The sequence below is a fragment of the Amblyomma mixtum genome, chromosome 2 (genome assembly GCF_055824585.1).
Source record: "Amblyomma mixtum isolate Tamu chromosome 2, ASM5582458v1, whole genome shotgun sequence".
In the NCBI taxonomy this organism is placed as follows: Eukaryota; Metazoa; Arthropoda; class Arachnida; order Ixodida; family Ixodidae; genus Amblyomma; species Amblyomma mixtum.
Window position 1 is genome coordinate 172,704,452 of NC_143013.1, and position 141,096 is coordinate 172,845,547.

General features: G+C 48.1%; 4 protein-coding genes and 30 non-coding genes across 34 annotated transcripts; all 34 read right to left on the reverse strand.

The window, feature by feature from the left end:
* Positions 1 to 11,158: 11,158 nt before the first annotated feature.
* TRNAA-UGC (transfer RNA alanine (anticodon UGC)) lies at positions 11,159 to 11,230 on the reverse strand. The gene has a single exon. It is a non-coding gene; the product is annotated as a tRNA-Ala (tRNA).
* Positions 11,231 to 11,497: 267 nt separating this feature from the next.
* Positions 11,498 to 11,569, reverse strand: TRNAA-CGC (transfer RNA alanine (anticodon CGC)). The gene has a single exon. It is a non-coding gene; the product is annotated as a tRNA-Ala (tRNA).
* Positions 11,570 to 12,326: 757 nt separating this feature from the next.
* Positions 12,327 to 12,398, reverse strand: TRNAA-CGC (transfer RNA alanine (anticodon CGC)). The gene has a single exon. It is a non-coding gene; the product is annotated as a tRNA-Ala (tRNA).
* Positions 12,399 to 30,004: 17,606 nt separating this feature from the next.
* Positions 30,005 to 30,076, reverse strand: TRNAA-CGC (transfer RNA alanine (anticodon CGC)). The gene has a single exon. It is a non-coding gene; the product is annotated as a tRNA-Ala (tRNA).
* Positions 30,077 to 33,399: 3,323 nt separating this feature from the next.
* TRNAA-CGC (transfer RNA alanine (anticodon CGC)) lies at positions 33,400 to 33,471 on the reverse strand. Its single transcript has one exon. It is a non-coding gene; the product is annotated as a tRNA-Ala (tRNA).
* Positions 33,472 to 35,100: 1,629 nt separating this feature from the next.
* Positions 35,101 to 35,172, reverse strand: TRNAA-CGC (transfer RNA alanine (anticodon CGC)). Its single transcript has one exon. It is a non-coding gene; the product is annotated as a tRNA-Ala (tRNA).
* A 269-nt stretch (positions 35,173 to 35,441) lies between these two features.
* Positions 35,442 to 35,521, reverse strand: TRNAA-CGC (transfer RNA alanine (anticodon CGC)). Its single transcript has one exon. It is a non-coding gene; the product is annotated as a tRNA-Ala (tRNA).
* Positions 35,522 to 39,648: 4,127 nt separating this feature from the next.
* On the reverse strand, positions 39,649 to 39,720 carry TRNAA-CGC (transfer RNA alanine (anticodon CGC)). The gene has a single exon. It is a non-coding gene; the product is annotated as a tRNA-Ala (tRNA).
* A 3,313-nt stretch (positions 39,721 to 43,033) lies between these two features.
* Positions 43,034 to 43,105, reverse strand: TRNAA-CGC (transfer RNA alanine (anticodon CGC)). The gene has a single exon. It is a non-coding gene; the product is annotated as a tRNA-Ala (tRNA).
* Positions 43,106 to 44,734: 1,629 nt separating this feature from the next.
* TRNAA-CGC (transfer RNA alanine (anticodon CGC)) lies at positions 44,735 to 44,806 on the reverse strand. The gene has a single exon. It is a non-coding gene; the product is annotated as a tRNA-Ala (tRNA).
* Positions 44,807 to 45,075: 269 nt separating this feature from the next.
* On the reverse strand, positions 45,076 to 45,147 carry TRNAA-CGC (transfer RNA alanine (anticodon CGC)). The gene has a single exon. It is a non-coding gene; the product is annotated as a tRNA-Ala (tRNA).
* A 9,554-nt stretch (positions 45,148 to 54,701) lies between these two features.
* On the reverse strand, positions 54,702 to 54,773 carry TRNAA-CGC (transfer RNA alanine (anticodon CGC)). Its single transcript has one exon. It is a non-coding gene; the product is annotated as a tRNA-Ala (tRNA).
* A 2,281-nt stretch (positions 54,774 to 57,054) lies between these two features.
* Positions 57,055 to 57,126, reverse strand: TRNAA-CGC (transfer RNA alanine (anticodon CGC)). The gene has a single exon. It is a non-coding gene; the product is annotated as a tRNA-Ala (tRNA).
* A 4,087-nt stretch (positions 57,127 to 61,213) lies between these two features.
* On the reverse strand, positions 61,214 to 61,285 carry TRNAA-CGC (transfer RNA alanine (anticodon CGC)). Its single transcript has one exon. It is a non-coding gene; the product is annotated as a tRNA-Ala (tRNA).
* A 271-nt stretch (positions 61,286 to 61,556) lies between these two features.
* On the reverse strand, positions 61,557 to 61,628 carry TRNAA-CGC (transfer RNA alanine (anticodon CGC)). Its single transcript has one exon. It is a non-coding gene; the product is annotated as a tRNA-Ala (tRNA).
* Positions 61,629 to 65,205: 3,577 nt separating this feature from the next.
* Positions 65,206 to 66,456, reverse strand: LOC149361652 (uncharacterized). Its single transcript, XM_089569560.1, has one exon. It carries the CDS (start codon positions 66,454 to 66,456, stop codon positions 65,206 to 65,208), a length of 1,251 nt encoding a protein of 416 aa, XP_089425686.1.
* Positions 66,457 to 66,783: 327 nt separating this feature from the next.
* Positions 66,784 to 66,855, reverse strand: TRNAA-CGC (transfer RNA alanine (anticodon CGC)). Its single transcript has one exon. It is a non-coding gene; the product is annotated as a tRNA-Ala (tRNA).
* A 5,159-nt stretch (positions 66,856 to 72,014) lies between these two features.
* Positions 72,015 to 72,086, reverse strand: TRNAA-CGC (transfer RNA alanine (anticodon CGC)). The gene has a single exon. It is a non-coding gene; the product is annotated as a tRNA-Ala (tRNA).
* A 271-nt stretch (positions 72,087 to 72,357) lies between these two features.
* Positions 72,358 to 72,429, reverse strand: TRNAA-CGC (transfer RNA alanine (anticodon CGC)). Its single transcript has one exon. It is a non-coding gene; the product is annotated as a tRNA-Ala (tRNA).
* A 271-nt stretch (positions 72,430 to 72,700) lies between these two features.
* On the reverse strand, positions 72,701 to 72,772 carry TRNAA-CGC (transfer RNA alanine (anticodon CGC)). The gene has a single exon. It is a non-coding gene; the product is annotated as a tRNA-Ala (tRNA).
* Positions 72,773 to 73,043: 271 nt separating this feature from the next.
* On the reverse strand, positions 73,044 to 73,115 carry TRNAA-CGC (transfer RNA alanine (anticodon CGC)). Its single transcript has one exon. It is a non-coding gene; the product is annotated as a tRNA-Ala (tRNA).
* Positions 73,116 to 78,281: 5,166 nt separating this feature from the next.
* Positions 78,282 to 78,353, reverse strand: TRNAA-CGC (transfer RNA alanine (anticodon CGC)). Its single transcript has one exon. It is a non-coding gene; the product is annotated as a tRNA-Ala (tRNA).
* Positions 78,354 to 78,624: 271 nt separating this feature from the next.
* On the reverse strand, positions 78,625 to 78,696 carry TRNAA-CGC (transfer RNA alanine (anticodon CGC)). The gene has a single exon. It is a non-coding gene; the product is annotated as a tRNA-Ala (tRNA).
* A 271-nt stretch (positions 78,697 to 78,967) lies between these two features.
* On the reverse strand, positions 78,968 to 79,039 carry TRNAA-CGC (transfer RNA alanine (anticodon CGC)). Its single transcript has one exon. It is a non-coding gene; the product is annotated as a tRNA-Ala (tRNA).
* Positions 79,040 to 79,310: 271 nt separating this feature from the next.
* Positions 79,311 to 79,382, reverse strand: TRNAA-CGC (transfer RNA alanine (anticodon CGC)). Its single transcript has one exon. It is a non-coding gene; the product is annotated as a tRNA-Ala (tRNA).
* A 5,158-nt stretch (positions 79,383 to 84,540) lies between these two features.
* Positions 84,541 to 84,612, reverse strand: TRNAA-CGC (transfer RNA alanine (anticodon CGC)). The gene has a single exon. It is a non-coding gene; the product is annotated as a tRNA-Ala (tRNA).
* A 34-nt stretch (positions 84,613 to 84,646) lies between these two features.
* Positions 84,647 to 85,745, reverse strand: LOC149361663 (uncharacterized). The gene has a single exon (XM_089569561.1). It carries the CDS (start codon positions 85,707 to 85,709, stop codon positions 84,702 to 84,704), a length of 1,008 nt encoding a protein of 335 aa, XP_089425687.1. The 5' UTR covers positions 85,710 to 85,745; the 3' UTR covers positions 84,647 to 84,701.
* Positions 85,746 to 89,878: 4,133 nt separating this feature from the next.
* On the reverse strand, positions 89,879 to 89,950 carry TRNAA-CGC (transfer RNA alanine (anticodon CGC)). The gene has a single exon. It is a non-coding gene; the product is annotated as a tRNA-Ala (tRNA).
* A 271-nt stretch (positions 89,951 to 90,221) lies between these two features.
* Positions 90,222 to 90,293, reverse strand: TRNAA-CGC (transfer RNA alanine (anticodon CGC)). Its single transcript has one exon. It is a non-coding gene; the product is annotated as a tRNA-Ala (tRNA).
* A 5,065-nt stretch (positions 90,294 to 95,358) lies between these two features.
* TRNAA-AGC (transfer RNA alanine (anticodon AGC)) lies at positions 95,359 to 95,430 on the reverse strand. The gene has a single exon. It is a non-coding gene; the product is annotated as a tRNA-Ala (tRNA).
* A 2,041-nt stretch (positions 95,431 to 97,471) lies between these two features.
* On the reverse strand, positions 97,472 to 103,975 carry LOC149361667 (uncharacterized). The gene is made up of 2 exons (XM_089567464.1): positions 103,096 to 103,975; positions 97,472 to 97,494 (listed from the first exon to the last, which is right to left on the reverse strand). The coding sequence occupies exons 1-2, from the start codon at positions 103,973 to 103,975 to the stop codon at positions 97,472 to 97,474; spliced, it is 903 nt and encodes a 300-aa protein (XP_089423590.1).
* TRNAV-CAC (transfer RNA valine (anticodon CAC)) lies at positions 99,234 to 99,305 on the reverse strand. The gene has a single exon. It is a non-coding gene; the product is annotated as a tRNA-Val (tRNA).
* A 319-nt stretch (positions 103,976 to 104,294) lies between the features above and the next one.
* TRNAA-CGC (transfer RNA alanine (anticodon CGC)) lies at positions 104,295 to 104,366 on the reverse strand. Its single transcript has one exon. It is a non-coding gene; the product is annotated as a tRNA-Ala (tRNA).
* Positions 104,367 to 133,818: 29,452 nt separating this feature from the next.
* Positions 133,819 to 138,644, reverse strand: LOC149361670 (uncharacterized). Its single transcript, XM_089569562.1, has 3 exons — positions 138,318 to 138,644; positions 136,227 to 136,422; positions 133,819 to 135,311 (listed from the first exon to the last, which is right to left on the reverse strand). Exons 1-3 carry the CDS (start codon positions 138,642 to 138,644, stop codon positions 133,819 to 133,821), a joined length of 2,016 nt encoding a protein of 671 aa, XP_089425688.1.
* Between the last annotated feature and the right edge of the window lie 2,452 nt (positions 138,645 to 141,096).

Consider the following 141,096-nt stretch of genomic DNA (forward strand, 5'->3'; position numbering starts at 1 on the left):
GTCAATGGAAAACTTCAAATTCACCTCGCCTCAAGAAAGCTCGTCAGGTGAAACCAAACCTGAAAACAATGCTGATTTGTTTTTTCGACGTGAGAGGAGTCGTCCATTGAGAATTTGTTCCGCAGGGTGAGACAGTTAGCCAGGCTTTCTACTCGGATGTTTTGAAAAGATTGGGCAACAGTGTGCGGTGGAAGCGGCCAGATTTGTGACGGTTTTGACTGGTTTTTCCATCATGGCAATGCCCCTGCTCACACAGCCCTGCCTCTACGACAATTTTGGACCAAAAATTGGCATGACCTCTATTCCTCAACCCTCATACTCTCCCAACCTTGCCCCGTGCTACTTTCTTTGTTTCCTAGAATGAAAAAATAGGTGAATGGAAAGCGTTTCGCTGATGTTGCTGAGGTGCAGAAAAAAACGACGGAGGCACTGTCAAGCATCACAAAAAATGAATTTAAACAATGTTTTGAAAAATGGAATGAAAGATTCAACAAGCGTATCATTGCAAGTGGGGAATACTTTGAAGGAGATTGAAGGTCTGTGCTGAAAATGTGAACAAATAATTTCAAGCAAATATAAGTCCGGTTTCTTTTGGGTACCCCCTCGTATAAGGTATGGTCTATATAAAGCATGTGCTAGTCCGAATCGCACATTAGATTTCTGCGAACAGTTCAGGGTTGGGATGCGATCTTCTTCGTTTGTTTGTACCCTCTATTTCGTGCCCTCCCATTGTGGCCGCACTGTAATGGTTGGGATAAGATGCTTCTTTTCGAGTCATTCTGTTTATTTTAATGCAATGTCATTTACGCTGTAGTCATGCAGATTCAATCTTCTCGATAATGAAATTCCCTGATGATGTCATCAATGTCCCCTAACCCGAAGTGGCCAACCAGAGAGCACCGCCAACTTTGAAATTTGCCACGAAATTCTCTTATTGGTTTAGAGAGGTCACGTGACCTTGTGACGTAATCATAACTTGCCCACTGGGTTGTTAGCCAACTGCCCACCATTACCAAATTCAATGCGCATGCCTCCTGGCCACCATGGTGATGCGCGTGGGCCTTACGGGTTGCTCGGGTAGAGCAACCAGGGTATCACAAGCCCAAACGGTGGCTGCGTTTGAAACAGCCCCCCATCCGGGCAATGGCGCATCGCTTAACCGCTGCACCATTGCGCCAGTGCGGGTACGAGGACTCTCCACGACCTATGAATGGGACAGCGACGGTCGTGACGTCATCAGCTCCGCATGACCACGAGCGGCCATTAATAATGCAACGCCAAATTTGAAAATATGAGGACCCCGAAAATCTTAACAAGGACCTCCAAAATTTTCGAAGTAGGCAAACCTCTGAAAAGGAATTAAGGTGGATTAGTGAGTCAGATTAGTATAATCCAATATTTAAATCCAATGAAAGGCATTCGGAACAAAGCAGAAGGGGATGACTCATGCATACCATATGAACTCAATGAAACCGGTTCCAACCGGAGTTTTGTCAGCAAAATCTCAAGAACAACATTAGACACTCATTAGACATTCGAGAAGATGGGTAAATGCTATCGAATTTTCTTGAAAAAAGTCGTTTTGTTGGTGCAGACTTTTCTACCTTCATTCGCGGCCAACACGGTGTTTCTTAAAAAGCGGTTGCCTGACATTTCGGCGTTGAGGCGCATAGTAACCCCGCCTTCTTAGCACCGACTCCTGTGGCGCTGCGCTGTCTTTCGCAGGCGGTGCCCGTACAGTACGGACAGCAAGATGCGTACGGCCAACCGGGGGCCATGTACCCAGCGGGCTACGTGGACCCTGCGTACGCGGCCCAGCCGACGCAGCCCATGTACGGCCCGCAGCCGTACGCCGGCGACCCGTACGGACAAACGGCCATGGGCGTGCCCTCGAACCCCGCTATGACTCGTAAGTGTGCCCTCAACAACCTTTTCCTTTACGTTTCCTGCCCCGCCGCGGTGGCTCAGTGGTTAGGGCGCTCGGCTGCTGACACAAAAGACGCGGGTTCGATCCCGACCGCGGCGGCCGAATTTCGATGGAGGCGAAATTCTAGAGGTCCGTGTGCTGTGCGATGTCAGTGCACGATAAACAACCCCAGGTGGTGGAAATTTCCGGAGCCCTTCACTATGGCGTCCCTCATAGCCTGAGCAGCTTCGGGACGTTAAACCCCAATAAACCAAACCAAACCTTTAAGTTTCCCACCCACTACGGAACTCCAGGTGGTCGGACAAGGTTTTTGGAATGTTGCATTATGTCCGGGCATAGACATAATGCGTGCATTCGGGGATAGTGCACTGTGCACGCATCCTGCCATGTGCAGGATGTGGAGATGATCGGGCAAGTGACACGTAGTGACCATGATATGTAATGACCATATATAATGGGGATCTCTCGATTTAGCCTAGGTTTAACAGGGAACGGAGGAAACAAGATGCGCGTCAACGAGTTAGCGGTAAGAGAGAACGTAGAGGAATTCATGATCTCGCTGCAGAAGAGATATTCCGCTTTAACTGAGGACGTTCACATTTATGTTGAGGAAATGGATGATCTGAAAAAAATACCCTTAAAGAACGCGCAACAGGAATACGGGGTAGAATAGCTAGACAGAGTACGGACCGTCTGTTTCAGGAGTCCAAAGATATGATAAAAAAACGCTGAAGGATAGAGCTGGCAGAACTGGCAGATATATAGGATAGGGCTGGCAGAACTGCCAAAGTTTATCAGTAAGCGTAAGGTAAACGACGTAGTGAAGTATAATATAGAGGGGTACGAGCAAAATCTAAAGAAAAGAGATAGCTCAAAGGGACAAGGAGGACAATGTCATTGATGAGATTGTAAAATAGCCGGGAAATTCCTACAGTACCCGAAATAACTAGGGTACTAGTGATAAGCCAGTGGCACGGATGGCACTTGGACATTCCATTGGTATCGAGCGGAGAAGCAAAGAAAACATTACATGGAATGCAAAGAGGGAAAGAGACCGGTGATGATTAGCTAAAAGCAGATTTCTTTAAGGACACTGGGGCCGTCTCGTAGAAAAACTTGCACGCAGTGCCTCACAACGTCTGGAGAACTGGAATCATGAAACAACGATAACATCATCTTAATCCATAAGAAGGGGGACACGTCAATGACATGACAAATAACAGACCGCTCTGCCTACTGCCAGTTGTTTACAATGCATTTAGTAAACTAATTGCTGATCCAATTAGATCAGCCTTACTTCACTCAACCAAAGGACTGGGCAGGCTCTCGGAAAGGCTACTCTACAACAGATCATATTCACATCTTGAGTGAGGAAAGAGAGAATGCACCGAATATAGCCAACCTCTGTAATTTTATTGTAATTGTAATTGTCTGTAAGCCCAAAGCCTGTAAGCCCACACCAAGGAAAGCATAGCGGAATGCATCTTTTTTTTTTAACCTGTGGCTTTCATAAATTGAGAAATTAATAGCGTAATTCCTTTATTGCCTAAAATTAAGATATTAGAAAGTTAAAAAAGACGACAGCATTCCGCCAAAAGATCCGAACTCACGACTTCCGAATTTCGCATCTGGTGCTCTACCTACTGAGCTACGGTGGCAGCTGTTCAATCTTCTACTTTCGGACGAATTTACGTTGCATGTAACCTAGCCTTGAGAGTGCTCACCGGCTCCACCGTCGTCCATAGCGGCGGACGTAGTATCTCCCGCACTTACAGGGACTGTAACGTGAAACAGGGTCGAAAGGTGACGGTGGAAGCTGTGCGAGAACCCTGTTATGACACCTATGATATAAAGGCTGCCAGAATCGAGGCTTTCGTTAAGCTATAGAGCAGACAAGGGTGGGGAACTGAGGGTCTGGGTAATGCATACATATAAATAATTACACTAATAACAACTTCCGCATGTATCAACAGCGCATGTCTTGGTTTCAGTGACTTGGCTTCCTTCATAATTATGCAAGCTTCCTCTGCGTGTGAGCAAGGAACGTAAGGTAATAGAGTAGATTTCAATAAAAGGCAAGCATAGCAAGGGGCGTCAAAAGGACAAGTAGTCGGATGTGATTTGGAAGTTCGCAGGCAGAAACTGGCCGCAGCTGGTACAGTGCAGTTTTGAGTGAAGGGATACGGAGGGCTTTCGTCCTGCAGTGCACGTAGTTAAGGTGCTGGTGGTGCCGATGATTATCAGCGTATTGCCAGCGCTCAACTAAGAAGCGGACACTTACATGCTATAGAGAAAGGCTTGAAATTAAATTCAGGACAGCAAAGCGGGTTACTCTAAGGAAAATGATAGGGGAAAAATAAGAAGATTTGACTCAATCGAAACCTCAGAAGTAATGCAGGCATTACGAAATCGGGGTGTAGAAGAGCCGTATGTAACAATACTGGAAGACATATATAACGGGTGCGTGCCACCATAGACCTCCTTATAGAACGTAACTAAACCCCAATAGGGAAGGGTGTAAGGAAGAAAGACATGATCTCTTCAATGCTATTCACTGCGTGTTTACGGTAGGTATTCAGGGAATTGAATTGGGAGTAGTTGGGGATTAGAGTTTATAGAAAATGCTTTAGTAATCTGCGATTACTAAAGAATCTCAGATCATGAATAGTAGCTTACCAATATCCCTGAAGAGAAAAGTGTACAACAGCTGTATCCTACCGGTACTCACCTATGGGGCAGAACGTGGAGGCTAACAAAGAGGGTTCAGCTTAAGTTAAGAACAACGCAGCGAGCTATGAAAAGGAAAATGATAGGTGTAACGTTAAGAGATCGGAAGAGGGCGGAGTGGGTGAGGGAACAAACGGGGGTAATGACATCTTAGTTGAAATCAAGAGGAAGAAATGGGCTTGGGCAGGGCATGTAATGCGAAGGCAAGGTAACCGCTGGTCCTTAAGGGTAACGGAGTGGATGCCAAGAGAAAGCAAACGTAGCAGGGGACGGCACAAAGTCAGGTGGGTGGATGTGGTCAGGAAGTTTGTGTCTGGAAGAATAGACATCGGAAGAATGGACCATTACCTTCAATATTTTTATAACAGTAGCACAATTTTCCAACATTCAAATTTTTTCCCCTAATACGGTTAGGCATGAACATGTCCGGCTTTCTCGGAAAAAATTTTGAAAATTGGAAAATTGTAAGACAGTGCACGCTGTGGAAATATTGAGGGTAATGGTCCATTTTTGTGATATCTAACAAAATATTTCTTTTAAAGTGTTTCCACCAATCGCATCAAGCTGGAAAACCAATGGGGAACGCTTTCGACGACAGCAAAAACGTTAATAGAAAAAATGGGCAGTGGCTTAGCTCTAGCTACGCCAGGATATACGTAGCATGAGGTATTGGTATATCTTGTTTAAGCTTGTTTTTAGTAGCTTGGTTTCCCCCCTGTTAAACCTCGAAATTCGGGTACGTGCAACTATGACTAAATTAAAGACGAGTCAATGTGCAGTATCAATTGTGAAGCGTTTTTTTTATTTCTTATGGTTTCTCCTGTTATTCTCCTCGTCGCTGAAGCCATAGGCCGTCGGCGTTCGTTGTGTTCGTTGGCGTTGACAACGTTTTACACTCCAATCATTTTAAGTAAAGGAAGGAAGCACAATGGTGCCCTGGGTCAGTGTACATCTGAATGGGGCTTATAGGTACGTGGGGGGATGAGAGAGATGTGGGCTGCAGGCATTGACAAGGTTGTGCCAGAGACGCGGCGCTGAAGCCATAGGCCGTCGGCGTTCATTGTGTTCATTGCCGTTGGCGTTTTAACTTCATGGAACACGGGCGCAGTAGCTATGCATCCCTCCACATCTATACACGCGGCGCAGTCTCCTCGCGCATGCGCAGTAGCCCGCATCGGCGAGCGCGTGCGGCGAGGCACGCCAGCTGTCCGTAGTAACGCCACTTGCTCCTTGCGCATGCGCAGTATGATCGAAGCAAGAGAGCACGCGAAACGGCGAGACTGTGGCCAGTGCAGCTCACGCTACAAAAAAAAAATAATACAAGACTGCCGTCGGGTGATCTTTAGATATATTGACTGTTATAGTGAAATCTTGTTTGAAAAAATTGCATTCATAAGCAGTTTCGCGCTCAAAAATGATTCCGTCCAGAACTGCCGGGTATGGAATTAGAGGCACCCTTTACGGTGGTAGAGAGAGAGAGAGAATAAACTTTATTTATAGTCTTTGAAGACGGAGGCTCCTTTCTGGAGCAGGTGGGCTACTGTCGCTTGGTGTCCTTTGTCTCGAATCTCAGCGACCGGGCCAGCTCTCTCTGTGAGCAACTTTTGTTGCCACAGGTCCGAGCTGCGCAGCGCGGTCTCTCGCTGTGTAGGGAAGCTACTGAGCATGTAGTGTTAAACAGGCTCACTAAGCACATAGAGGGAAACGAGCTTCTACCGGCAACCATGGTAGGCTTCAGACAATCTATCTACGCAGGACGTCATGTTGCTGCTCAAAGAAAACATTCTTGCCCCAATACACCGGCTAAAGACGCCAGAGCCATCTTAGCGTTGGATCTGACGAAAGCATTCGACAATGTAGAACACGAAGCCGTGCTAGCGGAGTTACAGGCTATCAACCCGGGCAAAAGAGCATACAACCACGTTAAAGACTTCCTCTAAAACAGGCAAGCAGTCGTCAAAGTGGAAGACTTAGCTACAGACACGATAGAACTAGGTAGCAGGGACACATAGCAAAGGGCAGTACTGTCACCGCTCCTATTCAATTTAGCCTTTCTAGAGATCACATAATGGCTAAAACGGACACAAGACCTGTACCACAGCATGTACACAGACGACATTACGCTATGGATAAAGAAATGCAGCGACGCGGAGATAGAAGAAGTGTTACAAGCAGGTGCGAACATAGTAACCGAACTGCTCATCATCCCCCCATGGGCAGGGAAAGTCATCAAAACATCAAGCTCAGGATAGACAACCTTGACATACCAACGGTCAAAGAAGTCAGGATCTTGGGAATGCAACTGCAAATCAGTAGGCAAAACTCTACCTTCATCAGAAATATGACTTAGTATGCTGACCAAGCAGCTAGGCTCATCAAGTCACCAGCAAAAACAAAGGACTAAAAGAAAGAGAAACGATAAGGTTAGTGCAAACCTTTGTGCTCTGCCGCATATGCTACGCACTCCCATATCTCAGACTCACGCAAAAGGAAAGAAATAGCATAGACGCTCTAATACGCAGGGCATACAAAACGGCTTTGAGACTACCATCCAGCACCTCGACAGCTACGCTCAAGGGTCTAGGCGTAATAAGTACGGCCGAAGAACTCATTGAGGCACAATTGACAGTGCAGACAACACGACTCTCCAAAACTGCCGCCGGCAGAAAAATGCTAGAAAGTGTCAATGTAAAATGCAGGCAATACTTACCTCAAATCATGGATCTCGATGGGGAAATAAGTGGACGTATCATAGTATCACCCCTCCCCAAAACCATGCACCCCTCTCACAACATCAGCAGTAGGAAAGCCCACGTGAAAAATATGCACAATAAACTTAAAGAGGACAAGTCAGTGCTGTATGTCAACGCTACCGAGTACAGGCACAAAGAGGCATATCTTGTGGCTATAGCTGACCACAAAGGAGAATGCATAGCAGCTGCGACCATACCAGCGAAAAGTCCGGAAGAAGCAGAAGAAGCATCAATAGCATACGTCATGTGCATAAAAGGCAGAGTAAATTCCCCGGCCGCAAAACTAATTAGGAAATACCGCCCAGAGACTCGAATCAAAATAATATGGACCCCCCCCCCCCCCCCCCCCACACACACACACACTCAGGTCTCCCAGAAAACGAAAAGGTCAACAACACAGCCTGAGAACTAACTATCCGGGCAGGACCAGGCGCGTTCCCAAACCATAGGGTAAGCTCAGCGAGGGACCATCTACTCATCTTTAGTGAAATCCCGACTTTCTATCAAAAGAGCAGGATGGAGTATCCCCCTCCCAACCCCACGCTCACGCAAGAGCAAGCAACCACTCTCCATTCCCATGCCCCGCAATACTAGCCAAAATTCATCCAGATATATACTCTGCAGGATGCAAAAGCTGCGGTGAGTATGCTAATCTCAACCACATCATGTGGGCCGGCAGTAAGAACCCTTTGCGCCGAATAACCCCACAGAGGCGGTAGATCGAATAGGAATCAGCACCACGAAAGAGTACAATCGTGCTGAGCACAATCTCTTCCTTCCCACGTGTGGCAGTACTTCGTTACAGTGAAATTTGTGTTCATCTCTGTTGCAGCGATGGGCTATGACCCGGGCTACACCAACTACATGTACGGCATGCAGGGTCCCCGCAGCCCGAGGCGATAGTGAGTACGCACGTCCATGTGCTTGCCGGAGGGGCAGCCGCCTAGCTGCGAACCGAGCAAAAAAGGCCGAATCCGTGCTGGGGTGCTTCGACGCCCTCACCACTATCGTCGCCATTCAGGGCTCGGAGTGTTAGAGTACCCACTATTTCAGTGTTAGAGCACCCACTATTCAATCGGATGGTGCCATTCTTGGTGACGGACATTGCCCACACTTCTGTCATTGACATAGAGGTTACAAATTTCAATTTCAAATTAGACTTCGACGTGTGACAGCACAATCAGATGGTCTCGTGTGCCGAAAAGCAGAAAATTTTGTCTTTCGGAATGATGTCGTGACGGAGCAATGTTGAACTCCGAGCCCTGAATGGCGACGATGTTCTCCACCATGAGCGGCGACACTAGCCAGCCTTAACCTTCTTAACGGAGGGTGGAATGCTTAACAACAAGAGCTTGAATTGTTAACTTGCAGAACCGTAGGTGTTTGCCTAGAGTTCACGTGGCCTGTAACATGCCATCGCCAAGACGAAAAAAAAACGAACTTCTCACGCTCCCTGAGGGCCCACAAAGCGGCTACAATAGCTGTGCCACACTATCGTCAAACAAGTGTGCCATTATCCAAGTCTGCCTTCATTCCCCCCATCCCCAACCCAACCCGGGAGGACTGGGAGGCGACCCTGCTTCGCTGCCACGACTTACAGGCCCAACAAGCCTTAGTCGGGCGCGCCCGGGCGGCGGCCACCGCCACTGGGGTCCCATACTAGGGACCTCCACCTAGTGTTTGTAAGGATCGGTCCCTTACGGGCTGATCCAAGCATACCTCCTGTCCCTTCCCTCCTGTCCCTTCTTAATAAATGTTTTCACCACCACCCCCCACATGGCCAGAGCTGTCTCATTGCCGAGAACAGTAGTCTGCTCCTCATGTCCCGTGTGGCCCAAGCCTGAAAGGTCATTCTGTTTGGTGGTAATCAGGGTACTCTGGAGTTTAGGTTTGCAACGTGTGACGGTAGAGGAAATCATTTGTGCAGATGCCGTTTGTGTACGCGTACAATATACTGCGTAAGTCTCAAAACTCCCCTAGAGGAAGTGTTAACGCCATCATTTTTTTTTTAATTTCTGACATATTCACCCCTTTCTTAATCTGATATTTCACAGTACGGTTCAGGTGCCCTCTCCCTGCAAGTCTGCTACCGCGCCATAGTCCATTACATTCGTACGTGGAGTATGTGCATTATGTAGACCGAGGAGACAGTGGTTTCGGTATAATGTATCTGTGGTGATGTGATGGAGGCTTCGGAACCAGGCGCTGTCGTGGCCGGCCTGCAGTATGAACTGTTCAGTGGGTTGTTTTTGCATGGTGGTAGAACAGTGAGACGGCACAGGCGCATACACAAGAAGAAAGAACTCAACTCGGCGCTGATTAATAACTGACGCTTATTTGGAACGCCATGTGTATAAGTACACGCCAGCAAATAAAAAAAAGAAAAAGAAGTCATGCAAGAACCGACCATTGCTTACCAGACACGCAATGAACAACCTGCAAGTAAGCAAAAAATTTTAAGAAGATTAATTAAAAAGGATTTTTTTCTGAGACAGAAAGATTTAGCTCTCAAGAAATTCTCGGCGAGTTTCTTAATATTTGTGACCTTGGGGACTTGATAATCCCACTAGTAAGGTGATCCTTATTTTCAGTTGTAGCTTAGCACTTTGACAACAAAGAAACACAAGTGGCAGTCTTAGCAGTAGGAACCTAGGTGTCTGGAATCAGCATTGTTATCTTCCTTACAGTACTCCTAAGCCTTTGATTTAAACGACTGATTCGTCCACCATAGAAGTTTCTACAAGGCAGAGGAGTCGAATAAAGCAGGTTGTCCTGACACGCTACAAATTTTTTCTTGCATTTTTGAGCACCATAGTGAAATTTTTCAGAGTTTACACAAAAACACAAGCTTTCCAACTGTCGACGAGCCGAAAAGAATACATTTACATTTACACTGGCCCTTTTACCAAATATTTCCTGATTACACTGTCACACACGAAGGTACTCAAATAAACGCCAGCTGTTAGTCAGCGCAGTGATTCGTCCTTTCTTGTGTCCATATCCGTGTGGCGTAGAGGTTATTTCTTTATTTGTTTGTATATTTATTTAAGTACCTCAAAGATCCCAAAAACCGGACATTACATGAGGGGCGGGTTATGCAGAAATATTAACAAAAAAGGAACGCATTCTGTACAACACCCACATCAAGGTTCAAAATACAAATGAAACAGGCAAACAGTTCAGAAAATCACAATGAAAAACGTTCAAATGCTTTCGGTTAAAAAAGAAGAATAAAAGACAGGAAGAAGCGAAGAACGGCGGTCAAGAATTCAATAACGGATTAGAGAACAATAAAAACCACACAGTAAAACAAAGCGCAAATCAACGTTCCAGGGGAAAGGTACTCGAAAACCTAAAAAGTCTCTAAAGATTTAAGCTTATCTTTGAACGCAAGCCTGTCTTCTATTATTACAGCGGAAATAGGAAGGCCGTTCCAATCTTTTGCTGTTCGGATGAAGAAAGACTGCGCAAATGTGTGTTTTTGGGCAAGGGTGTGACACCTGTTGACTGTTTCTGTGCCGAGCTGGAAGCGGAGAGTGTTTTGTGACGCAGATGCTTAACGGAAATGAAAAGTAAAAACGATGAAAGAGTGCTACAGTGGCTAGGTATTGACGATGCTTTACTAATGGCAAGCTGGATCGGATACACTTGTGGAACTTTTCTGCACTCATCTTTTCACATATTTTTATATGTTCATAAGTTTCAACTTTTGAAATGTCTTAATAAGAGAGTAAAAAACGCTTTACAGCCATGGAGGTGCCGGGGTTTGAACCCGGGGCCTCTCACATGCAAAGCGAGCGCTCTACCACTGAGCTACACCCCCTGTACACCGTATACGCCCATATTTCCTCCCGTCGCACCATTTGTGGGTACGTGCTGCAATCGTACCAGAAACAAGGCTTCTTTGCATCGCATTACGGTACTGCCACTATCGGAGATAGTGCCCTCAACAGCGGCGCAACTTTTATTCTCGGCAGTCGTATGCTACCTTCACACAAGAGCGAACATTTCAGCACTAATGGGCATGGATTCGTTTCGTATATGTCTGAACCAGGTAGTAAAAAAAAAAAATGAAAATGCTTTAGAGCATTGGAGGTGCCGGGGCTTGAACCCGGGGCCTCTCACATGCGAAGCGAGCGCTCTACCACTGAGCTACACCCCCTATACAGTCCTGAGCAAAAAATATTAGCACGGATCAGTGGCTAACAGGATTGTGATATCTCACCACACGGCGCTTCGGTTCGCAGACCTGCCTACCGGGCCGTTTCCATGTTTTCAGCCTGGAGGGGAACGGCACGAAGTAAGCTTTATCAAGCGTGCACCGCCATAACGCGTGCACCGCCCGCGCGTCGAAGTGTCGACCCTACGTGACTGTTCATGCGGCATTTATTTTGGCTCGGTTATCATGAGCAAAGATGACTTCTTTTCATTGGCTTTTTTTATGTCAGCGATGGTTTGTCAAAAGGAACTCGCGGGAACAATATATGATAGCGCTGCTTTTAGCCAGTAATTTCGCTGGTCCGTGACAGTCCGCTGATCCCCCTAATACTGTAGAATGGAAACTGCCCGGCACTCTCGTTATCAGCCTCTTCGCCCCCCGCAGCACCACGCGTTGCCATTCCGGCGCTCCGGTGTTCCGTCATGTGTGGCAATCTTTTTTACTTGCGACTGCACACCGTGTACGCCCATATTTTCTCCAGTCATTCCTTTAGCGGGTACGTGCTGCAATCACACGACAAACAAGGCTTCTTTGCATCGCATCGCGGCACTGTCACTCACGGAGATTGCCCTGTTGCCCTCATCAGCGACGCAACTTTTATTCCCGACAGTCGAAAGCTACCTACGTTAGAGCGAACAGTTCAGCACAAATTGGAGTGGATCCGCTTCGTATATGTGTCTTAACAAGGTAGTCAAAAAAATGAAAATGCCGGGGTTTGAACCCGGGGCCTCTCACATGCGAATCGAGTGCTCTACCACTGAGCTACACCCCTTTTTATTTATTTATTGCCGGGCTTCGACATTAAAAACAGAACATGATAATATGTACAGGGTGGTCCACTCTAAGTGCGAACACGGCTCCGCGTGGCCGCGCTCCGCGGAGCGCCAGCGGATCCGGCGCGTTCGCGCATCGAAGCAAAGCCGCGCAGGCGCACAGGGGCCCGGGGGAGGAGCTTCGTGTCGTCTGCTACCAGCAATGCAAGCGAGGTGCGTGCCAGCGCTGTAGCAGACGACACGAAGCTCCTCCCCCGGGCCCCTGTGCGCCTGCGCGGCTTTGCTTCGATGCGCGAACGCGCCGGATCCGCTGGCGCTCCGCGGAGCGCGGCCACGCGGAGACGTGTTCGCACTTAGAGTGGACCACCCTGTACATACACTATACAGAGTTAGCCAGGATCCCAAAAAGTGGGCCTGACTTAGTCAGGTTGGTTTGGTTTGGTTTATGGGGTTTTACGTCCCAAAGCGACTAAGGCTATGAGAGACGCCGTAGTGGAGGGCTCCGGAAATTTCGACCACCTGGGGTTCTTTAACGTGCACTGACATCGCACAGTACACGGGCCTCGAATTTCTCCTCCAAAGAAATTCAACCGCCGCGGCCGGGATCGAACCCGCGTCTTTTGGGACAGCAGGCGAGCACCATAACCACTGAGCCACCGCGGCGGCACTTAGTGAGGTTAAAATTCTCTTAAAATTAACGAGGGGTTCCAGCCTTGGTAACCACTCAGGAACCTCCACTATTAGCTTTTGTTCTTCCAGAAACTTTTGCATACTTTCTCTAAAATACATGCGTGCGTCAGGGTCACAGATAGCCTGCCATGCGGGAGCGCCATATACTGTGGAGGCCCACCAGCATGACTAAGTCGAAGGGAACCCCATCCTCGTTTTTGGTGGGCAAAAACCTTATTCCGTATGAGTGGATTGGAAGCTGTTTCTTTAATGTCCTCTGCAGCACGTCCCAAAAATAGACCCCTTCCCAACAGTGCAAGAAGACGTGATCAATTGTCTCCGGCTGTTTGCACATGAGAGAATGCGACCCCCAGGGAAGAAATAACTGTTTTGCCTCAAGAAAAGTTTACACAGGTAAAGTTCCAGAGCGTAACTTAAAGAAGAAACTCTTGACTCCCGGTGGCACCTTCATTTTCTTTACCCTTTTCAATACGTTGTAGCCTGGCCCTCCACAGTGCATGGCCCTGTACAGGGGCACTGGAAAGAGGATGTCACACAAATCCTTGTACAAATCTTTCCGGCTCACATCACTGAAATTCTGTTTTGAAAATCTAGCATTCAAAAATCGGACGCTGGCAACTATCTCCTTGAAAAACCCAAAAATTCCGCCCGTCACACACTCAGTTGAAATCACAAGGTCTGGCAAAGCCCTACCGAGCCTTACTTGGCACACTGTGCGCAGAAAAGGATCATTCACATCGCGCAAAAACAAGAATCTATTGACCAATTGCTTCGCAAATAAATGTCCAAGCCCGAGTCCTCCATCCCTTACTCTTCTGAACAAATTAGTTCGCGTACACCTCTCCCGTTTAGAGGCTCACACAAAAACAGGAAAAATACGATGTAATGTTTGTACATTAATTCGCGAGCAATGCATCACTTGCATCACATGCCACAATTTGCTGATGAAAAACAGATTGCACACTGTGGCTCTCGCAAATATGGATTGATAGGACGCTTTCCACTTTTCAGCCTTTTCGCGTGTTTCTTGCACCTGCCGTGTCCAATACGGTTCGCTGTCGCGGTAATTTTCCAGCGGGACACCCAAGTATTTCACAGGGGTCGTGTGCCAGGTCACGTTAGCAAAATTTTCCGGGGTCACTGGCCACTGTCCACGCCAGAACCCCACACACTTCCCGAAGTTAACCCTACTCCCCGTCACAGTGCTGAATCGCTTTACCCCGTCGACCACATTACGAATGCTATCGTGACTCACGCCAAAAACAGCAACATCATCTTATTATGCTAGGATCTTGACTTCAGGCGATTGTAGCCGACATCCTTGAACAGCATTATTTCTTATAATGTGCTTACACAAAGTCAGATGCAAAATATATATGCAAAATGTGCAATATATTTTGCATATAGATGCAAAATAAAAGAGGACTCGGGGGGGGGGGGGGGGGGGGCATCCCTGGCGAACAGAACGCTGTACGTTAATGGGGGCCCCTAACGATTTGTTAACAATTAACCTGGTAGTGCAATTTCTGTACGCCAAGGCCACGCCCTCAGTGATAATAGTGCCTAAATTAACATGATGGATAGAAAACAATATGTCATGCGCAACAGAGTAAAAGCTTTTTCTAAATCTAGTTGGAGAACTGCCACACGAGCGCCAAAGGCGTAACAGCACTCCAACACACTTCTGGCTTTGTGAATGTTATAAGCAATAGACCGCCCCTTGATGCCACACGTTTGATGAGGGCCAACGATTTCTTTAATTACCATCTGAAGTCTGGCAGCTAGCACTTTCATTAAAAATTTTGTAATCGACGTTTGTCAGCGAGATAGGCCTATATGCTGTAACCAGTTTAAGTTTCTGCGCGTCATTTGTTTTAGGAATAAGTACTGTGTGGGACGTACCGTAGGATGGAGGCAACGCATTACGATTGTAGGCTTCGTTAAAGAAGTCAGCAAATGGGTTAATTCAGTCTTAAACACTTTATAAAAAACAGCACTTAAACTATCCCTGCCTGGAGACATTCCAGGGTTTAGGTTTTCTATAGCGCGTTCGACTTCTTGCCGCGTAATCTGCTGCTTTAAAATTTCTTTTTGCTCGTCATCCAGCCGTGGCATATCTTCCAAAAACTCGGTCTGCAAATGCTTTCGAGTCGACTTCATGTTGCGCAAAGACTGTCTGCAAGTGCTCAAAAAAGGCCCGCTGTCTGCTATCGTTATCGGAGACTGAAGTGCCTGCCCATTCTACCTCGTGAATCTGGTTTCGTCGAGCGTGCGCCTTTTCCATTCCAAGCGGCCGCTTAGTGGGCGCTTCGCCCGCGACCAAATCTGCCACTTGTGCCCGAACTGATTCCGTTTTTCTTCGATAAATTCCAGCTTCTGCTTTGTTTTCTTGATGTCTCCCATGCATATGCCCGGTTGTTTGCACTCTTGAGCTAATAATTTTTCTAGCATAACTTTCAGCTGCCTTTCTTGTAATCGTTCTTCGTGCCTTAGAACGGTTTACCGTTCTATAGCCTTCATTTTAATGTCTTGTTTCGCTAGTACCCACTGCAACCCGACTTCGTTTTTTCCCTCCCTCTCTATTTTATTAATCTTTTCTACCACGGCATCAGTGAAAGTTTTGTCACTTAGCAGGTTAGAGTTTAGTTTCCATAGGTCCCACGAAAAGCTGTTATTTCGCTTCTTCGATCCTACAGGGCACTCGACTACACAGTGATCAGAGTAGCATACAGGCAAAACATTGTACTTGTGACATTTTGGCAATAAATCAAGTGACATATAGATGCGGTCGAGGCGCGCGTGACTGACACGTTGAAAGTGCGTGTACTGCACATCGCGTGCGCCTCCATCTTCCAAGGCGTATTCATCTATCATTTGATTTAAAACCTCAGTACTTCTGTCCCTGAAGGCACGGGTGCTACTCTTATCGCGAGCGCTTAAAACACAGTTAAAGTCACCCATGAAAACTATTTGTTAGTCGGAAAGAAGATACTGTTGCAGGTTCTCAAAAAACGTTGCCCTGTCTTCCACTACGTTTGGCGCATAAACGCATAACACACGCCACTCAACGTTGCAGTACAAAAAATCGCATACTACGTAGCGGCTCGACTGACAAGAAAAATCAGGGTGTCGAACCGGAACCGAAACCGGAACTGAACCCGAATTTTTGCCCTGAACTGGAACCGAACCGAACCCAAATTTTTTTCGCCATCTTGGAGCTGAACCCGAACCGGAACGATTCAAAGGAACCGTTCCGAACCGGTTCGGGGCACGGTTCAGCCGCGCATTTTTTGCAACACGGCATAGTTTTGTTTTTTGTTTTTCAGACAAAATGGCTTGTACCAGCGCGTCTTGTACATGCGTGTCTTGTAAATGGCTTGTACCCACAGAAAGCGCTGCGCTATGGAGTGCGAAAATGACATCCGGTCGAAAAGGCATCCAGTTCGACAACAAAACTGAAAGAAGTCTCGTGTCTAGGAAGAAAGCTAATTGGCGCTTTCGCTATGTGCTTTCGGTAATTCTAAAGCATTTTACGCCTGATTGATGTGAAATGTTGGATTTTATAGTATACCTCTTTCACATGCTTACGTAGAGCTTTAATCGAATTGTTAGCACTGCTTTAACTCGCCAAGCAATGAGTGAGAATTGTTTCCTTTTCGTTATGTCGTGTACCATAAATATGTGAAGCACAGGTGCAATGACCGAATAACGTTGTACAACATTTACTTTCCGAGGCATTCCTTGTCTCAGACAGCAGATAATGAATAAAACCATTCACTATGGCTCAGTGGGTGTGGTGCTCGGCTGCTTATGCCAAGGTCGCGGGTTCGATACAGGTGGCAAGGCCGCATTTTGATGGCAGCGAAATGCAAAAATGCTTGTGTGCTGTGCGATGTGAGGGCACTCTGAGGAACCCCAGCTGGTCCACGATAATCTGGAGCTCTCCACTACAGCGTTCCCGATAGACTCCGCGTCGCTCTGACGCGTTAAAACACATATAGTACCATTATTACAAAACAAAGAAATATAAATATGTGTTTTCTTTATAAAGTATCCCAACATTCTTTGTTGCATGCGATGGAAATAAGCAAGGAAAGGTGGGCATGTAGCAGTGGCATGATACTTAGAAAAAAAAATAAACAGTGATTACGCAAAGAGGCAATCAGGAAATACATGCGATATTTGTACTTGTCGTACAAATATGAACACAGTACATGTACGCATCCCATGTACAAAGTACATGGGATGCGATAAACGCCTAGAAAGGTGCTACTGAAATGTCCTCTACTTCCGCACTGCGGCCATGACTGCCTAATGTTTTGGCTTTCGGGGTTACTTATGTGTAGTGCAACCGAATCATGAGAGTATTCACCACCGCTACCCTCGTCAATAGCAGCGAACGTAATGCGTCTTCCTTTACCGAGAGTGCCGCATAGGAACGTGGTCGAACGGTGAGGGCGGACGCTGTGCGAGAACCTTCGCTTCGGCTTGTTTGTGTCTGAGGCCTTGTTGGCGTTCTTTTGTGGAACGTTTTGGCGACGGCATACGTGGAACATTCGCAGCATTCCACCTCATATAAATCAGCTGCAGGTAGATGGGGCATTTTAGACCGCAACTCTTATGCGTCCGTTTCTGCGTTCCGCATCGTAGCCGGCGTAACCGGCTGTCCAAGTAGCAGAGCGAATTAAACGCCACCTGGAAGGTGTCCGCCACGGGAAGACCCTGAGAGTGGCTAGCAGCGTAATACGCCACATGGCAGGTGGCGTGTGATGGGTTGCGCTCCAACCTCGCATTAGCGACAATTGCAACCGTCTGTCAATTTTTTACCAGTGAGTGAGCGGACATGCGCCCACTGACTTGTGCACGCGTGTGCATACACGTACACGTACACACGCGCACGCACGCACGCACTCACACACGCGCACGCACGCACTCACACACGCGCGCGCACGCACGCACTCACACACGCGCGCGCACGCACGCACTCACACACGCGCGCACGCACACACACACGCGCGCACACACACACACACACACGCACACACGCACACGCACGCACGCACACGCGCACACGCACACGCGCACACGCGCGCACGCGCACACACACACACACACACACACACACACACACACACACACACACACACACGCACGCACGCACGCACGCACGCACACACGCACACACACACACACAGACAGACACACAGACACACAGACACACACACACACACACACACGCACACGCACACGCACAACACGGAAATTTTTGAATTTTTGAGAAATGAGACTAAACTGTTAACGCAGTAAAGAAAGCAACTACACTACTCCAACCCTGAGTGGGAATCGAGCGAGTGGCGGCGGGCGCAACAGAGAAGCTTCGTTTACTGATGCTCTGGGCTACTCGGCCATCTTCGAAGAATTTATTGCTGCCGCATGGAGGATCGGAACCTCCCTGACCTCTTCTTCCTTTACTTGACTGGGTCGAATTCCGCGACCTCGGCATACAGCCTCATGGCACCATCACTTCCTTACTCTGCATGCACATAAAGATTCCTGATGGCGCACACGTCACGAAAGGGCGACCAGTCAGGAGGTTGAACTTTCGCAGGATATACGTTCTGAGCTAAAATGAACTGTTCTCTGAACAGTGACCCCGCTGAAAGAGGCGATTGTGCGTGTTTATCAAGCATACTGCTTTCTCGAACGCTAAGCAGTCTTATTAACAGGAAAAGTTCACACGGAATTCCGATGCCCTTCATTACTGGCACAAATATTATAGTGTAAGGTGCGACCCCAATGTGATTTTTAAGAGACTGCTGAAGGGAGCTATTTCTGAAATGAGCGTAGCATCACAAATAATTTCGTTGTTGAATAGTTCCTCGTCCCTTGCAGATGTAGCAATTCAGTGATCACGGCACAAACGTCCCCTTGGCTCGATGGCATATCCTCACACGTAAGGTCGATGTTTGAAGTCTAAGAAAGGTTTTTGAGGCATATTGAGTGTTGCATCGGGGACAAAAGTGGTGTATTCCAGGCGGTGGGAGCCGGAGCAACGGATAACTTGAGTCACTGTACGGAAAACTGCGTTGCAACGCCATCTACAGGCGGCATCTGGGACCGAGATAGCCGATGCGTGACCTTTATTATCAGCGGGCATGTCGCTTGGCTCGTTTCAATGTTTCGTGCTTTAGCTCGCCAAAATGCCGCAATTTTCCGTTGCACCGGCTCCCGCCGCGTGAAGTACACCACTTTTGTCCCCGATAGTACTTCCTCTGATCTCGCCTTAATACAGTGCCACCAAGAAAGGCTAGGTAAGTCTGCACGTAGAGGAAGTAATAACCGATCAGAACCTTTGGTAGCTGCCTTCTGGAGAAGCGGTACAGGTATTCTAAGGAAAAGCGAAAATTGAGGAAATCGAATGTGTCAGCACGAAATTCCCTCACGACTATGTATTGAAAAGACAGATGAGCATTCAGTCACCTAATAAGCACAGCTCCCTGGAAGCGGCGGTTTTCGGTTTTGAAAAATAAAAATCCTGAAACAAGTTAGTGGACCAAAACTGCACGAAAGATTGATCGGACTGTATTAAGGTAGCAAGAAATTCTGCCCACGCATGGACTCCCTTTGAAACACACCAGAAAAGTCACAAAAATTCTATTTAATGAATTTACGTTCTTCCTCGCACAATGCACCAATTTCAGCGTTGTCAACAACGCAACGCCGCAACGATGACGTCGCAAGTTTGTGTCCGTACGGACACGAGTTGCTCCCAACCAATCCAAGCCTGCTCTTTTATCATATTCTTTTCGTCAGAGCAAGAAATGGCGACGACATCAGCATATGCCAAAATCTTAATTTTACACTGTACTAGCAAGAATTCCCGATTAGCTGTGTTTTTGAAGAAACTGAGCTATAAGTGGTCGAGATATAAAACGCGAGTTAAAAACGCGATGTAGAGCATGGTGATGCGAATAGAATATTTGCATGCTACATGCATGCTGCTACATGCATGCTACTTGCATGCATGCTGCAGGTGTGCCGGAAGGGCGGGAGGGAGGGGTGACCGGCAAGCCGTTTTGGGGGCAGAAAGATGTCTTGGCTGTATATACCCGCAAATACAGGGCAGCTTCCGCTCATAGTGGGTGCATGCAGCGGTCCTGACGGCGCCCGCGTGAGTGCTCTGCGCCGTAGAAATTCCCGACTGACACGAGCTTCAGGAGCGACCTATTAATCGTCTGACGAGGTCTGCGAAACTGCTGAAGGTGAAAGGCTTTATAGATGAAAAATCCATCAGCTTTTCTTCTTATGTACCTCATCAGATAGAAAATAGTATACATAGCCGATGTACACTAATTCGATCTGAGTTCATTTTATTTCTCGGCTCTAGCTTAAATTTAAATCTTTTTACCGCGGACAGTAATTTAAAGTGGGTAAAGCCAAAACATCTCTCATTGAGCCAATTTTGCAGTGCTGTTTTATATGCTGATATCACAAAGAAAAGTAAACAGCAAAACAAGGTTGAATAAGAACAACCTATACGTTCAGAATTTTTTATAGTCTGAGCCCGTTTGAACCCGTTTGAACCGGTTCAACGCGATCCGAAGCGGTTCGAACCAGAACGGAATGTCGCTCTGGAGCCGAACCCGCAACTGAAACCGAAAGGCTTGAACCCGAACCTCAACCGAACCCGAAAAAATGCCGGTTCGACACCCTGAGAAAAATACGCCTGTATTTCGAGTCCCGGCAACTTTTTAACACACAACATATCCAATTTAACAAAACTTCTGTTTGGGCTAGATGGTGCATAGCTATTTTGAAATGAATTCAAGCGCACAAGACCACGCACACAAGAGAGGAAACACACAGGCGGCGTTAAGGGGCGGAGGCACACATCCGGCAGAGCATTGTGCGAACTGCAGAGCGTGCGAGCCGGGGCTGAAGGAGATAAAGATACTTGGAAGAGGCGGTGATAAGACGGCACGTGAACTATTAGAAGCCTTTCACATCAGGAAGAGGGGGCATGACTGTGTGAGTGACACGTCTGTTAATCATTTGAACGCAGAGTACAGGTATCTTGAGCACGCATTGTGAACTGACGATGTGTTTCTTTACTGCGCATGTCTCCGTTTATATATATATTTTGCTCTCTTAACTGCGAATAAATCAGATGAAGTTAGCGCCTGTCCTGTGTGTTTCCTCTCTTGTGTGCGTGGTCTTGTGCGCTTGAATTCTTCAAAATAACATATCCCGCAGAGTTGCCAATCGCATGGCTCACAATTGCATACTACCTCGACGTGAATCGTTGCACCATGCCTCCAGTCTCCACCTCCCCTTCCACTTTGGTTTCTTGAACGGTTAGAACATCTATGTCTCGGTCCGTCAAAAGGCGGAGCACTTGACTCTGCTTTCGCTTCCCGCTCATGCCCCTTACATTAAGCGTGGTGAAATTAAGGCACGACTCCGGATACATTTTGGTAGCGAAAGAGGAGGCCGGAAGCATAGTGCTTACCTTTCACGCCTAGCACGAAGCTAGACGCCGTCTTTTGCCCCTGAGTCATCGGGTGGACCAGGGTCACTCTGCTGCGGTGCTGGCTTATCGGCCGGCCGTCTTTCCGTCGAGACATTTGGCCGCGGCTTGAAAGGTGGTCGTTGCACTGGAGTTGCTTTTGCAGGCGGCTCCTCTGCGTTAGTCGCGGCCACCTTGTCTTGTTCATTGTCGGTCTGTGCATGTGAGCGTTTTGCGGGGCCGGAGACACTGACTACGATAGTGTTGTCCTTTCGCGTCGTGGCCTCACAGTCCACTGGTTTCAGCGACTCGTCAAGCTAAGGGCTCCCACCCTCAGTTGACGCTCTTTCAGCTGTCTCAGGTGATACCGCTGCAGTAGTCTGTGTCCTCGCGCTCTTAGTCACCTTGTTCTCTTCCACCACAGACACCGATGAATGCTTCGTTGCTGCCAGCCCTTCGTCACCTCCGGCACCATTCGCCGCAGCTTCAGCCTCGTCTACGTTCATCAGCAAGTCTACCGACTGGTCCCTTACCGTCGAACCTGTCGCCGCTGCGTAGGTCCGCACGCAGTCCACTGCAACATGACCATACCGTCTACAATATGTACAGGGGTAGTCAAAAAATCCCAGGCCGCTCCGAACAGCCACGGAGCGGCTGCTCTCCGCTATCGGGGCGCTGTTATCGCACGCGTGTTTCGCCGCGCTCGGGTGGCGAGGGTATCCGCTGAGAGGAGGTGACGCTCCCTCTCTCTCTCGCTCTCCATGATAACAAAGCAGTGAAAAAGATAGTGAGGCGCGCGCCTTCACGCCTTCGCTGTTCGAGATTTCCGCACTCGGCTGCGGTGCAGCGCGTCGCGGAGCAGACGACCTTTTGCGCAAAGTGACGCGCGCTGGCGGCCGTATTTAAATGGATTTCGTCTGCTTCTCCCAACTTCTCGGCTTCCTGGCATACGATATAATGCATTTACCTTCACCTAAGCTCTGTTGCGGCTCTCTGAGCACTCACTTTGAGTGGTGACGTGCTATATTTATAGCATTCTTGTTCAACTTTCTGGAAATTTAGTACACTCGAATACGATTTCAGGACGCATTCTCTTCCTGAAATTCTCAAGGGTTTTTATTGCTCCGTTATTGCCATGTCGCCATCTCGAGTCTTGTATTAATGAGTAGGTTCAATGCTTTCGCGCAGGTAAAGCAGGTAGAGTCGGTCGTGTGCTGGGGAGTTAGCACGTGTTGCTGAAGCTTTGGCGAGTATTTCATGCATTTCTATGCAGTATGCTCCAGCTAAGAGGTTTACGTTTCCGGCACTTGCACTCCTCCCTCGGCGCTCGCGAATTCGTAGCGAGAAGGAGTATTTTGTCACAATGTGAGAATATACGCGCCCAACGCGTGGGTTTCACGACATGCCGTCATATATGGGCAATCAAAATTGTAGAGATTCAGCCAGATATACTTGCACCGTTCCTTCGATTTCAGGCACCGCGCTGCTCTTAGACGCGCCAATATTCTCGTGAACTCTGGATAGGCGTAAAGTCGGCATCTGTGATTATCTGCCTGTACTCGGATGTGTTTGTGGTTGGCTTGCCGGACTGCTGTCCACTTTGCGTTCAAAGATGTTGCGTTCGGCTTCGGAGAAAGAGCGAATCATTTCGCGTCTGGGCACTTGTACGCATCTCTACTATATACGCGCGCTGTCCCTTTCAGGGAACTTTTTTTGCTTCTGCGACCTCACTGTTTCATTCAGGAGCGCAGAAATGGTAGGAATTTAATATGTTTAGCCGAATATCATATACGAAAACACGCGTTTTCTGTGACAAACTGCCAGTTTTTTATTCTTCAACGGCGGACTCCCGCTGTATCTGTCGTGGAGCTCGTACTATAAGCCGACTGTCTCCGCCGTTGACGTCAGTATCTGGCCTTGCGTGCTCAACCGTAGTGGAACTAAATTCCTCATGAAATCTGTGTAGCTATACTCCATCCGCAGCCATCGTCCGGCGAGCTGTTCATAGCGTCAATTCATTTCAGAGGTAAAAAAATATTGAACAGTATTTATACGTATAACGTGCGCGACCGCTTATAGTTATAGAATAGAACCAAGATGGGAACAAAATATGATGAACCAGGATGTGCTACCCGCGTGCTGATGGATACGTCTTGTGATATGTCTCAGCAGTCACAACTTTTGAAGATTTTATTCACATATCTTGGACGCCAGCGAACGTAATTGAATTTTAAACACCAACCGCCATTTCGGCAAACCTTCTAGGCCTGAAATGAAAAAATAAACGGCAAGGCAGCGCTATAGCTCCACATGCAAAAAAAAATGAGACGGCTGAAGCGATCAGCTTGACCGCCGCCAATATATAAGTAAATGCGATCAGTGGCGAGAAAATCCGCCGTTTGCAGCGTGGACGTCTTCCAGTCTTGCTGGCAGAGATTCGTAGAGGTTCTAAACCAATTGTGGATCGGATCTCAGCCGTTCCCACTCTTCTTTTATAGCTGCCCATAAAGCGTTTCTGTTCTGGATTTGAAGGGCACGTCGCGCCAAGTTTCGCTTCATTAAGCCCCACACGTTCTCGATGATATTGATGTCGGCACCTTTAGGCGGCCACTCCAGCACGTTGATCTCGAGTTGATCAAGTGTGGCTCGGACACACCTGCAAAGAAGGTGACGCCTGTAAAAAACTTCGTATACAAATGGGGAAGAATACAGCTTTACAGAGAAGTTTCACAACGTCCTGCCTCACGCAAAACAAAATAGCGTAAATTTACACAATATTGAGCTGTTAGAAACCTAAGTGCTGGGTGAGATATACTGTTTGCAGCTTTTTTTTTTAATGGTAAAACGGCACGTGCGTTTGTTGTACCGAAATCACACACAAGCTTTCTGAGCTGTCATACAGGTGGATGTTGAACAATCCGGCCATATTTGACCAGCACTAGCACTGAGTTTCTGAAGGTTAATTCTCACGGTCTGAGATTCGAGAAAACATTTTTGGAGCGAAGTAAAATAAGGGAGGTCCACGCAAAAATAGTAATTGGCCTTCAATAGGCATGCAAAGAGCACATCGCATCCTATCGTGCCGTCACTGGTGGTCGCTCAGGCCACGATAGATTTCTCATAGACAAGACTTGCAACTAGCCGTATCAAACAAGAATCTGTAAGGTGAGGGGTACTGTATGCTTTATGCTGCAGTTCATATTTTTTTTTTGAAGAACTTTATAGGAACTTTTTTGTTACCCCCTTCAGGGAGGAATCGCGCACAAAGATCGTTTAACTGTATATGTAGCTGCATGAAGACTGCAGTGGTAACTTTCGACCAAGAAACCATTGATCGCATCGACTTCTTAAGGAACAGACAACAGTCGTGAACGCCTCCAACGCATATTTTGAAGCGTCACGACCAGTAGTTTGAGGTGCAACGCAGCTCTTGGCCGTGCCTCGTTTCTTTTTTTCTACCATGCTCTTAGTGCTGAGCAGCGTTCTCTGTTTAGCAATCTAGGCCCCTCTGAAGCCCGTATTCTACTCACTTGGCCGTATGTATGGGACTTCTGTCGTGCTGGAACACAAACCGTCCGTCAGGGAAAGGTCCATCCAGCAAGAAAGGTAACATCACTTCTTGAAGGATGTCCACGTAGGCATTTGCAGTCAAGGTGCCTTCAATTTTATGCAGTGGTCCAAGACCCTGACGTGTGACCGCGCCCCATACACTGACTGCACGGCGCCCGCTGGCTGCGACTTGTTGGATATATTGTGGTTCGTACCTGCGTAAAACCGTTCGAGTTTCTGATCTAGTAAGCATCATTTCAAAACTATTCAAGGCTGTGAAAATTTTTGGATATAATGCACAACTGAAATACTGAGTAAAACACAGGAACACTTTGCGGTTCTTTCGAAAAAGAGGTTTCTAATTCGATATCGAATACGTAGCCGTGTTCTATGGGCCAGTGTAAGCAACTGCGGTTTTCTTAAAGGAGTAGAGACACCAAATTTTACTTGTGTGTTCAGTGTTCGGAATGATGCGCACCGCATTAGAAAACCTGGAGAGCCACGTTGATTGCGCGAACAAGCGGTGCTTAATTTATAGCAGAATTTTCCCTCTCATGCTGTTTGGGTTTCAGTTTCAACGGCAGGACGGCAGCTATGGCGTCACAGACGCGCTACGGTCGTGAGATATGCAAAACCTGCGATGTAATCGCGAAGAGTTTATTCGGTGTTCTTACCTTGCACCAACGACTCTCCACACGCGCTGCTGCTGGTCCCATCGTGTCAAAAATGTAGATTCGTCGGTGAATACGACGATGCTCCACTCCTCTTCGCCCCAAGTCATATGATTCCTCACGAACTGAAGGCGCTCTTGCCTCTCCCGCTGGCTCAGCAGGGGCCTCTGGCAAGCGACGCGACTGCGAAGCCCTGCGGCATACAGTCTCCGGCGAATGGTCGACACTGACGCACGTAGACCCAGCTCCTGCCGAATTTCTTCGATGGTCAATGTGGGTTCGAGATTAGCAGCGGCCACAATCCATAGGTCTTCTTCAGGGGTCGTGACTGAAGGCCGTCCTTCTCTTGGAGCATCCTCAATGCGCTGTTCGTCTCGATATGCGCACACAATTCGGTCCACTGAGAACCTCGAGCACCCAATTAACCTAACAATTTCCCGACGGCTGCGACCCGCAATAGCAAGCGCAATTATGCGCAACCGTGTGTCCCTGTCAATGCGTGGCATGGCGTCCACTTTTCGCGACAACTACATTCCAGCTGGGCAACCGGTGAAACCCGCGTACAATTTAACGCCCACTAAGTGCATGAGTGGTCTCTCAAATTTCACAGATTCATTTCTTTTCGAGAAGAAAACACAGCTTCACTCTTTCGAACCGTCGACACAATGCCACGACTGGCAGTGATAAGCTCGCAGTCGAGCGCGCTGATTCATTCCTCGCCTTCAAGAAACATATGCCAATGTCACGCAGTGAACACGCGTCGCATGCCACCGTCTCATAGTCAGTCATGGTCCGGACCACACCTGATTAACTGCAGATAACGTGCTGGAATGACCGCCTAAAGGTGCCGACATCAATATAATCGAGAACGTGTGGGGCTTAATGAAGCGAAACTTGGCGCGACGTGCCCTTCAAATCCAGAGCAGAGACGCTTTATGGGTAGCTATAAAAGAAGAGTGGGAACGGCTGAGATCCGATCCACAATTGGTTCAGAACCTGTACGCAAAGTTGTGACTGCTGAGAGCATATCACACGACGTATCCATCAGCACGCGGGTAGCACATCCTGGTTCATCATATTTCGTTCCCATCTTTGTTCTATTCTATAAGTGGTCGCGGACGTTATACGTATAAATAACGTTCAATATTTTTTTACCTCTGAAATGAATTGACGCTATGAACAGCTCGCCGGACGATGGCTGCGGATGGAGTATAGCTACACAGATTTCATGAGGAATTTAGTTCCACTACGGCTGAGCACGCAAGGCCAGATACTGACGTCAACGGCGGAGACAGTCGGCTTATAGTACGAGCTCCACGACAGATACAGCGGGAGTCCGCCGTTGAAGAATAAAAAACTGGCAGTTTGTCACAGAAAACGCGTGTTTTCGTATATGATATTCGGCTAAACATATTAAATTCCTACCATTTCTGCACTCCTGAATGAAACAGTGAGGTCGCAGAAGCAAAAAAAGTTCCCTGACAGGGACAGCGCGCGTATATAGTAGAGATACGTACAAGTGCCCAGACGCGAAATGATTCGCTCTTTCTCCGAAGCCGAACGCAACATCTTTGAACGCAAAGTGGACAGCAGTCCGGCAAGCCAACCACAAACACATCCGAGTACAGGCAGATAATCACAGATGCCGACTTTACGCCTATCCAGAGTTCACGAGTATATTGGCGCGTCTAAGAGCAGCGCGGTGCCTGAAATCGAAGGAACGGTGCAAGTATATCTGGCTGAATCTCTACAATTTTGATTGCCCATATATGACGGCATGTCGTGAAACCCACGCGTTGGGCGCGTATATTCTCACATTGTGACAAAATACTCCTTCTCGCTACGAATTCGCGAGCGCCGAGGGAGGAGTGCAAGTGCCGGAAACGTAAACCTCTTAGCTGGAGCATACTGCATAGCAATGCATGAAATACTCGCCAAAGCTTCAGCAACACGTGCTAACTCCCCAACACACGACCGACTCTACCTGCTTTACCTGCGCGAAAGCATTGAACCTACTCATTAATACAAGACTCGAGATGGCGACATGGCAATAACGGAGCAATAAAAACCCTTGAGAATTTCAGGAAGAGAATGCGTCCTGAAATCGTATTCGAGTGTACTAAATTTCCAGAAAGTTGAACAAGAATGCTATAAATATAGCACGTCACCACTCAAAGTGAGTGCTCAGAGAGCCGCAACAGAGCTTAGGTGAAGGTAAATGCATTATATCGTATGCCAGGAAGCCGAGAAGGTGGGAGAAGCAGACGAAATCCATTTAAATACGGCCGCCAGCGCGCGTCACTTTGCGCAAAAGGTCGTCTGCTCCGCGACGCGCTGCACCGCAGCCGAGTGCGGAAATCTCGAACAGCGAAGGCGTGAAGGCGCGCGCCTCACTATCTTTTTCACTGCTTTGTTATCATGGAGAGCGAGAGAGAGAGGGAGCGTCACCTCCTCTCAGCGGATACCCTCGCCACCCGAGCGCGGCGAGACACGCGTGCGATAACAGCGCCCCGATAGCGGAGAGCAGCCGCTCCGCGGCTGTTCGGAGCGGCCTGGGATTTTTTGACTACCCCTGTACATACATCGCGGTACCTTGCAGTCCCTGCGGACGTGGCCCTTGCCTCCACAGCGCAGACATTGCATTGGCCTTCCGGGCACGACAACGAGAGCCAGCTCTCCCGCGACTCGGATTTGGTGCGGGAGGTCGTCCACTTTCATGCCAGCTTTCAGCTTCATGAGCACGGCTCTTGTAGTCGACCCTTTTTGGTGGAAACCTTGAACCCGCCAGCGCTCCCGAGTAACTTCGGTAACTTTTCCGAAAGCCGCGAGGGCCGTCCTTATGTCTTCGTCTGCCACGCCGTGCAACATCCAATGCAGTCGCAGTCTCACTTGTTTGTCTTCTGGGTTGATTATGATGCACCGACGGTCTTTCACCTGAACCTCTTTAAAAGCGAGAAGGCGCGTCGTTGCCTCCGCGCTACTGAGAGTCACCGCCCAGACGTTGTTCACCTGATACGCCCCCAAAGCCACCACGTCGGGGAGCGTACAAGTCTCGACCAAGGCTTCACGAAAATTTTCGACCCGAAAGGCCTAGCACGCACGTCACCACGCAAGAAAACCGTGTTTAACATAACACGCCCGGTGGGCAGCTGCGGCAAAATAATCTGGTAGTCATTATCTTCTTTTACATCTAGCCTGTTTCCGCGGTCGGCAAAGGCCGCTGTCGCCGCTCCGCTGGAGCCCATGATCCTGCGACCGCACACGTCGTTGGCCGGAAGTAGAATCACCGACTGAGCTACATTCCCTGTACACCACATGCGCCCATTTTCCCTTCAATATTAAAGCGCGCAGTGAGGGAATCGGACCCTTCGCCCAAACGCATAGTTTGGACTCCAGGCCATCAGGGCGTTAGAGGTAATGAGGCTGCGGACGCGGCTGCCCGAGCGCTTACCTACCGGGCACCTCACCCAGGCTCTTCCGGCTCGGAGATTGTGCAACCGCTTCTGCGGTTCAGAGAAATTCTGGACGACTATTGCGAACGCCATCGTCTTTTCCCGGTCCCTGCTAAGGGCCTGAGTAAAGCTGATGAGCGAACTCTGAGGCGCTTGCAGACCAACACTCTGTTGTGTCCTGCAATAGTGAAACATTTCGACCCCAAAATTGATGGGCGCTGCCCTCACTGTGGGGAAGTTTCCGATACCTTCCACATGGTTTGGGCCTGTCAAAAGAATCCTTCCCTTCCCCCCAATCCTTCCCCTTCCCGAGAGGCATGGGAGGCAGCCCTGCTCAACTGCTCGGGGCTGGAGTCTCAAAGGGCTCTAGTCCAACGGGCGCGAGTAGCGGCCTCGTCCAGCGGGGTCCCGGACTAAGGACTCCACCTATGTAAAGGGCCATTTTTGGCCTGCAAACTCTCCTGTTGTTTATTAAAAAGTTTTCACCACCACCACCCTTCAATGATGCCTTTTGTGGGTACGTGCTGCAATCCCACGACAGACAAGGCTTCTTCGCATGACATCGCAACTCTGTCACTATCGGAGATTCCCCTGTTGCCTCAACAGCGGCTCAACTTTTATTCTCGGCAGTCGTATGCTACCTACACACAAGAGTAAGCCTTTCAGCACTAATCGGCGTGGATCCGTTCCGTATATGTGTGAATCAGAGTAAAAAAAAAAAAAAAACTTTACAGCCGTGGAGGTGCCGGGGTTTGAACCCGGGGCCTCCCACATGCGAAGCGAGCGCTCTACGACTGAGCTACATCCCCTCTTTTTTTCTTTATTGCCTGGCTTTGCCTCATGATATTGCACAACAAAAATACACATAACGCTATATACATACGACACTGTCGTGGTCAGCCAGCACGAGACTGGCTTCGTCAGCTTGTACACCATGGTCGCTCATTTTTCCTCCAATCATACTTTTTTGTGGGTACGTCCTGCAAACACTCGACAAACAAGGCTTCTTCGCATGACATCGCAACTCTGTCACTATCGGAGATTCCCCTGTTGCCTCAACAGCGGCTCAAATTTTATTATCGGCAGTCGTATGCTACCTACACACAAGAGCGAGCCTTTCAGCACTAATCGGCGTGGATCCGTTCCGTATATGTTCCGTAAGGTCGTCACCCAGGACACATTCGCAAAGTTAACAGGAGTCGTTGGCCATTCACCATGCCAGAAGCCAGTACATTTTTCCCAGCTTACTCGACTTCCTGTCGATTGACCAATGCCGAACGCAATCAATGGCTTTTCTTATGCTCTCATAATCAACAGCGAAAACAGCTACGTCGGTCGCAAAAGCCAGCAACTTGATTTCTGTCGCGTGTAACTTAAAACCTTGAATACCGTCATTCTGTATTATGCTCAAACACAGCGCTTCTTTGTATATAGCAAACAAAAGAGGGCTGAGGGGGCAGCCTTGGCGCACCGAACGCTTCACGCGTATGGGGGCCCCAAACCATTATTTACTATTAGTCTCGTTGTGCAGTTTCGGTACGCCATGGCCACTCCCTTCCTGATTGCTGATCCGACATTCTCGTGATCCAAAATTAAAAACAAAAGTTCATGTGCCACGCAATTAAACGCTTTTTCCAGGTCTAACTGAAGGATAGCAACAGGACTGTTTATAATATGACAACACTCAAGAACACATCTTGCTTTATGAATATTAGACCCAATAGAACGATCTTTGATGCCACACGTCTGATGAGAACCTATTATCACATTCATTACTCTTTGTAACCGCCTTGCTAGCACCTTCACGAATATCTTGTAGTCCACGTTCGTAAGTGAAATCGGCCTGTAGGCTGTAACATGCTTTAACTTTTCACTAACTTCCGTCTTCGGAATTAGGACAGTGAGAGATAGGCCAAAGGAAGGAGGTAGTGCTTTTAATTCATATGCGTCATTAAAGAGCACCGTTAGCAGAGGGGAAATGTCTTGCTTAAAGGCTTTATAGAAAGCCGCACTTAAACCGTCTGGTCCAGGCGACTTACCCGAGTTTAAATTTTCTATTGCTGTTTGCACTTCGGATTCAGTAATCGGTGCCTCTAATCTCTATTTCTGTTCGTCATCTAATCTTGGCATCGCTCCTAGAAAAATTCCCTTGAATGTATCGATGTCTACGTCGTGTTTTGAGAAAAGCGCCTGATAGTATTCGGGAAAAGCTTGCTTTATATGCGTTTCGTCATCTGCTTCGACACCTCCCCATTCAATTTTATCAATCCTATTACGCTCAGCCCGTGCTTTTTCCATGCCCAATGCTCTTTTGTTGGTGTTTCACCGAAAACCGCCTCTTCGGCTCTCGCACGCACTAGCGCACCGCGATAACGCTCTTGTTACATAACTTCAGGCTTTTGTTTAATTTTCTTTACGTCATCAATCCACTTACCATGAGCTTTACTCTCCTGCTCAAGTAGTTTCCGCAGCAGTTCTCTTAAATCCTTTTCCTTTATTTTTTCCTCTTTTTTCAAGCAGCTAGCCTTTTCAATTGCGTATATTTTAATTTGCTGCTTACATAGTTCCCACTGCTCCCATAACTTTAGTCTTGAATTTGGCTCTACTTTGCCAATATCTTCTTTTATATTGTCACAAAAACGTTCACACTTTTAACAGCTTATCACTAAATTTCCACAAGTCCCAATTAAAAGCATTGTCTTGTTTTGCTGTTCCTATCCTACACTGTACCAAATAGTGGTCCGAGAAGGTCACAGGTTCAACCTTGTAATTGTTGCATTTTGGAAGCAGGTCTACCGCCATATAAATAGGTCTACGCCCTCGTCGCTGCACATAAGTTCGGGAACCTCGGTTTTTGAAGAACCTGCAGATCCGCCGTTCTCTGCCTTTTCGGTCGCCACGGCCCCTGGAAGTTCAGGTTCCTTCCCTTGATCCGTCTCGGTGTCCTCCGCAGAAGCAGGTAAGGAGACGGTGGCTGCTGCTACCTTCTAGCTCCGCTCCCCCTGCCCCCTTAGCCGCCTCCTCAGCTTCAGCGGCATCCATTTGCAGCTCCGCCTTTTCGTCCTCCAACGCAGCTCCCGTGGCCGATGCGTAGGTGCGAATGCAATCAGCCTCACCATGACCGAATCGCTTACATTTCTGACAGCGAGGAATTTTGCATTCCCGCCGTACGTGTCCAGTGCCGCGACAGCGCAGACATTGCATTGGTGTACTGGGCACAACCACAAACGCCAGCTTTCCCGCCACCCTCAGCTGATGAGGGATGTCTTCGACTGTAACGCCTGGCTTCAGCTTCAATAAAGCAGTCCTTGTAGTAGAGGCCTTTTCAGTCATACCTTGAACTCGCCACCGTTCGCGGGTCACTGCGGTGATCTTTCCGAACGCTGCAAATGCCGTTCTGATGTCCTCGTCATCGACGCCGGGCAGCATCCAATGCAGCCGTAGTTTGACGTGCTGGTCCTCAGGGTCGATGATCATGCACCGGCCCCCTTTCACTTGCATTTCCTTCACGGCGAGCAGCCGCTTGGTTTCCTCGGGAGTGCTCAGGGTCACCACCCATATGTGGTTAACCTGGTACGCCCCCACCGCTATCACGTCAGGGAGAGTTCCGTTCTTGACCAGGGCATCACGGAAGTCTTCGACTTTGAAAGGCCGCCGTCGCACACCGCCAATAAGAAAAACAGCATTTAACACCACCCGTCCGGTAGGCAAAGTTGGCAAAAGAACCTGATACTCGTTATCAGCGCTTTCAGCAATCCTGTTTCCGCGGCCGGCACGGGCCGCAATCGCTGCTCCAGTGGAGCCCATTCTACAAGCGTCCGTCACGCTCGGTGGCCGGAAGTAGAATCTGAGCTACACCCCCTGCACACCATGGTCGCTCATATTTCCTCCAATCATACTTTTTGTGGGTACGTCCTGCAAACCCGCCACAAACAAGGCTTCTTCGCATGACATCACAACTCTGTCACTATCGGAGATTCCCTTGTTGCCTCAACAGCGGCGCAACTTTTATTCTCGGCAGCGGTAGGCTACCGACGCACAAAAGCGAGCCTTTCAGCACTAATCGGCGTGGATCTGTTCCGTGTGTGTGTAAATCAATGAGTAAAAAAAAAATAAAAAAGCTTTACAGCCGTGGAGGTGCCGGGGTTTGAACCCGGGGCCTCTCACATGCGAAGCGAGCGCTCTACCACTGAGCTACACCCCCTGCTTTTTTTTTTCTTTATTGCCTGGCTTTGGCTCATGACATTGCACAACAAAAATACACATAATGCTATATACATACGACACTGTCGTGGTCAGCCAGCACGAGACTGGCTTCGCCAGCTTAAAATTCCCGCAACATACACAACGGCTCTAGTCTTGAGAGCCACTCGGGAGGCTCTGAAGCTGCTTTTTGGATTGCAAGAAACCAGTCCATGCTTTCCCGAAAATAAATTCGGGCCGGTCGTGCGTCTTTGTCACAATGGTAGCCTGCCATTCTGGAGCGCCATATACAGTGGAGGCCCAAGAGCATTATGAGATCAAAAGGTGCCCCATCCTCATTATCAGTGCTTAAATAGCGAATTCCGTGCGCGTCAAGTGGTAGCTCTTTCTTTATGGTCCTTTGTAACACGTCCCAAAAATAAACCCCTTCCCAGCAATGCAAAAAACATGGTCTATTGTTTCAGGCTGTTTACAAATTAAGCAGTTCGATCCCCACGGTAAAAAGAAATCCTTTCCCTCTAGAAAGTTAGTGAAGTCACAGGTAGCGGGGTTAACTGGTCCAAGTGCCTTGGGCTCTGGCATGGATGGTGGCCATCCCACCCGGACCATTTCGCCAACGTACCGTGGGTGACGACCCCGGGCAAGTATTTGGGCGTTCCGCTCGATGCTTATCGCGATAGCGAGGAGTATTGGAAAGAGCAAACTAAAGACGCACGTGACCGAGCTGGGAAATGGAAGGGCACCAGCCTTTCAATTTTCGCCAGAGCTACAGTCTGCAACCTTTTTTTTATTAGCAAACTCTGGTATGTGATGCAGGTTTTGCATTTCTCGCGTGTGAACGTTCAGAAGCTACACAGGATTTTTGCAGTTTTCATATGGGCGTCCGAATGGAACGTTGTAGCAGAACGGAGCTGTTCCGGCGGGTAAAAGACGGGGGGCTAGGGCTAGGGCACCTCTTTTTAAGGCAGCTGGTGAACCGTTTTTGTTTTTTCGCAACGTCACAGACCCGTTCTTGCGCACCGTGTGCCAAGTGAAGCTGCCGCGATTGCTGCCGGAGTTTGTGCTATCCACAGAAGAGCTCTCTGGTGGAATTTTTGGTTACTACAAAGAGATTGTAGCAAGCGTTCGGTTTCTTTCGGCACGTTTTTCCACCGATTGTTTGTGGAAAAGTAAAAGGAAAAAGTTGTACAATGATCTTTGTGACATTGTTTCCCAGAGCCCATGTACAGGGCCTTGTACAGTGGAGGCCCGGGAGGGGATGTTTTAAAAAGGGTGAAGAAAATGCAGGTGCCACCAGGAGTAAAGACTTTCTTTTTTAAGTTACACACCGGGACGTTGCCAGTTTTCTGAGCTACACCCCCTGCACACCATGGTCGCTCATTTTTCCTCCAATCATACTTTTTTGTGGGTACGTCCTGCAAACCCACGACAAACAAGGCTTCTTCGCATGACATCACAACTCTGTCACTATCGGAGATTCCCCTGTTGCTTCAACAGCGGTGCAACTTTTATTCTCGGCAGCGGCAGGCTACCGACACAGAAAAGCGAGCCTTCCAGCACTAATCGGCGTGGATCTGTTCCGTATGTGTGTAAATCAATGAGTAAAAAAAATAAAAAAGCTTTACAGCTGTGGAGGTGCCGGGGTTTGAACCCGGGGCCTCTCACATGCGAAGCGAGCGCTCCACCACTGAGCTACACCCCCTGCACACCATGGTCGCTCATTTTTCCTCCAATCATACTTTTTTGTGGGTACGTCCTGCAAACCCACGACAAACAAGGCTTCTTCGCATGACGTCACAACTCTGTCACTATCGGAGATTCCCCTGTTGCTTTAACAGCGGTGCAACTTTTATTCTCGGCAGCGGTAGGCTACCGACGCACAAAAGCGAGCCTTTCAGCACTAATCGGCGTGGATTTGTTCCGTATGTGTGTAAATCAATCAGTAAAAAAAATAAAAGAGCTTTACAGCTGTGGAGGTGCCGGGGTTTGAACCCGGGGCCTCTCACATGCGAAGCGAGCGCTCTACCACTGAGCTACACCTTTTTTTTTCCTTTATTGCCTGACTTCAGCAAGAACCACAGTACACAAATACACTTACAGAGCACAATGAGCAATAATTAACAACACTATCCGCCTGGTGGGGCGTGGCCTCGTCACGTTAAAACTCTCTAAGCGTCACCAAAGGCTCGACTCTTTCGAGCCACTCGGGAGCTTCAGGAGCAAGTTTCTGAACTTCAATATAACTATGCATGCACTCCCGAAAATAGATCCGTGCTGGCCGTGCATCAGGATCGCGATGATATCCTGCCATTCTGGAGCGCCAAATACAATGGAGGCCCATTAGCATAATAAGGTCAAATGGTATCCCATCCTCACTCTCTACAGGCATGTACCGAATACCATGAGAGTCCAGCGGTAATTCCTTTTTAAAGTCCTTTGTAAGATGTCCCAAAAGTATACCCCATCCCAACAGTGCAAAAAAACGTGGTCTATTGATCTATTGTTTCTGGTTGTTTACAAATTAAACAATGTGATCCCTAAGGTGGAAATAAATGCTTCTCCTCCAAAAATTTCTTTACTGGTAGTGTTCCGGTATGTAATTTAAAGAAAAATGTTTTTGCACTTGGTGGCACCTGCATCGCCTTTACACGCTTAAGTACGTCGCGTCCCAGGCCTCCATTGTATAAGGCCCTGTAGATAGGTTGTGGAAGTACTACATCACACAAATCCTTGTACAACTTCTTCCTGATAACAGAAGATAAATATTCATACGAAAAGCGAACAGACAGGAATCGAACACTCGTGACAACCTCTCTAAAGTAACCAAAAATACGTACCGAGAAACTTTCGGTTGAGACAACAAAGTCCGGCAGTGCATTTCCGAGCCTTAATTGGCACACAGTGCGCAAAAACGGATCACTTACATCGCGCACAAAATAGAATCTGCTTACAATCTGCCGCAGAAATAAGTGTCCCAGACTCAAGCCACCGTCCTTCACCCGCCTAAACAAATTGGTCCGGCTGCAGCGTTCCCAGTCCGCAGCCCACACAAAAACGGCAAAGATCCGGTGCAGTCTCTGTACGTTCATCCTTGCACAATGCAACACTTGCGTCACGTACCACAGCCTAGACATAAACAGATTACACACTGTGGCCTTTACGAAAATTGAAAGATGTCGCCCTTTCCACTTCTCCCCCTTTTCACGCGTGGCTTGCGTCTGTGCTTTCCAGTACGAATCGCTATCGCGATAACCGTCCAGTGGGACGCCTAAGTACTTTACTGGGGTCGTCACCCAGGACATGTTTGCAAAATTGCCGGGCTTCGTTGTCCATTCTCCGTGCCAAAACCCCAGGGACTATGACCAATTCACTTTACTACCGGCGACCTTGGTGAATTCTTTTACGCATGCCACGGCCTCGGTTGCACCTTCCCGGTTCACTGTGAACACCGCGACATCATCCGCATAAGCCAGCAGCTTACCTTCTGCCGCCTGTAGCTGGAAGCCACGAATTTTTTCCCTTTCCATGATATTCAAACACAACGCTTCAATGTAAATGCAGAATATAAGAGGGCTGAGGGGACAACCCTGGCGCACCGAACGCTACAGGCTAATGGGGGCCCCCAAACTCTTATTTATAATTAATCTTGTCGTGCAGCTCCGGTACGCCAAGGCCACTCCCTCGCCAATAATGGACCCTACATTTACATGGTCAAGTATGCAGAACAGAATATCGTGCGAAACACAATCAAATGCCTTCTCAAGATCTAACTGAAGGATGGCTACACAGCAATTTGTTTAACAGCATTCCAGCACACACCTAGCTCTATGAATATTGGAAACAATAGAGCGTCCCTTGATCCCACACGTCTGGTGGGGATCGACTATATCTTGAATTACTGACTGTAGTCTACGGGCTAAAATCTTCATGAAAACTTTATAATCTACGTTCGTGAGGGCGATAGGATGATATGCTGTGACCTGTTCTAACTTTTCTGCTTCGTCGGATTTAGGAATTAGCACTGTATGGGATTTGCCATAACACGGGCGCAATTCATTTACTTTGTAGGCTTCATTATACGCTGCTGTCAGTACTGGCACTATTTCGTGTTTATATGCTTTGTAAAAAGCTGCGCTTAACCCATCAGGTCCAGGTGATCTTCCCAGGTTCAAATTTTCTATAGCTTGCTCGACCTCTGACGCAGTTATCGACAGCTCCAGCCTTTCTTTCTGTTCGTCATCTAATCGCAGTAAAGCACCAAGAAACTTTTCCTTGAATGCGCTCACATCCACTTCTTGCTTTGCAAACAGCGCCTGATAATATTCAAGAAATGCCTGCTGGATATGCCCGCTGTCCCCAGATAACGCCCCGCCCCATTCAATCTTTTCAATGTGGTTTCGTTGAGCATGCGTTTTTTCGATTCCTAGAGCTCGTTTTGAAGGTGTCTCCCCAGCAGCTATATCTTGCACCCTAGCCGCACAAGTGCACCGCGATAGCGTTCTTCCTCGAAGAGTTCAATTTTTTTTTTCCTGATATCGTCCATCCATTTGCCTGGCTCTTCGCTTTCTATTTCGAGAAGTTTAGCCAGTAAGGATCTCAAATTTTCCTCCTCACACCTCTCCTCTTGTCGTATACAGCTTGACCTTCCAATTGCTGCTATCTTTATTTGTTGTTTGCAAAGCTCCCACTGCTGCCATACTTTCAGTTCCCCGCTCGGCTTTAATTTGCTGATTTCTTCGTTTACTTTCCTGCTAAAGATGTCGTCTGTGTCTGTAATGAGCTTATTATTTAATTTCCACATCTCCCTAGAAAACTGATTTCCTCGTTTCTTTGTCCCTATCCCACACTGCACTAAACAATGATCCGAAAATGATACCGGTACTACATTGTAGCTACTGCATTTTGAAATAACGTTCGGTGACACATAAATGCGATCTAGCCGTGCATGGCTTGACCGTTGAAAATGTGTGAGTCTCACACAACGCTCGCCTTCTAAACATTCGGCCACATCATCGAGGTTGCACGTGTCTATAATTTCTGAGAGTACTTAAGTGCTTCTGTCCCTAAACGCCCGTGCACTGGTTTTGTCACAGCCTCCGCGGACGCAATTGAAGTCGCCCATGACGATCAGGGATTTCTCACAACTGAAGTACCTTTGTACGTTTTGAAAAAGGCTGTCCTCTCGTCCACCGCATTTGGGGCGTACACACAAATTATGCGTCAATGTGTTTTGTTGTACAGGAAGTCAACCAAAACAAATCGAGCCGATGGACACGCCGTATATGCCTGAACCTCAAGTCCCGGTACGTTCTTTACAAAAATGAGACAACCCGCAGACGTGCCTACAGGGTGGGCCGCTACTCTCAAACCTAGACGTGAAACGTCGCACCATGCTCCCGGTCTCCTCTTCCCCGTCAATTTTCGTTTCCTGCGCTGCCAGGACGTCAATGTCGTGCTCAGTTAAAAGGCGGTACACCTGGCTCTGCTTCTTCTTGCTTGCCAGTCCCCTGACATTAAGTGTACCGACTTTCATGGGGAACGCATGAGCCATTTTCATGCAGAAGAAAGAGGCCGGGAACATGGTGCTTACCTTTCGCGTCTAGCGCTTGGCTAGACGACATTATTGACACCGGAGTCATCCGGTGCTGGTGCCAGGCCTGGCTGCGGGGGCGGTTTGTCGAGGGCTCTTCTCTCCGTTGACACATTTGGTCGTGGCCGGATGGAGGACCGCCGTCCTTGGGTCGTTTTTGCCGGCGGCTCCTCGACGCAAGGGGGCTTCCGCCTTGTCTCCTTCGGTTCCGGTCTGGCCGTGTGGCCGCTTCGCTGGGGCAGGGACGCCGGTCGTGTGGCGCCGCTCTGGTCAAGATTCTCCTAGGTCAGAGTCGCTGGCTCGGTCACTGAGCTATACCCCCTGTACACCATGGTCGCTCATTTTTCCTCCAATCATACTTTTTGTGGGTACGTCCTGCAAACCGACGGCAAACAAGGCTTCTTCGCATGACATCACAACCCTGTCACTATCGGAGATACCCCTGTTGCCTCAACAGCGGTGCAACTTTCATTCCCGACAGCCGTAGCCTACCGACACACAAGAGTAAGCCTTTCAGCACTAATCGGCGTGGATCCGTTCCGTACATGTGTGAATCAGAGTAAAAAAAATAAAAAAACTTTACAGCCGTGGAGGTGCCGGGGTTTGAACCCGGGGCCTCCGACATGCGAAGCGAGCGCTCTACCACTGAGCTACATCCCCTTTTTTTTTTCTTTATTGCCTGGCTTTGCCTGATGATATTGCACAACAAAAATACACATAACGCTATATACATACGACACTGTCGTGGTCAGCCAGCACGAGACTGGCTTCGTCAGCTTGTACACCATGGTCGCTCATTTTTCCTCCAATCATACTTTTTTGTGGGTACGTCCTGCAAACACTCGACAAACAAGGCTTCTTCGCATGACATCGCAACTCTGTCACTATCGGAGATTCCCCTGTTGCCTCAACAGCGGCTCAAATTTTATTATCGGCAGTCGTATGCTACCTACACACAAGAGCGAGCCTTTCAGCACTAATCGGCGTGGATCCGTTCCGTATATGTTCCGTAAGGTCGTCACCCAGGACACATTCGCAAAGTTAACAGGAGTCGTTGGCCATTCACCATGCCAGAAGCCAGTACATTTTTCCCAGCTTACTCGACTTCCTGTCGATTGACCAATGCCGAACGCAATCAATGGCTTTTCTTATGCTCTCATAATCAACAGCGAAAACAGCTACGTCGGTCGCAAAAGCCAGCAACTTGATTTCTGTCGCGTGTAACTTAAAACCTTGAATACCGTCATTCTGTATTATGCTCAAACACAGCGCTTCTTTGTATATAGCAAACAAAAGAGGGCTGAGGGGGCAGCCTTGGCGCACCGAACGCTTCACGCGTATGGGGGCCCCAAACCATTATTTACTATTAGTCTCGTTGTGCAGTTTCGGTACGCCATGGCCACTCCCTTCCTGATTGCTGATCCGACATTCTCGTGATCCAAAATTAAAAACAAAAGTTCATGTGCCACGCAATCAAACGCTTTTTCCAGGTCTAACTGAAGGATAGCAACAGGACTGTTTATAATATGACAACACTCAAGAACACATCTTGCTTTATGAATATTAGACCCAATAGAACGATCTTTGATGCCACACGTCTGATGAGAACCTATTATCACATTCATTACTCTTTGTAACCGCCTTGCTAGCACCTTCACGAATATCTTGTAGTCCACGTTCGTAAGTGAAATCGGCCTGTAGGCTGTAACATGCTTTAACTTTTCACTATCTTCCGTCTTCGGAATTGGGACAGTGAGAGATAGGCCAAAGGAAGGAGGTAGTGCTTTTAATTCATATGCGTCATTAAAGAGTACCGTTAGCAGAGGGGAAATGTCTTGCTTAAAGGCTTTATAGAAAGCCGCACTTAAACCGTCTGGTCCAGGCGACTTACCCGAGTTTAAATTTTCTATTGCTGTTTGCACTTCGGATTCAGTAATCGGTGCCTCTAATCTCTATTTCTGTTCGTCATCTAATCTTGGCATCGCTCCTAGAAAAATTCCCTTGAATGTATCGATGTCTACGTCGTGTTTTGAGAAAAGCGCCTGATAGTATTCGGGAAAAGCTTGCTTTATATGCGTTTCGTCATCTGCTTCGACACCTCCCCATTCAATTTTATCAATCCTATTACGCTCAGCCCGTGCTTTTTCCATGCCCAATGCTCTTTTGTTGGTGTTTCACCGAAAACCGCCTCTTCGGCTCTCGCACGCACTAGCGCACCGCGATAACGCTCTTGTTACATAACTTCAGGCTTTTGTTTAATTTTCTTTACGTCATCAATCCACTTACCATGAGCTTTACTCTCCTGCTCAAGTAGTTTCCGCAGCAGTTCTCTTAAATCCTTTTCCTTTATTTTTTCCTCTTTTTTCAAGCAGCTAGCCTTTTCAATTGCGTATATTTTAATTTGCTGCTTACATAGTTCCCACTGCTCCCATAACTTTAGTCTTGAATTTGGCTCTACTTTGCCAATATCTTCTTTTATATTGTCACAAAAACGTTCACACTTTTAACAGCTTATCACTAAATTTCCACAAGTCCCAATTAAAAGCATTGTCTTGTTTTGCTGTTCCTATCCTACACTGTACCAAATAGTGGTCCGAGAAGGTCACAGGTTCAACCTTGTAATTGTTGCATTTTGGAAGCAGGTCTACCGCCATATAAATAGGTCTACGCCCTTGTCGCTGCACATAAGTTCGGGAACCTCGGTTTTTGAAGAACCTGCAGATCCGCCGTTCTCTGCCTTTTCGGTCGCCACGGCCCCTGGAAGTTCAGGTTCCTTCCCTTGATCCGTCTCGGTGTCCTCCGCAGAAGCAGGTAAGGAGACGGTGGCTGCTGCTACCTTCTAGCTCCGCTCCCCCTGCCCCCTTAGCCGCCTCCTCAGCTTCAGCGGCATCCATTTGCAGCTCCGCCTTTTCGTCCTCCAACGCAGCTCCCGTGGCCGATGCGTAGGTGCGAATGCAATCAGCCTCACCATGACCGAATCGCTTACATTTCTGACAGCGAGGAATTTTGCATTCCCGCCGTACGTGTCCAGTGCCGCGACAGCGCAGACATTGCATTGTTCTACTGGGCACAACCACAAACGCCAGCTTTCCCGCCACCCTCAGCTGATGAGGGATGTCTTCGACTGTAACGCCTGGCTTCAGCTTCAATAAAGCAGTCCTTGTAGTAGAGGCCTTTTCAGTCATACCTTGAACTCGCCACCGTTCGCGGGTCACTGCGGTGATCTTTCCGAACGCTGCAAATGCCGTTCTGATGTCCTCGTCATCGACGCCGGGCAGCATCCAATGCAGCCGTAGTTTGACGTGCTGGTCGATGATCATGCACCGGCCCCCTTTCACTTGCATTTCCTTCACGGCGAGCAGCCGCTTGGTTTCCTCGGGAGTGCTCAGGGTCACCGCCCATACGTGGTTAACCTGGTACGCCCCCACCGCTATCACGTCAGGGAGAGTTCCGTTCTTGACCAGGGCATCACGGAAGTCTTCGACTTTGAAAGGCCGCCGTCGCACACCGCCAATAAGAAAAACAGCATTTAACACCACCTGTCCGGTAGGCAAAGTTGGCAAAAGAACCTGATACTCGTTATCAGCGCTTTCAGCAATCCTGTTTCCGCGGCCGGCATGGGCCGCAATCGCTGCTCCAGTGGAGCCCATTCTACAAGCGTCCGTCACGCTCGGTGGCCGGAAGTAGAATCTGAGCTACACCCCCTGTACACCATGGTCGCTCATATTTCCTCCAATCATACTTTTTGTGGGTACGTCCTGCAAACCCGCCACAAACAAGGCTTCTTCGCATGACATCACAACTCTGTCACTATCGGAGATTCCCCTGTTGCCTCAACAGCGGCGCAACTTTTATTCTCGGCAGTCGTATGCTACCTACACACAAGAGCGAGCCTTTCAGCACTAATCGGCGTGGATCTGTTCCGTATGTGTGTAAATCAATGAGTAAAAAAAATAAAAAAGCTTTACAGCTGTGGAGGTGCCGGGGTTTGAACCCGGGGCCTCTCACATGCGAAGGGAGCGCTCTACCACTGAGCTACACCCCCTGCTTTTTTTTTCTTTATTGCCTGGCTTTGGCTCATGACACTGCACAACAAAAATAGACATAATGCTATAGACATACGACACTGTCGTGGTCAGCCAGCACGAGACTGGCTTCGCCAGCTTAAAATTCCCGCAACATACACAACGGCTCTAGTCTTGAGAGCCACTCGGGAGGCTCCGCGGCTGCTTTTTGGATTGCAAGAAACCAGTTCATGCTTTCCCGAAAATAAATTCGGGCCGGTCGTGCGTCTTTGTCACAATGGTAGCCTGCCATTCTGGAGCGCCATATACAGTGGAGGCCCAAGAGCATTATGAGATGAAAAGGTGCCCCATCCTCATTATCAGTGCTTAAATAGCGAATTCCGTGCGCGTCAAGTGGTAGCTCTTTCTTTATGGTCCTTTGTAACACGTCCCAAAAATAAACCCCTTCCCAGCAATGCAAAAAAACATGGTCTATTGTTTCAGGCTGTTTACAAATTAAGCAGTTCGGTCCCCACGGTAAAAAGAAATCCTTTCCCTCTAGAAACTTAGCGAAGTCACAGGTAGCGGGGTTTACTGGTCCAAGTGCCTTGGGCTCTGGCATGGATGGTGGCCATCCCACCCGGACCATTTCGCCAACGTACCGTGGGCGACGACCCCGGGCAAGTATTTGGGCGTTCCGCTCGATGCTTATCGCGATAGCGAGGAGTATTGGAAAGAGCAAACTAAAGACGCACGTGACCGAGCTGGGAAATGGAAGGGCACCAGCCTTTCAATTTTCGCCAGAGCTACAGTCTGCAACCTTTTTTTTATTAGCAAACTCTGGTATGTGATGCAGGTTTTGCATTTCTCGCGTGTGAACGTTCAGAAGCTACACAGGATTTTTGCAGTTTTCATATGGGCGTCCGAATGGGAACGTTGTAGCTGAACGGAGCTCTTCCGGCGGGTAAAAGACGGGGGGCTAGGGCTAGGGCACCTCTTTTTAAGGCAGCTGGTGAACCGTTTTTTGTTTTTTCGCGACGTCACAGACCCGTTCTTGCGCACCGTGTGCCAAGTGAAGCTGCCGCGATTGCTGCCGGAGTTTGTGCTATCCACAGAAGAGCTCTCTGGTGGAACTTTTGGTTACTACAAAGAGATTGTAGCAAGCGTTCGGTTTCTTTCGGCACGTTTTTCCACCGATTGTTTGTGGAAAAGTAAAAGGAAAAAGTTGTACAATGATCTTTGTGACATTGTTTTCCCAGAGCCCATGTACAGGGCCTTGTACAGTGGAGGCCCGGGAGGGGATGTTTTAAAAAGGGTGAAGAAAATGCAGGTGCCACCAGGAGTAAAGACTTTCTTTTTTAAGTTACACACCGGGACGTTGCCAGTTTTCTGAGCTACACCCCCTGCACACCATGGTCGCTCATTTTTCCTCCAATCATACTTTTTTGTGGGTACGTCCTGCAAACCCACGACAAACAAGGTTTCTTCGCATGACATCACAACTCTGTCACTATCGGTGATTCCCCTGTTGCTTTAACAGCGGCGCAACTTTTATTCTCGGCAGCGGTAGGCTACCGACACAGAAAAGCGAGCCTTCCAGCACTAATCGGCGTGGATCTGTTCCGTATGTGTGTAAATCAATGAGTAAAAAAAATAAAGCTTTACAGCTGTGGAGGTGCCGGGGTTTGAACCCGAGGCCTCTCACATGCGAAGCGAGCGCTCTACCACTGAGCTACACCCCCTGCACAACATGGTCGCTCATTTTTCCTCCAATCATACTTTTTTGTGGGTACGTCCTGCAAACCCACGACAAACAAGGCTTCTTCGCATGACATCACAACTCTGTCACTATCGGAGATTCCCCTGTTGCTTCAACAGCGGTGCAACTTTTATTCTCGGCAGCGGTAGGCTACCGACACAGAAAAGCGAGCCTTTCAGCACTAATCTGCGTGGATCTGTTCCGCATGTGTGTAAATCAATCAGTAAAAAAAATAAAAAAGCTTTACAGCTGTGGAGGTGCCGGGGTTTGAACCCGGGGCCTCTCACATGCGAAGCGAGCGCTCTACCACTGAGCTACACCTTTTTTTTTCTTTATTGCCTGACTTCGGCAAGAACCACAGTACACAAATACACTTACAGAGCACAATGAGCAATAATTAACAACACTATCCGCCCGGGGGTGCGTGGCTTCATCATATTAAAACTCCTTAAGCGTCACCAAAGGCTCGACTCTTTCGAGCCACTCGGGAGCTTCAGGAGCAAGTTTGTGAACTTCAATATAACTATGCATGCACTCCCGAAAATAGATCCGTGCTGGCCGTGCATCAGGATCGCGATGATATCCTGCCATTCTGGAGCGCCAAATACAATGGAGGCCCATTAGCATAATAAGGTCAAATGGTATCCCATCCTCACTCTCTACAGGCATGTACCGAATACCATGAGAGTCCAGCGGTAATGCCTTTTTAAAGTCCTTTGTAAGATGTCCCAAAAGTATACCCCCTCCCAACAGTGCAAAAAAACATGGTCTATTGGTCTATTGTTTCTGGTTGTTTACAAATTAAACAATGTGATCCCTAAGGTGGAAATAAATGCTTCTCCTCCAAAAATTTCTTTACTGGTAGTGTTCCGGTATGTACTTTAAAGAAAAATGTTTTTGCACTTGGTGGCACCTGCATCGCCTTTACACGCTTAAGTACGTCGCGTCCCAGGCCTCCATTGTATAAGGCCCTGTACATAGGTTGTGGAAGTACTACATCACACAAATCCTTGTACAACTTCTTCCTGCTAACAGAAGATAAATATTCATACGAAAATCGAACAGACAGGAATCGAACACTCGTGACCTCTCTAAAGTAACCAAAAATACGTCCCGAGAAACTTTCGGTTGAGACAATAAAGTCCAGCAGTGCATTTCCGAGCCTTAATTGGCACACAGTGCGCAAAAACGGATCACTTACATCGCGCACAAAACAGAATCTGCTTACAATCTGCCGCAGAAATAAGTGTCCCAGACTCAGGCCACCGTCCTTCACCCGCCTAAACAAATTGGTCCGGCTGCAGCGTTCCCAGTCCGCAGCCCACACAAAAACGGCAAAGATCCGGTGCAGTCTCTGTACGTTCATCCTTGCACAATGCAACACTTGCGTCACGTACCACAGCCTAGACATAAAAAACAGATTACACACTGTGGCCTTTGCGAAAATTGAAAGATGTCGCCCTTTCCACTTCTCCCCCTTTTCACGCGTGGCTTGCGTCTGTGCTTTCCAGTACGAATCGCTATCGCGATAACCGTGCAGTGGGACGCCTAAGTACTTTACTGGGGTCGTCACCCAGGACATGTTTGCAAAATTGCCGGGCTTCGTTGTCCATTCTCCGTGCCAAAACCCCAGGGACTATGACCAATTCACTTTACTACCGGCGACCTTGGTGAATTCTTTTACGCATGCCACGGCCTCGGTTGCACCTTCCCGGTTCACTGTGAACACCGCGACATCATCCGCATAAGCCAGCAGCTTACCTTCTGCCGCCTGTAGCTGGAAGCCACGAATTTTTTCCCTTTCCATGATATTCAAACACAACGCTTCAATGTAAATGCAGAATATAAGAGGGCTGAGGGGACAACCCTGGCGCACCGAACGCTTCAGGCTAATGGGGGCCCCCAAACTCCTATTTAAAATTAATCTTGTCGTGCAGCTCCGGTACGCCAAGGCCACTCCCTCGCCAATAATGGACCCTACATTTACATGGTCAAGTATGCAGAACAGAATATCGTGCGAAACACAATCAAATGCCTTCTCAAGATCTAACTGAAGGATGGCTACACAGCTATTTGTTTAACAGCATTCCAGCACACACCTAGCTCTATGAATATTGGAAACAATACAGCGTCCCTTGATCCCACACGTCTGGTGGGGACCGACTATATCTTGAATTACTGACTGTAGTCTACGGGCTAAAATCTTCATGAAAACTTTATAATCTACGTTTGTGAGGGCGATAGGACGATATGCTGTGACCTGTTGTAACTTTTCTGCTTCGTCGGATTTAGGAATTAGCACTGTATGGGATTTGCCATAAGACGGGCGCAATTCATTTACTTTGTAGGCTTCATTATACACTGCTGTCAGTACTGGCACTATTTCGTGTTTATATGCTTTGTAAAAAGCTGCGCTTAACCCATCAGGTCCAGGCGATCTTCCCAGGTTCAAATTTTCTATAGCTTGCTCGACCTCTGACGCAGTTATCTACAGCTCCAGCCTTTCTTTCTGTTCGTCATCTAATCGCGGTAAAGCACCAAGAAACTTTTCCTTGAATGCGCTCACATCCACTTCTTGCTTTGCAAACAGCGCCTGATAATATTCAAGAAATGCCTGCTGGATATGCCCGCTGTCCCCAGTTAACGCCCCGCCCCATTCAATCTTTTCAATGCAGTTTCGCTGAGCATGCGTTTTTTCGATTCCTAGAGCTCGTTTTGAAGGTGTCTCCCCAACAGCTATATCTTGCACCCTAGCCGCACAAGGGCGCCGCGATAGCGTTCTTCCGCGAAGAGTTCAATTTTTTTTTCCTGATATCGTCCATCCCTTTGCCTGGCTGTTCGCTTTCTATTTCGAGAAGTTTAGCCAGTAAGGATCTCAAATTTTCCTCCTCACGCCTCTCCTCTTGTCGTATACAGCTTGACCTTCCAATTGCTGCTATCTTTATTAGTTGTTTGCAAAGCTCCCACTGCTGCCATACTTTCAGTTCCCCGCTCGGCTTTAATTTGCTGATTTCTTCGTTTACTTTCCTGCTAAAGATGTCGTCTGTAATGAGCTTATTATTTAATTTCCACATCTCCCAAGAAAACTGATTTCCTCGTTTCTTTGTCCCTATCCCACACAACACTAAACAATGGTCAGAAAATGATACCGGTACTACACTGTAGCTACTGCATTTTGTAATAACATCCGGCGACACATAAATGCGATCTAGCCGCGCATGGCTTGACCGCTGAAAATGTGTGAACCTCACACAACGCGTGCCTTCTAAACATTCGGCCACATCTTCGAGGTTGCACGTGTCTATAATTTTTGAGAGTACCTCAGTGCTGCTTCTGTCCCTAAACGCCCGTGCACTGGTTTTGTCACAGCCTCCGAGGACGCAATTGAAGTCGCCCATGACGATCAGGGATTTCTCACAACTGAAGTACCTTTGTACGTTTTGAAAAAGGCTGTCCTCTCATCCACCGCATTTGGGGCGTACACACAAATGATGCGCCAATGTGTTTAGTTGTACAGGAAGTCAACCAAAACAAATCGACCCGATGGACACGCCGTATATGCCTGAACCTCAAGTCGCGGTACATTCTTTACAAAAATGAGACAACCCGCAGACGTGCCTACAGCGTGGGCCGCTACTCTCAAACCTCGACGTGAAACGTCGCACCATGCTCCCGGTTTCTTCTTCCCCGTCAATTTTCGTTTCCTGCACTGCCAGGACGTCAATGTCGTGCTCAGTTAAAAGGCGGTACACCTGGCTCTGCTTCTTCTTGCTTGCCAGTCCCCTGACATTAAGTGTACCGACTTTCATGGGGAACGCATGAGCCATTTTCATGCAGAAGAAAGAGGCCGGGAACATGGTGCTTACCCTTCGCGTCTAGCGCTTGGCTAGACGACATTATTGACACCGGAGTCATCCGGTGCTGGTGCCAGGCCTGGCTGCGGGGGCGGTTTGTCGAGGGCTCTTCTCTCCGTTGACACATTTGGTAGTGGCCGGATGGAGGACCGCCGTCCTTGGGTCGTTTTTGCCGGCGGCTCCTCGACTCTGGGGGCTTCCGCCTTGTCTCCTTCGGTTCCGGTCTGGGCGTGTGGCCGCTTCGCTGGGGCAGGGACGCCGGTCGTGTGGCGCCGCTCTGGTCAAGGTTCTCCTAGGTCAGAGTCGCTGGCTCGGTCACTGAGCTAAACCCCCTGTACACCATGGTCGCTCATTTTTCCTCCAATTATACTTTTTGTGGGTACGTCCTGCAAACCCACGGCAAACAAGGCTTCTTCGCATGACATCACAACCCTGTCACTATCGGAGATACCCCTGTTGCCTCAACAGCGGTGCAACTTTCATTCCCGACAGCCGTAGGCTACCGACACACAAAAGCGAGCCTTTCAGCACTAATCGGCGTGGATCTGTTCCGTATGTGTGTAAATCAATGAGTAAAAAATAGCTTTACAGCCCTGGAGGTGCCGGGGTTGTAACTCGGGGCCTCTCACATGCGAAGCAAGCGCTCTACCACTGAGCTACACCCCTTTTTTTTCTTTATTGCCGGGCTTCGACATTACAAAACAGAACATAATAAAATGTACATACACTATACAGAGTTAGCCAGGATCCCAAAGAGTGGTTCTGACTTAGATTAAAATTCTCTTAAAGTTACGAGGGGTTCCAGCCTTGGTAACCACTCAGGAACCTCCACTATTAGCTTTTGTTCTTCCAGAAACCTGTGCATACTTTCTTTAAAATACATACGGGCTGGCCGTGCGTCAGGGTCACAATGATACCCTGCCATGCGGGAGCGCCATATACTGTGGAGGCCCACCAGCATGACTAAGTCGAAGGGAACCCCATCCTCGTTTTTGGTTGGCAAAAACCTTATTCCGTATGAGTGGATTGGAAGCTGTTTCTTTAAAGTCCTCTGCAGCATGTCCCAAAAATAGACCCCTTCCCAACAGTGCAAGAAGACGTGATCAATTGTCTCCGGCTGTTTGCATATGAGACAATGCGACCCCCAGGGAAGAAATAACTGTTTTGCCTCAAGAAAAGTTTACACAGGTAAAGTTCCAGAGTGTAACTTAAAGAAGAAACTCTTGACTCCCGGTGGCACCTTCATTTTCTTTACCCTTTTCAATACATTGTAGCCCGGCCCTCCACAGTACATGGCCCTGTACAGGGACACTGGAAAGAGGATGTCACACAAATCCTTGTACAAATCTTTCCGGCTCACATCACTCAAATATTGTTTTGAAAATCTAGCATTCAAAAATCGGACGCTGGCAACTATCTCCTTGAAAAACCCAAAAATGCCGCCCGTCACACACTCAGTCGAAATCACAAAGTCTGGCAAAGCCCTAGCGAGCCTTACTTGGCACACTGTGCGCAGAAAAGGATCATTCACATCGCGCAAAAACAATAATCTATTGACCCATTGCTTCGCAAATAAATGTCCAAGCCCGAGTCCTCCATCCCTTACTCTTCTGAACAAATTGGTTCGCGTACACCTCTCCCATTCCGAGGCCCACACAAAAACAGCAAAAATACGATGTAACTTTTGTACATTAATTCGCGAACAATGCATCACTTGCAACACATACCACAGTTTGCTGATGAAAAACAGATTGCACACTGTGGCTCTCGCAAATATAGATAGATAGGACGCTTTCCACTTTTCAGCCTTTTCGCGTGTTTCTTGCACCTGCCGTGTCCAATACGGTTCGCTGTCACGGTAATTGTCCAGCGGGACACCCAAGTATTTCACAGGGTTCGTGTGCCAGGTCACGTTAGCAAAAATTTCCGGGGTCACTGGCCACTGTCCATGCCAGAACCCCACACACTTCCCCCAGTGAACCCTGCTCCCCGTCACAGTGCTGAATCGCTTAACCCCGTCGACCGCGTTACGAATGCTATCGTGACTCACACCAAAAACAGCAACATCATCTGCATATGCTAGGATCTTGACTTCAGCCATCTGTAGCCGAAATACTTGAACTGCATTATTTTTTATAATGTGCTTACACAAATTTTCTATATAAATACAAAATAAAAGAGGACTGAGGGGGCAACCCTGGCGAACAGAACGCTTAACGTTAATGGGGGCCCCCAACGATTTGTTAACAATTAACCTGGTAGTGCAATTTCTGTACGCCAAGGCCACACCCTCAGTGATAACAGTGCCTAAATTAACTTGATGAAGGATAGAAAACAATATGTCATGTGCAACACAGTCAAAAGCTTTTTCTAAATCTAGTTGGAGAACTGCTACACGGGCGCCAAGGGCGTCACAGCACTCCAACACACTTCTGGCTTTGTGAATGTTATAAGCAATAGACCGCCCTTGATGCCACACGTTTGATGAGGGCCAACAATTTCTTTAATTACCACCTGAAGTCTGGCAGCTAGCACCTTCATAAAAATTTTGTAATCGACGTTCGTCAGTGAGATGGGCCTATATGATGTAACCAGTTTAAGTTTCTGCGCGTCATCTGTTTTAGGAATAAGTACTGTGTGGGACGTACCGTAGGATGGAGGCAGAGCATTATGATTGCAGGCTTCGTTAAATAAAGACGACAGCAGAGGGGTTAATTCACTCTTAAACACTTTATAAAAAACAGCACTTAAACCATCCGGGCCTGGAGAATTTGCAGGGTTTAAGCTTTCTATGGCGCGTTCGACTTCTTGCTGCGTAATCTGCTGCTCTAAAATTTTTTTGTTCGTCATCCAGCCGTGGCATATCTTTCAAAAACTCATCTCTAAATGCATTCGAGTCGACTTCATGTTGCGCGAAGATTGTCTGAAAGTGTTCAAAGAAGGCCAGCTGTATGCTATCGTTATCGGAGACTGAAGTGCCTGCCCATTCTACCTCGTGAATCCGGTTTCGTCGAGCGTGCTCCTTTTCCATTCCAAGCGCCCGCTTAGTGGGCGTTTCTCCCGCGACCTAATCGGCCGCTCGCGCCCGAACTAGCGCTCCCTGATACCGTTTTTCTATAGCCTTCATTTTAATGTCTTGTTTCGCTAGTTCCCACTGCAACCCGACTTCGTTTTTTCCCTCCGTCTCTATTTTATTAATCTTTTATACCACGGCATCAGTGAGTTTTGTCACTTAGCAGGTTAGTGTTTAGTTTCCTTAGGTCCCACGAAAAGCTGTTATTTCGCTTCTTCGATCCTACAGAGCACTCGGCTACACAGTGATCAGAGTAGGACACAGGCAAAACATTGTACTTGTGACATTTCCAGCTTTTGCTTTGTTTTCTTGATGTCTTCCATAAATATGCCCGGTTGTTTGCATTCTTGAGCTAATAATTTTTCTAGCATAACTTCCAGCTGCCTTTCTTGTAATCGTTCTTCGTGCCTTAGAACGGTGGAGCGTTCTATAGCCTTCATTTTAATGTCTTGTTTCGCTAGTTCCCACTGCAACCCGACTTCGTTTTTTCCCTCCGTCTCTATTTTATTAATCTTTTATACCACGGCATCAGTGAGTTTTGTCACTTAGCAGGTTAGTGTTTAGTTTCCTTAGGTCCCACGAAAAGCTGTTATTTCGCTTCTTCGATCCTACAGAGCACTCGACTACACAGTGGTCAGAGTAGGACACAGGCAAAACATTGTACTTGTGACATTTCGGCAATAAATCAAGTGACATATAGATGCGGTCGAGGCGCGCGTTACTGACACTTTGAAAGTGCGTGTACTGCACATCGCGTGCGCCCTCTAAGCTTTCGGCAACATCTTCCAAGGCGTATTCGTCTATCATTTGATTTAAAACCTCAGTACTTCTGTCCCTGAAGGCACGGGTGCTACTCTTATCGCGAGCGCTCAAAACACAGTTAGTCACCCATGAAAACTATTTGTTTTTCAGAATGAAGATACTGTTGCAGGTTCTCAAAAATGTTGACCTGTCTTCCACTACATTTGGCGCATAAATGCATAGCACACGCCACTCAACGTTGCAGTACAAAAAATCGCGTACTACGTAGCGCCCCGATTGACAAGAAAAATAAGCCTGTATTTCGAGTCCCGGCAACTTTTTCACAAACACAACACACCCAGCAGAGTTGCCAATCGCATGGCTCACAATTGCATAGTACCTCGACGTGAATCGTTGCACCATGCCTCCAGTCTCCACCTCCCCTTCCACTTTGGTTTCTTGAACGGTTAGAACATCTATGTCTCGGTCCGTCAAAAGGCGGAGCACTTGACTCTGCTTTCGCTTCCCGCTCATGCCCCTTACATTAAGCGTGGTGAAATTAAGGCACGACTCCGGATACATTTTGGTAGCGAAAGAGGAGGCCGGAAGCATAGTGCTTACCTTTCACACCTAGCACGAAGCTAGACGCCGTCTTTTGCCCCTGAGTCATCGGGGGGACCATGGTCACTCTGCTGCGGTGCTGGCTTATCGGCCGGCCGTCTTTGCGTCAAGACATTTGGCCGCGGCTTGAAAGGTGGTCGTCGTATTGGAGGTGCTTTTGCAGGCGGCTCCTCTGCGTTAGGCGCGGCTGCCATATCTTCTTCACTGTCGGTCTGTGCATGGGAGCGTTTTGCGGGCCCGGAGACACTGGCCACGATAGTGTTGTCCTTCCGCGTCGTGGCCTCACAGTCCATTGGTTTCAGCGACTCGTCAAGCTGAGGGCTCCCTCCCTCAGTTGACGCTCTTTCAGCTGTCTCAGCAGATGCGGCTGCCGCAGTCTGCGTCTCCGCGCTGTCGGTCACCTTGCTCTCTTCCCCCGTGGACACCGATGAATGCTTCGTCGCTGCCAGCCCTTCGTCACCTCCGGCACCCTTCGCAGCAGCTTCAGCCTCGTCTACGTCCATCAGCAGGTCTACCGACTCGTCCCTTGCCGTCGACCCTGTCGCCGCTGCGTAGGTCCGCACGCAGTCCGCCACAACATGACCGTACCGTCTACATTGTGTACATAGCGGTACCTTGGAATCCCTGCGAACGTGGCCCTTGCCTCCACAACGCAGACATTGCATTGGCCTTCCGGGCACGACAACGAGAGCCAGCTCTCCCGCGACTCGGATTTGGTGCGGGAGGTCGTCCACTTTCATGCCAGCTTTCAGCTTCATGAGCACGGCTCTTGTAGTTGACCCTTTCTGTTGGAAACCTTGAACCCGCCAGCGCTCCCGAGTGACTTCGGTAACTGTTCCGAATGCCGCGAGGGCCGTCCTTATGTCTTCATCTGCCACGCCATGCAACATCCAATGCAGTCGCAGTCTCACCTGTTGGTTTTCTGGGTTGATAATGATGCACCGACGGTCTTTCACCTGAACCTCCTTAAAAGCGAGAAGGCGCTTCGTTGCCTCCGCGCTACTGAGAGTCACCGCCCATACGTGGTTCACCTGATACGCCCCCAAAGCCACCACGTCGGGGAGCTCGACCAAGGCTTCATGAAAATCTTCGACCCGAAAGGGCCTCGCACGCACGTCACCATGCAAGAAAACCGTGTTTAACACGACACGCCCGGTTGGCAGCTGCGGCAAAATAATCCGGTAGTCGTTATCATCCTTTAAATCTAGCCTGTTTCCGCGGCCGGCAAGGGCCGTTGTCGCCGCTCCGTGGGAGCTCATGATCCTGCGTCCGTCACGCTCGGTGGCCGGAAGTAGAATGACTGAGCTACACCCCCTGTACACCATGGTCGTTCATATTTCCTCCAATCATACTATTTTGTGGGTACGTCCGGCAAACCCACGACAAACAAGGCTTCTTCGCATGACATCACAACTCTGTCACTATCGGAGATTCCCCGATTGCTTCAACAGCGGCGCAACTTCTATTCCCTGCCGTCGTATACTACCTAGACACAAGAGCGAGCCTTTCAGCACTAATCGACGTGGATCCGTCCGGTATATGTGTGAATCAAAGAGTAAAAAAAAAAATTAAGAAAAGCTTTACAGCCGTGCAGGTGCCGCGGTTTGAACCCGGGGCCTCTCACATGCGAAGCGAGCGCTCTACCACTGAGCTACACCCCCCTTTTTTTTTCTTTATTGCCTGACTTCGGCAAGAACCACAGTACACAAATACACTTACAGAGCACAATGAGCAATAATTAACAACACTATCCGCCTGGGGGTGCGTGGCTTCGTCACGTTAAAACTCCTTAAGCGTCTCCAAAGGCTCGACTCTTTCGAGCCACTCGGGAGCTTCAGGAGCAAGTTTCTGAACTTCAATATACTTATGCATGCACTCCCGAAAATAGATCCGTGCTGGCCGTGCATCAGGATCGCGATGATATCCTGCCATTCTGGAGCGCCAAATACAATGGAGGCCCATTAGCATAATGAGGTCGAATGGTGTCCCATCCTCGCTCTCTACAGGCAAGTACCGAACACCATGAGCGTCGAGCGGAAATTCCTTTTTAAAGTCCGTTGTAAGATGTCCCAAAAGTATACCCCCTCCCAACAGTGCAAAAAAACGTGGTCTATTGTTTCTGGTTGTTTACAAATTAAACAGTGTGATCCCCAAGGTAGAAATAACTGCTTCCTTTCCAAGAATTCCTTTACTGGTAGTGTTCCGGTATGTAATTTAAAGAAAGAAGTTTTTGCACTCGGCGGCACCTGCATCGCCTTCACACGCTTAAGTACGTCGCGTCCCAGGCCTCCATTGTATAAGGCCCTGTACATAGGTTGTGGACGAACTACATCGCACAAATCTTTATAGAACTTCTTCCTGCTAACAGAAGATAAATATTCATACGAAAATCGAACAGACAGGAATCGAACACTCGCGACAACCTCTCTAAAGTAACCAAAAATACGTCCCGAGAAACTTTCGGTTGTGACAACAAAGTCCGGCAGTGCATTTCCGAGCCTTAATTGGCACACAGTGCGCAAAAACGGATCGCTTACATCGCGCACAAAACAAAATCTGCTTACAATCTGCCGCAGAAATAAGTGTCCCAGACTCAGGCCGCCATCCTTCACCCGCCTAAACAAATTGGTCCGGCTGCAGCGTTCCCGGTCCGCAGCCCACACAAAAACGGCAAAGATGCGGTGCAGTCTCTGTACGTTCATCCTTGCACAATGCAACACTTGCATCACGTACCACAGCCTAGACATCAAAAACAGATTGCACACTGTGGCCCTTGCGAAAATTGAAAGGTGTCGCCCTTTCCACCTTTCCGCCTTTTCACGCGTGGTTTGCGTCTGTGCTTTCCAGTACGAATCGCTATCGTGATAACCGTCCAGTGGGACGCCTAAGTACTTTACTGGGGTCGTCACCCAGGACACGTTTGCAAAAATTGCCGGGCTTCGTTGGCCATTCTCCGTGCCAAAGCCCCAGGGACTTTGACCAATTCACTTTACAACCGGTGATCTTGGTGAATTCTTTTACGCATGCCACGGCCTCGGTTATACCTTCCCGGTTCACTGTGAACACCGCGACATCATCCGCATAAGCCAGCAGCTTAACTTCTGCCGTCTGTAGCTGGAAGCCTCGAATTTTTTCACTTTCCATGATATTCAAACAGAACGCTTCAATGTAAATGCAGAATAGAAGAGGGCTGAGGGGACAACCCTGGCGCACCGAACGCTGCAAGCTAATGGGGGCCCCCAAACTCTTATTTACAATTAATCTTGTCGTGCAGGTCCGGTACGCCAAGGCCACTCCCTCGCAAATAATGGACCCTACATTCACACGGTCGAGTATGCAGAACAGGATATCGTGCGAAGCACAATCGAATGCCTTCTCAAGATCTAGCTGAAGGATGGCTACACAGCTATTTGTGTTATCACAACATTCCAGCACACACCTCGCTCTATGAATATTGGAAACAATAGAGCGTCCCTTGATCCCACACGTCTGGTGGGGACCGACTATATCCTGAATTACTGACTGTAGTCTACGGGCTAAAATCTTCACGAAAACTTTATAATCTACGTTTGTGAGGGCGATAGGACGATATGCTGTGACCTGCTTTAACTTTTCTGCGTCATCGGATTTAGGGATTAGCACTGTATGGGATCACTGAGTTACACCCCCTGTACACCATGGTCGCTCATATTTCCCCCAATCATACTTTTTGTGGGTACGCCCTGCAAACCCACGACAAACAAGGCTTCTTCGCATGACATCACAACTCTGTCACTATCGGAGATTCCCCGATTGCTTCAAAAAGCGGCGCAACTTCTGTTCCCTGCCGTCGTATGCTACCTAGACACAAGAGCGAGCCTTTCAGCACTAATCGGCGTGGATCCGTCCGGTATATGTGTGAATCAAAGAGTAAAAAAAAAAATAAGAAAAGCTTTACAGCCGTGGAGGTGCCGGGGTTTGAACGCGGGGCCTCTCACATGCGAAGCGAGCGCTCTACCACTGAGCTACACCCCCTGTACACCATGGTCGCTCATATTTCCTCCAATCATACTTTTTGTGGGTACGTCCTGCAAACCCACGACAAAATGAGGTTGAAGAGCTGAAAAAATCTCTTGAGTTCATGAGCAACGAGTTTGAAACCATAAAGAATCGGAACGCCAGTCTTACTGCAGAGAACAAGAAACTACACGAGAGCAATGAGGCCCTAGTGCGCAGGGTTGCCCACCTGGAACAATATTCGCGTCTGAACAATCTAGAAATTAGAGGTGTCCCTGTGACTCAGGGCGAAGATTGCAACAAGATCGTTGAGGCTCTCGGCAGCGAGATTGACTGCCCCGTAAATTCAGAAGATCTGGATACCGTGCACAGGGTTCCAACACGAAACAAGAATGAAAAAAACATAATTGTTCGTTTCCTTTCGCGAAACAAGAAGGCGGAATTCCTGGCAAAAGCTAGGAAAACACATCCTACAACGACATGCCTGGGTTTCCCTCAAACGCAGGAGGCTCCTGTTTATGTCAATGAGCATCTTTCACCTGACAACAAGGACCTTTTTTCGAAGGCTCACAAGCTTAAGAAAGATAACAAATGGGCCTTCTTGTGGACATCGAACTGTGTTATTCTAGCTAGGAAGGAGCAGAACAGCACAGTCTTTCGGATAAATAATGTAGACGACCTTGAAATTTTCCGTGAATAGACATACGGGTGCTGACGTTCTACATCTTTCTAACCGCCATCATGGCATCATATTCCCCAGAACATGCTCGTTCGATCTTATCCGAAGCTAAAGGTCTGTCTGCCATCCACTTCAATGCTCGTAGCCTCCGGAAGAATTACGATAACATAACCGCTTTGCTTACTTCCCTTCAGCATCAATTTTCCATCATCTCATTTTCTGAAACTTGGCTATCATCCCTTGATAAAGATTTGTATGCTTTTCCTGGCTATTCATGCGAATACGCACACCGTGTTTATAACCCCTATGGTGGTTCGGCTATCTACATTTCAAAGCACATTGCTTACAAAAGACGTCTTGATTTGTGTTTGAATGTGAGTAAATGCGAATCGGTTTGGATAGAAATTGATTGCCGATCTACTGATGGCACAGAGAAGGTTATATGCGGCGCTATTTATAGGTCTCCTTCAAATGATGCGTCTGAATTTTGCCGGGCTTTTGAACTAGCACTCCATAAACTATCACTCGAAAATAAAAACGTCTTCATTATGGGAGATTTTAATATCAATATGCTAGACATGACTAATCCCATCTGTGTCGACTATACGACCTGTTTCTACAGCTATGGTTATGCAAATTTAAATAGCACGCCTACGCGTTGTACTGACCATGGCTCGCATTCATTACTTGATCATATTCTTTCGAATTTTCCCACTGCTCCTCCGGTTGGCGTGATAGAATGTGATGTCACTGATCATTTTCCGGTATTTCTTTGCGCACTATCATCTCGCTGTAGTAACAACATGTCCACGAGGAAGTCAGTTTTTGATAACGGAAAATATTTTGAAGCCATATCTAATACTGATCTTTCATACATTTTGGGTCTCTCGAACCCAGAAGTGGCTGTACTTGAGCTGTCGAAAATAATTTCATCAGCAATCAATAAATGCACATCGCTCCAATCATCCACGAGAAAATATGTTACCCCCATTTCCCCATGGATAACTACTGCTCTGTTAAACTCTCTGAAGAAAAAAGAAAACATGTATAAGAAAACTAAACACCAGCCGTTCAATCTGCGTCTTAAATTGAGATATAAAAGGTATTCCAGTGTACTAACGTCGCTTCTAAAGAAAGCTAAACGATGTTATTATGAAAACCAGTTATCCACACATACTAACAATTCTAAACGAAAATGGCAGCTGCTTGACGAATTTCTGAATATTCGTAAGTCACCTAGTGTTGTTAAATCTATTTTCCACGGTGGTGTTACTTTATCTGATCCCGAGGAAATGGCGAATACATTTAGCAATTATTTTTTCAATTCACCTAATTATCCTATCTCTTCGTTATGCACACCTTCTCTTGAGCGCTGCCCTCACTCCTTTTTTCTTACCCCCACGTGTCCAGACGAAGTTCTATCTGTAATTGCTAATTTAAAGACGACCGGCCCCGGCGTTGACAATATCCATGGAAAGCATGTGAAAAGTATCCGGTCATTGCTTGCTCCAGTCCTTAGCCACATCTGCAATCTCGTTTTTAAATCTGGCAGTTATCCCAAGCAGCTCAAGATAGCGAAAATAATACCGGTCTTCAAAAAAGGCGATCCAGCTTTGCCAAATAATTATCGTCCGATTGCAATTCTTCCTTTTTTTGACAAAATTTTAGAAAAACTAATTGAAGTAAGGTTGTCTAGTTATATTGAAAAATTTAACATATTGACAGATAGTCAACACGGCTTTCGGCGCGGACTATCTACAGATACTGCAATAGCGTCTCTAATAGATTACGTTAGACTAACAATTGATAAAGGAATGTTCTCAGGAGCAGTTTACATAGATTTTAGCAAAGCATTTGATTCCATTGATCACTCCATCTTGTTTCACAAATTGGAATCTTATGGTATCACTGGACCTCCCCTAATGCTCTTGAAGAGCTTTCTCTGTGACCGACAGCACATAGTCTCTATTAATGACCATACATCTAACATAGCTTTAATTAACAAGGGTGTTCCACAGGGCTCAATTCTTGGCCCTGTATTGTTTTTACTCTACATTAATGATTTACCATCCTGTTTAAAGAATTGCAATAGTATACTATACGCAGATGACTCTACCATGCTATCATCGCACCAGGACATTAATCAGCTGATTCTTAACCTACAGAATGACCTTAATTCTCTTGAGCGTTGGTGCCACATTAACCGCCTGTCCGTGAACGTCACTAAAACTTGTTTTCAGATTTTCCATCCCCCTCAGAAGTCATTGCCCATCACACCACTTCTATACCTCAATTCTGCTGCTATTTCACCGCAAGATCGAGTTTCTTTTCTTGGTGTTATCATTGACCCTCACTTAAAATTCCATCATCATGTAGCTGAAACGTGCAAGAAAATTTCTTATGGATTACGCGCACTAATTAAAGCCCGAAGCTATTTTACAGTCCAAACTTTATTATCTCTTTACTACGCATTCATCCACAGCCACTTAAACTACGGTATCTCATCTTGGGGTAACGCCTATCATATTCATCTCTGGCCTTTAATAAAACTGCAAAAGCAAGCCATGCGCATCATAACCAATACCCCTCGAATGTCACCCTCCCGCGTTTTGTTCATAGATTTAAACGTTCTACCTATCTCAGCCCTTTATTTTTACAACCTTGGTATCCTATTCTTTAAGATTCTTCATCATTATCTCCCGCTAAGCATATTTTCTCCCGGCACGATCATGAGCAACACCGTCACTCGTTTTGCGCTGCGTAATAACTTTTTACTACCTAAGGTCAGAACTAACTACGGGAAACAATGCCTTCATTTTTCATCCGTATCATTTTGGAATTCTTTGAACATAGACATCAAACAAACTAATACGCTTTCTTTATTCAAGGTCAAACTAAAGCTTTTCCTTCTTAATTTGTGATTTTTTTGTTATGTTATTGATTCTATGTATCGCGGCATCTGTGAGTGTTTTATTTTACATTATCGTGCATTACATTGTTTGTATTTAAATATTTCAGTAACTAATATTACACTATGTGCCTATATTTATTCTGTTTCGTCGCTAATTATTGTGTTGTGTATTTTATATTATGTTGCTTATTGAAATTTATTTTCATGGGAGGTCCCGCCCGCGGTCTTGTACCATGGGACCTCTCGCTGTATAGAATTGTAAATTTTATTGTATTACTCAATAAACTTTCAACTTTCAACTTTTCAACTTTCAAACAAGGCTTCTTCGCATGACTTCACAACTCTGTCACTATCGGAGATTCCCCGATTGCTTCAACAGTGGCGCAACTTCTGTTCCCTGCCGTCGTATGCTACCTAGACACAAGAGCGAGCCTTTCAGCACTAATCGGCGTGGATCCGTCCGGTATATGTGTGAATCAAAGAGTAAAAAAAAACTAAGAAATGCTTTACAGCCGTGGAGGTGCCGGGGTTTGAACCCGGGGCCTCTCACATGCGAAGCGAGCGCTCTACCACTGAGCTACACCCCCTGTACACCATGGTCGCTCATATTTCCTCCAATCATACTTTTTGTGGGTACGTCCTGCAAACCCACGACAAACAAGGCTTCTTCGCATGACTTCACAACTCTGTCACTATCGAAGATTCCCCGATTGCTTCAACAGCGGCGCAACTTCTGTTCCCTGCCGTCGTATGCTACCTAGACACAAGAGCGAGCCTTTCAGCACTAATCGGCGTGGATCCGTCCGGTATATGTGTGAATCAAAGAGTAAAAAAAAACTAAGAAAAGCTTTACAGCCGTGGAGGTGCCGGGGTTTGAACCCGGGGTCTCTCACATGCGAAGCGAGCGCTCTACCACTGAGCTACACCCCCCTTTTTTTTTTCTTTATTGCCTGGCTTTGACACAAAAAACTGGACAACACAAACAATCAACAAAAGACAATAACTATGTACACATGACTTGTGGTCAGCCAGCATAAATCTGGCTTCGTCCAATTAAAATTCACGCAACGTACAGAGCGGCTCTAGTCTTGAGAGCCACTCTGGAGGCTCTGCAGCCGCTTTCTGAATGGCCAGAAACATGTCCATACTTTCGCGAAAGTAAATTCTGGCAGATCTTGCGTCACTGTCACAATGCCAGCCTGCCATTCTGGAGCGCCATATACAGTGGAGGCCTGTCAGCATTATTAAATCGAAAGGCACCCCATCCTCATTTTCAACACATAAGAACCGGATGCCATACGGGTCTAGTGGAAATTCTTTCTTTAATGTTCGCTGCAATACATCCCAAAAATAAACCCCTTCCCAACAGTGTAAAAATACATGGTCTATTGTTTCCGGCTTTCTGCAAATTAAACAGTGAGATCCCCAGGGTAAAACAATTCCTTTCCCTCTAAAAATTTTTTAACCGGTAAAGTCCCGGTGTGCAACTTAAAAAAGAAGGTTTTTGTTCCAGGCGGCACCTGCATTTTTTTAACTCTCTTTAAAACATCTTTGCCTGGGCCTCCACTGTACAAGGCCCTGTACAAGGGCTCGGGGAAAACTACATCGCACAAGGCACGGTACAGTTTCTTTCGTTTCACACTGGACAGAAAGTCATTGGAAAACCGCAGGGAAAGAAACCTTACACTGGCAAAGATTTCCCGGTAAAAACCGGTGACCCTACTATACACCTCAGCAGTTCCGACTATGTACTCTGGAAGTAGATGCCGCAGCCTAACTTGGCATACGGTACGCAAAAAAAGGGTCTCTTGTGTCCCGAAAAAACAAAAAAACGATTGACCAGCTGTCGCAAAAACAAATGGCCCAATCCCAACCCGCTGTCTTGTACCCGTCGGAACAGGTTGGTCCGGCTGCAGCGCTCCCATTCAGACGACCAGATAAAGACGGCGAAAATTCGGTGTAGCTTTTGAATACTTAACCGTGAACAGTGCAACACCTGCATTACGTACCAGAGCCTGCTGATAAAGAACAGGTTGCAAACAGTGGCTCTGGCGAAAATCGACAAGGTCGTTCCTTTCCACTTATCAGCTCGCTCCCGTGTCTCTTTGACCGGTCCTGTCCAATAATGTTCACTGTCACGGTAAGCATCGAGCGGAACGCCCAAGTACTTATCTGGTGTTGTCGTCCACGGCACACTAGCAAACCTTTCAGGCGTAGATGCCCACCTTCCATGCCAAAGCCCGAGGCACTTCGACCAGTTAACCCCGCTGCCTGTAGCTTGGCTGAAATCGCGTACACATTGAACAGCCTCGCTATGCCTCCCTCGTCAACGGCAAACACAGCAATGCCATCAGCGTACGCCAAGAGCTTCACTTCGGCTGCTTGTAATCTGAATCCGGTAATACTCCTGTTTTTCAGTATCTTTAAACAAAGGGTCTCCACATAAATACAAAATAAAAGGGGGCTAAGGGGACAGCCCTGGCGCACCGAACGCTGCACGCTAATGGGGGCCCCCAGACTCTTGTTAACGATCAATCTCGTCGTGCAGTTCCGGTATGCCAGGGCCACACCCTCGCGAATAACAGAACCAACGTTAACATGGCCTAATACTGCAAACAAAAGTTCATGGGCAACGCAGTCAAAAGCCTTTTCTAAATCTATCTGGAGTATAGCTACCTGATCATTAGTGTCATCACAGCATTCTAATACACTGCGCGCAACGTGGATATTTGTAAAAATGGACCGCCCTTTAATGCCGCAGGTCTGATGCGGACCAACTAATAAATGGATCACGGTCTGCAACCTTCGTGCCAAAACCTTCATGTAAATTTTGTACTCGACGTTAGTGAGTGCTATGGGTCGATATGCTGCTACCAGTCGTAATCTGTCTGTGTCGTCCGTTTTCGGAATCAGCACAGTATGGGACGAGCCATAGGACGGAGGCAGTGATTTTAGTTTAAAGGCTTCATTAAAGATGACCGTCAAGACCGGGGAAATTACATGGTTAAATTCTTTGTAGAATGCCGCGCTGAACCCGTCCGGTCCAGGCGACTTACCTGGGTTTAAACTTTCTATTGCTTGCTCGACTTCCAATTGAGTTATCGCCTGCTCTAATCTGTCTTTAGTTTCGTCGTCCAGGCGCGGCATCTCGGCCAGAAACGCCTCCTTAAATGTGATAACATCTACCGGATGCAATGCGAAGAGCGCCTGGTAATGCGCGAAAAAGGCTGCTTTGGTATGTTCGATGTCCGTTTTTGAAACACCTCTCCATTCTATTTCGTTAATGTGGTTTCTTTCGGCACGGGCTTTTTCTAAACCAAGCGCTCGTTTCGTTGGCGCTTCCCCTGCGGCCAGGTCTTCTGCCCTTGCCCTCACCAGCGCTCCCCGATAACGTTCTTCTTCAATAAGCTGTAACTTTTGTTTGGTTTTTCTTATGTCTTCTATCCATTTACCAGGCGCTCGGCATTCTTGTTTTGTCATCTTCTGAAGCAGTGCCTTTAGCTCCATTTCCTCTTTTTTTGCTTCATGACGTATACAGGTGGCTCTTTCTATTGCTTTTAATTTTAAAGTTTCTTTAGTGAGCTCCCACTGCTGCCAAATCCTCATGTTATACTTGGTTCTATTTTTGCTATTTCTTCCCTTACAGCTCGGTTATAAAATTCGTCCTGGAGTAGCTTGTCATTTAACTTCCACATTTCCCATGAAAAACCATTCCCCTTCTTAATGAATCCTATGCAGCATTGAACCAAACAGTGGTCAGAAAATGAAACCGGCAGATCTACACAACTATTGCATTTAGGGACAGTTTCCGCGCATGCATAAATTCGGTCTAGCCGTGCGTGACTTGTGCCCTCGAATAGTGTGTACCTTACAGCACGCGTTCCTTCAAGACACTCTGCTACATCCTCGAGGTTGCAGTTCACAATCATTCGTAACAACACTTCGGTGCTTTTATCTCGGAAACCTCGGACGCTTGTCTTGTCGCGCGCACTAAGAACACAGTTGTAATCGCCCATAACAATGAGCTGCCTGTCCATGCGAAGCCGTTCATCGACGCTTTCAAAAAACGCGGCTCGGCCATCAACCACATTAGGTGCATACAGACCAACAATGCGCCAGTCGATGTTACAGAGCGAAAAATCGATGGACACGTATCGACCCGACAGGCACGAATGATGACCGTGTACTGCTATTCCCGGCAACTTCTTAACAAAAAGAATACAGCCAGCCGATGTGCCTACAGCATGGCTAACGACGGCAAAATGCCTAGACGTGAAACGTCGCACCATGCTCCCGGTCTCTTCCTCACCATCGACTTTAGTCTCCTGCACTGCCAGTATATCAATATCTTGCTCCGTTATAAGTCTGTACAGCTGGCTTTGTTCTCTTTTACCTGCCAGGCCTCTAACGTTTAGGGTGGCGACTTTAAACGGAGTTGCAGAAGCCATTTTAACTTAGGAAGAGGAGACCGAAAGCATGGTGCTTACCTCTCGCGTCCAGCATGTCGCTAGACGATGCCGTCGCCGCCGGTGTCACCCGGCGCGAGCACGTGCTCCTGGTCAGGCGGCGCCTTGTCGCCGCCACGCTTGTCAGTCGGGACCTTTGGGCGCGGCCGCAGGCTGGGCCGTCGCGCTTGCGGCGTCTTTGCCGGCGGTTCCTCCACGCTGGGCTCTGCTGCCTTCTCCCCGTTGGCCTTGGTCTCGGCGTGCGAACGCTTCGCAGGTGTAGTCACGCCGACGTTCACGCGGGAGTCGGCCTTGTCGTCGTGGCTCTCGCTGGCCGCCTTGCGTTCCACGTCCACGTGCACGGGCGGGCTCGCTCCATCGTTGGGCGTTTCCACTGGCGTCGAAGGCGAGTCAGCAGCTGGCGACCCGCTTTCCTGTGCGACAGCCGTGTCGGTGTTGCTACTTGCAACAGCTGGCTGAACCGCCACCCCGTCCGTTTTGCCCGCGTCGTCAATACCGCTCGCTGCTTCCTCCGCTTCGACGACGTCCATGAGCTCTGCGGAGTCGCTCGCCGCTACACGGCCGGTAGCCGACGCGTAGGTGCTCACGCAGTCAGCCTCGGAGTGTCCATAGCGACGGCACTTTGAGCACCTGGGCACCTTGCAATCACGGCGCACGTGCCCCGTCCCGCCGCAGCGCAGGCACTGCATCGGCCGCCCGGGCACCACCACGAGAGCCAACTCGCCGGCGACACGAACCTGGTGGGGTAGGTCATCCACCTTCATGCCAGGCTTCATCTTTAGCAGCACGGTCCTCGTGGTGGACCCCTTCTCCTTCATGCCGGCGAAGCGCCACCGCTCCCGGGTGACCTCGGTCACGTTGCCGAACGCCGCGAAAGCTGTCCGGATGTCCTCGTCGGCGACGCCGTGCAACATCCAGTGTAGGCGCAGCTTCACCTGGTGGTCTTCTGGGTCGAAGACGATGCAGCGGCGTCCCTTAACCTCGAGCTCCTTCATGGCGGCCAGTTTCTTTGCGGCATCCCCACTGCTGAAGGTTACCGCCCACACGTGGTTAATCTGGTACGCCCCCAACGCCACGACGTCGGGGAGCGCACCCACGTTAGCGAGGGCGTCTCTGAAGTCTTCGACCCTGTAGGGTCGCACACGCACGTCGCCGTGCAGAAAAACCGTGTTTAAAACAACACGTCCGGTGGGCAGGGTAGGCAGAACGATCTCGTAGTCCTTATCAGCGTCGCTGGCAAACCTGTTTCCGCGGCCGGCAACGGCCGCTATCGCCGCTCCGTGGGAGCTCATGATCCTGCGTCCGTCACGCTCGGTGGCCGGAAGTAGAATGACTGAGCTACACCCCCTGTACACCATGGTCGCTCATATTTCCTCCAATCATACTTTTTGTGGGTACGTCCTGCAAACCCACGACAAACAAGGCTTCTTCGCATGACTTCACAACTCTGTCACTATCGGAGATTCCCCGATTGCTTCAACAGCGGCGCAACTTCTGTTCCCTGCCGTCGTATGCTACCTAGACACAAGAGCGAGCCTTTCAGCACTAATCGGCGTGGATCCGTCCGGTATATGTGTGAATCAGAGAGTAAAAAAAAACTAAGAAAAGCTTTACAGCCGTGGAGGTGCCGGGGTTTGAACCCGGGGCCTCTCACATGCGAAGCGAGCGGTCTACCACTGAGCTACACCCCCTTTTTTTTTCTTTATTACCGACTTGGCCGGGCAAACAAAACAAAAATACAATGACATGACAATAAAAGCACAGGTCAGTTTCTAGCTAGTGCACGATGATAAAATGGGTTAAATGATTTTAGTTGGTCAAGGACAGGCAGCCACTCAGGCTGAGGAGCTCGCTGTCCGAAAACTTCCTGAGTATACATGATGCTCTCAATGAAATACTGATGAGCCGGATTCACAACAACATGTTCATGCCTGACATCCATTCGCGTACGCCATAGGCTGTGCATGCAGAGCAACATTAGCAGGTCGCAAGGCACTTCACCTGGCTCTGCACATGGTAGGAAGCGTATTCCAAAAGGAGTCAGGGGGAAATCTTTTTTCAGTGTGCGCTTCAACACATCCCAAAGAAAAACAGCGTCATGACAGTCGAGAAAGATATGTTCTATAGTTTCCACTTTCTTGCAAATAAGACACTCTACTGACCAAGGTACAAAAAGGCCTTTGCTTTGCAACCATGGCTTCACTGGGAGGGTTCCAATATGCAATTGAAAAAAGAAAGACCGCACTGAAGGCTTCACCGGCATTGTTTTGACTCTTTTTAGCACATCCCTTTCGGGACCCAGAAGATATGCACTGCGATAAACAGGCACTGGCAGAAACACATCAAGCAGGTCCTTGTACATCTTTTTCCTTGTTACAATGGTTAGATATTCATCTGAAAATTTTGACCGAAGAATACGGACTGCTGCAACAACTTCTTGCAAAAAAGCACTTAACCCACTCCGCCCTGCAGACATGGATGACACAACATAATCAGGCAGTGATTCTGACAATCGCACTTGTATAACAGTTCGCAGAAAATCATTATCTTGACGCAAGAAAAATAATCTAGTGACTATCTGTCTCAGAAATAAATTTGATAACCCTAGCCCCCCGTTCCGCACTTTGTGGAACAGATTGCATCGGCTGGTACGTTCCCATGTTGACGCCCAAATAAATGTTGCAAACACTCTGTGCAACCTTTGCACTGAAGTCCTTGGCAAAGTTAACGCTTGCAGAACGTAAAAAATCCTCGCTATTGAAAACATGTTGCACACCGTAGCTCTTGCAAACATGGAAAAGTTGTGACCGCCCCATTTGCTTGTCTGATCTTTGACTCGTTCGGTTTCATGGGCCCAATATTCTTTGCTTTCTCTGTAGTTGGTTAGCGGCACGCCGAGATACTTTCCTGGCGTGTCTACCCACTTCATTCGACAGAATACTTCTGGCGTGGCCTGCCACTTTCCATGCCAAAAACCAAAACATTTCTGCCAGCTTATCGCACAGCCACTTGCATCACAAAAATTTACGGCTTCTCTCACCACTTCTTGCACGCTTTCCTGGTCTCTGCAGAACACTGCTATATCATCTGCATATGCCAATACCTTCACTTCAGTATGACAAAAGGCGTAACCTCGAATGTTTTGCGTAGTTAACAGCTTTAAACAAAAGGGCTCCAGGTAAAGTGCAAAAAGCAGTGGAGAAAGAGGGCAACCCTGCCTCACTGACGACAAGACAGGAATACTATTACTCAGGCGGTTATTAATTATGAACCTTGATGTACAGCCATCATAAACCATTTTCACGCCATCAGTGATGATTCATCCCACATTCACATGTTCCAAATGCACGAACAAAATTTCATGCACAACTTTATCAAACGCCTTATGCAGGTCCAGTTGCATCATGGCGACACGACCCTCCGTTGCATCACAGCATTCAAGGACACTCCTAGCTACGTGTATGTTAGTAAAAATGGATCTGTCTTTTATGCCGCAGGTCTGGTGTGGGCCAACAAGGGTTTTAATTACGGTTTGGAGTCGTCCGGCTAGCACTTTCATATAAATTTTGTAGTCTACGTTAGTTAAGCTTATTGGGCGGTAACACTCAACTGACTGCAACCTACTAGGGTCGTCCGATTTTGGGATAAACACCACGTGGGAAGTTCGAAAAGACGGCGGAGTTAACTTTCTTTCGTAACACTCGCTCATTACGCGCTGCAATGCTATTGCCATTTCTGTTTTCAAAGCCTTGTAAAGTGCGGCACCGAGGCCGTCCGGCCCAGGCGACTTGTTTAAGCTCAGCTGCTGTATTGCAGCTTCGATTTCTGCTGCCGTTATTGGCTCCTCAAGTACCTGCGCCAGGTCCTCCTCGACGCTTGGCATTAGCGACAGGAATGCAGTTTTGTAATGTTCAACATCAGGCGTTTTAAGGCTGAACAAGTTTTCGTAATATTCCAGAAACGCCCTTTCAATCACCTCAGATTCGGAAGTTACGTCATTGCGATAACAAATTTCCTTTATCTCTTTCGAAACTGTATACTGTTTTTCGTCGCTGAGCGCCCTTTTTGTGGGCGTCTCCCCAAGCCAAAATCTTTCGCTGCGCGCCCTTATCACAGCACCTCGATATTTCGTTTCATCTATTAGTTCAAGCTTAGTTTTGGTCTCTTTTATTTCTTGTCTGTACAACCCCGGCTTGACGCCTTCCATGCTGAGCATGAAATCAAGCTCGGTACGAAGTTCCTTTTCTTGCTGTTTTTCTTTACGCTTTAAAACACATGCTCTTTCTATAGCGGCCACTTTCACGTCGCATTTAAATTGTTCCCATGTTTGTATAAAGTCTGTCTCTTTTTCTAACAAGCTTTTGACTAAGTCTTTTAGTTTCTTGCTAAACTCGTCATCCTCCAACAATGAGTCATTAAATTTCCATAATTCCCAACTAAACTTGACAGTCCTTTTCCTCTCCCCAAGTGTGATCACGACTAAAGAATGATCACTGAAGCTGACGTGCACAGTCTGGTACTGGGAACACAAGGGCACAACCTCAGAAGAGACATAAATTCTGTCCAGCCTTGCGTGACTAACGCCTTGGAAATGCGTGTACTGTGCTTGTTCTGAACCTTGCATTATAATTCCAATGTCTTCCAATTCTGCCTCATTAATTATCTCAGACAGCAGCTCGGCACTCGTGTCCTGCAGGGTTTTGTTCGTTGTTCTATCTTCAGGTCTACACACACAGTTAAAATCTCCAAGCAATAGTACACGCTTTTCTGTCAGCAGGAAAGGTTGAACACGGCGAAATAAGGCATCTCGTTCGGGAATTCTATTAGGTGCATATACACACACAGCTCTCCACTCTACACCAGAAAAGTAAAAATCGCATGCTACAATCCGGCCACTTTCACAGGAAAATACAGTTTCCACGGCGACTTTACCGTTTCGAGTTAAAATCAGACACCCCCCCCCCGACTTTCCTTCTGCATGGCACACGCAAACACTGAACTGTGCACGGTAAATTTCTGCCATCGCATCTGTCGACTCTTCGCTTTCAATTTTTGTCTCTTGAACAGCCAACAGATCGATTTCGTTTTCGAACAAGAGACGTTTAAGCTGATTTTGCCTTCTTCGCGCAGAAAGACCTCTCACGTTCAGTGTGGCAATACGCAAGCTAGATGTTAGTTGAGACGCCATCTAAATGGTTGGGATTCGCCGCTCTCGAAGTGACATCGGTTTGCAGCTCACCTCATCAAAAATCCTTCCAGCTTGCAAAGTACGGCGGTGTCAGCACTGAACCCGATCGAAGACCGGGTTTCCAACACGAAGACCCTGCAAGGCACCTCCGCTAAGGCGGAGGGACACCTGACGAAGTCCTACGATCAGGAGGGATGTTCGGCTTGGGCTTGTAGGCCGCACGTCGAACAGGAGACGCTTTGGGAAGAGGTTCCTCATGGTCCGTCCCGTCGTAGCTCGTCGCCTTGTCATCAGCTTCGTCGTGCGTCCTCTTCGCTGGCAAAGTTGACGCCGCGGGCATCTCCGTGTCAACGTCCTTCTCGTTGGTCGATTCCAAAACCGTCTCAGCTGCACCTACCGCAGCATCATCTGCTTTTCCAGCGTCCGCCTCAGTTCTTGTGTCAGGCACAGGTGGTTCTTCTGAGTTGGCAGCCTCATGTTCCGTGGGAAGCATTGCTTTTTCTGAGGCTATGCTTTTCGGTACTACGGCTTCCCGACTCTCACGGGTCGCCTCTACCGCGTCGACTTCGTCCATAATATGCTCCTCAGTAGCATCCCTACGACCAGGACCAGCTACGGTAGCATATGTTCGCACGCACTGGGCGTCGTCGTGGCCGAAGCGACGACAGAGCCCGCAACGTGGCACACGGCACTCCCGACGTATGTGTCCGGTGCCGCGGCACCGGAGGCAGAGCGGAGCTCTGCCAGGAACGTGGACGAGTGCGACGTCCTCTCCAACACGCAGCTGGTGCGGTAAGTCCTCGATGGTAACGCCCACCTTCAGCTTTAATGTCACTGAGCGCGTAGTAGACGACTTGTCGACGCAGCCTTTGACTCTCCACTTGTCCCGAGTTATGTAGGTCACTTTTCCAAAAGCCGCCAGAGCTGCCTTCACGTCGTCATCTTTCACGCCGTGCAGCAGCCAGAATAGCTTCAGCCTGACGCCCTGGTTGCATGGGTCAATGACCACACAGCGGTGGTCCTTGACGTTGAACGCCTCCGCCTGTAGGATTTTGTTTTTTCCTTCTTCATTGCAGAATGTCACGGCCCAAACATGATTCATCTGATATGCCCCGAGGGCAACCACTTCCGGCAGCAATGACAGACGCTCAAGAGCGTCACGAAAGTTTTCAACACGGTATGGCCTGGCTTGGACGTCGCCATGCAAAAAAACAGTATGCAAAACGCTCGAACCTCTTGGCAAATGCGGCAAAATCAGCTGGTAGTCCTCGTTCGGTTTGATCGTACTCCTGATACCGCGGCCCGGCTGGGCCGCTAAATCCGCTCCTTGGGAGCCCATGATAAACACGTCCGTCACGCTCGGTGGCCGGAAGTCGACGAGCTACACCCCCTGTACACCATGGTCGCTCATATTTCCTCCAATCATACTTTTTGTGGGTACGTCCTGCAAACCCACGACAAACAAGGCTTCTTCGCATGACTTCACAACTCTGTCACTATCGGAGATTCCCCGATTGCTTCAACAGCGGCGCAACTTCTGTTCCCTGCCGTCGTATGCTACCTAGACACAAGAGCGAGCCTTTCATCACTAATCGGCGTGGATCCGTCCGGTATATGTGTGAATCAAAGAGTAAAAAAAAACTAAGAAAAGCTTTACAGCCGTGGAGGTGCCGGGGTTTGAACCCGGGGCCTCTCACATGCGAAGCGAGCGCTCCACCACTGAGCTACACCCCCTGTACACCATGGTCGCTCATATTTCCTCCAATCATACTTTTTGTGGGTACGTCCTGCAAGCCCACGACAAACAAGGCTTCTTCGCATGACATCACAACTCTGTCACTATCGGAGATTCCCCGATTGCTTCAACAGCGGCGCAACTTCTGTTCCCTGCCGTCGTATGCTACCTAGACACAAGAGCGAGCCTTTCATCACTAATCGGCGTGGATCCGTCCGGTATATGTGTGAATCAAAGAGTAAAAAAAAACTAAGAAAAGCTTTACAGCCGTGGAGGTGCCGGGGTTTGAACCCGGGGCCTCTCACATGCGAAGCGAGCGCTCTACCACTGAGCTACACCCCCTGTACACCATGGTCGCTCATATTTCCTCCAATCATACTTTTTGTGGGTACGTCCTGCAAACCCACGACAAACAAGGCTTCTTCGCATGACATCACAACTCTGTCACTATCGGAGATTCCCCGATTGCTTCAACAGCGGCGCAACTTCTGTTCCCTGCCGTCGTATGCTACCTAGACACAAGAGCGAGCCTTTCAGCACTAATCGGCGTGGATCCGTCCGGTATATGTGTGAATCAAAGAGTAAAAAAAAACTAAGAAAAGCTTTACAGCCGTGGAGGTGCCGGGGTTTGAACCCGGGGCCTCTCACATGCGAAGCGAGCGCTCTACCACTGAGCTACACCCCCTGTACACCATGGTCGCTCCTATTTCCTCCAATCATACTTTTTGTGGGTACATCCTGCAAACCCACGACAAACAAGGCTTCTTCGCATGTCTTCACAACTCTGTCACTATCGGACATTCCCCGATTGCTTCAACAGCGGCGCAACTTCTGTTCCCTGCCGTCGTATGCTACCTAGACACAAGAGCGAGCCTTTCAGCACTAATCGGCGTGGATCCGTCCGGTATATGTGTGAATCAAAGAGTAAAAAAAAACTAAGAAAAGCTTTACAGCCGTGGATGTGCCGGGGTTTGAACCCGGGGCCTCTCACATGCGAAGCGAGCGGTCTACCACTGAGCTACACCCCCTTTTTTTTCTTTATTACCGACTTGGCCTGGCAAACAAAACAAAAATACAATGACATGACAATTCATAAAAGCACTGGTCAGTTTCTCGCTAGTGCACGATGATAAAATGGGTTAAATGATTTTAGTCCATCGAGGACAGGCAGCCACTCAGGCTGAGGAGCTCGCTGTCCGAAAACTTCCTGAGTATACATGATGCTCTCAATGAAATACTGATGAGCCGGATTCACAACAACATGTTCATGCCTGACATCCATTCGCGTACGCCATACGCTGTGCATGCAGAGCAACATTAGCAGGTCGCAAGGCACTTCACCTGGCTCTGCACTTGGTAGGAAGCGTATTCCAAAACGAGTCAGGGGGAAATCTTTTTTCAGTGTGCGCTTCAACACATCCCAAAGAAAAACAGCGTCATGACAGTCGAGAAAGATATGTTCTATAGTTTCCACTTTTTTGCAAATAAGACACTCTGCTGACCAAGGTACAAAAAGGGCTTTGCTTTGCAACCATGGCTTCACTGGGAGGGTTCCAGTATGCAATTGAAAAAAGAAAGAACGCACTGAAGGCTTCACCGGCATTCTTTTGACTCTTTTTAGCACATCCCTTTGGGGACCCAGAAGATAAGCACTGCGATAAACAGGCACTGGCAGAAACACATCAACCAGGTCCTTGTACATCTTTTTCCTTGTTACAATGGTTAGATACTCATCGGAAAATTTTGACCGAAGAATACGGACTGCTGCAACAACTTCTTGCAAAAAAGCACTTAACCCACTCCGCCCTGCAGACATGGATGACACAACATAATCAGGCAGTGATTCTGACAATCGCACTTGTATAACAGTTCGCAGAAAATCATTATCTTGAGGCGAGAAAAATAATCTAGTGACTATCTGTCTCAGAAATAAATTTGATAACCCTAGCCCCCCGTTCCGCACCTTGTGGAACAGATTGCATCGGCTGGTACGTTCCCATGTTGACGCCCAAATAAAGGTTGCAAACCATCTGTGCAACCTTTGCACTGAAGTCCTTGACAAAGTTAACGCTTGCAGAACGTAAAAAATCCTCGCTATTAAAAACATGTTGCACACCGTAGCTCTTGCAAACATGGAAAAGTTGTGACCGCCCATTTGCTTGTCTGAGCTTTGACTCGTTCGGTTTCATGGGCCCAATATTCTTTGCTTTCTCTGTAGTTGGTTAGCGGCACGCCGAGGTACTTTCCTGGCGTGTCTACCCACTTCATTCGACAGAATACTTCTGGCGTGGCCTGCCACTTTCCATGCCAAAAACCAAAACATTTCTGCCAGCTTATCGCACAGCCACTTGCATCACAAAAATTTACGGCTTCTCTCACCACTTCTTGCACGCTTTCCTGGTCTCTGCAGAACACTGCTATATCATCTGCATATGCCAATACCTTCACTTCATTATGACAAAAGGCGTAACCTCGAATGTTTTGCGTAGTTAACAGCTTTAAACAAAAGGGCTCCAGGTAAAGTGCAAAAAGCAGTGGAGAAAGAGGGCAACCCTGCCTCACTGACGACAAGACAGGAATACTATTACTCAGGCGGTTATTAATTATGAACCTTGATGTACAGCCATCATAAAGCATTTTCACGCCATCAGTGATGATACATCCTACATTCACATATTCCAACAGCGCGAACAAAATTTCATGCACAACTTTATCAAACGCCTTATGCAGGTCCAGTTGCATCATGGCGACACGACCCTCCGTTGCATCACAGCATTCAAGGACACTCCTAGCTACGTGTATGTTAGTAAAAATGGATCTGTCTTTTATGCCGCAGGTCTGATGTGGGCCAACAAGGGTTTTAATTATTGTTTGGAGTCGTCCGGCTAGCACTTTCATATAAATTTTGTAGTCTACGTTAGTTAAGCTTATTGGGCGGTAACACTCAACTGACTGCAACCTACTCGGGCCGTCCGATTTTGGGATCAACACCATGTGGGAAGTTCGAAAAGACGGCGGAGTTAACTTTCTTTCGTAACACTCGCTTATTACGCGCTGCAATGCTATTGCCATTTCTGTTTTCAAAGCCTTGTAAAGTGCGGCACCGAGGCCGTCCGGCCCAGGCGACTTGTTTAAGCTCAGCTGCTGTATTGCAGCTTCGATTTCTGCTGCCGTTATTGGCTCCTCAAGTACCTGCGCCAGGTCCTCCTCGACGCTTGGCATTAGCGACAGGAATGCAGTTTTGTAATGTTCAACATCAGGCGTTTTAAGGCTGAACAAGTTTTCGTAATATTCCAGAAACGCCCTTTCAATCACCTCAGATTCGGAAGTTACGTCATTGCGATAACAAATTTCCTTTATCTCTTTCGAAACTGTATACTGTTTTTCGTCGCTGAGCGCCCTTTTTGTGGGCGTCTCCCCAAGCCAAAATCTTTCGCTGCGCGCCCTTATCACAGCACCTCGATATTTCGTTTCATCTATTAGTTCAAGCTTAGTTTTGGTCTCTTTTATTTCTTGTCTGTACAACCCCGGCTTGACGCCTTCCATGCTGAGCATGAAATCAAGCTCGGTACGAAGTTCCTTTTCTTGCTGTTTTTCTTTACGCTTTAAAACACATGCTCTTTCTATAGCGGCCACTTTCACGTCGCATTTAAATTGTTCCCATGTTTGTATAAAGTCTGTCTCTTTTTCTAACAAGCTTTTGACTAAGTCTTTTAGTTTCTTGCTAAACTCGTCATCCTCCAACAATGAGTCATTAAATTTCCATAATTCCCAACTAAACTTGACAGTCCTTTTCCTCTCCCCAAGTGTGATCACGACTAAAGAATGATCACTGAAGCTGACGTGCACAGTCTGGTACTGGGAACACAAGGGCACAACCTCAGAAGAGACATAAATTCTGTCCAGCCTTGCGTGACTAACGCCTTGGAAATGCGTGTACTGTGCTTGTTCTGAACCTTGCATTATAATTCCAATGTCTTCCAATTCTGCCTCATTAATTATCTCAGACAGCAGCTCGGCACTCGTGTCCTGCAGGGTTTTGTTCGTTGTTCTATCTTCAGGTCTACACACACAGTTAAAATCTCCAAGCAATAGTACACGCTTTTCTGTCAGCAGGAAAGGTTGAACACGGCGAAATAAGGCATCTCGTTCGGGAATTCTATTAGGTGCATATACACACACAGCTCTCCACTCTACACCAGAAAAGTAAAAATCGCATGCTACAATCCGGCCACTTTCACAGGAAAATACAGTTTCCACGGCGACTTTGCCGTTTCGAGTTAAAATCAGACACCCCCCCCCCCCCCCGACTTTCCTTCTGCATGGCACACGCAAACACTGAACTGTGCACGGTAAATTTCTGCCATCGCATCTGTCGACTCTTCGCTTTCAATTTTTGTCTCTTGAACAGCCAACAGATCGATTTCGTTTTCGAACAAGAGACGTTTAAGCTGATTTTGCCTTCTTCGCGCAGAAAGACCTCTCACGTTCAGTGTGGCAATACGCAAGCTAGATGTTAGTTGAGACGCCATCTAAATGGTTGGGATTCGCCGCTCTCGAAGTGACATCGGTTTGCAGCTCACCTCATCAAAAATCCTTCCAGCTTGCAAAGTACGGCGGTGTCAGCACTGAACCCGATCGAAGACCGGGTTTCCAACACGAAGACCCTGCAAGGCACCTCCGCTAAGGCGGAGGGACACCTGACGAAGTCCTACGATCAGGAGGGATGTTCGGCTTGGGCTTGTAGGCCGCACGTCGAACAGGAGACGCTTCGGGAAGAGGTTCCTCATGGTCCGTCCCGTCGTAGCTCGTCGCCTTGTCATCAGCTTCGTCGTGCGTCCTCTTCGCTGGCAAAGTTGACGCCGCGGGCATCTCCGTGTCAACGTCCTTCTCGTTGGTCGATTCCAAAACCGTCTCAGCTGCACCTACCGCAGCATCATCTGCTTTTCCAGCGTCCGCCTCAGTTCTTGTGTCAGGCACAGGTGGTTCTTCTGAGTTGGCAGCCTCATGTTCCGTGGGAAGCATTGCTTTTTCTGAGGCTATGCTTTTCGGTACTACGGCTTCCCGACTCTCACGGGTCGCCTCTACCGCGTCGACTTCGTCCATAATATGCTCCTCAGTAGCATCCCTACGACCAGGACCAGCTACGGTAGCATATGTTCGCACGCACTGGGCGTCGTCGTGGCCGTAGCGACGACAGAGCCCGCAACGTGGCACACGGCACTCCCGACGTATGTGTCCGGTGCCGCGGCACCGGAGGCAGAGCGGAGCTCTGCCAGGAACGTGGACGAGTGCGACGTCCTCTCCAACACGCAGCTGGTGCGGTAAGTCCTCGATGGTAACGCCCACCTTCAGCTTCAATGTCACTGAGCGCGTAGTAGACGACTTGTCGACGCAGCCTTTGACTCTCCACTTGTCCCGAGTTATGTAGGTCACTTTTCCAAAAGCCGCCAGAGCTGCCTTCACGTCGTCATCTTTCACGCCGTGCAGCAGCCAGAATAGCTTCAGCCTGACGCCCTGGTTGCATGGGTCAATGACCACACAGCGGTGGTCCTTGACGTTGAACGCCTCCGCCTGTAGGATTTTGTTTTTTCCTTCTTCATTGCAGAATGTCACGGCCCAAACATGATTCATCTGATATGCCCCGAGGGCAACCACTTCCGGCAGCAATGACAGACGCTCAAGAGCGTCACGAAAGTTTTCAACACGGTATGGCCTGGCTTGGACGTCGCCATGCAAAAAAACAGTATGCAAAACGCTCGAACCTCTTGGCAAATGCGGCAAAATCAGCTGGTAGTCCTCGTTCGGTTTGATCGTACTCCTGATACCGCGGCCCGGCTGGGCCGCTAAATCCGCTCCTTGGGAGCCCATGATAAACACGTCCGTCACGCTCGGTGGCCGGAAGTCGACGAGCTACACCCCCTGTACACCATGGTCGCTCATATTTCCTCCAATCATACTTTTTGTGGGTACGTCCTGCAAACCCACGACAAACAAGGCTTCTTCGCATGACTTCACAACTCTGTCACTATCGGAGATTCCCCGATTGCTTCAACAGCGGCGCAACTTCTGTTCCCTGCCGTCGTATGCTACCTAGACACAAGAGCGAGCCTTTCATCACTAATCGGCGTGGATCCGTCCGGTATATGTGTGAATCAAAGAGTAAAAAAAAACTAAGAAAAGCTTTACAGCCGTGGAGGTGCCGGGGTTTGAACCCGGGGCCTCTCACATGCGAAGCGAGCGCTCCACCACTGAGCTACACCCCCTGTACACCATGGTCGCTCATATTTCCTCCAATCATACTTTTTGTGGGTACGTCCTGCAAGCCCACGACAAACAAGGCTTCTTCGCATGACATCACAACTCTGTCACTATCGGAGATTCCCCGATTGCTTCAACAGCGGCGCAACTTCTGTTCCCTGCCGTCGTATGCTACCTAGACACAAGAGCGAGCCTTTCATCACTAATCGGCGTGGATCCGTCCGGTATATGTGTGAATCAAAGAGTAAAAAAAAACTAAGAAAAGCTTTACAGCCGTGGAGGTGCCGGGGTTTGAACCCGGGGCCTCTCACATGCGAAGCGAGCGCTCTACCACTGAGCTACACCCCCTGTACACCATGGTCGCTCATATTTCCTCCAATCATACTTTTTGTGGGTACGTCCTGCAAACCCACGACAAACAAGGCTTCTTCGCATGACATCACAACTCTGTCACTATCGGAGATTCCCCGATTGCTTCAACAGCGGCGCAACTTCTGTTCCCTGCCGTCGTATGCTACCTAGACACAAGAGCGAGCCTTTCAGCACTAATCGGCGTGGATCCGTCCGGTATATGTGTGAATCAAAGAGTAAAAAAAAACTAAGAAAAGCTTTACAGCCGTGGAGGTGCCGGGGTTTGAACCCGGGGCCTCTCACATGCGAAGCGAGCGCTCTACCACTGAGCTACACCCCCTGTACACCATGGTCGCTCATATTTCCTCCAATCATACTTTTTGTGGGTACATCCTGCAAACCCACGACAAACAAGGCTTCTTCGCATGTCTTCACAACTCTGTCACTATCGGACATTCCCCGATTGCTTCAACAGCGGCGCAACTTCTGTTCCCTGCCGTCGTATGCTACCTAGACACAAGAGCGAGCCTTTCAGCACTAATCGGCGTGGATCCGTCCGGTATATGTGTGAATCAAAGAGTAAAAAAAAACTAAGAAAAGCTTTACAGCCGTGGATGTGCCGGGGTTTGAACCCGGGGCCTCTCACATGCGAAGCGAGCGGTCTACCACTGAGCTACACCCCCTTTTTTTTTCTTTATTACCGACTTGGCCTGGCAAACAAAACAAAAATACAATGACATGACAATTCTTAAAAGCACTGGTCAGTTTCTCGCTAGTGCACGATGATAAAATGGGTTAAATGATTTTAGTCGATCGAGGACAGGCAGCCACTCAGGCTGAGGAGCTCGCTGTCCGAAAACTTCCTGAGTATACATGATGCTCTCAATGAAATACTGATGAGCCGGATTCACAACAACATGTTCATGCCTGACATCCATTCGCGTACGCCATACGCTGTGCATGCAGAGCAACATTAGCAGGTCGCAAGGCACTTCACCTGGCTCTGCACTTGGTAGGAAGCGTATTCCAAAACGAGTCAGGGGGAAATCTTTTTTCAGTGTGCGCTTCAACACATCCCAAAGAAAAACAGCGTCATGACAGTCGAGAAAGATATGTTCTATAGTTTCCACTTTTTTGCAAATAAGACACTCTGCTGACCAAGGTACAAAAAGGGCTTTGCTTTGCAACCATGGCTTCACTGGGAGGGTTCCAGTATGCAATTGAAAAAAGAAAGAACGCACTGAAGGCTTCACCGGCATTCTTTTGACTCTTTTTAGCACATCCCTTTGGGGACCCAGAAGATAAGCACTGCGATAAACAGGCACTGGCAGAAACACATCAACCAGGTCCTTGTACATCTTTTTCCTTGTTACAATGGTTAGATACTCATCGGAAAATTTTGACCGAAGAATACGGACTGCTGCAACAACTTCTTGCAAAAAAGCACTTAACCCACTCCGCCCTGCAGACATGGATGACACAACATAATCAGGCAGTGATTCTGACAATCGCACTTGTATAACAGTTCGCAGAAAATCATTATCTTGACGCGAGAAAAATAATCTAGTGACTATCTGTCTCAGAAATAAATTTGATAACCCTAGCCCCCCGTTCCGCACCTTGTGGAACAGATTGCATCGGCTGGTACGTTCCCATGTTGACGCCCAAATAAAGGTTGCAAACCATCTGTGCAACCTTTGCACTGAAGTCCTTGACAAAGTTAACGCTTGCAGAACGTAAAAAATCCTCGCTATTAAAAACATGTTGCACACCGTAGCTCTTGCAAACATGGAAAAGTTGTGACCGCCCATTTGCTTGTCTGAGCTTTGACTCGTTCGGTTTCATGGGCCCAATATTCTTTGCTTTCTCTGTAGTTGGTTAGCGGCACGCCGAGGTACTTTCCTGGCGTGTCTACCCACTTCATTCGACAGAATACTTCTGGCGTGGCCTGCCACTTTCCATGCCAAAAACCAAAACATTTCTGCCAGCTTATCGCACAGCCACTTGCATCACAAAAATTTACGGCTTCTCTCACCACTTTTTGCACGCTTTCCTGGTCTCTGCAGAACACTGCTATATCATCTGCATATGCCAATACCTTCACTTCATTATGACAAAAGGCGTAACCTCGAATGTTTTGCGTAGTTAACAGCTTTAAACAAAAGGGCTCCAGGTAAAGTGCAAAAAGCAGTGGAGAAAGAGGGCAACCCTGCCTCACTGACGACAAGACAGGAATACTATTTCTCAGGCGGTTATTAATTATGAACCTTGATGTACAGCCATCATAAAGCATTTTCACGCCATCAGTGATGATACATCCTACATTCACATATTCCAACAGCGCGAACAAAATTTCATGCACAACTTTATCAAACGCCTTATGCAGGTCCAGTTGCATCATGGCGACACGACCCTCCGTTGCATCACAGCATTCAAGGACACTCCTAGCTACGTGTATGTTAGTAAAAATGGATCTGTCTTTTATGCCGCAGGTCTGATGTGGGCCAACAAGGGTTTTAATTATTGTTTGGAGTCGTCCGGCTAGCACTTTCATATAAATTTTGTAGTCTACGTTAGTTAAGCTTATTGGGCGGTAACACTCAACTGACTGCAACCTACTCGGGCCGTCCGATTTTGGGATCAACACCATGTGGGAAGTTCGAAAAGACGGCGGAGTTAACTTTCTTTCGTAACACTCGCTTATTACGCGCTGCAATGCTATTGCCATTTCTGTTTTCAAAGCCTTGTAAAGTGCGGCACCGAGGCCGTCCGGCCCAGGCGACTTGTTTAAGCTCAGCTGCTGTATTTCAGCTTCGATTTCTGCTGCCGTTATGGGCTCCTCAAGTACCTGCGCCAGGTCCTCCTCGACTCTTGGCATTAGCGACAGGAATGCAGTTTTGTAATGTTCAACATCAGGCGTTTTAAGGCTGAACAAGTTTTGGTAATATTCCACAAACGCCCTTTCAATCACCTCAGATTCGGAAGTTACGTCATTGCGATAACAAATTTCCTTTATCTCTTTCGAAACTGCATACTGTTTTTCGTCGCTGAGCGCCCTTTTTGTGGGCGTCTCCCCAAGCCAAAATCTTTCGCTGCGCGCCCTTATCACAGCACCTCGATATTTCGTTTCATCTATTAGTTCAAGCTTAGTTTTGGTCTCTTATTTCTTTTCTGTACAACCCCGGCTTGACGCCTTCCATGCTGAGCATGAAACCAAGCTCGGTACGAAGTTCCTTTTCTTGCTATTTTTCTTTACGCTTTAAAACACATGCTCTTTCTATAGCGGCCACTTTCACGTCGCATATAAATTGTTCCCATGTTTGTATAAAGTCTGTCTCTTTTTCTAACAAGCTTTTGACTGAGTCTTTTAATTTCTTGCTAAACTCCTCATCCTCCAACAATGAGTCATTAAATTTCCATAATTCCCAACTAAACTTGACAGTCCTTTTCCTCTCCCGAAGTGTGATCACGACTAAAGAATGATTACTGAAGCTGACGTGCACAGTCAGGTACTGGGAACACAAGGGCACAACCTCAGAAGGAACATAAATTCTGTCCAGCCTTGCGTGACTAACGCCTTGGAAATGCGTGTACTGTGCTTGCCCTGAACCTTGCATTATAATGCCAATGTCTTCCAATTCTGCTTCATTAATCATCTCAGACAGCAGCTCGGCACTCGTGTCCTGCAGGGTTTTGTTGCTTGTTCTATCTTCAGGTCTACACACGCAGTTAAAATCTCCAAGCAATAGTACACGCTTTTCTGTCAGCAGGAAAGGTTGAACACGGCGAAAAAAGGCATCTCGTTCGGGAATTCTATTAGGTGCATATACACACACAGCTCTCCACTCTACACCAGAAAAGTAAAAATCGCATGCTACAATCCGGCCACTTTCACAGGAAAATACAGTTTCCACGGCGACTTTGCCGTTTCGAGTTAAAATCAGACACCCCCCCCGACTTTCCTTCTGCATGGCACACGCAAACACTGAACTGTGCACGGTAAATTTCTGCCATCGCATCTGTCGACTCTTCGCTTTCAATTTTTGTCTCTTGAACAGCCAACAGATCGATTTCGTTTTCGAACAAGAGACGTTTAAGCTGATTTTGCCTTCTTCGCGCAGAAAGACCTCTCACGTTCAGTGTGGCAATACGCAAGCTAGATGTTAGTTGAGACGCCATCTAAATGGTTGGGATTCGCCGCTCTCGAAGTGACATCGGTTTGCAGCTCACCTCATCAAAAATCCTTCCAGCTTGCAAAGTACGGCGGTGTCAGCACTGAACCCGATCGAAGACCGGGTTACCAACACGAAGACCCTGCAAGGCACCTCCGCTAAGGCGGAGGGACACCCGACGAAGTCCTACGATCAGGAGGGATGTTCGGCTTGGGCTTGTAGGCCGCACGTCGAACAGGAGGCGCTTTGGGAAGAGGTTCCTCATGGTCCGTCCCGTCGTAGCTCGTCGCCTTGTCATCAGCTTCGTCGTGCGTCCTCTTCGCTGGCAAAGTTGACGCCGCGGGCATCTCCGTGTCAACGTCCTTCTCGTCGGTCGATTCCAAAACCGTCTCAGCTGCACCTACCGCAGCATCATCTGCTTTTCCAGCGTCCGCCTCAGTTCTTGTGTCAGGCACAGGTGGTTCTTCTGAGTTGGCAGCCTCATGTTCCGTGGGAAGCGTTGCTTTTTCTGAGGCTATGCTTTTCGGTACTGCGTCTTCCCGACTCTCACGGGTCGCCTCTACCGCGTCGACTTCGTCCATAATATGCTCCTCAGTAGCATCCCTACGACCAGGACCAGCTACGGTAGCATATGTTCGCACGCACTGGGCGTCGTCGTGGCCGAAGCGACGACAGAGCCCGCAACGTGGCACACGGCACTCCCGACGTATGTGTCCGGTGCCGCGGCACCGGAGGCAGAGCGGAGCTCTGCCAGGAACGTGGACGAGTGCGACGTCCTCTCCAACACGCAGCTGGTGCGGTAAGTCCTCGATAGTAACGCCCACCTTCAGCTTCAATGTCACTGAGCGCGTAGTAGACGACTTGTCTACGCAGCCTTTGACTCTCCACTTGTCCCGAGTTATGTCGGTCACTTTTCCAAAAGCCGCCAGAGCTGCCTTCACGTCGTCATCTTTCACGCCGTGTAGCAGCCAGAACAGCTTCAGCCTGACGCCCTGGTTGCATGGGTCAATGACCACACAGCGGTGGTCCTTGACGTTCAACGCCTCCGCCTGTAGCATTTTGTTTTTTCCTGCTTCATTGCAGAATGTCACGGCCCAAACATGATTCATCTGATATGCCCCGAGGGCAACCACTTCCGGCAGCAATGACAGACGCTCAAGAGCGTCACGAAAGTTTTCAACACGGTATGGCCTGGCTTGGACGTCGCCATGCAAAAAAACAGTATGCAAAACGCTCGAACCTGTTGGCAAATGCGGCAAAATCAGCTGGTAGTCCTCGTTCGGTTTGATCGTACTCCTGATACCGCTGCCCGGCTGGGCCGCTAAATCCGCTCCTTGGGAGCCCATGATAAACACGTCCGTCACGCTCGGTGGCCGGAAGTCGACGAGCTACACCCCCTGGACACCATGGTCGCTCATATTTCCTCCAATCATACTTTTTGTGGGTACGTCCTGCAAACCCACGACAAACAAGGCTTCTTCGCATGACTTCACAACTCTGTCACTATCGGAGATTCCCCGATTGCTTCAACAGCGGCGCAACTTCTGTTCCCTGCCGTCGTATGCTACCTAGACACACGAGCGAGCCTTTCAGCACTAATCGGCGTGGATCCGTCCGGTATATGTGTGAATCAAAGAGTAAAAAAAAACTAAGAAAAGCTTTACAGCCGTGGAGGTGCCGGAGTTTGAACCCGGGGCCTCTCACATGCGAAGCGAGCGCTCTACCACTGAGCTACACCCCCTTTTTTTTTCTTTATTGCCGTCTGTGACATGAAAACAAAAATGTACAAATGATAAAAACATCAGCCTAATTCGGCTGACGTATCAGGGCTTAAAATCTTCTCAATGCGACCAGTTCATCAAATACAGTAATCCATTCAGGTGGGTCAGCTTGTGCTCGGTACATTTCTCTCAAGCTCGCAACACTTTCAATAAAGTTTTCGCGCACCGAGCGAACGTTAACATCCGCGTGTCGCACTTGCATCCGTGTCCTCCAAAGGCTGTGGAGGCCCAGAAGCATGATTAAATCATACGGTACTCCTGCTTCATTCTGAATTGGCAGGAATCTGATGCCGTAGGGGTCCAGGGGAAAATCTTTTTTGACTGTTCGTTGTAGCACATCCCAATAGAAAATGGGGTCCCAACAGTCCAGAAATACATGTTCTACTGTCTCAGGTTTTTTGCATAAGAGACAGTTTGTGGTCCATGGGACAAAAATCCCCTTTTCGTGCAGCCACGTTTTAACAGGAAGTGTATTCGAGTGCAATTTAAAGAAAAAAGATTTCGTAGATGGGTTCACAGGCATATTTTTAACTCGCTTTAATACATCGTGCCCTGGGCCTCCACGATAAGGTAACCGGTAGATTGGGGTCGGTAACATGGTGTCCACCAGATCCTTATACAGCTTTTGCTTTGATACTTTAGATAAGTACTCAAGGGAAAATCGCACATGGAGCAGCATAAAAGAGAGTACAACTTCTAGCATGTACCCATTGACAGTGCCACACATATTCGCACAAGATGAGACGACAAATTCAGGAAGAAGTCTCTGCAACCGCACTTGGATAACAGTCATAAGAAAATTATCCCTTTGATTTCGGAGAAAGAAAAAACGCGAAACAACTTGACGCAGAAATAAATGCACAAGGCCGAGGCCTCCTTTTTTCACTGAAAGAAACAAATTGGTACGGCTGGTTCTCTCCCAGTTTGACGACCAAATAAAAACAGCAAACACTCGGTGCATCTTTTGAATACTGGCCCGAGATGCGCACAGCACATTCATCAAATACCATATTTTGGATACAAGGAAAAGATTGCAGACGGAGGCTCGCGCAAACATTGATAACTGCCTCCCTTTCCAGGCATCTGCTTTCTCCCTCGCCCTTGACGTATCTTCATTCCAGTGTTCACTTGCATCGCGATAATGCACTAGGGGGACGCCGAGATATTGCGTCCGCAAAGACGACCATCGCATCCTAGAAAAGTGTTCAGGCATCGCTTCCCAGTCGCCATGCCAAAAGCCAGAGCTTTTGTCCCAGTTTATGAGACACCCCATTTGTTTGCAGAATTTATCCACCGTGCTGATCACCTCAGTAATGCTGCCTCTGTCTGAACAGAATACCGCAATATCGTCCGCATAAGCAAGGATTTTGACGTGAGTCGACTGCAATCGAAAGCCCGTGATGCTCTCACTTTTGATGATAGCTAAGCACAGTGGCTCCAAGTAGGCCGCAAACAGCAGAGGCGATAGCGGGCATCCCTGACTTACTGACGAATGAACTGCTATCCTGTCTGTGAGGTCACCATTAACAATAATGCGCGTGGTGCAGTTTGCATATGCCATCTTAACACCTTCTGCAATAATACGGCCTACATTAGCGTGCTCCAAAATGCTGAAAATGACATCATGGGAGACGCGATCGAAGGCTTTCGCCAGATCTAGCTGCATCATAGCGATGCGGTCGCCGAGCACATCGCAACATTCCAGCACGGTCCGTGCGACGTGCACATTTGTGGCGATACTCCTACCTTTGATTCCGCAAGTCTGGTGCGGCCCAACCAATTTCGTAATTATGCTCTGCAATCTCTTTGCTAAAACCTTCATGTACAATTTATAGTCCAGGTTGGTGAGGCTTATCGGGCGATAATTTCCCACCAACAACTTCTTTTCTGGGACATCTGATTTCGGAATCAGCACTATGTACGACGTGGTGAATGAGAGTGGCACTTGTTTTCTTTCGTAAGCTTCATCTAGAACTCGTAGCAGTAACTGAGCGACTGTGGGCTTAAATGCTTTGTAAAATTCGGCCCCTATTCCATCAGGTCCTGGAGCTTTTCCCGCTTGCAGGTCTTCGATTGCAGTCTCTATTTCTTTTGCAGTTATGGGCTGCTCAAGACGCTCCTTCACTTCGTCCTGAAGTCTCGGCAGGAGAGGCAAAAAGTCAACCAGGAAGGCCTCATTCATGTCACGCGTATGTCCAAGAAGCTCAATGTACTTCTCTTCAAATAGCTGCTTGATTGTAAAAGCGTCATTCGTGACTTCATCTGCGTTCCTTATCTGCCTGATTTCGTTTTGGCAAGCATAACGCTTTTCGTGACACAAAGCTCGCTTCGTCGGCGTTTCACCAGCCCACAGTTTCTGTGTCCTTGCGCGTATAACGGCAGCTTTATACCTTTCAGTGTCTAAGCGTTCGAGCAGGCTTTTCACCTCCCTTAGGTCCTTAGAAAACTTCCCAGGCTCGGAGCTTTCCATGCCTATTAAAAATTTCAGTTGCTCGCGAGCTGCTTTTTCTTCCTGTTTTTCTTCGTATCGCTTCAAGCAACTTTTTTCAATGGCCCTTCTTTTTATCCACTCCTTGAAATCTTCCCACTGAACCGCAACAACGCTGGGTCGCTCCTCAAGCAGCTTCTGCATTTCATCCGCAATATCAGTTACGAATTCCTCGTCCTCTAAAAGCTTTACATTAAATTTCCAGAGATTCCAGTTAAATTTTGTTTTTCTTTGCTTTATGCCGAAACTTGCGATCACTAGGCAATGATCACTAAAAGCTACAGGTATAACTTTGCAACTCGTGCAAAGAGACACGAGATCAATGGATGCATAAATTCTATCCAACCTGGCATGACTATTACGCTGAAAATGAGTGAACTGAGGTTGATTCCCTTCGGTAAATATACTGCCAATATCCTCTAAGCTATTATCATAAGCCAGAGATTGAAGCAATTGAGCACTCTTGTCACGCACAGGCGTACCCTTCACTCGATCATTAGCGGCACACACACAATTGAAATCTCCCAACAGCAACAACACTCGGTCGCAAACAAGGTAGGGCTCCAAACGGGTAAAGAGATCAAAACGCTCAGATTCAACATTTGGAGCATACACACATATAATGCGCCAACATAAATTGGAAAAAGAAAAATCAGCAACAATAAGCCGTCCACTAGGGCAAGAAAAAACCGACTCGACAGTGATGCCTAAATTATTTCGGACAAATAATACGCACCCACCCGAGGTGCCAACGGAATGGCAAACACAAACGTTAAAGGCTGCACGAAAGGTGGACACCATGCGATCAGTGGATTCCTCACTTTCGATCTTAGTCTCTTGGACTGCAACTATGTCAAGCGCGTTTTCAGCAAGCAGGCGGTTAAGCTGGCACTGACGCCGTCGTGCACCAAGGCCTCTCACATTCAAAGTTGCTACATGTAAAGCTGTGTCTAGTTTCATCGCCATGCCCTATGAAAAGGAGACTTGAGTCCCACAGTACCCCTCATAGTCAGCCGAGCAGTCTTCTTAAACTCACTGTGCATGTACGGTGTCGCCTTTCCAGATATCCGCGTGCAGGCGTCGGGAACCCATGGGTAATTCCTTCGCCAGCAGATCCAGATCCGTGCACACAGTCTGATGGGTACCACTCCCCACCAAAAAAAAAAAGACAACAAGGGAAAAAAAAAGCAAGAAAAAAAACAGCACAAATGCACATTGCAGAACTACGGAGGCGGTTTCCCCGCCTGCCTTGTCTCGGCCATGACGTTCGGCCGCGGCTTGAACATCGGACGCCGGATTCCCGGGGCCTTCGACGGCGGTTCGTCGCTGCCACCATCAAGATGCGTCTTTTCGCCGGCGCTATCCTCGCGGGAGCGTTTTCCAGCCGTTAGGGTGCCAGCCTCCTCAGTGAAGTCCATGCCTTCGGTGTTGGCAGGCTCAGCGCTGTCCAGAGCTTCGGCCGCGGCTTCTGGCGCGCCCTTCGGCGCGCCATCGCCACTCAGTTGAAAGGCACTCTGAACTTGTACTACACTCGCCGGTACCTCACTTGACGTCGCCTTCTGCTTCGTCAAAACCGTAAGCGACGGCCCTTCCCTCGCTGCTGGTTGCCCGTCTGCACGGGCTGCATCTTCCGCATCAGCCTCGTCCATCAGCAACTCAGACTTGTCTACTCCTGTACCGGGGCCGGTAATGCTCGCGTAAGTGCGGGCACACTGTCCGTCTTCATGGCCGAACCGTCGGCAGGTTCCGCAATGCGGGACTCGGCATTCCTTACGGATGTGCCCCGTACTCCGACAGCGTAGGCACAACGGTGGTCTGCCCGGTACAGCAACGAGCACCAGCTCACCGCTAACATTCAGCTGGTGCGGCAGGTCGTCCAGCTTCACGCCAGCTCTCAACTTCAACGTGACGAGTCTAGTAGTCGAGCCTTTTTCTGACATACCACTCACGCGCCAGCGCTCGCGGGCAACTTCCGTCACTTTTCCGTACGGCGCAAAGGCAGCCCGAACATCCTCGTCTGGCACGTTGTGTAGCAGCCAGTGAAGTTTCAGTCGCACATCTTGGTTGGCCGGGTCAATCACCAAGCAGCGGCCTTTTTTCACTACCAGCTCACCGACACTAATAATCTTGGTCACCGCTTCAGCATCCTTGAGAGTGACGGCCCAGACGTGGCTCATCCGATACGCCCCCATTGCGATAACATCGGGGAGCAGCGACTGCTCTGCTAAAGCGTCGCGGAAATCTTCCACCCGGTACGGGCGGGCCCTGATATCGGCGTGCAAAAAAACCGTATTCAAAACGAACCGACCTGTAGGCAGTGCTGGCAAAACAACCTGGTAAGTATTTTCCTGTTGACTAGCCCTGTCACCGCGGCCTGACACGGCCGCTGAAGCCGCTCCATCGGAGCCCTGCATCCTGCGTCCGTTCATTGGCGTGGCCGGAAGCAGAATCCTGAGCTACACCCCCTGTACACCATGGTCGCTCATATTTCCTCCAATCATACTTTTTGTGGGTACGTCCTGCAAACCCACGACAAACAAGGCTTCTTCGCATGACATCACAACTCTGTCCCTATCGGAGATTCCCCGATTGCTTCAACAGCGGCGCAACTTCTGTTCCCTGCCGTCGTATGCTACCTAGACACAAGAGCGAGCCTTTCAGCACTAATCGGCGTGGATCCGTCCGGTATATGTGTGAATCAAAGAGTACAAAAAAAACTAAGAAAAGCTTTACAGCCGTGGAGGTGCCGGGGTTTGAACCCGGGGCCTCTCACATGCGAAGCGAGCGCTCTACCACTGAGCTACACCCCCTGTACACCATGGTCGCTCATATTTCCTCCAATCATACTTTTTGTGGGTACGTCCTGCAAACCCACGACAAACAAGGCTTCTTCGCATGACTTCACAACTCTGTCACTATCGGAGATTCCCCGATTGCTTCAACAGCGGCGCAACTTCTGTTCCCTGCCGTCGTATGCTACCTAGACACAAGAGCGAGCCTTTCAGCACTAATCGGCGTGGATCCGTCCGGTATATGTGTGAATCAAAGAGTAAAAAAAAACTAAGAAAAGCTTTACAGCCGTGGAGGTGCCGGGGTTTGAACCCGGGGCCTCTCACATGCGAGGCGAGCGCTCTACCACTGAGCTACACCCCCTTTTTTTCTTTATTACCGACTTGGCCTGGCAAACAAAACAAAAATACAATGACATGACAATTCATAAAAGCACTGGTCAGTTTCTCGCTAGTGCACGATGATAAAATGGGTTAAATGATTTTAGTCGATCGAGGACAGGCAGCCACTCAGGCTGAGGAGCTCGCTGTCCGAAAACTTCCTGAGTTTACATGATGCTCTCAATGAAATACTGATGAGCCGGATTCACAACAACATGTTCATGCCTGACATCCATTCGCGTACGCCATAGGCTGTGCATGCAGAGCAACATTAGCAGGTCGCAAGGCACTTCACCTGGCTCTGCACTTGGTAGGAAGCGTATTCCAAAAGGAGTCAGGGGGAAATCTTTTTTCAGTGTGCGCTTCAACACATCCCAAAGAAAAACAGCGTCATGACAGTCGAGAAAGATATGTTCTATAGTTTCCACTTTTTTGCAAATAAGACACTCTGCTGACCAAGGTACAAAAAGGCCTTTGCTTTGCAACCATGGCTTCACTGGGAGGGTTCCAGTATGCAATTGAAAAAAGAAAGAACGCACTGAAGGCTTCACCGGCATTCTTTTGACTCTTTTTAGCACATCCCTTTGGGGACCCAGAAGATAAGCACTGCGATAAACAGGCACTGGCAGAAACACATCAAGCAGGTCCTTGTACATCTTTTTCCTTGTTACAATGGTTAGATACTCATCGGAAAATTTTGACCGAAGAATACGGACTGCTGCAACAACTTCTTGCAAAAAAGCACTTAACCCACTCCGCCCTGCAGACATGGATGACACAACATAATCAGGCAGTGATTCTGACAATCGCACTTGTATAACAGTTCGCAGAAAATCATTATCTTGACGCAAGAAAAAGAATCTAGTGACTATCTGTCTCAGAAATAAATTTGATAACCCTAGCCCCCCGTTCGCACCTTGTGGAACAGATTGCATCGGCTGGTACGTTCCCATGTTGACGCCCAAATAAAGGTTGCAAACACTCTGTGCAACCTTTGCACTGAAGTCCTTGGCAAAGTTAACGCTTGCAGAACGTAAAAAATCCTCGCTATTGAAAACATGTTGCACACCGTAGCTCTTGCAAACATGGAAAAGTTGTGACCGCCCATTTGCTTGTCTGAGCTTTGACTCGTTCGGTTTCATGGGCCCAATATTCTTTGCTTTCTCTGTAGTTGGTTAGCGGCACGCCGAGGTAATTTCCTGGCGTGTCTACCCACTTCATTCGACAGAATACTTCTGGCGTGGCCTGCCACTTTCCATGCCAAAAACCAAAACATTTCTGCCAGCTTATCGCACAGCCACTTGCATCACAAAAATTTACGGCTTCTCTCACCACTTCTTGCACGCTTTCCTGGTCTCTGCAGAACACTGCTATATCATCTGCATATGCCAATACCTTCACTTCATTATGTCAAAAGGCGTAACCTCGAATGTTTTGCGTAGTTAACAGCTTTAAACAAAAGGGCTCCAGGTAAAGTGCAAAAAGCAGTGGAGAAAGAGGGCAACCCTGCCTCACTGACGACAAGACAGGAATACTATTACTCAGGCGGTTATTAATTATGAACCTTGATGTACAGCCATCATAAAGCATTTTCACGCCATCAGTGATGATACATCTTACATTCACATATTCCAACAGCGCGAACAAAAATTTCATGCACAACTTTATCAAACGCCTTATGCAGGTCCAGTTGCATCATGGCGACACGACCCTCCGTTGCATCAAAGCTATCAAGGACACTCCTAGCTACGTGTATGTTAGTAAAAATGGATCTGTCTTTTATGCCGCAGGTCTGATGTGGGCCAACAAGGGTTTTAATTATTGTTTGGAGTCGTCCGGCTAGCACTTTCATATAAATTTTGTAGTCTACGTTAGTTAAGCTTATTGGGCGGTAACACTCAACTGACTGCAACCTACTCGGGCCGTCCGATTTTGGGATCAACATCACGTGGGAAGTTCGAAAAGACGGCGGAGTTAACTTTCTTTCGTAACACTCGCTTATTACGCGCTGCAATGCTATTGCCATTTCTGTTTTCAAAGCCTTGTAAAGTGCCTGCGCCAGGTCCTCCTCGACTCTTGGCATTAGCGACAGGAATGCAGTTTTGTAATGTTCAACATCAGGCGTTTTAAGGCTGAACAAGTTTTGGTAATATTCCACAAACGCCCTTTCAATCACCTCAGATTCGGAAGTTACGTCATTGCGATAACAAATTTCCTTTATCTCTTTCGAAACTGCATACTGTTTTTCGTCGCTGAGCGCCCTTTTTGTGGGCGTCTCCCCAAGCCAAAATCTTTCGCTGCGCGCCCTCATCACAGCACCTCGATATTTCGTTTCATCTATTAGTTCAAGCTTAGTTTTGGTCTCTTATTTCTTTTCTGTACAACCCCGGCTTGACGCCTTCCATGCTGAGCATGAAACCAAGCTCGGTACGAAGTTCCTTTTCTTGCTGTTTTTCTTTACGCTTTAAAACACATGCTCTTTCTATAGCGGCCACTTTCACGTCGCATTTAAATTGTTCCCATGTTTGTATAAAGTCTGCCTCTTTTTCTAACAAGCTTTTGACTGAGTCTTTTAATTTCTTGCTAAACTCCTCATCCTCCAACAATGAGTCATTAAATTTCCATAATTCCCAACTAAACTTGACAGTCCTTTTCCTCTCCCCAAGTGTGATCACGACTAAAGAATGATCACTGAAGCTGACGTGCACAGTCTGGTACTGGGAACACAAGGGCACAACCTCAGAAGGAACATAAATTCTGTCCAGCCTTGCGTGACTAACGCCTTGGAAATGCGTGTACTGTGCTTGTCCTGAACCTTGCATTATAATGCCAATGTCTTCCAATTCTGCTTCATTAATCATCTCAGACAGCAGCTCGGCACTCGTGTCCTGCAGGGTTTTGTTGCTTGTTCTATCTTCAGGTCTACACACGCAGTTAAAATCTCCAAGCAATAGTACACGCTTTTCTGTCAGCAGGAAAGGTTGAACACGGCGAAAAAAGGCATCTCGTTCGGGGATTCTATTAGGTGCATATACACACACAGCTGTCCACTCTACACCAGAAAAGTAAAAATCGCATGCTACAATCCGGCCACTTTCACAGGAAAATACAGTTTCCACGGCGACTTTGCCGTTTCGAGTTAAAATCACACACCCTCCCGACTTTCCTTCTGCATGGCACACGCAAACACTGAACTGTGCACGGTAAATTTCTGCCATCGCATCTGTCATCTCTTCGCTTTCAATTTTTGTCTCTTGAACAGCTAACAGATCGATTTCGTTTTCGAACAAGAGACGCTTAAGCTGATTTTGCCTCCTTCGCGCAGAAAGACCTCTCACGTTCAGTGTGGCAATACGCAAGCAAGATGTTATTTGAGACGCCATCTAAATGGTTCGGATTCGCCGCTCTCGAAGTGACATCGGTTTGCAGCTCACCTCATCAAAAATCCTTCCAGTTTGCAAAGTACGGCGGTGTCAGCACTGAACCCGATCGAAGACCGGGTTACCAACACGAAGACCCTGCAAGGCACCTCCGCTAAGGCGGAGGGACACCCGACGGAGTCCTACGATCAGGAGGGATGTTCGGCTTGGGCTTGTAGGCCGCACGTCGAACAGGAGGCGCTTTGGGAAGAGGTTCCTCATGGTCCGTCCCGTCGTAGCTCGTCGCCTTGTCATCAGCTTCGTCGTGCGTCCTCTTCGCTGGCAAAGTTGACGCCGCGGGCATCTCCGTGTCAACGTCCTTCTCGTCGGTCGATTCCAAAACCATCTCAGCTGCACCTACCGCAGCATCATCTGCTTTTCCCGCGTCCGCCTCAGTTCTGGTGTCAGGCACAGGCGGTTCTTCTGAGTTGGCAGCCTCATGTTCCGTGGGAAGCGTTGCTTTTTCTGAGGCTATGCTTTTCGGTACTGCGTCTTCCCGAATCTCACTGGTCGCCTCTACTGCGTCGACTTCGTCCATAATATACTCCTCAGTAGTATCCCTACGACCAGGACCAGCTACGGTAGCATATGTTCGCACGCACTGGGCGTCGTCGTGGCCGAAGCGACGACAGAGCCCGCAACGTGGCACACGGCACTCCCGACGTATGTGTTCGGTGCCGCGGCACCGGAGGCAGAGCGGAGCTCTGCCAGGAACGTGGACGAGTGCGACGTCCTCTCCAACACGCAGCTGGTGCGGTAAGTCCTCGATGGTAACGCCCACCTTCAGCTTCAATGTCACTGAGCGCGTAGTAGACGACTAGTCTACGCAGCCTTTGACTCTCCACTTGTCCCGAGTTATGTCGGTCACTTTTCCAAAAGCCGCCAGAGCTGCCTTCACGTCGTCATCTTTCACGCCGTGTATCAGCCAGAACAGCTTCAGCCTGACGCCCTGGTTGCATGGGTCAATGACCACACAGCGGTGGTCCTTGACGTTCAACGCCTCCGCCTGTAGCATTTTGTTTTTTCCTTCTTTATTGCAGAATGTCACGGCCCAAACATGATTCATCTGATATGCCCCGAGGGCAACCACTTCCGGCAGCAATGACAGACGCTCAAGAGCGTCACGAAAGTTTTCAACACGGTATGGCCTGGCTTGGACGTCGCCATGCAAAAAAACAGTATGCAAAACGCTCGAACCTGTTGGCAAATGCGGCAAAATCAGCTGGTAGTCCTCGTTCAGTTTGATCGTACTCCTGATACCGCGGCCCGGCTGGGCCGCTAAATCCGCTCCTTGGGAGCCCATGATACACACGTCCGTCACGCTCGGTGGCCGGAAGTAGAATCTGAGCTACACCCCCTGTACACCATGGTCGCTCATATTTCCTCCAATCATACTTTTTGTGGGTACGTCCTGCAAACCCACGACAAACAAGGCTTCTTCGCATGACTTCACAACTCTGTCACTATCGGAGATTCCCCGATTGCTTCAACAGCGGCGCAACTTCTGTTCCCTGCCGTCGTATGCTACCTAGACACAAGAGCGAGCCTTTCAGCACTAATCGGCGTGGATCCGTCCGGTATATGTGTGAATCAAAGAGTAAAAAAAAACTAAGAAAAGCTTTACAGCCGTGGAGGTGCCGGGGTTTGAACCCGGGGCCTCTCACATGCTAAGCGAGCGCTCTACCACTGAGCTACACCCCCTGTACGCCATGGTCGCTCATATTTCCTCCAATCATACTTTTTGTGGGTACGTCCTGCAAACCCACGACAAACAAGGCTTGTTCGCATGACTTCACAACTCTGTCACTATCGGAGATTCCCCGATTGCTTCAACAGCGGCGCAACTTCTGTTCCCTGCCGTCGTATGCTACCTAGACACAAGAGCGAGCCTTTCAGCACTAATCGGCGTGGATCCGTCCGGTATATGTGTGAATCAAAGAGTAAAAAAAACTAAGAAAAGCTTTACAGCCGTGGAAGTGCCGGGGTTTGAACCCGGGGCCTCTCACATGCGAAGCGAGCGCTCTACCACTGAGCTACTTTTTTTTTTTTATTGCCGGTCTCCGACAGTGAGCAGTAATACAGGACGATACACTAAAACAAAAACAGAAAGAAACAAAAAAAAGCAGTAGCAGTCAGCTTTGCACTGACATTGTCGCATTAAAATTCCTTCAGCGCTGTCAAGGCTTCTACTCTCGGCAACCACTGTGGTACACACTGAAGCGATTTCTGAACTTCAACAAATCTGGATATACTCTCGCGAAAATACATCCGTGCGGGCCTCGCATCCAGATCGCAATGGAAACCGGCCATGCGAGAACGCCATACAGAGTGGAGGCCAGCCAGCATTATGAGGTCAAATGGAATCCCGTCTTCATTATTTACTGCTAGGTATCTAATGCCGTGAGGGTCCAATGGGAAATCCTTTTTGACCGTTCTCTGTAGAACATCCCAAAAGTACACACCTTCCCAGCAATGCAGAAAAACATGGTCTATAGTTTCGGGCTGTTTGCATATCAGACAGTCAGCTCCCCACGGTAAGAAAAAACCCCGTTGCTCTAGAAATTTCTTTACTGGCAGTGTTTCCGTATGTAGCTTGAACAAAAAGGATTTCATGCCGGGTGTCACCTGCATTCTCTTTACCCTTTTAAAAACATTCTGACCGGGCTGTCCACTATGCAAGGCTCTGTACAATGGTTCTGGAAAAATGTTGTCACATACATCTTTGTACAGTGTTGTTCTTTTCACTGAAAAAAGATAACCATTTGAAAAACGCGTCGACAAAAACCGTATACTAGTCACCACCTCTTTGAAAAATCCTGAAATGGGTCCGGGCATCCCATTTGTGCCAACAATAAAACTAGGCAGCGCACATCTTAATCTAATTTGGCACACTGTGCGCAAAAAAGGATCGCTTGTGTCACGAAAAAACATAAACCTATTTACCAGTTGTCGCACAAAGAGATGCGACAGACTGAAACCACCATCCTTCACCCTTCTGAACAAATTCGTTCGGCTACACCTTTCCCATTGCGATGCCCATATAAAGGTTGCGAACACTCTGTGCAGCCTTTACACATTCAGCCGCGAGCAGTGCAGTACCTGCATCAGATACCATAGCTTACTTAGAAAAAAAAGGTTACACACCGTGGCCCTGGCAAAGAACGATAGAGGAACCCCCTTCCACCTGTCTGCTTTTTCTCGCGTTTCCTGCAGCTGGCTTAGCCAGAGGTCGTCATTGTTTTTGTAGAATTCCAATGGGACACCCAGATACTTCGCTGGGGTGTTCACCCACGTCACCCCAGCGAATGTGTCTGGGGTCGTCGGCCATTCTCCATGCCAGAATCCCAGGCATTTACCCCAGTTAATTAAACTGCCCGTGAGATCCCGGAAACACTTCACTACTTCAACCGTTGCTATAATACTTCCTTGGTCGATGCAGCATACGGCGACATCGTCGGCATATGCTAAGAGCTTTACTTCAGACGCTTGCAGATGAAACCCCCGAATTGAATCATTCTGAATGATAACCAAGCATAGCGTTTCAATGTACAGACAAAATAAAAGTGGGCTGAGGGGGCAGCCCTGGCGCACCGAACGCTTCACCGCAATGGGGGCCCCCAATGACTTGTTTATGATTAGCTGCGTGGTGCAATTTCTGTACGCCATGACCACTCCCTCTTTGATAATCGAGCCGACATTAATATGATCAAGAATAGCGAACAAAATAACATGTGGGACGCAGTCAAAGGCCTTCTCTAGGTCGAGCTGCAGCACAGCGACACAAGCTTTCATGATGTCACAGCACTCAAGCACGCACCGTATCTTATGTATGTTAGTGACTATAGACCTGCCCCTGATTCCACATGTCTGGTGGCAGCCTACTAGGTCTTTAATCACTGTTTGGAGTCTGCTCGCTAAAACTTTCATTAAAATTTTGTAGTCTACGTTAGTTAAAGAGATTGGTCTGTAATAAGTCACAAGTCTAAGTTTTTCCTCATCATCAGTCTTAGGGATAAGAACAGTGTGTGATGAACTATAGGACTGTGGTAGAGCTTTCATTCGGTACGCCTCATTGAACACTTCCGTGAGCACTGCAGACAGCTTTTCTTTGAAAAACTTAAAAAGGAGGCGGACAAGCCATCGGGCCCAGGCGACTTTCCGTTGTTTAAGTTTTCAATGGCAAGGCACACTTCACCTTCAGTTATTGGTCGCTCCAAAAATTCTCTTATCTGATTGTCCAATCTCAGCATGTGGGCAAGAAACGTCTTTTTAAACCCGTCCAGGTCGGCAGGATGGAACCCAAATAGCGCCCGATAATGCTCAGAGAACTCTCGCCCAATGCCCTCGTTGTCATTCACAACGACGCCATTCCGCTCTATCTCTGCTATGTGGTTTCGTCGGGCGTTTGTCTTTTCAAATTCTAAAGCCCGCTTCGTAGGCACCTCGCCTGCTTTCAGTGAATTTGTTCTCGCACGCACCAGCGCACCCCGATAACGTTCTTCTTCGATCAACTGCAGTTTCTGCTTTAGATTCCTGACGTCATCTATGAAAATACCGGGCGTTTTGCACTCCTCTGCTATCAGTTTCTGCAATGTTGTTCGCAGCTCGGTTTCCTTCATTTTTTCGTGGAAGCGAATCGCACTGGCCCTGTCAATTGCTGTGACTTTAATCTGCTGCTTGCATAGTTCCCACTGCTGACCGAGATTCAGGCTACTGTTTGGTTTTAGTCTGTTAATTTCTTCTAATGCTTTTGCTACGAATTGTTCGTCGCCAAGTAGCTTAGAATTCATTTTCCACATGTCCCATACAAAGTGTTTCATTTGTTTCTTTGTTCCTATAGCGCATTTAACCAGGCAGTGATCAGTAAAACACATCGGTACACCTCGGAATCACATCCAGAGAGACGTAGATCCGATCCAGGCGTGCGTGGCTAGCACCCTGGAAATGAGTGTACTTTACAGCGCGTGCGCTCTGCAGGCATTCAGCTACATCTGTTAATTCCGCTTCGGCAATGACCTCTGCTAATAAATCTGTACTCTTGTCTCGGAAAGCTGTGCAACTGGTTTTGTCTGCAGACCTAAGCACGCAGTTAAAGTCACCCAAAATAATGAGGCGTTTTTCAGGCATCACGTACTGTCGGATATAGGCAAAGAAATTATGTCTTTCCTCCACTGTATTAGGCACATACACACAAATCACCCGATATTCCGCTTCACACCACTGAGCTACACCCCCTGTACACCATGGTCGCTCATATTTCCTCCAATCATACTTTTTGTGGGTACGTCCTGCAAACCCACGACAAACAAGGCTTCTTCGCATGACACCACAACTCTGTCACTATCGGAGATTCCCCGATTGCTTCAACAGCGGCACAACTTCTGTTCCCTGCCGTCGTATGCTACCTAGACACAAGAGCAAGCCTTTCAGCACTAATCGGCGTGGATCCGTCCGGTATATGTGTGAATCAGAGTAAAAAAAAACTAAGAAAAGCTTTACAGCCGTGGAGGTGCCGGGGTTTGAACCCGGGGCCTCTCACATGTGAAGCGAGCGCTCTACCACTGAGCTACACCCCCTTTTTTTTCTTTATTGCATGAATGAATACATAACTAAAATATCGTAGTTGTCATGCCCCTTGGCAGACAACCGTGTCTAATGGACTTTCATTAACACAAGTTGGTCCATCAGACTCAATACATCATCAGCGTAATCTTGTTGCTTCAAGACTTCTCTTAATTTATACACATGTTCCACAAAATAATCACATACCGATCGTGCATCCAAGTCACAGTGTCGAACAGCCATTCTACTCCTCCAAATGCTGTGAAGGCCCAATAACATAATCTGGTCGTACTGTGCAACATCACTTTCAGTAGTCAAGTACCGAATTCCGCGCGGTGTCAATGGCAAGTCCTTTTTTAGGGTTCTTTGCAAAACATCCCAGTAGAACACTGCATCCCAGCAATCCAGGAACACATGTTCTACCGTCTCCGGTTTTCTACACAGGAGACAGTTCGAGCCCCAAGGAACAAAAAGGCCCTTTTCCTCTAGCCATGTTTTTACTGGAAGGGTTCCGGTGTGCAGTTTGAAAAAGAAAGTTTTGACGCCAGGTGCAACAGTCATCTTTTTAACTCGCCTGAGAACGTCTTTCCCAGGGCCTTCACAGTATAAGGTTCTGTACAGTGGCGCTGGAAACAACTGTTCAATGAGATCCTTGTATAATCGCTTCGGCGTTACATTCGCTAAATACTCTAGAGAGAACCGCACTTTCAAAAACCTGAACGACCAGACAACCTCTCGCAGGAAGCGAGACACTGTGTACCGCCGAGCACTGCAAGAAGAGACAATGAATTCTGGAAGTGCACTGGATAACATGATTTGTATGAATGTTCGCAGAAAGGCGTCATTTTGGTCACGCAGGAAACAAAACCTTAAAACAACCTGCCGCACATAGAGATGCATCAGAGACAGTCCCCCGACCTTTACTCTCCGGAAGAGATTATCTCTGCGAATGCGTTCCCAATTAGACGCCCAAATGAAAACCGCAAAAACCCGATGAAACCTTTGGATATTGGTTCGTGCACAATATAATACTTGAAGTAAATACATGATCTTTGCCACAAGAAAGGTGTTACATACAGTTGCACGCGCGAAAATAGAAAGATTACGGCCCATCCATACTTTGGTCCGGTCCCGCATTTCTTGCGCTTTTTCATTCCAGTAATTGGTATTTTCCCCATATCTGTCCAGCGGGACTCCCAAATAAACCCCGGGAGTTGTAGCCCATCGAACCCCGCAGAACGATTCTGGTTCTAAGTCCCATTGTCCATGCCAGACTCCGAGGCATTTATCTAGATTAACAGCACTACCAGTTTGCCTGCAAAACCTTTCGGTTACTTGTAACGCTTCTACAATACTTTTGCGATCTTCACAAAAGAGGGCAACATCATCTGCATATGCCAGTATTCGCACCTCACACGCTCCCAACCTAAAACCTCGGATGTGCTCGCTCGCAGTTATCATCCTACAAAAAGGCTCCAAATAAATTGCAAAAAGTAGAGGGGACAGTGGACATCCTTGTCGAACAGAAGCCCTCACATCAATTCTTTCAGATAATATTCTGTTTACCATAAGTCGTGTCGAGCAACATGCATAAGCCATTTTTACCCCATTGAGAACAACCGAACCAATACCAATATGTTCCAACAAACAATAGAGTATTTCATGAGACACCCGATCAAATGCTTTTTCAAAGTCAATTTGAACCATAGCCACTTTCTTATTTAAAGCATCGCAGCACTCGAGCACGCTGCGTGCTACATGAATATTTTTAAATATGCTTCTTGTTTTTATGCCACACGTTTGGTGAGGCCCTACAATATCCTTTATGACGTATTGCAATCGCTTAGCTAACACTTTCATCAGGATTTTATAATCAACGTTTGTTAACGTGATCGGTCTATAGCTTGTTACTTTTACCAGCTTGGCAGGGTCATCTGTCTTAGGAATTAAGACCGTATGAGCATTGCTAAACGAAGGTGGCAGCCTACCGACCTCAAAACACTCTTTGAAAAGCTTATGTAGCATAGCAGCAATGTCATATTTAAAGCTCTTATAAAAGGCAGCAGTCAAACCGTCAGGTCGCGGCGACTTTCCGGCATTCAATTCCTCAATTGCTGTCTCTATTTCCTTAATACTTATTTCGCTCTCTAGTTCTTCAGTTATCTCATTTCCTAATATTGGCATAAGTGGCAAAAAGTTTTCCCGAAACCCTTCTTCACTTGGTGCTTTGCATGAAAACAGCTCACGGTACTGTTCCACGAATGCACTCGAAATTTCACTTTGTTCACTGAGGGTTCGTCCTTTGTATTCGATAACTGATATCTCGTTTGACCGCGCGTATCGCTTTTCATCTGTGAGCGCGCGTTTTGTAGGCATTTCACCAGTAAGCCATTTTTCCGTGCGTGCTCTTATCGCTGCTCCTCTGTACTTCTGAGCATCTAAAGCTTCTAGCCTAACTTTGACGCCTTTTATATCATGCATGAACATGCCCGGCGTTTTTTCCTCTTCGTGCCCTAAAGTCGCCAAAAGCTCACGCAAATGCTTTTCTTCTTTTTTTTCCTCATATTTTCTTATGGTTGAACGCTCAATGGCATGCATTTTCAACTCCTGCTTAAAGCATTCCCAAGATTCAATACGTCCTCTTTTACTATTATTAAACATATCCATGCTTTCCTTAACTTTTCTTAAAAATATGTCGTCTTCTATAAGCCTTGAGTTTAGTTTCCACATATCCCAGTTCATTTTTGCTTTACGCTGCTTCCTTCCTCCCAAAGTTACCGTAACTAGGCAGTGGTCACTAAATGACACTTGCTTCACTTCATACTGCTCACAGGAAGGTGAAAACTCCGGCGACACATATATTCTGTCCAGTCGTGCGTGGCTACTACCTTGAAAATGCGTAAAATGCACGTGATTCTGACTCTTCGCCAGACCTATTACATCCTCCAAGCTGCACTCGTTGAGGACACTCTTCAAGAAATCAACACTCGGGTCTTTTACATCCTTTACATTTGAACGATCTTTAGGGTCCAAAACGCAATTGAAGTCTCCCAATAGTATGAGCACTCGACTGCAATCAAGGAACGAGGCTAACTGTTCAAAAAAACCGCGCCGTTCCTTTTGTATCGTGGGAGCATACAGGACAACAACCCTCACCGCGAATGTTTCATATGTGAAGTCACACACGATAAACCGCCCCCTTGCACAAGTTATTATTTGTTCTTCTACTATGCCTATGTTTTTCCTCAGGAAAAGACAGCATCCCGCCGACAAACCAGCCGCATGGCTTACACAAACATTGAAATGCGAACGAAAACCAAGCACCATGTTATCTGTTTGCTGCTCATCCTCAACTTTTGTTTCTTGAATAGCCGCGATATCTAGATCTAACTCCCCGAACAGTCGGTTCAACTGCACTTGCTTACGCTTCGAGGCAAGCCCTCGTACGTTCAGAGTGCCAACTTTTAGCGGTTTCTTCAAATAAGCCATAGCGTGCACACAGCAAACAAACAACAGTGACTAAGGCTCACTGCTTCGGCCTCTCGTCGCGAGTTAGCGACGAGGACCGCGACAAGGCTAACTTGCCTTTCTTGGCTCCCTCCCCTCTCCAATGCCTTTCTAGCCGACGCAGTTCTCGTTCCGTAGCCGGTGCCTTTTCGTAGTCACGAGGTCGCTTAATGGAAGCGACTGTCGCATCCATCGGCGCCTCGGAGTCGTGGTCGCCTGAAGTGCTCTCCCTCGTTGGCTCTTCTGGCGCCGCAGCAGCATCCGCCTTCTTGCCAGTCGTTTCTGCAGCGGGGTCACCTTGTGACTTCTCGTCGCCAGCGGGCAGGTCCGGCTGCTGGGAAGCAGGGCCGTCGCTGAGTCCTGAAGGGGGCGGGGCTCCGGCGTTCTCCAGTTCCTCCTGGTCCATGAGCAGCTCGCTGCCGTCGTCTTGCGGCGGAGCAGTACCCGTGGCCACACGCGCATACGTGCGAACGCACCCTTCCCGTTCGTGTCCGAAGGCGTGACACAAACTGCATCTTGGCGTGCGGCAGTCGCGTCGAATATGTCCCGTCCTTTTGCACCGTAGGCATATTGGTGGCCGTCCAGGCACCACCACCAACACTTGTCCTCCGTAGAACTTGAGCATGTGGGGCAAATCATCGATAGAGAGCCCCTCCTTCAGAACCATACGCACCAGACGGGTGGTCGATTCGACGTCTTCGAAACCGGGACTGTTCCACTGCTCGCGGTTGACGTCTGTCACCTCTCCAAATTCTTCAAAAGCCTTCTGCACAGAATCATTCGACACGTAGAAGGGCACCCAGTGCACCCTGAAGGCCAACTCACGTTTGTTGGGGTCTATGACCGCACAATAGCGTTTTTTCACTTCAAGTGCTCCTTCTGTCAGCAGTCGTTCCTTCGCTTCCGAAGTTTTCAGCTTCAACATCCACACATGCGACATTTGAAAGGGCCCAATGCCAGCCACGAAAGGTAGAACACCGGCAGTTTCCAAAGGCTCACGAAAATCCTGTATGCGATAAGGCCGCCCGGCAATATTGCAGTGAAGGAAAACCGCTGTCTTCATTGCGTCTCCCGAAGGCAGCGTAGGCAAAACTAAGCGATAGCCCACTGGTGGGCGTCGCTCACCAAAACCTCGGCCAGACATGACCGATAACGAAGCGCGCTCAGAGCTTCCCATCACACGACCGTCTCCCACGGAAGCCGGAAGTGGAATGAGCTACACCCCCTGTGCACCATGGTCCCTCATATTTCCTCCAATCATACTTTTTGTGGGTACGTCCTGCAAACCCACGACAAACAAGGCTTCTTCGCATGACACCACAACTCTGTCACTATAGGAGATTCCCCGATTGCTACAACAGCGGCGCAACTTCTGTTCCCTGCCGTCGTATGCTACCTAGACACAAGAGCAAGCCTTTCAGCACTAATCGGCGTGGATCCGTCCGGTATATGTGTGAATCAAAGAGTAAAAAAAATTAAGAAAAGCTTTACAGCCATGGAGGTGCCGCGGTTTGAACCCGGGGCCTCTCACATGCGAAGCGAGCGCTCTACCACTGAGCTACACTCCCTTTTTTTTTTCTTTATTGCCGATTTTTACACAGAACCAAAATTACAAAAAATTGTAAAACACCTCAGCCCAATGCGGCTGATACAGGGGTGATTAAAATCTTTTCAATACAGCCAAGTCATCTAGTACAGAGAGCCAGTCAGGCTGTTCAGCTCGTGCCCGGTATACTTCTCTCAGGCACACGACACTTGCAATGAAGTTTTCTCGCACAGACCGCACGTTTACATCTGCATGCCGCACCGGCATTCTGGTTTTCCACAAGCTGTGGAGGCTGATCAGCATCAGTAAGTCATAGGGCACTCCTGTTTCATTTTGGATGGGCAAAAATCTAATACCGTAGGGGTCCAGGGGTAGATCTTTCTTGATAGTTCTTTGGAGGACGTCCCTGTGAAAGATGGGATCCCAACAATCCAGGAATACGTGTTCTATTGTCTCGGGTTTCTTGCATAGGATACAGTTAGTTGTCCAGGGGACGAAAATCCCCTTTTCGTTCAGCCATGTTTTAACAGGGAGCGTATTTTAATGTAACTGGTAGAAAAACGTTTTCATAGATGGGTTAACTGGCATGCTTTTAACTGTTTTTAAAACATCCTGTCCTGGACTCCCATGGTGCAGGCTTCGGTAAAGAGGAATTGGCATCATTACATCCACTAATTCCTTATACAGTTTTTTCTTTGAAACTTTACTCAAGTAGTCAAGAGAAAACTGCACTTGGAGAAGCTTGAACGAGAGTACAACCTCTCTCATGTACCCCACGACGGAACCACGCATATTCTCACTCGAAGACACCACAATTTCAGGAAGCAGCCTTTGCAATCGCAGCTGAATAACAGTCCGCAAAAAACTGTCCGACTGGTCACGGAGGAACATAAATCGTGATACAACCTGGCGTAAAAACAAATGAACAAGACCAAGGCCACCACCTTTGACAGGAATAAACAAATTGGTGCGACTGCTTCGCTCCCATGTGGACGCCCAGACAAAAACCGCAAAGACACGGTGAATCCTTTGAATATTGGCTCGGGATGCACTCAATACATTCATTAGGTACCATATGTTTGACACAAGGAAAATGTTACAGACAGAGACGCGCGAAAACATTGATAGCTGCCTCCCTTGTCACGAGTCGGCCTTCTCCTTCGCCCTTGACGCTTCATCGTTCCAGCAGTCATTGGGATCCCGATAACATTCGAGAGGCACGCCAAGATACCGCGTTGGCAGTTTTGACCACTGCAACCGACAGAAGTGTTCCGGTGCATCATCCCAATTACCGTGCCAAAACCCACAGCTCTTGTCCCAGTTTATCAGGCAGCCAGTTTGTTGACAGTACTTTTCGACTAGGCTGGCAACTTCAGTAACACTGTCCTTGTTTGAAGAAAAAATGGCAACATCATCTGCATAGGCGAGGACTTTCATATGGGATGACTGCAGTTGAAAGCCAGAAATACGGTTACTGTTAATTATGGCCAAACAGAGTGGCTCTATGTAACTCGCGAACAGTAGGGGCGAAAGAGGGCATCCCTGCCTCACTGAAGAATTAACTTCTATTCGGTCTGTCAACTCCCTATTTACGATTACTCGCGTGCTGCCTTTCGCGTAAGCCATTCTCACGCCTTCCGCTACAACGCACCCTATGTTCAAATGGTCAAGAATGCAATAAAGAACGTCATGTGAAACCCGATTGAAGGCCTTCGCAAGATCCAACTGAATCATTGCAATGCGCACCCCAAGGGCGTCACAGCATTCCAGTATGCTACGTGCAACGTGTATGTTTGTCGCGATGCTCCGTCCTTTGATGCCAAAAGTCTGGTGTGGTCCAAGCAATGTTTTGATTACGCCTTGTAATCTCTTTGCTAGAACTTTCATATATATCTTGTAATCTACATTGGTGAGGCTTATCGGCCGATAAGAGCCCACCAACAAGCGCTTCTCCGGGTCATCTGTTTTGGGAATCAGGACAATGTGTGATGTAGTAAAAGATAGTGGAACGTTTTTGCGCTTGTACGCCTCAGAGAGCACATTGAGCAGAAACGGAGCTATCATGCATTTGAATTCTTTGTAGAAATTGGCGCTTAGTCCATCTGGGCCAGGTGCTTTTCCGTTTTGCAATTCATCTATCGCGGATTCAATTTCTCCCACACTAATTGGCATCTCAAGGCGCACCTTCACTTCATCCTCAAGCCTTGGCAATAGGGGCAAAAAATGATCCAGAAATGCTTCATCCATCTCCCGCTTATTTCCGAGAAGGCCGTTAAAGTGGTCCATTAAAACCTTCTGGATAACTTTCGTGTCGCTAGAAACTTCAGCCCCGTGTCTTATCTGCGCGATTTCTTTCTGGCGAATGTAACGCTTTTCGTCGGACAAAGCCCGTTTAGTCGGCGTTTCACCAGTCCACAATTTCTCAGACCTAGAGCGAATGACGGCTGCTTTGTACCTGTCTGCGTCTATTTGTTCAAGCTGGCTTTTTACTCCTCTTAATTCTTTCAAAAAAAGGCCGGGCTCAGAACTTTCCATGCAGGTCATGATTTTTAACTGCTCATTCAATTCAGTTTCCTTTTCTTTCTCTTTATGCTTATTGAGACAACTCTTTTCTATTGCTTTACGTTTCACCCATTCTTTGAAATCTTCCCACTGAATAGCCAAGCTGTCAGTCTGCGTCTCTAGTAAGCTGTGCAGTTCATTTGTAGTTTCATTTATGAAATCATCGTCTTCCAAAAGCTTAGCATTGAATTTCCACATGTCAGTTAAAGGAAGTATGTTTCTTTTTTTCACCAAAGGTTGCGATTACGAGGCAGTGGTCGCTGAATGCAACAGGCTGAACATCATAGTCCATGCAGAGATGCACGAGTTCCGCAGACACATACAGCCTATCCAACCTAGCATGGCTGTCACGCTGGAAATGTGTATATTGAGGGCTATTACCGTAAGTAAACATTTCGCCGATGTCTTCTAAACAATGGTCACGTACAATACTATTCAATAATTGAGCACTTTTTTCGCGCACCGGCAGGCGCTTCATACGGTCCGCCGCTACACAAACACAGTTGAAATCACCCAACACCAGCAGGGTTCTGTCACAAACAAAATAATATTCAAGGCGATTGAAAAACTCTTGGCGTTCGGCTTCAACGTTTGGTGCATACACACAGATAACCCGCCAACACACATTAGAAAAAGTAAAATCAACGACAAGAAGACGTCCACTGGTACAAGCGAAAACAGACTACAATAATGCCTAGATTGTTGCGCATAAAAATAACGCACCCACCCGAGGTGCCAACTGAATGACAAACACAAACATTGAAGACTGGACGAAAGTGGGACACCATACGATCAGTAGCTTCCTCACTTTCTATTTTCGTCTCCTGTACAGCTACTATATCAAGTGCGTTGTCAGCAAGTAGACGATTCAGCTGACATTTGCGCCTCCTTGCACAAAGGCCTCTGATGTTCAAAGTTGCTACGCGCAGAGCTGTATCTATTTTCATCGCCATGCACTTGGAATAGAATGCCATTGATGTACTGCGACCACTTTACAAAATTGTGCAACATTTTCTAACTCACAATGTGTAGTGTACATGGTCGTTGATCCAGGAATCCGAGTGCTGACGTCGCGAAACCAGAGGAATGTCCCTTGCCAGCCTTTCTGGACCAAGGCACACTGTCTGCTGGGTACTTCCCACCACAACAAAGGAAAACACAAAAACAAAACACGAAACCTCATTGAGCAGCTACGGAGGCGGTTTCCCCGCCTACCGGCGTTCGGCCGAGATGTTCGGCGGGGGCTTCAACGTGGAGCGTCGAATCCCCGATGTTTTAGGTGGCGGCTCATCACCACCCACACAAGGCTGCGGCTTCTCTCCGACGCTCTCATCATGGGAGCGCTTCCCGGCTGGAAGACCGGCAGCTTCCTGGCTGAAGTTCATGGCATCGGTGCTGATAGCCTCCACATTCTCCGGAGATTCGGCCGCGGCTGTCGTCACGTCTTCCGCCTTGTCAACACTTCCTTGCTTCGGTTCAAGGCCCACATCTCCACTAGGCTTTACAGCACTGCTCGTCGTCAAACTCTTTTTCGATAGAGGCGTCAGCGAAGGTGCCTTTTGAGTTAAAACTTGGCCAGTTGCCCTGGCCGCCTCCTCTGCATCCGCCTCGTCCATCAGCAACTCAGATGAGTCTTCACGGTTCCCGGGACCGGCAATGCTCGCGTAACTGCGAGCACACTGGCCGTCTTCATGCCCGAACCGTCGGCAGGCACCGCACCGAGGGACCCGACACTCTTTGCGGATATGGCCTGTACCTCGACAGCGGAGGCACAAAGGAGGCCTGCCCGGGACGACAACCAGCGCTAGCTCCCCGCCGACGTTGGGCTGATGCGGCAAGTCGTCAAGCTTCACGCCAGCTCTTAACTTCAGTGTGATGAGTCTGGTGGTTGAGCCCTTCTCCGACACGCCTTGTACTCGCCAGCGCTCTCGGGCCACTTCAGCGACTTTTCCGTACGGCGCGAAGGCGACACGCACGTCCTCGTCAGGCACGTTGTAGAGCAGCCAGTGCAGCTTCAAACGCACGTCCTGGTTCGCAGGGTCAATCACCAGGCAGCGCCGTTCTTTCACACGAAGTTCACCGATGCTGGTAATCTTCTTCACTGTTTCGGCTTCTTTGAATGTGACGGCCCAGACATGGCTCATGCGATACGCCCCCAGGGCGATAACGTCCGGGAGCAAAGAATGCTGAGCCAACGCGTCCCGGAAATCTTCCACCCGATACGGGCGGGCCGAGATATTCTCGTGCAAAAAAACTGTATTCAAAACGCAACGCCCTGTAGGCAGCCCTGTAAAACAACCTGATACGTAGAGTCGCGGTCAAAAATACACATCCCACGGCTCCGGCGCAAGGAGCGGCTGCGGGGCCGCACCGCGGCGCTGCTATCTCCGTGGGGAGCTCGCTGCGAGGGTGCACAGAGTGACGACAAAGCTTCGCCCACCCTCTCTCCTGGGCACGTCACACGACTGATAAATTTCCAAGTGCGGCGTTCCGCTGTTTCACGGCTGAGCATGGCTGAGCTCAATAAGAAAGAGGGCTCTGCAATTCACGCTGCGTGCGACTTTCGGCGCCGCGCCAGTGCCTGCTCGAATATCTCGTTTTCCCCATGTGCAGACCAGCTATGGCGCGTGCTGTTGCGAAGTTTACGAGTTCAGTTCGCGTTCGACATTTACGCGTGTCTCGCGTCCGTGTGCGCCGCGCTCCAGTGCCCGGCGCTTGGGCGGTTGGCACACGCGTGCGTTGATGCTCTCAAGTGAGTGCGTGAATAAGGCTTTATTGACAAAGTGTGATAAGTCGTGAGAAACTTGAGAGCAGTCCTCCGTCAAGGACCCCTTCGGCCTTGACTTGCTGCTACAATTTGACAGCGCGTTAGAGCCTACAATATTTCTCTCAAGGCGGCAAAATGTTTGTTGGGCGGATGAGTTTAGGAGGTTTATAGGTACAAAGTGGTTGGAGCTGGCACAAGACTGGGTAGCTGGAGAATTACGGAAGGGACGTTTGTTTTACAGTGGGCATAGTCACGCTGACTATAAAGATGGTTTCTGGCACGAACCACCGTCATTAGTTGCGGGGGATTGCTGGGAAAGCAGGAAAACCATTTAATGTTAATTTACCAACAGTGTATCGCACTCGCTTTTCTGCACGTGATCCCGCATAAAATACACATCCAATGCTCAGTAGTGTGTGGCTAGCCCTTAATAACAGCCGGAAGTTAAGAGGTCATTCCTTTAAGATCGTGTATTCAAAGTTACAAAAATCAAAGCGCGCTCCGGCTGCAATAGAATGCACTAATACACGACCACGAACAAAACAAGGCTTCACCGAGTTCAGAGAGCGGGTCTTGACGCGACAATAACTACTTCTGCCCTATTTATTGAGCGCCCTAATGCCCATGCACCGTGCACCAAGGCTCATCGTTCGTGGGAGCGCAGTACATACGAGAGTGAAGCAGTATCGAGGCGGCAACAGTGAACCGTGCGCACTCCCCTTCAGTACAGCCGCGCGGCAAATGAGGCAAAGTGGAGGCGCGCTCCTTCGTACTAACCGTCAGCCGCGAAACAGCTGAATGGCGCACTTGAAGTTCATCGGTCGTGTGACGCGCCCAAAAGAGAGTGAAGGCGAAGTTTTATCGTCACCCGATGCACCCTCGCAGCAAGAGCCGGACGTAGATAGCAGCGCCGCGATGCGGCCCGTCAGCCGCTCCTTGCGCCGGAGCCGTGGGCTGCGTATTTTTGACCGCGACTGTACTTTCTTGTTCAGCAGACCTGTTACCGCGGCCAGACACGGCCGCTGAAGCCGCTCCAACGGAGCCCTGCATCCTGCGTCCGTTCACTGCCGTGGCCGGAAGCAGAATCCACTGAGCTACACCCCCTGTACACTATGGTCGCTCATATTTCCTCCAATCATACTTTTTGTGGGCACGTCCTGCAAACACACGACAAACAAAGCTTCTTCGCATGACATCACAACTCTGCCACTATCGGAGATTCCCCTGTTGCCTCAACAGGGGCGCCACTTTTATTCCCTGCAGTCGTATGCTACCTAGACACAAGAGCGAGCCTTTCAGCACTAATCGGCGTGGATCCGTCCCGTATGTGTGTGAATCAAAGAGTAAAAAAAATTAAGAAAAGCTTTACAGCCGTGGAGGTGCCGGGGTTTGAACCCGGGGCCTCTCACATGCGAAGCGAGCGCTCTACCACTGAGCTACACCCTTTTTTTTTCTTTATTGCATTTTCACAACGGGTACAAAGAAGTAAAACTGGTCAGCAACACTTGCACTGACACGGCAGGTTAAAATTTTTTCAGTTCAACCAAGTCATCCAACACATTTAACCAAGTTGGCTGATCAGGCAGTGCCTGATACACTTCCCTCAGACGTATGACACCTTCAATGAAAAGCTCGCGTGGAGATCTCACAACTACTTCTGCATTGTTGAACTGTGTCGTTGTTTTCCATAAACTATGGAGGCCAAGGAGCATAATAGTGTCATAAGGGATGTCCTGTTTTCCTACCGCTAAGAACCTGATGCCATGCGGGTGTAGCGGTAAATCTTTCTTTAATGGTCTTTGAAGCACATCCCAGAAAAAAACCGCATCCCAACAATCTAAAAAAACGTGATCTATTGTTTCAAGGTTTTTTACATAGAAAGCAATCTGTTGACCAAGGGACAGAGTCCTTTATCATGCTTCCATGTTTTGACAGACAGAGTTCCGGTATGAAGTTTGAAGAAGAAAGTTTTCAAAGATGGGTAAACTGGCATTCTTTTAACCCTTTTGAGCACATCTGCTCCTGGGCCTCCGCAGTTTGACAATCGGTAAATGGGTACAGGGAGCATTGATTCAATTAAATCTTTATACAGATTTTTTCTAGTGACGTTGGAGAGGTACTGCATTGAAAATCGCACTTGTAACATTCTGTACGCAAGCACAACTTCAGGCAGATAACCTCTCACTGTACCACGCATGTTTTCAACAGAGCATACTACAACTCCTGGTAGCAATCGACATAAACGAACTTGCATAACTGTGCGAAGAAAAATATCGTTCTGGTCGCAAAGAAACATAAAGCGGGACATGATTTGTCGTACAAATAAATGAACAAGACCGAGGCCTCCTCTCTTCACGGGCAAGAATAAGTTTGTTCGACTAGTTCTTTCCCACGTCGACGCCCAAATAAATACACCAAAAACCCGATGGATCCTTTGAATATTGATCCGCGAGGCGCTCAACACATTCATGACATGCCATATCTTGGAGATGATGAACAGGTTACACACAGTGGCGCGCGAGAACATTGATAGTGGTCGCCCCTGCCACCCACTGGCCTTTTCCTTTTCTATTGCCATCTGTATGGTTTGGGGTTGCTATAAGAGTTCAGCGGTACTCCAAGATACGTCGTCGGAGTTGTGGCCCACCGAAGTCGGGAGTAATAGTCTGGCGTTTCCTCCCAGTCACCATGCCAGAATCCATAACTCTTTTACCAATTTATTTGTGCCCCGGTGCATTTGCAAAACTTCTCAACACTCCCTGTACACCATGGTCGCTCATATTTCCTTCAATCATACTTTTTGTGGGTACGTCCTGCAAACCCACGACACACAAGGCTTCTTCGCATGACATCACAACTCTGTCACTATCGGAGATTCCCCTGTTGCTTCAACAGCGGCGCAACTTTTATTCTCGGCCGTCGTATGCTACCGACACACAAGAGCGAGCCTTTCAGCACTAATCGGCGTGAATCCGTTTCGTATGTGTGTGAATCAAAGAGTGAAAAAAACGGAAATACTTTACAGCCATGGAGATGCCGGGGTTTGAACCAGGGGCCTCTCACAAGCGAAGTGAACGCTCTACCACCGAGCTACACCCCCTTTTTTTTCTTCATTACTGGCATCATGACATTCAATATACAGCAAAACACACCAGCCTGACTTCGGTTGGCGGAATACAGTTAAAAATTCTTCAGGCATACCAATTCGTTAAATACATTAACCCACTCAGGGGGGTCAGGTAACGCCTGAAGACTTCTCCATTTTATATGCTGAATAAAATTTTCGCGTACAGACTGAACACTATTATCTGCATGGCGGACTGCCTTTCTGGTTTGCCACATGCTGTGCAGGCCCAGTAGCATAAACATATCAAAGGGAATGCCTTCATAACACTTTACTTGGAGAAACCGGATCCAGTATGGTGTTATTGGTAGTTGCTTCTTTCGAGGTCGCTGCAGTATGTCCCAATGAAATATAGGGTCCCAACAGTCAATAAATACGAGTTCAATAGTTTCTGGTGTTTTGAAGAGTAAACAGTTAATTGTGCAGTGTGCAAATATTCCTTTCTTATCTAGCCATGCTTTTACGGGTAGTGTGTTCGTGTGCAGCTTAAAGAAAAAGGATTTCACAGTAAATCTTACCGGCATTTCTTTAACCCGCTTTAAAACGTCCTTTTTGGGCCCCCATAGCAAATAGACCTGTACAATGGTGTCGGCAATAGATTTTAAATTAAGTTTGCACACAGTGTCTTCTTTGTAACAGTGCAGAAGTTATCCATTAAAATCCTTGCCGAGGGAAACAACAGCTTCATGAAAGTAGCCAGTCACATGGCGACACCTTATATCACTTTTAGTCAAGAAATTCAGGGAGCGCTTTCTCAAGTGGAACATGTATGACTGTGCGCAAAAAATTGTCGCATTGGTCGCGCAGAAGAAAGAAACAGAAAGAAAGATCTGTCTAATAAACAAATGAGAAAGACCCAGGCCTCCATCGCGGACTGAGCGGAAAAGGTTGGTATGACTCACCCTCCCCCATGTTGAGCCCCATATGAACGCAGCAAACACCCGCTGCATTTTCTGCACATTTGCGCGGGTCATACACAGCACTTGCAACATATACTAAATTTTAGATATCAAAAACAAATTTCAAGCAGAGGCACGCGCAAACATTGAAAGGCCGCGACCCTGCCGGTTTCCCGTCCTCTCCATTTGCTCCGTTGCATCGCTCCATTACCTTGCGGGTTCCTTAGAGTGCTCGAATGAAACACCAAGATACGTCGTAGGTGTGCCTGTCCATGTCGTACAAGCCAACCTTTGTGGCTTGATGTCCCAGTTACTGTGCCATATACCAACACTTTTTCCCAATTTATCTCTGAGCCCGTTAGCTTACAAGCCTTAGCGAGGTGAACCACTTCTAAAACACTCTCGCGATCTTGGCATAATACGGCTATGTCGTCAGCGTACGCCAACAGTTTTACCTCAGTCGAATGCATTTTGATACCTCGTATGGCTGTGTAATGAATTATGGCTAAACAAAAGGGTTCGACATATGTAGCAAAGAGGAGGGGAGACAGTGGACATCCTTGTCTTACTGAAGATTGCACTGGAACCCTTTCTGTTAGTGACATTTATTATGAGGTGGGTACAGTAATGTCGATAGGCCAACATAACACCATCTAAAACTTTACTACCTACAGTTGCATGCGTCAGTATGCAGAAGGGGACCTCGTGTGGCACCCTGTCGAAAGCTTTCGCCAAATCGAGTTGCAACTTGGCAACTTGGCCGTCCATGTCGTCGCAGCATTCTAACACATTTCAGGCTTAGTGAGTGTTCGTGAAGATCGTTCGACCTTTGATGCCGCATATTTGATGCGGCCCAACAAAGTGGTTGGTCATAGTTTGCACCCACTTCGCGAGCACTTTCATAAACACCTTGCGATCGGTGTTCGTAAGGCTGATAGGCCTGTATGATCCTAACAGCAGCTTGTCACGATCATCCGTCTTAGGAATCAAGACGATATGAGCAGCTCTGAAGGACGGTGGCACCTGCCTTGTTTTATGCGCCTCATTGATAACGCGATGTAACACACATGCTAGTTGATGGGCGAAAACTTTGTAAAATGTGGCTCCTACGCCATCTGTTCCCGGGGAATTCCTGCAGGCAGTTCGCCGATAGCGGCCTCGACTTCGCGAGCACTTATCTCTTACTCAAGGCTGTATCTGACGTCATCTGTTATCGTTCGCATACCAGTCGTGAATTCTGTGATGAAAGTGTAACTGACACGGGTAACGTTGCTAAAAAACTCGCGATAAGATTGCACGAACGTCCGCTCTTTCTTTTTTCGGCTCCCCCATCACCTCGTTTGTACAGCGGATCTGTTTCATTTTTTGATGCATACCTTTCTCGTCAGTAAGAGAGCGCTTATTCGGTGTTTCCCCAAGTCATAATCGTTCGCCTCGTGCACGAGTCATAGCTGTCTTATATTTCTGATTGTCTATCACCTCTAGCGAAGCGAGTGCTCTACCACTGAGCTAGACCCGCCGTTTCCGACCACTGGCGTGCAATGCGTCTCCCATCGCCATTCAGGATCAGTTAAAGTGCGCGAGTATTTGTGAGCGCATACTGCTAGCCCAAAGAGCCCTTTGAAGAGCTGGCGCACTTTTAAGGCAGTCTTTGGCCAGCAGTTAAAGCTCGAGTTATCAGCTTCGTTATTCCACTCTAACAAAGGATCTTACGTGCTTTGAGGAAGAGGACTGATGGATCTATTGTAGTAAAAAGCAATTACTAACGGCACGAGCTCAGCTGTGCTTGTCACAACACATGGTACGTGTGCGTTAACACGCGGCTGCCTGGAAATAAAAAGGATTGCTTTAACCCGTAAAATAAAGATTTGAAGGTTCAGTGCAAAGAACCGTACATGGGCGGCTGGCAATAGAATAATAATTCACCCGATATTTTGCTCTGGAATTCAACGACTTTTGTGCAAGATTTCACCACTTCTGTGTGTGCTCTTCGTGACAACACTTTTTCCTCAGCACTGCAGAGCTTGCCTTTCCAGTAAATGTCATGAGGCTTCACAGCCTGAGGAACAAACAAAACATGTCAATGCATTAGTCCCTGACAAGAAGCACTGACTTTAATTTTGCAGCGAAAGATAGAGGCAGACAACACCACATTATACGAACAGTAGTTTTTGTTACTGCATGCGCAACTTCTGGGCGAGTACGGTGCCGCTATGGATGCCGTCGCCCGGTGTGGAATAACTTCGTAGTCGGCTAGTCGGAGCAAGTCAGCAGGCTAGTCGTCGAAGGTCTCTGCAAGGGCGAAAAAGTTGTTTGCTGAGTCTAAGGCCGAGAGTGCCGTCCACACCCGCACACTGTCCTCTGGCTTCTATATTCCATTCCGCGTCGTCGTAAATTGCAGCGTCGGGGGTAGGTGCGAAGTTGGTCTTCATCTTTGCGAGCTGTCGTGCTTCCTCTGCGCGCTGTAGGTTGCCGACGACGCAGAGGTCGATGTTACCTTCGTCGGCTATGTTCCGTAGTGTAGCGTCGAGTATCGTCGTAATTTGTCTGCCATGGACGGACGGATGGACGGATAGACGGACGGATGAACGGATGGACGGACGGACGGACGGTTGAACGGACGGACGGACGGACGGACGGAAGGACGGACGGAAGGACGGATGGAAGGACGGATGGAAGGACGGATGGAAGGACGGATGGACGGATGGACGGATGGATGGATGGATGGATGGATGGATGGATGGATGGATGGATGGATGGATGGATGGATGGATGGATGGATGGATGGATGGATGGATGGATGGATGGGTGGATGGGTGGATGGGTGGATGGGTGGGTGGGTGGGTGGGTGGATGGCTGGATGGATGGATGGATGGATGGATGGATGGATGGATGGATGGATGGATGGATGGATGGATGGATGGATGGGTGCATGGGTTGGATGGGTGGATGGATGGGTGCATGGGTTGGATGGGTGGATGGGTGGATGGGTGGATGGGTGGATGGGTGCATGGGTGCATGGGTGCATGGGTGCATGGGTGGATGGATGGATGGATGGATGGATGGATGGATGGATGGGCGGACGGACAGACGGACGGACAGACGGACAGACGGACGGACGGACGGACGGACGGACGGGAGCGCCTCCTTTGAAACGAGGTGATAGCAATTGCAACCATGCTCAGCTTTTCTTTATTTTTGTTCAACTGTGTTGTCAATTCTCATTAAGATTCGCCATCTTCTTCCACTACGGTTTCCTACACTTCTAACCTTATGTCACATCTCTGCTTTTCACCCACTAATCCTCCAATTGCTTTTTGCTAACTTCCACTGCAGATTTATTTACATGACCATTGTTATATTTAAACCCTAGGGCCCCAGGAAGAGTGACTGTGCCTGCGTCGACATCCGGATGGATACCATAACATTTGAGTATGAGGTGTTCAATTATTTCCCTAGATCTATACCACATGTGTCATCATCTTCGTTGAATTTTTTTTGTAGCTGCGTGTTCTAAGACACCCTGACCTAGCTTCAAAAAGTAGGGCACTGCCTCTTGAGTTATCATAGCAAACTTCTTTCCTGATCTGCCTTTTCCAGTATCGGTATAGTTCTACACTATGTTTCTTTTCCGTTGAATTCATCCAATTTTTAACTTCCGCGTTTTTAACCTGTCGTTTATGCTCTTTCTTTCTCCGTGCTCATGACCGGCATACTTACTGGTTAGTTTTCTAGTTCTTTTCCGCCACTGTGAGTCAACGCTCTTTCTGTATAAGTATTTAAATACCTTAGCTGCCCACCTTTTATCATCCAATTTCCTCAGGCGTTCTTCATATAGTATTTTACTCTTAGCTTCCCGTGCTTCGAACGATGCCCAGCCCATATCCCCTTGTACTGCCTCGCTTGTGGTCTTGCCGAGGACACCTAGTGCTAATCTTCCAACAGCTCTGGTGGACGAGCTTCAAGGGCGCCATCTGTGTCGTGTCCTGCACAGCGGGGTTGTAGGGCAGGATGATGGTCTTAGGCCTTGTTCTCAGAGTCGACGTATATGACGAGCACGCCGGCAATAGCTTTGTTCAAGCACTCTTTTAGGCCATTCATTTATGAATGAAAACCGGTTGACATTCGATCACTTGTTTTGCTGTCATGTCGGTTTTAAATGCTGTTGCCCTTCACTACGGCGTTCCTCATAGCCTGAGTTGCTTTGGAACGTTAAACCCCAATAAACCAAACCAAACCTGTCTGTTACGACAACTTTGAGGGCCACCGTAGGGCAGGAGAATGTTTTCTATGAAATACTTTGTGACCTCAACAGCAGTGCTGTTCGTCAGGGCTTTTGTTTTGCTGTACCGAGTCAGGTAGTCGGTCGCTGTCTTCGATCTGACTGAATTTTAGTGGTCATGTGATTGAATTCCCGGCATCCAATGTATGTCTAACAGGGCGTAGAGTAGTGATAAAATTTAAGATAAATATGGCCCAGAGCAGGATTTGAACCCTAGCCGGTGTAAACAGATAAGCTTCACTTTTGGCTGCTTTAGAATACTGTGCCATCAACACAGCCTTCCTCTCTGCGTGTTAAACTGCAAGCCTCTCGCGATGTGTTTGGAAGTCGTCGTCTTCAACAACTTTCATCCGTGTGATTCAGTCCAAACGCAGCGCCACGCTGCCATTTGCACCTCCTAGCCGAAGCTCGAATGCGTTGATGCCACTTGATGAAACGCTTGTTCCAACTTGAGGTCGTCAGTTAAACAAATGAGACAATATCCTAAACTATTTCAAAAAAATCGGAACCATCACAAGCAGGCTTCTTACTTGCGTGTAAAACTGCTAGCCTCTCACGCTGTGACACTTGTTGGCCCAGCGCGCTCAGAGGGCTCCACAAATTTCTGGCGCTGGCGCTATTTTGCGTCACTGTGCAAAGAGTCACCAGGGTGGAAATATGGGCAAGTCGGCGTTGATTCATAACATAAGAGTAGCGTAAAACCAGGACGACGGACAAAAGGGGTGAGAACACACCCACAACACAGGCGCTACTGTACAAAGGGGAGCAACCAGTCAATGCGCGTACGAAATTGGCTTGCTAACGCATTCCCTTCTGCAACAATCGCATTGATCACGAGTGAAATAATTCACTTGTTTCCGGTAGTCGAGATGGGAAACTGCTCTGATAGTTGTACTGTGCGATGTTAGTGCACGTTAAAGAACCCCAGGTGGTCGAAATTTCCGGAGCCCTCCACTACGGCGTCTCTCATAGCCCGAGTCGCTTTGGGACGTTAAACCCCATAAACCAACCAACCAACCAGTTCCATGCCGATCTGCCAAAAAGGTCTCGCTGGTCGTCGAATTGGCTGCAGAAATAGTGCCGATGTCGTTCACGGCGTTTATAGGTTTCGGCACTCATGACAAGCCTTGACGTAATGAGCAACGCCAGCGTACCGTGTGTGCCAATAGTATGGCTTGAATTTGGCTGAGGCCTCCAGCAAACCCGACGAAGCGTGCAGTTTTTTCATGATGCAAAGCCTTTAATATTTGGTCTCGTAGTGTTGCAGGGAGAAGGCAAGCAGTCGTGTTAAACGTGAAGCTTTTCTTCCCAAGAGCGGTGCTAAGCAGGTAAAAAGAAACTAATGCACGCTTAAACGGTAAGGCGGTTTATTGCTTGCAAGCTTTTCAACGAAGGGTTCTAACTCACGGTCGGAGCATTGTTATTTTTTGCGCGAAAGTGCTGGTGCTGGTTACCCCTAGGAACATGTCGTAGTCGTCTTTCTGCGCTGCTTCGACAGAGGCTCATGGCAAGCAGTTTGCGTAGGAATGCTTACGTCGTAACAGCTTTCTTAACTTCCTAGGATGTTTCGGAGAACCTCTTTTGTCTGTGCTGGGACAGGGATGGGTTAATGTTTGTCTGCTCTATGGCTTGGATCAGTGTGATCGTCAGCGATGGGTAGGAGTGGGCGAGTGAATTGTTCACCAAGGCAGTTTCTTCTAAGAAAACAATTGTCGTTCCTTTGATGAGGTGTATTTCCGGCTGAAGTTCGTGATTAGAACGTGCCCTTTTATTTCCAAACTGTGTGATCGTTCTTCATGTTTCGATGCCTCTGTTGATCAAAGACTGCGTGTTTGCTTCGACGATGACTTCGACATTTTCGGTAGCCGCGACAGCCACAAAGATCATGATGCTAAGGTCAATCACTTTAAGCATTCTAATCACTCTAAAGATCAGTAATGGCCTGATGGTGAGTCAAGCCTAGAATTATGTCGCGGGAGCACACTGCTGTAGTACTGCGAATGTTGCAGGATACGTGTGTCTGGCGATGCATCCTCTTGAGGGGGTAGAAGCGTGGCCTAAAGCTGTGCGAGTTTGCAGGCCGTCCCGTGCGGTTGTGTTTCTTAATTCGAACGGCCAAGAGTACGCTGATAATGGGGCCTCTGTTTCCTCGTCCACCAATTGCAACTTTAAAGTCCGCAGACCTTTTATACGCAATGCACGTCTCTTTAAGTGTCAGTCCATGGCTTCGTCAGTTCTTCGAGTCGAGTGTGATGCGCGTCGCGTTGATAGTATTATCAGACATCATTGCGGCTTTGCTGGGTCGTGGCGTCGTGGTCTTCGTGTCAATGCGTGCTGTCGTTGTCGTTGGATGGCACTCGTACCCCCAGTGCTGCAAAGTGATAAGTGCCGGCTGCGACAAGCAAGAAAATCACGGAGGGCACTTGAGACTATGTAAGCGGATTGAATGCGATAACATTGATTTTTTTTAGTTTCCTTTTACAATTTAACATTTTTTCCATTCCTTTATAATGACACGCCTACTCATTAGTATACAGTGGTAAGGCAACACATACACTAGGTTCGCCTTTCCACATAGCAACGCTGATTTAAAACGTGGTTTTGTAGCCTAACACTTAAATACAAGAACACAAAAGGAGACGGGACTGCGCTACAAAAGAACGTTTTTAAATCTTAAGTCAGCTAGGGCTCAAACAAACGCTGTAGCAAGGTACGGTTTGCGTGCTAGCCTCGCAGTCTAGAAGTCCTTCGTGAAATTCCCCGCACCTTGGGAAGAAATTTTTTTTTGACTGGCCACGTGGGTTTTGGAACGCCACTTTTTTGAACATCTCGTTTCGCTATGACCAGCCATATAATGCCTTCGCACTAAAATAAACCAACGTTTCGCTGCAATATCTAGAGGTACAAGTGGTAGCCAAAGAAAATCCTCGATAGAACACAGCGGTATGTTGGGGCAGTCCGTAGGAGTGCGTTCCTGCAGATGCGGCGCTGGACGTTTCGCATGCGTATCAGCAATAAAGCGATCCGCTCAATCATTTACGCTCACGTCCTTAATCATTTTATGTCTTCATACATGTTTACTGATTTCGTCTTACATTTTTTTCTCTCGCACAGTATTAGTGTCGGTCCTACTAGAAAGAGTACCTGATGAGAAACAAAGGATGTATATAGTCCTCACTATAAATGACAAAGGGCCTCTGACTAGTGACTGGATGGTATACCAAAATGCCCCCTTCCATCTCCATCGCAGCGTGATCCAGGCCGCCCAGGCACCGCGTCGCGGGGGTCTCCTGAACACCGACAGCATCCTCACTGTGCTGATCGTGTGCGGCACGCTGTTCCTTGTCCTCCTCGCCATGCTCCTCATAGTCACCGTGGTGGTGCCCAGGCGTGAGTCCGCACCTCTGTGTGCCCTTCGACGGCAGCTGTGGAGCATTTTTATGCGAAGCATATTATTAGAGCTACACTACAGCCCGTCGAGCGCGGCGGTGGAGCTACCATTGACCTTTAGCGTGACCACGTGACACCACGTGACAACATGACGTCACAGCAGAGGAGAGATGGGCTGCCGGCTCGCGCGGTCGGCCGCGGCGGTGGAGGCTCTACATCAGAGGCGCTGCAGCTGACCACGTGACGCTACAGCAGCGGTATAAAGCTGAGCTTGCCTCGCTCTCCGGGCACTTACGAGGCGGCCAGGTGTTGGGATGCCGCCTAGAAGCAGGGCTGATTTGAACGAGAAGTGAAAGCTTCAGCGTGCCACAGAGACCGATGAAGAGCGGGATGAACGTCAACCAAGGAAAGCCATGTGTTACCAAGCCTAGCCATCAATATGCTTCGCATCTGACTAGGCTTAACCTTAACTAAGCTTCAGCCATTTTTAATGACCCATAGCTTTAGCTCTTGATGGAAGTGCAGCTTTCCTGTTCCATAACCCACAAAGAAGCGCACAGCGTAGAACTTCGTTGGTGGTCCCAACTTCTCGTGTTCAGTTTTAAGGCGAAATGCCTTCAATGCCTCATCGTTGTCGACAGAAGGTTGCCAGCTGCGGTGTCAAGCTTTTTCTAGTCAGACCAGAAAAAAAAATTGTGCACGATGGGATTCGAACCACCATCCTTCCGTTCCGCAGCCAACCGTGCTAATGGCTACGCTACTTCCTGCCAACAAATATTTAACTCGCCTAGTCTTGTCTAGGACGCTGGAGAGTGTTTGCAGAAAGGCGATGAACCAGACAGATGCCTCTTAGACGCCCTCCAGTGTCTCCAGCATTTAAGATTCACAAGCAATTGTGTACTTAACATCTTAACCACACAGCAGTGACACAAGCAGCGACACCGCGCTAAAGGCTTTTGCCTCACCGCACTTTAGGTCAACAAAGTTCCCCCGAATTTTTTTGAAACTTAATGAAAGCCATCATGAGAAAATTAGCGGGCTCAAAGGGAAGTTTCTTTGCAACCTTTTTGCTGCTAGCCTGCTCACAGTTAATCACTGATTGCTTTGTCATTTTTTTTATGAGTATATCCACTGGAGCTCATCTCCCGCATAGTTGAAGATAATATAGTTTAGGAACGTGAAAGCGCCATCAGAAAAGATGGGAACTATGGGCAAGTAGTTCTTGCTAATATATGCTATATGCTAATGACGTATATGACGTGTATGCGTCAAATCTTTGAAGCCCATTTACGGTACTGTGATGAAATGGCTAAAGAAAGACTATATTTTCGCATACCCGACACCACTTCAAGCCTAGCCTGTTTTGCAGAACCACACTATTATTATCCGGGAATGATTGTTCTTATTCTGTGTACTCACGCACCCAGATCGAGAATATATATTTTAAATTTCCAGGAGAGCTTTCGATACCTTTTGCCATATAGGGTGTCTCACCTGAGATTTTTCTGCAATTTTTAAAAAAAGGGCTTTTTGAGTGAGAAGAGAGCTTTTTCGGCGTAGCATTGTGAGCGGTGCAGTGCATCAGAATACATATACAACGTGCTTACTAACAAGCTGGTTAACTAATACTGAGTAATTAACTTTTTAACTATTACTGTTAGACTGCTTATATATTGAGAGTCCTGTAGCCTACTGTATATATAAAGCCATGTCCGATGTCCAAACTCCTAAAACGTGATTACTGCCGCCGTGGAAATGCAAGAATGGGATAGTTTCTCTACAAGCACTGTTCAGCGCAACACGTGTTCCGAAATTCACCCTTCCTTTCTTCGATCTCTTTCACAGTCACGAGGAAACACCACTCGAGCCACAAGAGGCGCCACGAGCTCCCCATGGAGCACGACAACGGTAAGAGGCTTCCAGGTTACAGATTCACAGGCAGACGTTTGAATATGGACTTCCTGTCACCACGTGCAATAAAGGCATCGAGTGGCACTGTAATGAAGGACATAAGTGGAAGACAGCTGAATAGTCTCCTAGAACTGGCCAGTTCGTAACATGCGTGCAGTTTGCTGCCTTGGCTGTCTTCTTAGAAGTTATAAATAGAGAAAATAAAAAGCTCACAATGAGGCCAGAGGAGAAATTCCTCTTTCAAAGGGAATAATACACTTCTTGCATATCGAAATACGTTATATTTTCAGGCCAGGATAGAATTCAGATTCCCCAATGGGTGCCGCTTCGTACGATCATCAAGGCAGCACTGGCTTCGCCGAGTAAGACGCGACTTTGTCCGGGCAAAGCCACACGCTGGCTGGTGTTGTTTCCTGTGTTCCCTGTTTTGTCGCCTCTAGCGTCATCACCACTACTCTAGGTTACGATAATTGCAGGACAAAGCCCTTCAGGTCTGAATCGAATAAGCCCTGTCCTTCCCCAGACGTCGCTCCCCTATCCCAAGGGATTTCCTTAGCTCATCCCTTTACGAGTCTCGGCCTGCCGCTTGTGTATCGCTGCAGTCGAAGGGATGTACTGGCCGGGGTTTGTAACGGGGGTAAAAGGGAGGGTCTCTTATGTTAGATTCTCGTTTTCGCTGCCACGGTGCTTCTGAACCTGTGCTACCCTATCAATGTACCTGCACTAACTATTCAGTTAGACGTGTCTAATCCGAATGTTTACACCCTTAGATGACTGGCGTGGCTGCAGTGTCGCGTTCTGTCGTTGGCTCTATAGAAGTGGCCACGAGGCGCTAGCTGCCGTGTCTGCTTTGAGCGCTGGCAAGAACTCGCTTCCATCGTTCCCCTGCCTTGCTCGCAGTGGCCGAAGTAGACCTCTCCAACATGGACGCCCCCCAGGTGACGCCGGCAGACAAGGCCGAGGGCGGGTCGCCCAAGCGCAGAATGGTCGCCAGGCACAGGCCCAAGGACTCGTCTCTGATCAGCAAAATCAAGCGTCGGATGAAAGGATAGGCTCCGTCAAGGCCCGTTTCAGGTAGGAACTGTTCGACTAGGGCTCAAAGGAATTACACCTTCTCATGCACGCCTGAGGGATGCCAGAAATGAGCCGTTTGTTCGTCCGTCGAGGTGTCCATTTTGGTTACATGGGCAATGTCACTTTAACACTGAAAGTTTCGGCGGTGCCGCATTGGTCGCACATGGAGCTCCTCAGCTATATCAAGTCCAGCATTCTTGGAAGAAGTTTTTGAACGTTGAATATTGTAAGGTACTGTTGTGGAAATATTAAAGGTAATGGTCCATTCTTGCAATGCGTAGTAAAATCTTTCTTTTAGTTTCTGCCCCGCTCGAATCCAGTAAAGACTGCCATAAAGAAACAATGAGGGACGATGGGAAAAACATCAATATCTAGAAAATGCAAGCTTGCCGAGGCGGGATCTGCGTCTACATTGACTGTTATAGTGAAATCTCACAATATATGAAAAATTGCATTCATAAGCTGTTTCCCGTTTAAGAGTGAAACCGCAACTTTTTTTGGCAATTCAGCCAAGGCTACAGAGAAGAAACGCGCTTCCTCCGCAGCGGAATACATTCAAGGATAGGGCTGAGTCGGGCTGGTTGGTTCATGTTGAATGGTACGGCAAAACAGCGCTGATGGACGGGACGGAAGAAGACGAGACAGACACATGCGCTAAACATGAGCTGATGTCGGAGGCCTTTCACATTCACGCATTAGGCAACTCATGTGTAAGCCAACCATCGGAGTCTCTATTCCCATAGGAGATCGCTTTTCTTAATAAGTGATGATATCCCGAATATATGCCAGGTCATGTTTGCATCGCATTTTTCTTCCCTTCTATGCTTTATATTGCCCCCCTCTTTCGCAATAAACCATTTGGTTGTTAGTTCAGCGCATGTGTCTGTCTCGTCTTCTTCCGTCCCGTCTGTCAGCGCTGTTTTGCCGTACCATTCGGAATACATTCCTAAGTTCCAGTTCATAGTTGTGTTTTGAAACATACCATAACCGGAATACTCAATGTTAACGGTACAATTCAAACATAACTCTCAATGCTCTATGTTAGAGCGCCACGCCGTCATGCCAACGGCAATTCTTTTGGATACACTTGCCTTTCCTAGCTTTGCATTCGTCCGACGTTATCAGAGAACCCATACGAAGGAACCTGCATGGTCTTCGCTCGTAGTAGTCAGAGGGAAATTATTTTCATGAGACCAGGCAATTGTGAGAGCGGTAACGCAAGACCACTGTGCACTGTCATTGGAGCCGTCTGAAGGGATAATGCACAATAGCCGTGTGACAGCAAAAGAAAGTACAGTTACAAACTGCTTATCTGATTGCCTCGTTTCCACTGTGTAATGGCCTCTGAACGTGTAAGCATGCATTCTACTCTGCCTGTTCTTTTGTTGTGTTTTTGTGTTGTAATGCGACCGAGAGTGAATGGATCATTTCCATTCGAAGCTAGGGGAGCGATGCTCTCGGTGCACCGCGCACTCCGCACCGAGGCCTCGTTTGCCTTTCGCGGCTTTCGAGCAGTGTGTGTACGAGCTCCTTTTTTTTTTAAATTTTTCTGTGTTCATATCGAATGACACGGTCCTTTTCAATCTTTTCCCCTGTCTCAACGGAATTTTGCTTGTTTTTGTGTGATGCATACCGCTCGGTCTGGACGATGGACCGAGCGACACCGAAGATGCGCGAATGAGTGACCGATGGAACGATTGTCACTCGATTTTATCAGTAAATGCAGCCACCGGTTTCAATTATTACGAGTCCAAAGTCATAACAAACTTGCTATATTTAGTCCAAAACACGAACAGACGAGAGTCGGACATAAAATGGTTGTCTCCATTTTCTATCCCTTCGCGGCACGCAGATAGAAACTTTCGCATTGCAACCCCGTTCGCCGAAGGACAGCACCGCCCTCAGGTCGTCCTGTTTGCTGATTGTCTCGCCATTCGGTCGACAGAGTAGTAGCTGTGCGTGCGGGTCCGCTGCTATTTTAATGCTCTTAGCATCGCAGTTTTCTCCCAACTCATCAGCGCACGTGACAACGAAGCTCACATACGTTTGCGGAAACATCCGCCGTCGTGCCTCAGTGTCCGCTGTTCGCCTGCTGATTTGCGGATCGGTCCCATTTCAGTGCAGCAGAAGGGCAAAAACGCCAGTGCGCTGTGTGTATTAAGCGCACGTTAAAGAACCCCAGGTGGTCTAAATTAATGCGGAGCCCTCCACTATTCGACGTCCCTGGTAGCCTCGCTTCGGGGCGGTAAACTACCTACGATTGCCACGTTACTGAAAACAGCTCTTGTTCGACGATATCAGCGGTAACAAATACTTTCTCGGACCGTGAAACGAAACCAAGCTGAAATCGGACCTTAATCTGATGCAATGGGGGCCCAAGAGCCTGGCGGAGTAATCTAGTAACGCGTGCTCCGCCCACGTATATTTCCCTTCATTGCTAAGAAAAGTTATCGCGGAGTGTAGACCGTACTTCAGTACACAACACACGATGGCGATATAAAATTCGAGAAGACACTTCAGCTCCGTCTTCAGGGCGATAGCATAATATGCTAATTACCATATATGTAGAAGGTAATTTTCTAGTTTACATCCGTAGATCACTGTGGGTTCTAATACCTCTCCTGGCGCATTGGTGCCGCGGTTAGGCGATGCGCCACTGCCCTGCGTTGGCAGGGGCTCTCAGCGGTAGGCCCCAGCCCCAGCTTGCTCTTCCCGAGTGACCAATCACTGACCAATCACTGACCTACTACCTGCCATGGCGGGCAGTTTGCTCTCTATCCGTTGGGCAGGTTGTGATGACGCCGCAAAGTCACGTGACCTATGTGGCCCACCTCCCTCCTAGGCTTCTCTGTGCGGTCCACTTGCCGGAGCCATGCCCGGGATTTTTGGCTCACAGCGGCGATGCCGTATTTTCTGGCTACCGGGGTGTTTAACGCTACCGCTCTGAAAACGCAGAAATTATTAGAGCACTCTAGGCGACATGTCATTGCTGCCAGAAAAGATGTATGGAAATAGATCTTTGCTGTGTACTGAGGCAGAAACAACTGCTATATCAGTGATCATTGGCAGATAGGATGCGCCGCAACAGCAGCATTTGCAGGAATTACTCCTTATATTGTATAACTCGAATTAGAGTCGTGTTCAAGGTTTATCATCGAAGTGTGTCTTCGCAGGCCGTTTCAGATGAATCACGGAAAGCAGCATACCTGCACAGCCATAACCTTTCCTCATCGCCAGATGTGCTAGAGGCTGGCATCTAATTGAGCGAGTGTCCTGAATTTTCTCAGATTTTCAGCCTCTTTCCACTCCCGAGCTTTGTGCTAACTGGTCCCACTTTCGCGTTTTATGAGGCTATGTCTGGGGCTTGCCGCTATGCTTTACGCAAGTTTTTTTGCCGGCACCTTCGCGAGTAACTGCGGTGTGCACAACCACTGACGAGCCTAGTAAGTGTTGTCGCGCCATGAATTCTGGTGAAGACCCTCAAAACGTCTCCTCATTGCAGTGTGCCCACCCACTGTCCGAGTTGTGCCCATAACACGCTTTATTTCTACGTCATTCGTGAGTTGCGAGAAAGCCTGCGGCTTTTACAGAACGGCAGCCCAGCCCTCGGCAAGAAATGTCGCCTTGGTAATGGCTAGACTAATTTAGATACTGCATCGGTCTGCAATATTTAAATGGACAGCATCTATATCGGCTGAATTTATCTTTCGGCGGCTATTTTTTATGAATTTGACGCCTTTAATTTATTTTTGAGCTATGCTTCCTCGTCCCACTGTTCTTTTTTCTTTTCTCTAGAGACTTATTGACCATTGTGCTTTCTTTCCTTCGCACCAGATGGCGGCGCACTATTTAAACGACTTCGGCTGGACCGTGAAGAAACCGGGAACCGCCATAATGGACAAAAGCCGCTCGACGCCTTATTAAAAGCATCAGAGTACTGAAAAACTTGGTCAGATGTAACAGATATTTACTGTCTCCCTGTTCTTTTTTTTTTTACTTCATAGCCTGTTCACACGGCACTAAGACCCACATGGAACCTGAAGGTGTGATTTTGTTTTTCTTGTCCCCAGTGTCCAGTTCAGAGGTGCAGGGCTTTTTATAGTTTATATGAAAGATTATTAATGATTTGCCGAATTGTATATCGTTTGCTCTAAATTTGCACGCTCAATATTTTACAATCTGTTACGGATTAACAGCTACACTTAGGAGCTCTGTAATATTGTTGATTGTTGATTGAAACATTGTTTACTGGTTTCACAAGTGTCCGATTGAACGTATTCGTAATAAAGGCAAGATATTGACTCTCAGCGAACTACTACTACTTCTGTGTACCCTTCACGTCAAAAAATCCCGGACAAAATTTTGAAAATTGCGAGGTGATAAGACACTGTTATTGAAATATTGAAGGCAATGGTCCATTCTTCCTTTATGTAGCAAAATCTTTGTTTCCATCGAACGCATCGAGCAGTTAATACTGCCTTAGAAATGCAAGTGTGAACACTTTTGACAATAGCAAAAACGCTAATAGAAAAAAAAATACAGGGCTGCAGTCGGGGGATCTCTAGACATATTAATTGTTATAGTGAAATCTTGAATGGCACAAAAAAAATGCGATTATAAACTGTTTCCCGCTCAAAAATGCTTTTGTGCAGGAATGTTGGGTATGTATAGCGTCCACGCACTTTATTGCGTTGCATCATGCCGATGTTTAAATGTGTTTATAGCCACGACGCTGACTTGGAAAGTGCACTTTGCAGTACAGTACTTCGCCATGTACAGGGGGGCCCCGGAGCATTTCAAGCGAAAATTTTTTCGCTTTTTGCCGGTGCCTACCCACATCTTTTTGGTGTAAATAAAAAAGAATGAATGAACGAATGCATGAATGAATGAATGAATGAATGAATGAATGAATGAATGAATGAATGAATGAATGAATGAATGAATGAATGAATGAATGAATGAATGAATGGCGGCAATCATACATTAGGTTGCTTTCGTCGTGATTCGAGAAAGAGGTTGGGGGGACACAAACTCCGCCTGTAAGGGTATGACATTGCAGCAGTTGAAATCTGGGTCAGATGGTACATATTCATAAAAAAACCACTTAAAAGACGGAACACAGCGAAGAGACGAGGCACACACGACGACTGGACTAACAACTCAGCTTTAGAGAAGGAAAACTTTCTCACAGGAAACGGTGGCAGATCATGCGCAGCTCAGCAATCAAAAATCTGCATTCTCAAGATATGCCTTGCTCTAGCGCAGTCGCGAAAGGAACCTTAGCTCCTTCTGCAGCAAATCCAACAACAACTTAACACCCTCATGCAACAAATCCAAACACGCGTCACAGGCCTTGAAGCTAGGGGAGACGCAGCGGCTGCCCTCCACACGACGCGGGTTAAACCATACGGTCGCTTGCCGCACGCACCAACACCCAAACCCATCTTAGCTCCACCCACACTTCACCATGGCGCTCCGCCACATACTTAATGTGTGGCAATGGAACTGCAGGGGGTTTCGCCGCAAGCAAGGCAACCTGCAGCAATGTGTCCAAAATTCCGACATCTCCCCTGATATCATCGCCTTCTGGGAAACTCATGGCCCAGTGAAACTACCTTGCTATAAACCATACTCCCTCCTAGATGTCACCACTCCCGACACCGCTATTTTGATTCAACGCAACCTAACGGCCGTCCAACACTCCTTAGACGACGTTGACGTAGACTGCGTCTTGCTCGAACTCCTCCCTCGTAAAAGGGGCGACAAAAGTCTCTTCATTCTTAACCTTTATAGCTCTCCAAAGGACAGAAGACGCGTCACCCCCTTCTTTCCAGGCTCATCAAGCTCGTGCACCATTCAGGTCTCCTCATTGTAGGAGATTTCAATGCCCACCACCCTGCTTGGGGTTACCGCACCGCCAATCTAAAGGGTAACACTCTGTGGTTACGAGCACAGGAACTGGGCTTCATCCTTGTTACTGACCCTCACACTCCCACCCGCGTAGGAAACAGCCTGTCTGTTGACACTTCACCTGATCTGACATTCTGCAAAAACGTGAGGATCGATCGGTGGCTCAACACTGGGGATACCCTCGGCAACGACCACTATCTCCTCGCGACCCCCCTCAGCACGTCCCCCTGGCGCGAAGGACAGAGGTGGAGTGAGCCTATATAAGAAGGGCGTTGACCACCCGAGCCGCCGTTTACGCTTCAGTGAACAAACTGTGTTTTGTTTGTTTGCCTCTCTCTCTTGCGGTAGTGAACTTTAAGCGGAATTATTCTTTTGTATTGTAATCTCTCCCAAGTGTAACTTTACTGTTAGTGGAGTGTTTCTTGAAGAAGGAATATGTCTGAAAAATAAAAAGCTGTCTGTAATTGTACATACATGTCTTGCTCGCATTCTTTGCCTCAATCTATAGAAAAACTGAAACAGCTGATGAGCTGCGCTCTTATTTCGCAGTAGGAAATAACGTAATCGACGGCAATTTTTTCTCTTCCACATTCCTGGTTTTGTTGGTGTTCACTTCTGAATATGTTGTCCCTCTCTGCCTTTTCTTTTTATTTTTTCTTCCTCCCACTCCTGCATTAGCCCCATCGGGGCTGCAGTATCTGTAAATAAATAAATAAATAAATAAATAAATAAATAAATATCCTGGCATAGCTGAGCTGAGCCACTGCCAATTTTTGGTTTAACGCGCGACGACGTCCTCTGGAGCTATTTGTACATAATGTTGCACATATTCACACAGGGAGATCATTGCGCGTTCACCTGTCGAAGGGACTTGGTAACAGCAACAGGTTCTGCTTTTTCACTGAGTGTGCTTTCCTCTGACAATTACGTCGGAGATTTCACAGTCAGTGCCACTTGACCGTTCTTTCTCCTGTTCTTCACTGCAACATTCAGACCTATTGTACTCGGACTTTTCGATAGACGTCTGAACTACTACTTCGTCCTGAGGCGGGTTACTTAATGCACACTTTGGCTGAAGCGTCATGTTGGCCTTCTCCCCAGTGCATACTACCTCGGTAGACCTTCACCTTCCTGAGGAAGCGACACTCCGGTCTGGACTTCACTCTTTGTAATCCCAGTTGCAGGAAATGGTTGTTCCACAATCAAGCTCTGACCTGTGGAGCAAGCTACAACCTCTTTTGTGGTTCTAGAGAATCAATCTCTCCGCTCTACCGCCCGGCATCTGCGCGGTTACGCTCCACTGACTCAGTGACGTTCCTCAATCGCTGAACTTCAGCAAGCTTGCGCCGAATGATTGCTTTCTCTTTTTCAAAAGCTCTTTCAGCCGCTTCTTCTCACCTCTTCCGTTCTTTCTTCTTCTTCTTCGCGTTTCTTTTGTCTCTCTTTCTGAGCAGATTCTCTAGCGCGCTGTCTTTCTTCTTGTCTTCTCTGCCATTTTCTCCCCTTTTCTTTGTCGCTCCCTCTGCCTCTTCTTGAACCTAGTTCCATTTCTCCTCCACCGACTCAAAAAGCTCAGCTCTCTTCACACCCTTCTGAAGTCCTAACTCAGCTATCTTCTTCAGATTGCTTTTTAGCCATTGTTCACGTGCAGCGCTGTCGACTGGCATTTCATGAAAAGAAACACCTGCAGGTTTTTTTTCCGTTGGCTAGACGTGCACAGTGGCACACAGCAATACCGCATATTTGCAGGTGTCTTACACAACTGTCACACACGGTGTAAGAAATATTTCTTACACCGTGCTGTCACACGTCATTGATCGCACATCGGCACACACACAAAAAAAAGACGCAAAACTGGCAAAACACACGCACGGACAGCGCGCACAGCAGCTGAGGCCGGTCCGTTCGCGCCTGGTAGTGTTGGTGGAAAACGCTACTCGTAGCCGTTTCAGTTGCTTGGGTGAGAGAAAAAGGAGAGGGTTTGGCAGGAAGCGCGCCTCTCACGCGACTGGCGCGACTGGATAGAGGAGGCGTTGGCTAACTGTACTCAAACTAAGAGCGCATTAGCGAAGTAAGCCACTATAGAGTGATAGGTGTAACGTTAAGAGATCGGAAGAGGGCGGAGTGGGTGAGGGGACAAACGCGGGCTAACGACATCATAGTTGAAATCAAGAGGAAGAAGTGGGCTTGGGCAGGGCACGTAATGCGAAGGCAAGATAACCGCTGGTCATTAAGGGTAACGGAGGGGATTCCAAGAGAAGCCAAGCGTAGCAGGGGGCCGGCAGAAAGTTAGGTGGGTGGATGAGATTAAGAAATTTGCGGGGATACGGTGGCCGCAACTGGCAAAGGACAGGGTTAATTGGAGAGACATGGAAGAGGCCTTTGCCCGACAGTCGGCGTAATCAGGCTGATGATGATGATGATTATGAGATTGCGCTATGCATGCTGCTCACCCGAAAAGAGCTGTTCTGATAATTGACACGATAGCACCGTACACATCATGCATATGGGCGATCTGGTTTGGTTGGTTTGGTTTCTGGGGTTTAACGTCCCAAAGCGACTAAGGCTATGAGAGACGCCGTAGTGGAGGGCTCCGGAAATTTGGACCACCTGGGGTTCTTTAACGTGCACTGACATCGCACAGTACACGGGCCTCTAGAATTTCTCCTCCAAAGAAATTATAGCCGCCGCGGCCGGGATCGAACCCGCGTCTTTCGGGACAGCAGCCGAGCACCGTAACCGCTGAGCCACCGCGGCGGCCCATATGGGCGATCTGCAGTGATCACACACGTGGATGCGAAGTTTAGCACACACAAGCACATACCAGCACACGCACATACTATTCGCAGTCATGGAGAAAATTTTATAGGATGCTTTCTTACAGCAACAAAATTACACCTTCAAGGTCATGCAAAAATGGTGAATGAAAATCAGACGAATGAAGTGACTTGCACTGTGTGATCGATCCGCAGCACTAGCATAAGCTTACTGGCTGGCCAGGCAACGCATAACTAATTTTTTAAGGTGAATCCGAATTCAGTAAACTTTTATCTAAGACTGCACGTTTGTTTGCGTGTATAAAGAGGCATGAGAAGAAATATTGAAGTAACAGCCATGCGTAGTTCGCGCCCTGTAAAAGAATTCAGTGCCCGAGATTGCAGTACGCATTGAGTGCTCGCCTCGAAGTATACCTCGCCGCAGCCGGATAGGCTCCAGCCTTTGTAGTTTGGTTTGGTTTGGTTTATGGGGTTTAACGTCCCATAACGACTAAGGCTATGAGAGACGCCGTAGTGGAGGGCTCCGAAAATTTCGACCACCTGGGGTTCTTTAACGTGCACTGACATCGCACAGTACACGGGCCTCTAGAATTTCTCCTCCAAAGAAATTTCTGCCTAGAAAAAACAATAAGCGAAGAACAGTCATTGAAAACAGCACCTGTTTGGTTTTAAAGATGTAATGCCTAGTGACTAGGCCACAGAACCTTTAATTTAGTCGTTTAGAGTTCAAAATATCTGCCACTAATGAAACATAGGAAGGAAATCGTGTCACCCCTCTTCATAGCACCAAGCAGTACTTGGCGGGAACCATCTGGTCGCCCCGTTCACATTGGAAGAGCCGCGTGAACTCAGGAGAGTTCATCACCACCAGATTACAGGCGTGAACTGCGTCCAGCGTTGCTACGCCCGAGCGATCCTGAATCTTGGCGCACTGTGCTTGGCAGTACTTCACGAAGAACGTCTGCTTCCGCGCGGGAGCGTCGGGAGGCCCTTCAGAGGTATCAGAGCGAGTGCGAGCAATAGCGCGAGATTTCATGGCTTCCAGAGAAATTTGGAAGGCGACTGTTTGCAACGCCACTTGCTGGATCGCTTTCTGCGATGACAGATGCGCGGACTCACTCGCGAGGCACGCCGTGATGTTGCTGGTTAGAGCAGAGAAGATGTGACGTTTCGTGGGTGAGTGCGATGGGAATAGCGGCACTTCGTCGTGTGGTTCACTAACGTAGCGCAGTAGAGCGGCGGCTATCTCCGTACCAAGTGTGGCATAATTTAGCTGGTTATATTGGCCATGGCAGAAAGACAAAGGCCTGAAATACTGTTGTGGTAGGGCCACACGCGATGTGGAAAGACCGGATCTGCCCCGGCTTCTATCAGTTCCATTCTTCACGATGCCTGTGGTTGGCCTCGGACTCATCTGAGACAACAGAACGTTCCGGTACAGGCTATTAGCACCCACGTAGCTCAGATTTGGTGTGCTTTTTCCCAGCGACGGAACGAAGTCCTTCGTCGATGGCATGTCGAACCTGACTTTATCCAGCTTCACAAGAGCCGTGCGAGCTTCTTCCTCGTTAGCGAACCTTGGGTGAGTGGACAACATCGTCTTAAGCGTGGAAAGGACCGTCGTGGCCACGGACTCGGCTTCGTGGTTATCGTCGAAGAATCCCAATATGTAGGTCTCCAGGTCCTCCCATACGGTTCCGAACAGATTTCTGACCAATCGAAGGCAAGCTTCTGAACGGTTGTCTTCTTGAAGCAGTTCAACCACCTGCTTTGGCAGAAGGGCATGGGCCGTTGTGTAAACCACAGCTTCTTCTGGTTTGAGTCGGCTGAAGAGAACATTGAAAACTGTTTTCATTCCTTCAATGTCCTCCACTGTTTCCTCTGAACTTCGTACATTGTGCGAAATGTACGTCTCTACAATTTTTTCCCATTCAATGGGGCTGATATATTCTTCAGTGACTCTTGTGAGAGCTTTAGAAGATAACTTATATATTTTAAACTCTGCCAAAGCTTTGCTCATTTCTTCGTCGGCAGATATGAGGGTGTTCACAACGTCCAAGCGTGCCTTTTTGTCGACGTAGAAAAGCTCTACCACATTCATAAAGATATCTTCGGTGGCGTTCTTGTTCAGATATGAAGAGAATGGTCTCGAAAAGCGAATTGTCAGGATTTTGCTTGCACTGGGCTCGAAAGACAGGAATGGTTTGGCTCCGTAGTTGTGAGAAAGCAACGCCGAGAAGTTGAAGATGTCTCGCGGAGTCCTTATCGACCCTGCAACCATAGAGGGACAGGAAATGAAATCGCGCGTTATTTCGACATCGTTGCAGCATTGCTGTTGCTTTACGCTTACCGTACGTTTCAGGTCCGATATGTGAAAAAAGAATTTTTGCTGCACTTACATGCTAGCATTCACTACCACAGCCGTTCAGCAAGTAAACCCAACAGAGGTGGTTTTCCTGGTAATAATTATTGCTGCTGATTTTCATCTTTCAAATGCCCCGTGGTAAGATGATATTGGGCATGCGATTTCTCCTTTCCAAGTGAGAAGGCTTTTTAATAAAGGGCATTGAGATATGGGGTCCTTGCGTCTTCTCTCTTCGCAGTCTCGTGAGCTTTGCGCTATTAGGTTGCTAAGATGTATCTAGTGAAGCAGCGCAACGGCACAAGGCCAAGGGAAGAAGAGGACAAACACAGCGCTGAACTGACAACAAATGTTTATTCCGGATGCTAACAGCATATATGCTTCACTAGATATGTCAGACCAACTCGCCCACCAGTTCATGTTGTTGCTAAGATGGCCACCTTTTTCGCGCAATAAACCAAGTTCCGCAAGAGACAACACTCTGTACTCACCGCAGAATCTTTTGGTGAACAAACTACCACATTTCTAGCTCATGTTCTTCGCACAATAAGAAATATTTAGTACTGACACAATTTGTACAACGCTTGAAACACTACACACGGTGTAATGTAGCGATAAAACTGAATTACTTTTGGTCTGCCGCGTACGATGCACGAATCCATTCTAGTGCTTCGAAAAGGAACAATTTCACTCCAGATCTGAAGCGGTCACAGCGCCGCTGAAGAGGACAGCTGCGCTACCTTTCTAAACACGATCAGCGAGAATAGAATGCTGCGTCAAACTCTGCTAATGCGCGAGAGAAAGTACCAGGTAGATTAACTCACTCAAAAGGGCCTCCTTCGTGAGCTTGGTGATGTTGAAGATGTCACGCATGTTCTGTTCCACTGTGGAGTACAGGGAAAAGGGCGTAACGAGGCACGAGTTGAAGAGCGCACCCGCTTGCACGGCCACGTCCTGGCTCTCATTGCGGAAGGACAGCTTGGTCAACGCTTGCTTGAGCAATTCGCTCTCCTCGCCAGGCTGAAACGGTAGGAATGGGAAACCAAGAAAGCAGCTCATGTGTTTCTAGGCCACAGCGACGCTATCACTGCTCTGTGCTCTGAACTTCACCCGCTGAGCCTGTTTCCAGTTTACCATGCTTTGTTTGTTTTTGAAGCGACAGCTTCACTCTGGTAGCTAAAGCCAGGTATCGACGTGTGTGCAACATCACGAGCATGAATGGCAGGCGGCGTCAAGAGAGCAATTCAGGAGGCAGGTTGGCCACCTAGGTCATGTGACCTTGAAACGCCATCACAACCTGCCCATCGGATAGTGAGCAAACTGCCCACCGTGGTAGGTGACCATTAAATTAATGATTGGTCACTTGGGAAGAGAAACATGGGCCACACACAGCACACCGCTATAAGCGCCTGCCATCGCAGGGCAGTGGCGCATCGCTTAACCGCTGCACCGCTGCGCTAGGAAAAGTATGAGGACTGCCAGGGATCTATGAATCTATAAAATAGAGAATTACCTTCTGCATATACGGTAATTACGCCCACACGCTATCGCGTCATGCACTTAAGGCGGAGTTTAAGCGTCCCCTCTTTTTGTCTTGAGGTTCCACCAATTACAGAGGAAGAAAGGAAAAGAAAATACCATGCAACATGAGCTGGGAAAAGTCATATACATTTAGGCATGTTCCGGAGGGGAAAAAAAATAAGGGATACCTGTGCTGTACCCTTGATATCGACCCCTTCAGAGCTCGCCAGATCGCGTGACCACTGATCAGGCAGTGACAAGAGAGCCCGTTTCGGTCTTCTGTTACCAAGGCTATCCAGTTTTTGGACAACATACTACGATCACACCTGCACAAAGAAATTCAGCTAAACAGCTATATTTTTAAAGGAGGTCGTAACATTTCAGGTCTCGTTTCAGAACATGAAGAAGCGCATCGCACATAATGCGACTTTAAACCATTGGTCTTCTTTGTAGAAAAAGATCAGAATTTGTGTACCTAAATCGGCTCAGCAATGCTCATGGGTGCTCTAAAGTGTCATTAAGTTTTGATGCAGTCGGACTCTCCTTGTTCCCGACGGACAGAAACTTGCAAAAGCACATCAGCCGTAGTGGCTAAGTGGCTTGATGTCCGGCTCCTGAGGGTTAGGTTGAGCGCTGTAAGCCGATCATGGAAGCCACATATGCAGGAAGGTGCAGTTAAAATAACGGCGGCTACCTACAGAGACTTTGAGGCAAGAGTAAAAACTCCATGTAGTTAAAATTATAGCCCTCGGAGTTGTTTTTACGTTGAGATCACGTTAATTAAAACTGCTACATTGCATTGGCTATAACTTGCAAAAGGACCACCAGCGCACTAACCACATTAGCGGACGAAACGATGGAAAGACGCGAGCATCCCGATCGGTTAGTGCACAGGTTAGTCACAAGATATATGGGACGCCAGCTACAGACGCAACCACGGACCAATCTCCAAGATGAGCGTCCGTTTGAACTTGAATAGTTGCAGTTTTTAACGATTCCTTCGCCTTTTAAGTTTATATTCCCCTTCAGAACTGATATAGTTCCCGCCTAATCCCCGCTCAAAGCTAAAATATAATATCATTCCAAATATGGCATCATACATGGCTGATCACTACTGCCAAGAGCGAAAACAACATCAACTTCTAGGAGCGAGTTTTGATGCCGGAGAACAAGCCTAGTGATTCAATATGGGTCACGGCATTTGGGTCAATGTTCCAACGCTGCACACGAGCTCGGCGCCCGGGTGGACGTCTGCTTCGAATTGGATAGAAAAGCCTCACAAATTCCGGCTGGAGCTTACTGCTATACATGACCGCACTGTTCATCTTGGTAAGTTTTGCTACAGAAAATAAGACCAGTTTGGTGGTCTCTGCAGCAAGAGAAAAAGACGTTACCTGTCTCTGGCTGCTCCCTCGAGCTGCGGCGCAGGCGAAAGCATGGAAGTCCTCGCACGGGTCGGCGTAGTAGTTGATGGCCTCGCGGGCGTCTTTGGACGCCTGGTCGCAGCGGTAGCGGAAGCCAGTTCCTTGTGCCGACCAGCCACCCACGTAGGCTGGCAGCTCGGCAGGCGCAAGGGGTGTCAAGCTGGTGGCGGTCCGCAAGGGACGCAGCAGCGAGACCAGAAGCGACATCACCGTGATCGTGACTACCGTGCAGAGCAGCCGCGAGAACAAAGTGCTGTGCTTGAGGTCTTCACGGATCTTCACCGACATCATGGCCATTCGATAGGCTGTTTGAATGCAAAGAGGCAATGGCGTTGTTGTTGTAGCCTTTGACAGAATGGCACACGGCGCAGATGATGATGATGATGATGTCCTCAGGCTGAATGGCACATACCCACGGCGGGGGATTGGCCAGGGTGCATAGCGGATACAAACGCACTCATGTACAGGGAATGCAGTATATTTAATTTAAAATTTTGGGACGCAGAGCTAAAATTTGTACAAAACAAAAAACACGGAGAAAGATTTTGTTCTTCGTCTTCCTTAGATCTATCTATACCCTATTACTATTCCTTTTCCTCCTCTATAAACGCTCCTCTTTCCATACCCGTGGTGCAGTAAAGGATGGCGATCACGCAAGCTTGAGGTTTCCTTCACGCGTCTACGTTGTCGCGTGCCTCACTTAAACTTCTACCTTTATAGATCTGGTCTGGCGGTCTCCCCATTGTGCCCGTTTTGCGGAGAACCCGAAACGATAGATCATTTCTTGTTGACCTGCCGCCGTTTCTCATCTTTACGGAGCCGCCTGCTGGAGCTTCCGTTACGACAGCTTGGTCTAAGTCTGTCAGCCGGGGTTGCTCTGCCTCTTGGCGCTTCCTCCCTTGGGCACAGCAACTGGAGTGTGCTCTCCGCCATGCAAAACTTCCTTACAGACACTAAACGGCTGCCGTCTTAAGCTCTGCTCTTTCTCATGATCAATATTTCTCTGGAACGAAAGCTTTCTGAAACGTGGAATATTTAGCCCCGTTCTCTATTTCAGTCACCGATCTCACAGCATTTGTTTAGCCTATTTCAATTACACATCTGAGAACCTTTCATTTATTTCCTAATTGCTATTATTATCATAATTATTTTATTTTCACCACCATTATTTTCTTGTTTAACATTTTGTGCACCTATCAGTTGCCGCCTGTGTCTTGGCCAATCCCCCGCAGTGGGTACGCGCCATTATCTAGAGGACAACAACAACAACAACAACAACAGTTCCCCGCCCGTGTCTTGGCCACTCACCCGTAGTGGGTATGTGCCATTCCACTTGAGGCCAACCAACCAACTAAAACGCGCGTACCCGGCCAGGGCGCGGTGACCCAACAAACTTGGGGTACAGTGCGCCAAAATAGACGCCCTTTCAAAAAGCTCACAGGCAAAGCATCCTCCCCAGTGCACTAACTAATCGAAATGGCCAAAATATGTTGTGCCAGAGCAGCGGGGGTAACCGCGTTTTCGAAATTCTAAAAACTGGTATGAATATTAATTACGGTTGGTTGGTTTAGGGGGTTTAACGTCCCAAAGCGACTGAGGCTATGAGAGACGCCGTAGTGGAGGGCTCCGGAAATTTCGACCACCTGGGGTTCTTTAACGTGCACTGACATCGCACAGTACACGGGCCTCTAGAATTTCTCCTCCAAAGAAATTCTAGCCGCCGCGGCTGGGATCGAACCCGCGTCTTTCCGGTCAGCAGCCGAGCACCATAGCCACTGAGCCACCGCGGCGGCGAATATTAATTACGGTGGGCTACACGCCTCTCAATGATTATGGAACCTAAGGGGGTAATAGTTAAAAAGTTAAATATTCTATATTAGTTAGCCTGTTAGTTAGCATGTCTTATCTGTTTTCTGATGTTCTACACCACTGACAGTGCTGTGCCGAAGAAAGCACTCTTCTAACTCAAAAAGCCTATTTTTAAAAATTGTGCAAAGTCTTAGGTTAAACACCGTGCATATCGTTTAAGTGATTCAGTGAAGCAGACATATAGTAAGCAAGAGTGAATTAATGAGCAATATAGGCTTTTGTTTATGAGTCTGTATTTGTCACTGGAACGCCACTTGGCGCAAGAAAATGCACATACTGTCAGATAGGTTACATATTGCAATCAAACTCTTCACGCGTGATCTCTCACCACTGTTCTTCACCACTGAATTCTGCTATCATTGCCGCCGTTTCCTCTAGACTTATTTCGAACGCAAGAAAAAAAAGTTGGTTCAAGTGAGAAATGGGTTCATTTGCTGGGTGCAGTTTCCCTGAGATTTCGCGTTATTTAATAGAATGCTGCGGCATCAGTGACATCCTGAAGCATCGAATATTTCCTGGCGTGACCCCAGAATTGTTCGGGGAGGTCTGCTGGCAGCGTGCGGTTGTACTGCTGCGGGTGGAAGACCCCTCGCTCTCTGACAACGCCGGCGAGCCACACGAAGATGTCTTCGATGCTGCTTAGCGCGCTTCTGACAGCCGGAACTCCTTCGTCCTCCTTGATGGACGCAAGTTCAGCTACGTCGTTCATTGCGAACGAACGGCGGCGAGCTGTTCCTTCCAAGGCTGCAGCGTGGTACCTGTGGAAAGTAGGTGGTCAGGTGTCATTAGAATTTGCTGGTATAATGCTGAAGAAGCGTAGCTTGTTGGGCCAGTTGGTGCATGGTAAGCGGAAGACCAGCGGAAAGGACGCGTTCACAAG

Excerpts from the sequence above, each read along its gene's own strand:
- LOC149361652 (XM_089569560.1), bottom strand. The coding sequence starts at position 66,456 with ATGAGCTCCCACGGAGCGGCGATAGCGGCCGTTGCCGGCCGCGGAAAC.
- LOC149361663 (XM_089569561.1), bottom strand. The coding sequence starts at position 85,709 with ATGTTTGCGCGAGCCTCCGTCTGCAATCTTTTCCTTGTATCCAAAATA.
- LOC149361670 (XM_089569562.1), bottom strand. The coding sequence starts at position 138,644 with ATGGCCATGATGTCGGTGAAGATCCGTGAAGACCTCAAGCACAGCACT. Across the intron at positions 136,423-138,317 it reads GAGGGAGCAGCCAGAGACAG|CCTGGCGAGGAGAGCGAATT; the intron begins GTAACGTCTTTT and ends CTACCGTTTCAG. Across the intron at positions 135,312-136,226 it reads CACGAAGGAGGCCCTTTTGA|GGTCGATAAGGACTCCGCGA; the intron begins GTGAGTTAATCT and ends CTATGGTTGCAG.
- LOC149361667 (XM_089567464.1), bottom strand. The coding sequence starts at position 103,975 with ATGGGAAGCTCTGAGCGCGCTTCGTTATCGGTCATGTCTGGCCGAGGT. Across the intron at positions 97,495-103,095 it reads TGGCGACGAGAAGTCACAAG|CTCGACCTAGAGAAGGCCTT; the intron begins GTGACCCCGCTG and ends GCTGTGCTGCAG.